General features: G+C 38.8%; 9 protein-coding genes, 3 long non-coding RNA genes and 1 pseudogene across 12 annotated transcripts; 5 read left to right on the top strand and 8 right to left on the bottom strand.

Annotated features, from left to right (window-relative positions):
- Window positions 1-6796: 6796 nt before the first annotated feature.
- On the bottom strand, window positions 6797-13992 carry LOC137267627 (carbohydrate sulfotransferase 3-like). The gene is made up of 5 exons (XM_067802111.1): window positions 13982-13992; window positions 12374-12450; window positions 11006-11182; window positions 7831-8062; window positions 6797-7589 (listed from the first exon to the last, which is right to left on the bottom strand). The coding sequence occupies exons 1-5, from the start codon at window positions 13990-13992 to the stop codon at window positions 6797-6799; spliced, it is 1290 nt and encodes a 429-aa protein (XP_067658212.1).
- A 2807-nt stretch (window positions 13993-16799) lies between these two features.
- Window positions 16800-19754, bottom strand: LOC137267529 (uncharacterized). Its single transcript, XR_010955006.1, has 2 exons — window positions 19690-19754; window positions 16800-17159 (listed from the first exon to the last, which is right to left on the bottom strand). It is a non-coding gene; the product is annotated as an uncharacterized lncRNA (long non-coding RNA).
- A 694-nt stretch (window positions 19755-20448) lies between these two features.
- On the top strand, window positions 20449-23681 carry LOC137267540 (uncharacterized). Its single transcript, XR_010955007.1, has 3 exons — window positions 20449-20537; window positions 22616-22869; window positions 23606-23681. It is a non-coding gene; the product is annotated as an uncharacterized lncRNA (long non-coding RNA).
- Window positions 23682-24989: 1308 nt separating this feature from the next.
- Window positions 24990-26087, bottom strand: LOC137268942 (uncharacterized). Its single transcript, XR_010955056.1, has 2 exons — window positions 26011-26087; window positions 24990-25345 (listed from the first exon to the last, which is right to left on the bottom strand). It is a non-coding gene; the product is annotated as an uncharacterized lncRNA (long non-coding RNA).
- Window positions 26088-28532: 2445 nt separating this feature from the next.
- On the top strand, window positions 28533-30542 carry LOC137268656 (uncharacterized). The gene is made up of 3 exons (XM_067803232.1): window positions 28533-28582; window positions 29273-29932; window positions 30453-30542. The coding sequence occupies exon 2, from the start codon at window positions 29276-29278 to the stop codon at window positions 29900-29902; it is 627 nt and encodes a 208-aa protein (XP_067659333.1). The 5' UTR covers window positions 28533-28582; window positions 29273-29275; the 3' UTR covers window positions 29903-29932; window positions 30453-30542.
- An 8637-nt stretch (window positions 30543-39179) lies between these two features.
- LOC137268415 (uncharacterized) lies at window positions 39180-45791 on the top strand. The gene is made up of 3 exons (XM_067802982.1): window positions 39180-39207; window positions 43199-43774; window positions 45731-45791. The coding sequence occupies exon 2, from the start codon at window positions 43208-43210 to the stop codon at window positions 43769-43771; it is 564 nt and encodes a 187-aa protein (XP_067659083.1). The 5' UTR covers window positions 39180-39207; window positions 43199-43207; the 3' UTR covers window positions 43772-43774; window positions 45731-45791.
- A 210-nt stretch (window positions 45792-46001) lies between these two features.
- On the bottom strand, window positions 46002-54009 carry LOC137268413 (crt homolog 1-like). Its single transcript, XM_067802980.1, has 4 exons — window positions 53312-54009; window positions 51024-51256; window positions 49404-49499; window positions 46002-47104 (listed from the first exon to the last, which is right to left on the bottom strand). Exons 1-4 carry the CDS (start codon window positions 53838-53840, stop codon window positions 46679-46681), a joined length of 1284 nt encoding a protein of 427 aa, XP_067659081.1. The 5' UTR covers window positions 53841-54009; the 3' UTR covers window positions 46002-46678.
- A 2299-nt stretch (window positions 54010-56308) lies between these two features.
- On the bottom strand, window positions 56309-66938 carry LOC137268414 (crt homolog 1-like). The gene is made up of 4 exons (XM_067802981.1): window positions 66228-66938; window positions 63860-64092; window positions 62177-62272; window positions 56309-57109 (listed from the first exon to the last, which is right to left on the bottom strand). Exons 1-4 carry the CDS (start codon window positions 66754-66756, stop codon window positions 56684-56686), a joined length of 1284 nt encoding a protein of 427 aa, XP_067659082.1. The 5' UTR covers window positions 66757-66938; the 3' UTR covers window positions 56309-56683.
- A 3832-nt stretch (window positions 66939-70770) lies between these two features.
- LOC137268351 (crt homolog 1-like) lies at window positions 70771-82314 on the bottom strand (annotated as a pseudogene).
- Window positions 82315-87965: 5651 nt separating this feature from the next.
- LOC137267516 (crt homolog 3-like) lies at window positions 87966-92497 on the bottom strand. The gene is made up of 4 exons (XM_067801986.1): window positions 91891-92497; window positions 89797-90005; window positions 88912-89007; window positions 87966-88385 (listed from the first exon to the last, which is right to left on the bottom strand). The coding sequence occupies exons 1-4, from the start codon at window positions 92495-92497 to the stop codon at window positions 87966-87968; spliced, it is 1332 nt and encodes a 443-aa protein (XP_067658087.1).
- Window positions 92498-95118: 2621 nt separating this feature from the next.
- Window positions 95119-99166, bottom strand: LOC137268222 (DNA-directed RNA polymerase II subunit RPB4-like). Its single transcript, XM_067802761.1, has 5 exons — window positions 99076-99166; window positions 98038-98095; window positions 96995-97117; window positions 96093-96188; window positions 95119-95778 (listed from the first exon to the last, which is right to left on the bottom strand). The coding sequence occupies exons 1-5, from the start codon at window positions 99140-99142 to the stop codon at window positions 95700-95702; spliced, it is 423 nt and encodes a 140-aa protein (XP_067658862.1). The 5' UTR covers window positions 99143-99166; the 3' UTR covers window positions 95119-95699.
- Window positions 99167-99395: 229 nt separating this feature from the next.
- Window positions 99396-116723, top strand: LOC137268068 (solute carrier family 2, facilitated glucose transporter member 1-like). The gene is made up of 12 exons (XM_067802572.1): window positions 99396-99509; window positions 101959-102057; window positions 102487-102647; window positions 107072-107196; window positions 108242-108412; window positions 109337-109444; window positions 110852-110940; window positions 111269-111367; window positions 112343-112555; window positions 113215-113290; window positions 114130-114257; window positions 114820-116723. Exons 1-12 carry the CDS (start codon window positions 99408-99410, stop codon window positions 115030-115032), a joined length of 1584 nt encoding a protein of 527 aa, XP_067658673.1. The 5' UTR covers window positions 99396-99407; the 3' UTR covers window positions 115033-116723.
- A 20385-nt stretch (window positions 116724-137108) lies between these two features.
- LOC137268336 (uncharacterized) lies at window positions 137109-139752 on the top strand. The gene is made up of 3 exons (XM_067802889.1): window positions 137109-137167; window positions 138091-138224; window positions 138594-139752. The coding sequence occupies exons 2-3, from the start codon at window positions 138091-138093 to the stop codon at window positions 139471-139473; spliced, it is 1014 nt and encodes a 337-aa protein (XP_067658990.1). The 5' UTR covers window positions 137109-137167; the 3' UTR covers window positions 139474-139752.
- The last annotated feature ends 4427 nt before the right edge of the window (window positions 139753-144179 follow it).

Below are 144179 nucleotides of genomic sequence, written 5' to 3'. Positions count from 1 at the left end.
AACCTTCATCATTTCCGGCATTATTTTCTTGGTATTACAATGGGAAAGCATGAAAATCATAGGCTGCAACGATTCTATTTTCGATATTGGACCCTCGATCATTTTGGAATCTATTTTTCATACATCAGAGTCAATTTTCTTAGAGTGTAATCCATCTTCAACTTGGCGATATCTACTAACAACAATTCTCATTGGATGAATGTCTCTAATGATTAACATGAAAACATGGTCATTTTGGGACAAAATGATGGTACGTTTTGTGTCTTCAGAAATATCAGCCCTACTCAGGCGTCCACCAACACAGATAGAGACATCTCTTATAACTGGGTTCAACGTGTACAATGAGCAGTTTCTGCTTACATTCCAGACCTCGTTTATCATCTCAGATCTGGCACTCTTCATACTGGACAAACCTCAGCATAGTGTCTTTAGAACGAGACAACTCTTGGACAATATGCGATAAAGACGTTGACTTACTGACCTTCACGTTCTGTGCCTTGTACTGGAGGACAGCAAAGAAACGTCTGTAGATTGCAGCAGCTTGTTGCAAACTGTGCCATGATGAGTAGTGTTGGATCAACTTACATTCAGAGTCCTCTTCCCTTGATACAAATGTTCCTGCAACAACTGATTTCATCATTGTCATAGCAACAGTTTCTGAGCTTTCATTACTTGCAAGACACGGTTGCTCAGGCCAATCCTTCTCAAAGCATCTAAGAAATGTTGGGCCTTGACACCATAGCAAAGGCTTGAAAAGCTTGGCACATGTAGTCCCCTTTTCAGTAATACTTCTTTGACGAGAAGAACGTTGAACGCCATCATGTCTACCTTGCGCTCTACCAACAGCACCCTGGACAACGTTGTGAACATCAAAACCGTTCTCAATGCCTTTCCGAATGTCCCCAGTTATGTTGTGAGGATACATCATCCACGATGCACAACAAAGTCAATATAGAAACACTATATCTTGCACACGTGATTACGGGAGCGGCGTCAACACGCAAGGTTGGATGACACCCTGGTTCCTTGAGTCTGTTGCGCCTGAGCTAACGGTCCGACACGGTCCGAATGGCGACCTTCATTGCAGGGAGACGAGCCATACATTTACTACAGAAAAATCCGAGGACGGGTGGTTAGAAGTTTTTCATTGCATTCTTATCGATGCTATATCAAAGTGCACGTCACCAAAACAACGGCCATCGTAACTTTCAGTGTTGGAAAGCGTTATTTAAGAAGTTTCGAGACACGAAAAGCGTCGTAACATGGCCGATATATGAACAATGACACCCCTCCTACTTTCATCACCGACATGTGCTGTGATATTTCCTGTCGAAATCGTACACATAAAACATGGATCTGAACAACCACGATGATAGAATATAGTTAGAATCGTCTTTTTAGCAAATTTGATGACGAAAATATCGCCCATTATGTCCCGTGTCAAAAATCGCGTCTAGGTGGGTTTAGCGGATATATTTTTCGATGGCCTTGTGAAATTACAAGGTAAACCGCTTAGATATGAATGATGAAAATGACAGCTAAGGTTAGGCATTCTGATGTTTAGCCTCTACAAAACAAAATGAAACAGTTAACTTATATGCCAGTTTCATTCAGAAATGTTTATGATTATAATAAACATAGTGAATCAAATGATCAATATACAAAAATACACATATACCGCTCAAAACAATGAATTTGGTACTATATATTCCCAAACGGAATATACAAAAATACATGGTATGATTAGAAGGTTTATTCACAGGCATAAATATATGGGAAGAATTTATAAGATTGATGAATATTCCAATATTTGTGAACTGTTGAATTAAGGGGTGGTTTTTACCTATGAAACCTGTCATGAGAAGTGTCGTTTTTATGGCTTGAAGCCAGTATCAGAGGATGCATTTGCTGTACATAGATTATTTCGAGCATGATAACCCTGGTGTTCTTAGAATACATCTGCTACAAATCATCTGACATCAGTAGTTATTCAGTCAGATATCAGTTAACCAGTTTGGTCAAATGCTGATATGGACGTTTGGCTTTACTTTTTTTATACTGTACATCAGTGCATGTGTACGTAAAATAACTCACCATCAGTGATTTTGCTTCATGAAATTTGAGTAATTTGCTCAGTACTTGTTGACCAGTTAAGTTTTGTGATTTTACTTTGTTAAATCCTAATTTTATGGTGTGTATCTAGAAATTGTATTTTTATATAGATAGTATATTAAATATGTTAACACCTAAACGTATTTGGACTAAAACACAAACTGCTCTTGGTGCACACAGTAAGAAGGATGTCATGGCATTGTACAGATGTCAAAAGAAGGTTGAAAATAAAATAATGTCAAGATAAATATGATATTTAATTCTATGATTGTTCCTATGGTGTGTACGTGTGCAGAAGTATAGGGGACCTCATGCTGTAAACGGTTTCTCAAAACTGCAAACAGTGCTATGGCTTGGGGATATGTGGCAGAACCCCTCTCCAACTTGAAAAGCTTGTACACATCACATAAGCTATAATGGATTGGTGCAGGCTACTGCAACTGGATTAAAGCAAACTGTCTTTCCAGTGCTGTACGGCATGGGCTGCTTGTTAAAATATTCTGTTTAGATTTGAATTTGAACATATGTGATTAGCACAAGATGTGAAGATAATTATTCACCTTTTGAAACAAAGACCATTTTACAACCTACAGCAATCATGATGTAGTTCTATCAACAGTCTGTCTGATTCCTTCTATTAACAGCAACAAATATGCTTGTACCATGCAATCCAACATTGTATGAAACTGTCTGTTTATTGTCATTTTAATAGCAAGAGGTTTCCAACTTGAATGTATAGATTACCATTTCCCACCTCTCTCCAACCCCAGATATAGCTACAGTTTTTTCATGTAATAGGAACTGGACACATGATGAAATATAAATAACGGTTTTTTACTAAACATATCTTTAAAAAACATGAGCCCCATCTTGGAGTGTTGTGTATCAGTGTCTTTAAGACAAGGCGCACTTTGCCTTTATAAATGGGCTCTTTCAAAACAAGCTAGAACACAAACAGTTATGAATATTGCATGATATTTGTTTTCCTATTATATTGTTACGAGAGTGTATTTTCCGCGATTTGAGTTGTTATTAATTATTATTGCTGTAATTGTAACTGGGTCACAATATTTAAGACTTTAGTCTTAGTTATTATGGGTCGCATTTCCTACAGAGAATTATTTAAGCGGCACGCCTCTAAGGCAGTACTTTAGAGTTACATCCCTTTGAAAAACATAAACACGAGACCACTACCATTGTTCTAGAGCTTTCCATGTTAGTGGCGATGGTCGTATGTGCTCGGACTTTCAGGAAATGACTGAATATATATATAAATGCTACTTGCCGTGGTGTCGACGGACACGGGCACATTTACTAGAGTATACATCATCAATATCCGTCAACGCCTGATCTACATAGCCGCTGCCGGGCGGCTCGTTGTGTTACATTCTTGATTCATATCAAGACTTTGGTGAGTTAGCCATATATTTTGTGACCCAACGCCTTGGATTTTGTGTTATTTGTACTGTATTTGAAATCGGTATTGTGAAGTTGACTTTATATAACGTGCTCTCTTTGCTTAATAATACAGTGTTTCAATGTTTTAGACTTGTCTTTGTTCTGTTTTGCTGGTTCACAGGGGATCTCTTACACCCTTTGTCACGGCAAATTTTAACCGTAACAATATACAAAACTGTGGCTCTATATGGTTATATATAGTGCTCCAATGTGTAATAAGCCTCCCAGTAGCATCAACCAGATGTTGCCATACCATGAATATTATTAAACTTTTTAAGATCAATGCCTGTTGCATTACTATGATCAGCCCAGTATTATATTGAAATGATATGTACCAAATGAATACAAATAATAAATAGGCCATATTCTTCTAATCTACTATTATTCCATATTTGAAAGCACATACATTGTTATATAAACATTGTTGAATGAATCATCTATGCAAAAAGACTAGTTGTAATAATTATTACTGATGTAAAGTAATGTAAAAACTATTTTCTAGTTACAATGACAGGACGTTCATTTTGTTACCAACACACATAAAAGGAGAAAATGGGACCACATCAGCGAATAACGCGTCATCAAATTCCCACCAAATGAAGATTGAACTATATTCAATCGGTGTTGTCGTTCAGATCCGTGTTTTATGTGTACGATTTCGTGGCAATAACGAGCTGACACGAAATATCACAGCACATGTCGGTGATGAAAGTAGGAGGTGTGTCATTGTTCACATATCGCCCATGTAACGACGCTTTTCGTGTCTCGAAACTTCTTAAATAACGATGGCTGTTGTTCTGTTGACGTGCACTTTGATATAGTATCGATTAAAATGCTATGAAAAACTTCTGACCATCCGTCCTCGGATTTTTCTGTAGTAAATATATGGCTCGTCTCCCTGCAGTGAAGGTCGCCATTCGGCAGGGTCAGTGTCAGTGTCGGAACGTAATGAAGGCGCAACAGACTCAGGGAACCAGGCTGGGTTGGATAAGTGGTGTTGCTTCACACACTGAATGTATGTTTTTCCAAACAAATTTAGACACAAGAATAACAAATAACCAAGAACACGCATCCACAGGGTTTAATGATATGTTGTGTGTTGGTGTGGTTGACATTAATCGTTAGCCAGGTGACATGAATGGATAACTGGAAACAAACAAACAAACAAACAAACAAACAAACAATTTGTATCATTACTTGACTGTAGATATAATGCATTAACAATACCACCTAAAACCATGTTTAACAGTAATGAACACGTTTGAACATTACATTTGCACAAGAAATAAAGCTGCAAGACTCACATTTGTCTCCCTGTGTGCCACGTTAATTTAACAGTCAGAGGAGACATCTCGATATCATGGAGTCAACACACATTGAAGCATGGGGACCCAACACCACGTGTGCTTTTTAAGGTCACATGACAATGTTGCTGGGATATGAAGCAAATTATGAAACCTACAAAAGGTTCTGTTGAAAGCGGGTCTTGAAACATAGATGGCTGGGTCACTATCAAGGGAGATAATATCTGAGACTAGGCTGAAGAGATAGCTGCACTGTAATATATACACAGTACAACTTAGAAATATATTAATGATGCATATGAAAATTATGTGATAATGCGTGAAGACATTGTACACAGAATACATGAACTGTATGAATCTTGCATTAAAAGTATTTATTTTTCTTCTAAAGCGTTGAAATCGTTATATTCCATTCACCTTTTTTCATATTTTTTGCTCCAGTAATCCTGCATACATTAGTATCAATTTAGATATTTGAGACTTTTGATGTGTGTAGTATATTCGTCTTTCTTTTACCAAATGGAAAATATTTTGGAACTTTGTCAATTTGTTTTTCAGATATCTTTGATTTAAACAATGACAATGAATTTGTACACTTTGTTGAGGAGACTTGAGGTGCGAAATTTAGGAATAGCCTAATCTGATCTCTTACGCAAATGGTATCAGTACAAGGTGGAAATATATCTGTCAAGTAATCAGGAGCTTGCATATTAACAATTGTGAAGATTGTAGTTTCCTTTGTGTTCGTCTAACTTTCAATGGTAAACATCCAGTTTCAATGTATAAACTATGTCTTGAAGGGAATTTAGGCTGTAACATTTCAAGTTTATCACAAATAAAGTTAGGGCAATTATCCCAGACATCAGATATATATATATATACAATACTTTAGCGTCCATATGTGGAAACAGGTTTTTGAGTCATTTTCTGTTACAGCAGATACATGATGAGAACATTTTGTATCATTTGAAAAGATGACACCGAGGTGTTTATGTTGATGTAGACATTCCAAATGTTCATTTTGAAAATCGAGTCTGGAACCTCAGGACAATTTCCAACTAACCATTTGTCAGCCCATTCATTCACGTTTGCTAAATAATAGGTAAGACTAACTTCTGTGGTGTCTACATCTTTCCTGCAACACGACTGTCGTCGACAAACAGTCTTGTGACATTTGTTAGAGTTTCAGGCATGTATGTATTTATGTATGTAGCACATTTACAACAATTTTGAGGTACATTGCACCTTTGAATATTCATTAAGGATGGAAAGTATAGCTTAAAAAGATGGAAACTGGAAAATAGACGATAAGTGAATACAGAGAAAACCCAATCCATGATTATAAGAAATCGTTGCATATGATTGTGCAACACCAACATACAGTGGAGTTGCCATTGATGCGAACACGCACGGGGATCCCAGGTCTTCACTGCACTCCGAAGCATAATGGTACAATTCAAACATAACATCATTGCTGTTTATTAAACTTTGGCAATGCCGTCCACATCTTTGGCAATTTAACAGGCCTTAAACCACTGTTGATGAAGGAGTAAGTGTGGTTTTATATTCCAGCAATATCATGACGGGGGACACGAGACATGGGCTTCATACAGTGTACGTCTATTGGGAATCAAACCCGGGTCTACTTTGAGACGAGCAAATTTTTTAGCACTTTTGAGACAGCGTCAAATACGCTATTTTAACGGACTTGTCGAGAAGGCACGATGGAAGGATCGCCAAAGGTTGTAAAATGTAGGCACCAAATTCTGAGGCTGTTCATATTTTGCTGGATATTAACGAAAAATGACTGGATATAAAATGGAAAGTTGAAGATCTCTTCTGATAATACAGTCTTGTGGATACTTCCGTTTTGCTGGTTTCTTATAAACCCTCCTACATCGTTCAAAACACCTGGTGTCCTGCTAGACATGCGTGATGATGCGTAAAGGATGTGATACATTACGCAGGACATCAAGATTTTCCACCGGAAGGTATCCAACATATCTGTAGAGCTTCATGCAATTCCTGTCAATAATCCGAACATATTCTATTCTTATTTTCCCCCGCCATCGTTCCGCTGCCTTTTTGGAGCTTTTCCTCTGAGTACAGATTACACATGTTCTATCGCTTGCTGCTGAGGTTAATTTTTTTATCCCAATCTCTGTGTCTTCTGTGTAATTCAGTCCAACAAACTTGTATAATTCTTCTACTTCTGACGAAGGATTCTGACACAAATCTTCGTAAAACAATATTTTTATTCTCGTTTGAGACTCCATATACCACTGTCTGGTCACCTGGACGTCCTCTAATACCTTTTTGCAATACTTTGACGATTCCTCCTCAATGGCGTCCCAAGAGAAGCGGCCGTGTGAAACTTGAGACAATAATGTTGCTCTTGGGTCGCGAATAAGATGGAGCACCTTTAGAGTTCTGTCTTTGGTAGCAAGATCCTTGGCTGCAGTTATGGGGAATTCGATTGTTTTTATGACTCCCACTTTAGCCGCCTTGCAGCGGTTGTAGAGGATTGGCATACACTTTAAGATATTAAGGACTCCAGGGTATCTTTGTAGGCAGGTGTGGTAGGATTTTGTATGGGGACTCGATTGCATGTGATATTGGGTCAGCGTAGCAATGTCAAGTTTGGGGAAATCACAACGGAAAATGCGTCGGATGGTCTTGCCGGCAACTTTGGTATATATCGACTCCCTCATTATACTGAAACAGAAGGGAGATGAATTTCTTACTACTCTGCAACAATATGGTTCATTGTAATTCATTCGTAACTACTCGCCTCCATCCGCTACCTACAAGAAGACGCGGTCCCCCATCGCACGCCATTATTGCCACGAATCGTTTCACGAAGAAACTAAACTCACTCACTCACTCACTCTCTCACTCACTCTTCTTGTGTCATGCACTTACTGGCACAGTTTAGAGAACTGATAGTTTTACTTACTTTGACCTTGACATGAGGTATTGAATATTTATGTTTTCACCCCACTTGTACCATTTCAGATCGTGCAGGGGTTCGAAAACGTAGAACACGCTCGGGTCCATCTCGAACATGTTCCCGGTCAGAGATGAACCACTCCGCATGTACGTCACAATGAGAAGGTTGGTCCGAGAAGATGCTTTCAATGGTGGAAAATCTTTGGACGTCCTCAAATCATTATCCTCGATCACATTATCTGAAATGTAAACAATCGTTATTTGGTATTGCCTCACAAGTGTGTGAGTGAGAGAGGGAGTTTAGTTTTACGCCGCACTCAGCAATATTTGGCTATATGGCGGCGGTCTGGAAATCATAATAATAATGCTGAAATAATCGGACCAGGCAATCAAGTGATCAACAGCATGAGCATCGACATGCGCAATTGAGAACCGATGACGTGTTAACCAAGTCAGCGAGTCTGACCACCCAATCACGTAGTCGCCTCTTACGACAAGCATAGTCGCCTTTTGTGGTAAGCATGGGTTCCTGAAGACCTGTTCTATCCCGGATCTTCATGGGTGGCCTCAGAAGTGAATAAAGTGTCTCTAAGTAGAGGAAAGAGCAAACGCACACGCAGACATACGAGCATGCACGCGCACACATACACCAAAAAGAGGCGGCGTTAAGGCCTGTTTCCTTCGCCGCTTTTCGCAATATTCCAGGAGGGAGTAGCCGAGTGGTTAAAGTGTTCGCCCGTCTCTTCGAAGATTTCCCACATGGGTACTTTCTGTCAAGTCCATCTCTGGTGGTCCGAACCGTGATATTGCTGGAATATAGCTACAAGCAGCATAAAACCATACTCACTCACTCACTCACTCTCTTCTACTCTGGATGTACGTCACCACACCGGGAGGCATAATACTGTTTATACTTGCATGTGATGCAGTTAATGGTATACTTCATATATATCGTCCGCAGTGTGCCGCAATACATATTTACCCCCAAATTCATACTTTTAGAAATATTTTTTCTGTTGAGTATTAATCTTCAGATGCGGAAGGGATTTGTCACTTCCACTTATACAATGCCAGAGCAAAATATGACAAATTTGTCCTCATGCATTTCTTTATATGCCCGCAATTGGTATAATGACACAATCTACTGAGTGACGCCATAGGAACTACAAAGGATTGGTTGTCACGGCAACGGCGATGAAGTTTAAAAAAGGTTTACGTAAGAATACAACCCCCTTAAACAAACGTATTACTATTTTGATAGTAACAAATAAACACATTTGAATTGAAAAGGAGCTATAATTAGATGGGACTTTCAGAAACCGAGGAAACGAACACTTGCTTCTTTTCGATGGTAGAGGAAATAATGAGGCTCAGGGACAGTGAGACAGACTAGAGCCCCCCATTACGTCCATGTTTTCTATTGACATAGTTTGCGTTATGAAGGTGAAAACAAGCGTTTTTGCGTTTATATTGTGGAGGAATATATTATTCATTTGAATATACTAATCTACTATGATAAGTTAATGCTTCTCTAACCACAAACAAACACTACCGACAACAATACCGAGTCAGTGATAACGATAATAACAGCGTAATACATTTTTTCACCATACAGCCAACCAGGAATGAGTAGTCCAGTGATAATGATAATAACAGCGTAATACATTTTTTCACCATGCAGCCAATCAGGAATGAGTAGTCAAGTGATAATGATAATAACAGCGAAATACATTTTTTCACCATACAGCCAATCAGGAATGAGTAGTCAAGTGATATTGATAATAACATCGTAATACATTTGTTCACCATACAGCCAATCAGGAATGAGTAGTCAAGTGATAATGATAATAACAGCGAAATACATTTGTTCACCATACAGCCAATCAGGAATGAGTAGTCCAGTGATATTGATAATAACATCGTAATACATTTTTTCACCATACAGCCAACCAGGAATGAGTAGTCAAGTGATACTGATAATAACAGCGAAATACATTTTTTCACCATACAGCCAATCAGGAATGAGTAGCCAAGTGATATTGATAATAACAGCGTAACACATTTTTCACCATACAGCCAATCAGGAATGAGTAGTCCAGTGATATTGATAATAACATCGTAATACATTTGTTCACCATACAGCCAATCAGGAATGAGTAGTCAAGTGATATTGATAATAACAGCGTAATACATTTTTCACCATACAGCCAATCAGGAATGAGTAGTCAAGTGATAATGATAATAACAGCGAAATACATTTTTTCACCATACAGCCAATCAGGAATGAGTAGTCAAGTGATATTGATAATAACATCGTAATACATTTTTTCACCATACAGCCAATCAGGAATGAGTAGTCAAGTGATATTGATAATAACAGTGTAATACATTTTTTCACCATACAGCCAATCAGGAATGAGTTGTCAAGTGATATTGATAATAACAGCGTTATGCATTTGTTCACCATACAGCCAATCAGGAATGAGTAGTCCAGTGATAATGATAATAACAGCGAAATACATTTTTTCACCATACAGCCAATCAGGAATGAGTAGTCAAGTGATATTGATAATAACATCGTAATACATTTTTTCACCATACAGCCAATCAGGAATGAGGAGTCCAGTGATAATGATAATAACAGCGAAATACATTTTTTCACCATACAGCCAATCAGGAATGAGTAGTCAAGTGATATTGATAATAACATCGTAATACATTTGTTCACCATACAGCCAATCAGGAATGAGTAGTCAAGTGATATTGATAATAACATCGTAATACATTTTTCACCATACAGCCAATCAGGAATGAGTAGTCAAGTGATAATGATAATAACAGCGAAATACATTTTTTCACCATACAGCCAATCAGGAATGAGTAGTCAAGTGATATTGATAATAACATCGTAATACATTTGTTCACCATACAGCCAATCAGGAATGAGTAGTCCAGTGATACTGATAATAACAGCGAAATACATTTTTTCACCATACAGCCAATCAGGAATGAGTAGTCAAGTGATATTGATAATAACATCGTAATACATTTTTTCACCATACAGCCAATCAGGAATGAGTTGTCCGTGGCATGGTGGGATCGGGCGGTCGGGCCCGTTGAGTAAATTGTCATCCAGCAACAGAAGCACTTCTTGCACAGACGCTAACCGTCAGTTCACTCACCTTCATTGATGGGTAACCTCCCTTTGTTCACGTCAGCTGACGGAGATCTGGCAGATCCAACATGTAGCATCTCTCTCATCTTCATTTCATCCGGCGCTTGCTCTGACACAGTGTCTAGCGTTCCAGGTATCTTCGTGACCATATGAGAAAGTATTTGCGTATGTATCGCAAGATCCTCTTAAAAAAAGAAAAATAAACATTGCTAAGAGTTCATGTGAATTAACTGTTTCTGTTTCTGTTTAAGCTTTCGATAAGTATCTTATTACACCTTCCAGCTCATTTCCACAGTAAGAAGATGAAAAATGACGATATCATCTGAGTGTGTGAGTGAGTGAGTTTAGTTTAACGCTGCACTCAGCAATATTACGTCTGTATGGCGGCGGCCTGTAAATAACCGAGTGTAGACAGACAATCCAGTGATCAACAGCTCGAGCATCGATGAATGCAATTGGGATACAATGACATGTGTCAACAAAGTCAATGAGCCGGACCATCCGATCCCGTTAGTCTCCTTTTACGACAAGCATGGGCTACTGAAAATCAATTCTAACCCAGATCTTGACGGTTCCGGAATGAACGTACAACGAAATTACTTTAAGTGGTCAAGTTGATGAAACGTTCACGAATTGTCGAGATTAGAGAATAATGATAATACAATTTCTATGTTTCCTCCAGGATGTATTTTTGAAAAGTAATCTCTCCTCCGGAATTTATATTCGAAGATTATGATCATCTCTGGCTTTCCTCAGAACAAACATGGCTTCATATTTAGGTACATTATTGATAAACCAATATAGTATATATTTTGTACCAGCTTTTTACTTATACGTGCGAGTGAGTGAGTGAGTTTAGCTTTTGCGCCGCTTTAGGCTATATTACTGCAATATCTCGGCGGGGGACACCAGAAAAGGGGCTTCACACACCTTGGAGAATTTAAACCGGGACTTCGGCGTGAGGAGCGAGCGCTTTAACCACAAGGCTACCCCACCACCCCACGTTCACTCGTTATTCCAGACTACATTTAAACTGAGCCAAAGAACAGCGCAAACATGTTAGTTCTTCCATGTGTTCTGTAAGAACGTAAATTTCAACATCCAGTTTGTCAGTGGTGGCGTATATCCCAACTGCGAAGGTCGATGTTCGTGTTGTTGATCACTGGTTTGTTTGGTCCAGAATCGATCATTTACAGACCTGAACAAAATAGTTGGATCATTACTGAACGCGGCGTAAAACTCACTCAATGGTGGTGTAGTAGAGGTCGTTTCGATTGAAAAAAATACCCACAGTGTTGAAATGCGTGTCTGTTATAATCAATCAAATATTTATCCAGTATAAATGAAAGCATGGTCACTACAGCAAAATACGTACCCGCATTCAAAGAATATAATGTCGTCAACACAAATCCAGCACCGGTGAACAACAGGAAAATCCTCAAAGGGGAACATCTGTAAATAAATAAATAAATAAATAAATCCCTGTTATGATTCCATGTTTGATCAAACCTGTTGTTCCAGCATATATCACAATACACAATTAATGCCATGAATCTTTAATGCAGGTATCATGAACAACCAACACAAAAACTTAGAAATACAGCTTATTATACCTGACTTAAACAATTAATAAACAATGGTTTTGGCAATGTTGCAGCTGCCCTTAATACGATATTAGAGCTCTGACGCCTTGCAAAATGACACGCGAGATGTGTGGCAAGGGAGATAACTCATGTAGTTCATGTTTGTTGTAATCGAGTGAGACCTGCATCATGTCATCATTATTTCCACCTGCAGCTGAAATGTTGCATAATGATTGGAATACTGCTAAATATGGCATCTGTTTCCAATCACCAGTGCATGAAACTCCTGAAAATACTAGGAAGCCCACTGGGCTGATAACTGAAAAATGTTGCTGGCCCGGTGAACATGTAACCAGCCCTGTATTAAAAATAGGAAACTGAGGTAAGGTGCTAAAATACTCTTACCAAAGAATTATTTATTTTGAGGTAAACTTAAACATATTCAAAAGCAAATTTTACAAAGTATAGCTTGGTGGTCCCCGTTGATTCATTTAGTGTCACTGCCATGTGAAATAGGCAGACCGAGTCAGAATGGTGAGTATCTTTGTCAAGAATGGTCTCTACATGTTCTTCACGCAATTAGCACAAGGGATTTCTAACTCTCCTTGTGAAAAGTAACATGCGCAACAGCAAATTTAACAAAAACGACTTGATCGCTGAAGCATTCTTTCGACCAATCATGTTTAGTGTTAGATAAAAGGGTGATCTGTGGAAGTTACGGTTTGATTGATCAGGAACGATACATACAGGTGACGTCTAGCTACCACAACTGTAAACTATTTTCAAAATATCACCAGTAGTCAGAAACATGGTTAAAATATATACCCTTGGAAAATGGATTGGCTCACAGGGCCTGCTATAAAATATAGCTGTAAGCTCGCCATGTAACTAGCAAGCAGCGGGCGAACGGGCAGACGCTATTTCATACACTGCACTGAGTGTTATCGATACGGCTTCGCGGTGGTGAGTTTGGCGGTTACCGTTGCAGCGGCTAATATTTTTTTCAGTTGTCACCCTCATTCTTAACTACTCGTCTCTTTCCGTGACCTACAAGAAGACGCCATCCTGCTTGCCGGAATGACACGAGTAGTTACGAATGTTGTTGGGTGACACGGAAACTTGTGAAGCGTCATTGACCAATGAAATTAAAGTAGTTTACATGAAAGTAAGATAAGACGCTGCACTGCCCCATTTCAAGGCACAGACATGTGTCGATATTTATTGGTGTTGGAATATGTTTGTGTACGAGAAAACATGTGCTCATGACAGTGCTGACAGGTCTATTCCAAATCATTCACAACACATGACGCAATCGCCTGTAACGTGGAACAAACTAAAGATTAATTGATTACTATTTACTTTCATCTCGAGTAAAATCAAGACATAAAGGTGTTACTCACCTGCACTCCATAATTTTACCAAGTGGGATATATCACTTTGTATACCACGTCTTGGTTAAGGTGCGCATCTCTCGATGAAATGACGTCGAATGTCTTTTGATTGACATCACCCACTCTTTCAAGGCAGCATTGAAGTGTCCTGTACCGAACTGTCACACTTCTGTATAGAAGAAAGAACCTGTCACCCATAATATCTGGCCGTATCTGATACAGGCAATTCTTGTAGTGACATATGACGCGGTGTGAAAATCCAAATCAATATTCCTTTCTTAACTGATGTTCGGGTTTATGATACACATAATCACTTTTCACAGTCAGTAAATATCAGACGCGTGCCTATCACTGGATATGTTGTTCGCTGATAATACACACAACGTATGGCAATCGATTGAGAAGATGTTCAGTTGAAGACGAACTCATTTATTGATTGCCGATCGAGTAGTTCAGCTGGGATAATTCAAATCTACACAATGTATAATTGAATCCTTATCTAAAACTTTGCTCATAAAACAATAATGGTTTTGTGATATCCGTTTGATGAAATGGTGAAATATAATATTAGATCTAACATAATTTTGAAATGAATTGTTATGAAAAATTATGAAATCGTCAAATACAATTAAACTTGACATTTACTTGTTATTTATTTGTTTGTTATATTTATAAGATGTTAAGGCATTTGCACACACATTCACCGCCAGAGTTTTTGCTTTACTAATTAAACTGACCACCTTGTTGATATTCCCCAATGCATTATCTTACGCACATATCGTAAAAAGAAAATTAGTACGGTTGCATGGAAGTTGGGTTATGACGCTCATGAACATTCACCAAGGCCGAATTGCTAGGGACGGACATGTCTACCTTTCCGCGAACACCTGCTGTCATCACCGATGTTCCGTAGTCCATTCAAGTTTGACCGGCGAAGATCCTGGTTAGAATTGATCTTCAGTAACCCTCGCTTGTCGGAAAAGGCGACTAACAGGATTGGGCGGTCAGGCTCGCTCACTTGGTTGACAGATGTCATCGTGTCCCAGATGCGTGGATCGATGCTCATCATTGGATTGTCTGGTTCAGACTCGATTATTTACAGACCATTGCCACATATCTGTAACATTGCTGAGCGGCGTAAAACTAAACTCACTCACTCATCTAATTGTCAAAGCTATTTGTCCTTTACCCCCAAAGGAATTTATAATACACTCTATACACTTCTCAGGATAGCATTCTTTTGTAATGGCGTTTTATATTGGAGAGTCAGTACAGTACATTCCATAACAATAATAATAAGTCAGTGAGTGAGTATGGTTTTACGCCGCCTTTAGCAATATCCCAGCAATATCACGGTCGGACGGGGGACACCAGAAACGGGCTTAGCACATTGTACCCATGTGGAGAAATCGAACACGGCGTGACGAAAGAAACCCCCTAAGCTACCCCACCACACCCCTATGATAATGACACAAGCGATCATTAACAAAAATGGATGAGGCTAAGCAGATCGTCAGAACGTGAGACTGGTATAATGTACATGTATTAGTCTTGATATGAATCCCGTATCGTTCTCTTTCTGTGTCGATATCTATTAGTGTAGGAATATGTTTGTGTATGTGTAAACATGTGCCCGTGACCTGCATACAGGTGTTTGTTAGTATGTAAATGAGTAAGTTTGTGTTTGTGTACGAGTAAACTGTGCCAGTGTAAATGTAAGATAATCTGTGCAGGTAAATGCTATGCATTTTGAGAAAATGTCTCATCGTTTAACGCCTTCATACTTGTGTGAAATATGTTTAACAATATATGTATGGGCTTTTGGCTTTCCCACGTCAAAACGATTTGATGACGGTGTTGCTGCTGTTGCTGCTGCTGCTGCTGCTGTTGCTGCTGCTGCTGTTGCTGCTGCTGCTGTTGCTGCTGCTGCTGCTGCTGTTGTTGCTGCTGCTGCTGCTGCTGCTGCTGTTGCTGTTGTTGCTGTTGCTGTTGTTGCTGTTGCTGTTGCTGCTGTTGCTGTTGTTGCTGCTGCTGTTGCTGTTGCTGCTGCTGCTGTTGCTGCTGCTGCTGCTGTTGCTGCTGCTGTTGCTGCTGCTGTTGCTGCTGCTGTTGTTGCTGTTGCTGTTGCTGCTGTTGCTGTTGTTGCTGCTGCTGTTGCTGCTGCTGCTGCTGTTGCTGCTGCTGTTGCTGCTGCTGCTGATGATGATGATGCTGTTGCTGCTGCTGCTGTTGCTGCTGCTGTTGCTGCTGCTGCTGCTGTTGCTGTTGCTGCTGCTGCTGCTGTTGCTGCTGCTGTTGCTGCTGCTGCTGTTGCTGCTGTTGCTGTTGCTGCTGCTGCTGCTGTTGCTGCTGCTGCTGCTGCTGCTGTTGCTGCTGCTGTTGCTGCTGCTGCTGCTGATGATGATGATGACAGTGACATGTAGATGAGTGTATCTAACTGTACGATCAGTAAGAGCAGATAATGTTAGGTGTCAATATGTGTTGTTCACAGTATAGATATGGGTATGGATTAGACTAGACATATGTCACACTTTGTGTAGGTGAACATATCTGTATGTGTGCAGTTACATCTGCGTGTTAGTCCCTGTGCCTGTCAACACATGTGACGTTATCCGTAAACTTACATCCAAGTAACAGTTTATTTATTCGGTTAGACATAGTCACGACATCGCATTTTTAATTTGAACTGGTGTTTGTCCTTACATTTCTAAAGATAATTAGTATACAACTATCCGGACCATTTGAATTTTTCTACATCGATTTTTCACGGTTTCGTCACTTTACGTGTAATTCGTAAATTTCATCAACAACAAATCCAACAAGCATGTATCTATTAAATGCACGTTTATTCGATATCCGACGAAACCTGTTTCACACTTCAACAATATTTCGAAGCAGGTTATCGAAGTACTGAAACATGTCAATGGCACCTCCTCCAGGGTAAATCTTCAGGGTGCCTTCAAAGACGATGTATGGACGGCTGGTTCCATCATCGTGACTGCGCACACGCATGCTGCTGGTGCTGAAACCTCCCCACCTTTGCGGGTAAGTATCCGTGCGGTAACCGATGTAGTCCAGTCGCTGACTTTTCGGGTAAGCTGGATTCAGTCTTTCTTTCCACGGAACCACTCCCGCCAATGCATAGACAAGAAAACATTGCAGAATGATGATCACCTTTATCTTTGTTCTGGAAAATATTAATTTTTAAGATCGATTTTGAGATTGACAAATAACTATTGATACTGACTGACATAAGACTTTGTGGTGGTCCTCAATACAGATTCTCAGACAGAACTATAAAGATATACCCGGGATATTGCTGAGTGCGGCGTAAAACTAAACTCATGCACTCACCTTTCGTAGGTCACTTTGAAGACATAATTGCGTATGAAAGGTTGGGAGGTCAGTTCCCATACCCGTCTCAGGGTCTATCAGCCGAATTATAAACAGTTGGGTATCATCGAAATATGTCATAAATATTACCTTGTTCATTTGACTATATTTCGTCAGTCCGTTACGGGTAGATAACTCTGTGTAAAAAGTGACGTGCCATATTCTTGAGTTACCTGCCCTTGATAAAGGTAAACTACTCAAGCGGATGGACAGATGGCTTGCCGTGAAAGACTGTTCACTTGTCACCTCGCATCAATGTCTGATGTAACAGCCCGGTATTTCACACCCTCCAGTGCTATATCCCCTGTAGTACCTCCCACGTGTTTCATGTTCAAACGGTCGATGAGAATTCACTGACACTGAAAGTCAGCATGTCACCAATTATCAATAATATTGTTGATTTCGCAGTTGAATGCCACTCTGAATAATAAATACACGAGGATTTTCTTGTGCTTTCCATAATACACCACGTGCATGTCTCTTTATAAGTGGATGTTAGCTATTTCGATTATTAATAGTTCTACATGTATAGTTTGTAGTTTTATAAAAAATGTAAAGATACATTTTTGTCATTAAACAAAACGGAGTCACCAGTGATTAGCATTGTCTCACTGTTCACTAACATGATGCAACTGAATCGTGATACCGTTTATGAGTGAGTGAGTGAATTTAGTTTTACGCCGCATTTAGCAATATTTCAGCAATATCACCGCGGGGAACACCAGAAATGGGCTTGACACATTGTACCCATTGTACACATTGCACCAGTCTATCTTTCTCAAATTCCATTGTACCCCGGGTCTTCGGCGTGACGTATGAACGCTTTAACCACTAGTATACCCAACCGCCGTTGTCAGTTTTTAGTTCCCACAGCCCCTAGTAACTAACTCTATTCTGTCGAAGTTAAAGGGACACTTCGAGTTGTCTGTGTTTCGAAACAACCGCAATATGATGGCTAATAAGGAACACATATGAACCCAATTTTTACTTTGATATAATCGTAGATTCGACACAACGGTTTTTGACTATTTGAATTAAATAATCTTGACAACAGTTAAGATAGTTTCGTTTGACATTTTCGCAAATGCTAAAGGGGAAAAAAATAAAATTAACCATCCACTGAATGATAATGACAATGAAAAAAAAAGCTATTCACAATAAACACTATACGTAATAATACGTACATTTATTTAACAAGGGCTATAAAGATAATACTTAGTTACCAAAACATCAACAGATAGTAAAAGTGTAACGCGCTTAATTTATTAATTTATATTTTCCTATATCGTTACGATTACATAAACACAAACATCATGTTTTTGACATTAGAGCATGTAATTACAGCGTATGGAGCCTGATGCTACATAGAGTTGCAAGGGACGTGTTGTTACTTAAACTCGTTTCTTAAATTCAACAAAATGTTCGGCGATGATATACTGATAGAAACAAGAAAGGGAACACAGGATCCTTTAATATTTTCTAGTTTTTATCACCAGCTTTGAATAGCGCTGCGGCCATGAAGTTGAGTTCCCTTACTTATTTCCTTTAGTATGTATGAATAAAAGTTATCCTACACGTAGCTGCAATAATCTGGTTTACCATCAGCAGTGTATGCTTAACAGGCTTCTCTGTTCTATCGTTGAATACTACTTCATATCTTCAACTCTGCACATCACTTACTTGATAACGATATTAGATTCTACAGCAAAACGTGACTCCTTATTGTAAATAAAGAAGTTGTTAATCTACATATCTTATCCTTAGTCAGTATTCCAACATTTACATGCCTCTCTAAGAAGTTAAGCTGTTTACAGGGGGCATTTTGCCACAATTAAGTGTTGCCGGACATTCCTATTAATACTAGTACTCCCCCAAACAAACTGCACGAGGCAAAAGAACAACACAGGTTATTTACCCCAAAAGACCCGTGAAGGGCCGGGGTAGAATAGGCCTTCAGCAACCCATGCTTGCTATAATAGGCAAGTATACTTGTCGTAAGAGGCAACGAACGGGATGGGGCGGTCAGGCGCCCTGACTTGGTTGACACGACATCGTTTGTAAATTGCGCAGATCGATGTTCATGCTGTTGATCACTGAATTGTCTGGCCCAGATTCGATTATTTACAGACCGCCGCCATATAGCTGGAATATTGCTAAGTGCGGCGTAAAACTAAACCCACTCACACATTTCCCAAAAGACCCTTTAAGAACAGACCTCTTAAACAGTAGGCCTTTAACAGACAACATACTTACAGAAAGTGGTATATTTTAAAAAAAGTATTTCCACGCGAATCACTCGTGCAACAAGAGAACACAGAACTAACCTTGGCATGTTCTTGGCGAGGAGGTAACAGTCAAGCAATCAAAAGCCAACCAAGGCAAATATCCCTTCTCCGTTCCATCATGTAGTTTAAACACTGACAATACGGTTTTCTTTCTCTCAGGTCAGAAGAAGTGTATTTTTGCCTGAAGGTAAACTGCGAGTTACGTGAAGCTAAACACCGAGCTGTTAATACAGCGCCATTAGTTGTGCACAAGAAAGGCATCATTACGATTCAGTTGACAAGGATGTGTGTTTGTCATGAATTAATTCAGAGAAATTAAGGAATATACCAACATTTACTGATGACAGTTCATGTATGAATGTATCAATTACCCAGAAACATATACGTTTTGCTGTCATTTGAACATCATTTCAAGCGTGGCGATAAGATGAACTTCTTATATTTATGGTCGATCAGTTAGTTAATGTATCAGAGGCTAGTGGATGCTGCATGAGAAGGCTGAGAGCTATTTGGATTAAATCCACAAGTATAAGCTGCTTTGTTTTCATTGAAGGATAATGAAGATAGAATCATTTGATAAATATTTCGTCTCTCTATGGTTATTAATACGACAAAATTAAAACTGCGGCAAATACAACTCACGTAAAACACATTGTCAACAAATCAAATCAAATCTGTGGCGCATAAGTTAAGTGTTCCCGTGCTCACTGACGTGTATATATTTGCTTCGGATAATGGCACGTCAAACGTTTATGCCCGAAAGGCACAAATTGTCAAAGTAACATGACCTCGATATCTCATTTGTGTGCAAGCATAAGACATCTACTGATTTGGACAGATTTTCAGGGTTTCCATAATCTTCGGCAAGTTATTCGGTATAATCTTCGGTAAGTATTGTTAAATGTATTTAGTTTCCAGAAACAAATAATGTGTGATACAATATATACTCATCGAAAGAAATAAGGGAACACATGAAAGTACAAGTGTCCCTTTATTTACTTCCAGAACTTCACCCACAGTGATACATACCTTGTGAAGAAACCTGGAAAAGAATAAAGGAACACTTGCGCATTCTCATGTTCCCTTATTTGTTTACATGAGTATACGTTTTTTATTTCAGATTTTCTTCTTTTTGTTAAAACTTTGAAAACAACAGTTCACCTTGTGAATATTTGTTATATCTGAGTAAGGAAATAGGTGTTAGTTATTTAATGTTTGATGATACATTTGGCTTACTTGGCAATTAGTTACTGTATAATTTCACTGTTTTACACGTTTATACTTTCTAAAATATGAATGAAATTTTAAGACCTAAACAGACTTAGATGGGTGTAAAAACATACAAAGCAGTGAAAACTATATGAAATAATGAAGAACAAAATAGAATTGTTTAACGTTTTTTTTAACGTTGGGCAATTCCGTGCGCCTGATATTTGCAATTTATTACTCCCCAATGAAGGAACAGAGGTAGCCAGGATGTTCTTGAAAGGCTTTTAGAAACTGAACGAGTATTAATACATAACGCGTTTTATGAATAACAACTCCTATTATTATTCTTCGTTTCCATAAAAAGTGTCATGCATTCAGGTGCTGCCATGCATTCAGGTGCTGCCATGCATTCAGGTGCTGTCATGCATTCAGGTGCTGTCATGCATTCAATTTGGCACCATCAGTTTCATCGTAAACTGGTTCGCTAATGATCATATTGCATCTACATATGTTCAACATGTAATTTCAAACTGAGGCAACAGATGTTTGAACAAACCTTGCGCATATAGTAGGCCTTCTTACTCAGAATATAGCCCTGTTTCTTGTAAATCGGATGAGATTGTTTTCCAAGGTCTTTGATTGGTTTGTATGTCACCGATCACTGGCTTCTAGCTGCAGGTTTCTACCAGAATCGATTTTATTTCTAGACCTTCGTGATATTGTGGAAGATTACAAACAACGGCGAAAAGCAACAGTCATTTACAAACTCTTAGGCATACATTTGTCTGAGAAATGAACTTAAAACGCGGCTTCATAAAATCCATGACCTTTCAGATCGCAATCATTATCAGACAGTTGGGGACACTGGGGTAGTTCATATTAATGGCGTCTACTCGTCAAGCTGACGACCCGGGTTCGATTCCCCACATGGGTACAGTGTGTAAAGCTCATTTCTGGAGTTCCCCGCAATATTGCTCCAAGTGGCATAAAACCATACTAGCCCACTCATTATATTTTGATAAAATAAATTATTACTCGCCCGTTGAAGATACTGCAGTGTAATATTGTTACGGCAATATCGTACTAGTGTAATACCGCTTGACGTGTGACGTCAAAATGGTTCAAAGTTGTGACGTCACAATGCTAATGCCAATGTCGCAATTTTACTAGACCCTGCTTGACTCGAGGAAAGCTGAGAGTCCTCACACTGTAGCGTTTTTCGCGGCAGTTTCTGTCAATTTATGTTGGCGAGCAATAAACAGAATACAAAACTCGCTTCCGTGAAATATCATTTTTATTAAACTCGTTAAAGATTTAGTATCAAATCATTAACTCGTTTAATAAAAATGGTATTACACGGAAGCGAGTTTAGTATCCTCTATAGATGTTACAGATATTTACTCGATGAACCTCATTATCTACACGGTTCGAAAGCTGCAAAATGTCTTCAATATGAAGGATCGGCTTTATTCTCAGCCTCCAGGTGTTGATTGACAAACATAGTAGTAGTGAGTTTAGTTTTACGGCGCACACAGCAGCATTCCAGCTGTATGGCGGTGGTCTGAACCAGACAATCCGGTGATCCATGCATAAGCATCGACCTACACAGTTGGGTTACGATAACACGTGCCAACCAAGTCAGCCAGCCTGACCACCCGATCCCTTTAGTCGCTTCTTACAAGGATTGGTTCCTGAACATTAACGTCTATCTACAGTGATTACAGCTAATCATTTAAAAAAAGATTTTCTTCGACAGATTATGAAGTTTGAAGTGTGGTGTACCTTGGCAGTGCTGGTCTTGGCATGTGTTCTGCAAACTACCGAAGCTGTGACAACTACTGAAGCTATATCATCATGCCCTGGAGAGAAGCCCTATAAACCCAGGTCCGCCATTGCTCTTGAGAAGTTCGAGAGCCAGAAGGACAGAAGTCCAAAGTCAGAACATCAGCGTCCGTACTATCCCCGCAGGAGAATATTTAACGGAGCGGCATACCTGTAAAGAAAGAAATGGTACGTGTACATCCAAAATCGACCCCAGGACTTTTGTGAGCACCTGGATGCTTGAAGCATTACGATCCGTAGCATTTGTAATACCTCCTTCAGTTGTTACAATATGCTACATTAATGTGAATGATGTAATAACTATTTCGTGTACATATGTATTTTATAAACGTCTTTTGAAATTGTTTATAAAATTGTTAAAAGTTTCGATATATCGGGCAGAGACCCGTTTCACAAAACTCTTGTAGCCTAAGATCTCGTTAGTTTTCTCGTAGCCATTGTACCTCCTATACTGTAACACGGGAGCTACGGATGCTACGAGAAAACTTACGAGATCTTAGGCTTACGAGAGTTTTGTGAAACGGGCCCCTGATTCTGTGTTACATGTACACATGAACAGAAGGTACTTACCTTGTAATTGTGCAAATTTACTAAACTGTGAATATTTCTTCTGGACCTGTGAAGGTCCCGGGGGAGAATACGCCTTCAGCAACCCATGCTTGACATAAAAAGCGACTATGCTTGTCGTAAGAAGCGACTAACGGGATCGGGTGGTCAGGTTCGCTGACTTGGTGGACACATGTTATCGGTTCCCAACTGCGGAGGTCGATGCTCATGTTGTTGATCACTGAATTATCTGGTCCAGATTCGATCATTTGCAGACCGCTGTCATATAGCTTTAATATCACTGAGTGCAGTGTAAAACTAAGCTCACTCACGCTCATATTTCTCCGTTTATCCACAGATGAGCTTCAACATCAACTTAGGGGCAGTGTCGTTTTTACAGTTGAGTGAACTGTCAAATTAGCGAGATTAATAAAGATTATAAAAATTGCTGTGCTCTTTTTTCTGACACTTTTTATGTTTGAGAAGCCGATTAATGGTGCCCAAAGAGATATTGCTGGACTATTTCAAAAAGCGGCGTAAAATTAATTCACTCACTCACTCAATTATAGATGTAACAGTTGCACGCCGCCACGAACGATATTTCAGTTATATCACAGCGTGTCACCTTGGAATCACTCACATATAGAGTAAGCTCATGTCTTAGGCGTACAAGACTGGTTGGCCGCACCACCGCGGTGATTCAAGCTTTAGGTCGGCGGTTTGTAAATCGCGCTCGCTGACTACGGCCATGCCAGTCATTAAATGTCGTGTGTGGTAGATCAACAAACATTCTCGTTGATTAGTGCACTCTCTATTGCCAGTTTCTGATTTTCTGTTAAACACGAAATGCTGAATCTATCCTTCGCATGCTGATCAGATAACTCCACGGCGGCCGCCACATTGGATCTAAGTCGGTGGAAGACGTATTTTGATTGGATAGAAAGAAGTGACAAATCTCGTATTGCGATGTTTTGTACAATCTGGGTGGGATTTTACGAGAACCGGGAAATATGACCGTGTTAGAGCTGAGGTAACATATATAGGAAAATATGATAGGAATAACCTCTGTGGGAAGAGAATGCAGGAGGGTGTGCTCTGAATGATCGAATTTAAATCAAATGAGATATAAAATCCTTTTCATACCCAGAACATAGAAGATGTCACTCAAACATCTCCTTACTTCATTACTTAGATCTACTGATAACGTAAATTACATCAAATTGTGGGATGTCTTAAGAAAATTGCATACTTGTTATTGTGTGCAATAGAAACTTTCGCTGAAGCACCACAGACACACAGACGCATGCACGCACGCACGCACGCACGCGCGCGCACACACTGTAGTTGAGAGGAAAAATAAGACATCATTTCTTCTTTGGTGGTGAGGTTTAAGTTCAAGATCATAAATGTAATATCCTAAATTCTAATAGTATCCCAAGACATAACAAAAGAAACAGCTGGTGGCTGGTTATATAACAGCTAAGCCCAGAAACACGTATAGTTAAATATATGCAGGAATGTTCAATGCTGCATTGAACACGTGTCACGTCACCCTATTGTCATCTAAGGCAACGAGGCAATTGAACACCAGGGTCTAGAGTTTGAAGCTCCCTCACCGCTAAGATAGTTGCAAGTTAAATGTTAATTGTATGGTACTTACAACTATATTAGCGCTATTTTTTCCGATTTCCATGCAATAGCGTGTTGGCATCAACAACTGTATACAAATAAAAGATCACACATTTTGACAGTTTTTTTTATTACAGTCTGAATGTGCCAGACATATAAAGGCGAAGTCCTTCTTCTTCCTCACCATGCCCGTGGGGGTACTCTCAGGCGGGGTGTGTCATACTTGTACCCCCTCCTGTAGAAAGGTCGTCTTGGGTAAAACCTCATTGGTCTTGGATAGAGTTTCGGTTTGCTCTCCTGACAGTTAGGTTCAATAGGCTTGATGTTGTCCTGAGCAAATTCGTTTAAAATGTCGAATTTTGGCGGCCATTTTCCACAGTCAGGATCTGTACGGTAGTTTAGGTTCTGTGCCGCAGTAACTGCGACCGTGAGAACGACGACGAGAGCTACAGCCCGCAGATCCATAGTCCTGGAAGTACATCACAATGACACTACAGATACTAATTTCTCAGTTTCTTGATGTCTTTGTCACTGTGGTGATATCTAGCGACATATTACTCATTATCTGTCACTGAGGATCAACGATCATTAAAAGTTACATTTACACATATTGTTTAAAAACATGTACTACTTGGCATCGACAAATCGATTTATTTCAGGATAAATAACATATCATCAGCACACCTGCATCCATATACCAAATGTAACTGTATACATGCTGACATGTTTTTCGACAGTGATCATGTTTTTACATACAAAATTGTGGCAACAGTTGTCTGAGATTTAAATTGAAATGTTTTGACTAAGCACCATCCCTCATCCCTGCACACACACGCACACACACACACGCAGAGAGAGAGAGAGAGAGAGAGAGAGAGACGCACGTGCACACACACACGCCCAGACCTTGGACAGCAATCCCTGTGTGAGAGTTCACCTCCTTCAAGTTAACATTTTCATATCAAAGGTTATCAAGATTATTGCATACAAATGAAATAAAACTAGTGCTTGCTAAATAGTATCACTGTGATTTTTGTGATTTTACAACCACATTAATGTCACTACATCATCATCAAATGAAAATATTAGATATATTATCTGAATGATGCATTTCGAACGCTGAAATGGACTTACCTGTGTATAAACGCAATGATCTGCAATAGCCTGCTTTCAAAATAGTTGCATTGGTTTAGTGCTGAACACAAGGTTATAGCAAGTGTGATATGAAACTCGGGCACCCTGGGGCATACCTCATTTATGACGAAGCATCTTTTCCTTCAAAGTATGTTAATGTCTATACTTTATATACAAATAATTTACGAATGGCGCTCAGTCCACGTTATCTGTAAGCAATCAAATGGCTCTATTTGTCCGTAAATTATTCAGTCAGGGGACTGATTTTATCACTAATGATGAGTTAGTGCACTGCCGGTTTTCTTTCCTCATTTTAAACAAACAAGGCTTGTAGCACAGAGTTAGTGAGTAACGCCTCATCAATAAAACATACACATAAAACATAGGTAAAGAGTAATAAAACGTGGTATGCATGTCATAAAAAACAAACCGAAACAAACCTGCATAATGACCTACTTTTAAGCCGATCCGAATGTGTGTGAAAGTGTGAAAATGAAAATCGACGCCACAAACAACTCTGGTTACACTGAATTCCAATTTCTTGTTTCAAAAGAAACTGTCATTTACAAATACATATTAATTCAAAACTTTAATAACACCGTATTTCTATATTTTATGTCGAGGTCCGTTATATCTTCGTCTGATATCAGCGCTACTTCAGTTAACACCCTAGTATTCTGATATGAGCAATACTTCCGTTAACATCCTATTCTGATATGAGGGGTACATCCGTTAACACCTTATTTTGATATCAAGGATCCTTCTTTAACGCTCCATTTTGATATCAGGGATACTGCTGTCAACACCCCATTCTGATATCAGGGGCACTTCTGTTAACACCCCATTCAGTTAACACCCTATTTTGATATCATGGACCCTTTCGCTAACACCGTATTTGTACATCAGGGATTCCTCCGTCAACACCTTCTTCTGATGTCTTGGACATTGCTGTGAACACACTGTTTTCATGCATTTTATTCACTATATCCTGCTATACCGGTGACCACTGAAAATCATGATGAACACCAGGTGTTTGCGAAAAAGTGTATGACTTCTTTCGAAGAAAACTTTAGGAAATTGTTAGGCTTTGTCGAAGTGCCAAAGTGCATCATTCGTAACTAGTAGAACTGTAAATAATATCATGGATCACCATATGAATACTAGAAGATCAGCTACCTTCAGCTACCTTAAAACATAAGCAACGATTTCCGTGTCCACAGCTGTCAAAGTGAAAAGCAACGTCAAGAAATGGAATGTGCGAGAAATAGGTGGACGAACGAAATACAAGCTCACACGTAACCTGGGCCCTGTTCCTCAAGGCGATCGTAGCGATACGATATTCTTAACTCCCATACTTTAACATAGACTTACGACAGTCGTAACTCCCATACTTTAACATAGACTTACGACAGTCGTAACTTCCATACTTTAACATAGACTTACGACAGTCGTAACTCCCATACTTTAACATAGAATTACGACAGTCGTAACTTCCATACTTTAACATAGACTTACGATATTCTTAACTCCCATACTTTAACATAGACTTACGACAGTCGTAACTTCCATACTTTAACATAGACTTACGACAGTCGTAACTCCCATACTTTAACATAGAATTACGACAGTTGTAACTTCCATACTTTAACATAGACTTACGACAGTCGTAACTTCCATACTTTAGCATAGACTTACGACAGTCGTAACTCCCATACTTTAACACAGACTTACGACATTCGTAGCACTACGGTCGCCTTGAGGAACGGGGCCCAGGAATGTATAATATAACTACGCACTTACAGTTATAATAGCTTACAGACATTTGACACACTCTGAGTTACCTAATATTTTAGTCATTTTGAATTTGAACCCTTGATCTTGATCAGAATGGGATTGGTTGCCAGTGAGAGAGTGAGTTTAGTTTTACATCGCTCTCAAGCTCTTCCAGCTATATTGCGGAGATCTGTAAATAATCGAGTCTGGACTAGACAATCCATTGATCAACAATATGAGCATCGATCTGCGCAATCGGGGACCGATGACATGTGGCACCCAAGTCAGTTCGTCGCCTCTTACGACAAGTATAGTCGAAATTATGGTAAGCATGGGTCGCTGAAGGCCTATTCTATCCCGGGACCTTCACAGGTGATCGTTTACTAAATTGTAAACGATCAAGTGTAAGTCCTATAACGTAGCTTTTCGTCTATAACTCCAACAGGATTGTTTATACATTCGAGTACACAAACATACGTCCGAGTTATATCATCGTGCAGAACTGATACGTGTTAACGTTGTACAACGGCGAGCCGGTTTCGACTGAATTTCATGGACACACACACAGTCCCACTCGCATAACGGCATTCTTTTTGCAAATACAAATCAACGCAACGTATAATCTGAGAGCTTATCGGAAAACAGTTGAAATACCCTCTGGCTCGTACTCAAAGGTCATGTTCACGCCTGGAGAAAGACACGTTATTCAGAATCCTAATTACCATGATATATTTGAGTATCTTAAAAGCCACAGTCATTGATTCTCTTCTTGTAAACACCGGGCAGATCGAAACCCGCAGTAAGTAAACATCGCCTGTACATATTTGATATAAAAACATTGAAATGGAGTAACGGAGACAAGCCTTCGCGGCATTGTCTGTTTAGACAACATAGGTCACACGATGCTTGATGGACTCAATTAGTGAGGCATCCATATACCAGTTAATAATTTGTAAACTCAGGTAAGGACTGATGGATCAAATCTAGAATTGTGCAAAATAAATTGATTTAACTTTCAGGAATTATCATATATGAACTGTTTCATGTATTCAAAGAAAAACATAGCTTTATACCAGATTTTCAAATCAGTACCATTAAAGAATTATTAGAGTAAACTAGCATTTATAAACACGGTATTTCGAAATTTGTATGTTGCCACAAAGGCACTTTACTCATATCTCAGTATTTAAAAATGTCGTCCTCTTCAGCAAACCGACAAAAAGACAAAATGGTGGACCAGAGGTCAGATGTTTAGCAACGTTTTCAGCGTTAAAGGGGCGGTGGGGTAGCCTTGTGGTTAAAGTGTTCGCTCGTCACACCGAAGACCCGGGTTCTATTCTCCACATGGGTAAAATGTGTGAAGGCCATTTCTGATGCCCCCCGCCGTGATATTGCTGGAATATGGTTAAAAGCGGCGTAAAACCCAACTCACTCGCTCACTCAGCGTTGGAGCAAATTGTTGCTAACAATGTATCTCTCACGTCCGCAGAACATGACGAGGCTCTGGGTCCTGGTTGTCGCCCCCTGCTTAGCGTTGACAGCCGCAACCTCGATGGACGATGGTTACTATGGTGGTGGAGAGACATACTTAGATGTCAGACAACCACGAAACTATTACCCATACAACACATGGGATTCTGAAAGTTATCCCAGAGATCAACCTTACGACCGCACTGGCGACCAGAATGGCCTTCAGTTGGAATTTAATGGCAATCTGAAAGTCTACGGAAAGGACGTCAAACGTAGAACCTTTAGCCAAGTAGGAAAACTTTATGACACCCTTACGGGCTACGATGGCCATGACGGCGGGTATGGTGTCTACGACGGCAGAGATGGAGGCTACGACGGCGCGTATGCTGCCTACGACGGCAGAGATGGAGGCTACGGCCGCGGGTATGCTGTCTACGACGGCAGAGATGGAGGCTACGACGGCGGGTATGCTGCCTACGACGGCAGAGATGGAGGCTACGACGGCGGGTATGCTGCCTACGACGGCAGAGATGCTGGCTACGATGGCGGGTATGCTGTCTACGACAGCAGGGATGGTGGCTACGACGGCGAGTATGGTGTCTACGACAGTAGGGATGGTGGTTTCTGGGACTCTGAAGGTGGCTACTAGCATGGCGCAGTTTGGTTGTAAAATATAATGGTATGTGTACCCCCGTTGCTAAGAGTCAAAATGTGATGACATTATCAGTACAGTCGTGTCACTTGTCGCCCATTTCTTGATTGTCTGGTCAAGAGTCAAAAACAGGTCGCCGCCAAAGGCTGTGTGCAATCAACGCATACACTTTCGTGAAAATTACGCATATTACATTTCAGTGTTATCTACAAGCGTATTAAGTAGTCATAACAATGACAATCATATCACATGGATGTTCCTATAAAAATAATGCTATTTATCTTACGATTCATGCATAATCCATCATGGTCGGTGTTCACTGTTCACTTCACTTCAGGGTCGTATGATTCTGAAAAAGCCCGGGCTTATACATGGTCGTTCCCAAAAGGTTCACCAAGCCTTCAATACTGTGTAAATATAAAGCTTTGCTACCTATCGGGCTTACACGAAAAAAGATTGTTTGCGACGCTTCTGGTCGGCCATTACGTAATGACGCTGTGACAGCGCTATGAATACTTATAATAAAAACACGTGTCCTTTTTTTCAGAGGACCTTTTCCTGATACCTCGCCATCTTTTGACCACTTCATGTATTCATGTATTTACACAATGGGAATATATGATTTGATATTCAATCATACCGGTGTACTGTTTTGTATGTAAACATAATGTATACACGTAAAGGGAAGACGAAATTAATGCGGGGCTAATTAAATATATCATACGCCTGATAGGAAATGATTTTGACAGTATTGCTGTTCACCCAGCAGAAAATGGGTACCCGGTGGGATAGGTCATGTGACTCAAATTTTCTAGCGCATTGTAGGCAGTCATGTTATCCCGGGTAATAATGTCTTGTGTTTGTTGATAAGCAAATCTGGAATTTAGCGCTATAAATGGACAGATTGTTAGGCACAAGATGTCAAAACAGGCATAGAGGGGAACAACCGACAATCATAAACGACGTTTGCATTCTTTCTTCTTCAAAACAACCTGATATAAAATCTCAATAAGGACGCGATCACATTTACTTTAAATGGGGTTAATCGTTGGTACTGTATACCAGTTGCTTGTGCTGTGATCCACACATATAAATACTTACGAAATAGCTGTTACTATATCACAGTTACTTGTGCATTGATCCATACATAGCCACGATATGTGCGTAATTGTCCCGTTATCGATCAGTCCTGTGCTGCGCCTTGACATGTTAAATAGTAGGGGTTGGATAGTAGACCAGGACTTTGTCTGACCCGCAGTGGGGGCCTGTGGACGTCACGGTGAACCTTGAAACGTTGTTATCAATGGAAATACGCTGTATCACTAGCGTGTTATACCAATGTCAGAATGAAAGTCTCACAGTGTGACTTGCATAGAGGATGCGAAACGACCTTCCATGCAATACCACATTTATTAAACGTGTTAAGGATTTGGCATCAAACGAGTTAAAGATCTGGCATCAAACGAGCGAAAGTGAAAGTGAGTTTGATACTTAATCTTTCACGATTTCATTTAAAAATTGTATTTCATGGAAGTGAGTTTAGTATTCTTATTTACTGCTCTCCAACATAAATTGATAGAAACTGCCTACAATTTTCCGCGAGTCAAGCACTGCGACAGAGGCAAAAGCATTGTGACGTCAGAACTGTATGACGTCATACACTGGCGGTAATACACCAGTGTATATTCTGCAGTATCCTCCACGCGCGAGTAATAAAAGACACATTGTAATATTACTGTTATATTTATATCATCGAATTAGGAGAGAACCGTACTGTGTTGGAAAATCTGAGGTATATAACGAAATTATAATAGCTCTAAATTTGATTTAAAACCGAACGCGCAGCCGAAGTGTTATATACCTCTGAATGACTTTGATTAACCAATCACAATCCAGTATTTAAGTCACGGGAGAATATATATATATATTACACAATCAATCTTTATGAGTACCAATCTTCCACGATCACGAGTCATACATTTAAATATTTTTCATAAATACCTGCTCGCATCGACAATTTCATTCTGAGGTGTTTTTTCCAGGGGCTTAAGAGTTGCCCTGCAGAAATCTGCTGAGTCAGAGATTTGTGCACCTTTCTTCCAAAACGACGCTACTGCAGACTGAGAGTTCATGGTATACATCAACTTAGATATAAAGGGAAACGACATAACCCTTTAAGTATCAGCGTGAAATCTCTTCTTAAAGATGAGTTGATTGTATGATTGAGACTGTGTCATGAGTACACGTATGTTTGTATGTGCCGCTCACCATTGTTGTCGATAATCCAGGGCACATACGATGACTGAGGATGTGTTTAAGAATAAGTGTCAAACGGCGATGAGACCAAGTGTTAAACTGAATATCAAGAACGGTGAGAGGCAAAAGCTAGGGTAACATGTTTACATGGAAATAACGTCTCATTCGAACACACAGTTAGCCTAGTGGCTAAAGCGTCCGCTCGACAAGCCAATCGTCATTCGATTCCCCACATGGGTACAATGTGTGAAGCCCATTTCCGGTGTTGTATTGCTGGAATATTGCTAATGGTGAAACACCATACTCACTCACTCACAACAAGCGGATCTGCTGAGACAGCTGTGTAAATAAAATATAATTAGTGATTTAAACATTATGATTTTATATTGAACGAACACACAACACAGTTTGGCCAGGTTACAAATCAGTCTTGGTATTAACGTCTATTCTACCATGACTTCAGTAAATACTGGATTGTGATTGGTTAATCAAAGTCATTCAGAGGTATATAACACTTCAGCTGCGCGTTCGGTTTTAAATCAAATTTAGAGCTATTACAATTTCGTTATATACCTCTGATTTTCCAACACAGTACGGCTGTCTCCTAATTCAGCAATTTCAATAAATCTCTTCATGACTGCAAATCAAGTACATGAAAAGGATAGTACTTGAAGCAAATGCTGTTAAGTGTGATAGTGTGGCAGGCACACCTAACAGTTAATAACCGTTCATCGACTGCTTCATATATTCTATTGTTAAATCAGTTGGAAGAGATAAAGCTCGGTAGATTTCATAGTGTCCGTTGACACATAAACACTAATGTCAGTAGGTAAAACATTCGAAGTATTTTATTGTCAATACTACCCTAAAAATGCAGTCCTCTGGAAGAACGTAAGTACCTAATTATCACGTTGTATTTTTCAAAAATGATGAAGATCATTCAAAAGTCTGAGGATGTTTTAAGAATGTAATAGTGATTAGTGATTCATAAGTATATTATATAATCGATATTGTACACTCGACTTTGCAGAAATGTGAAATTTGCTATCTGTTTCAGTACTTGAAGAAGTATACTAGCTTTCAGAATCAATAGATGGTTGCCATGTAGAGTTTATGCATGTTTTAGCAAAACACCAACATCTTTAGGCACTTTTCTTTCTGAAACGGTAGTGAGTGAGTGGGTTTAATTTTACGCACTCAGCAATACTCCAGCTGTATGTGTAAATAATCAAGTCAAGACTAGAAAATCCAGTGATCAACAGCATGAGCATTGATCTGCACAATTAGGAACATATGACATGTGTCAACCAAGCCGCACCACTCGATCCCGTTGGTCGCCTCTTATGACAAGCATAGTCGCCTTTTGTGGCAAGCACGGGTTGCTGAAGACCTATTCTATCCCTTCTGAAACAGCAGGGGCAAATGGGGTACCCCAGTTCGCTCGTCACACCGAAGACTCGTTCAATATAAAATCAGAAGATCAGCATGACACGAGGCTTTTGAAATAAAAGAAAAAATGTCACAGTACTTAGTCTGTTCAAGCCATTCGAGAGCCAAACCAAACTGCATACTATTTACCACATGACGACACAAAACATCTATAACATGCCTTTTCGTGGAGCCATACACGACACTAGGGCAGAAAACCAGCTGGAGACATGTCTTTATAAGCAACAAGAGCAGGACTTCTTAGATTTCGCGGAGATTTTGTTCTATTCCGTCCATGGCAATTAATCAGGTAGTATCCCGCTCCACATTTTCAGACGTCTCAGCAGTATCCACATTATAGGTCACCTTATCAATGATCTCCTGGGGGCATTTCCCACAAAGTGTCAGAGCTGTGTCGTACCAGAATGACCTCATCGCTCCTTTTATGAATAGATCTTACCCATGGTCAACTTTTGTACATGTGTCGGTCTATCATGCAAGTAATCTACAATTGTTACTACATTATCGAAGTAGATTTGGACCAAAAAACGTTTCAAAACAGGACCCGGTCGAAAATGTAATGAATTAACGTCATGTTTACTCAGGATTACATTTGGATGAGTTCCAATACTATCTCGCACATGAAAATAAGTACCTTGCGTCACAAGAATGCAGTGGGATACAAAAATATCGGTTGGAAAGAGTTTTAATGGATTAGTATGGGAAACTGGTTATGGACAACATTAAGAAATGAGCAAGATCTTTTATGGATAAATCTTCTATTTAATTCTTTAATTCTTTATGATGCTGTCACAGCATCAACTCACAGTTCACCTGATGAAGGGGTCTAAAATGACCCCGATTTTGTGTTTCAAATAATTAATAAGAAGATTTATCCATGAAAGATCTTGGTCATGTTTACAACTACTAAATGCCGCTAAAAGACAACATTAAGAAATGATAGAATAATATCCATGAACTACAAACACTATACACAACAAATACTTCCGCACGATATCTAAGAAACAATTATTAATACGTGTCTCTATTGACAATATGGTCTCTTCCAAACAGAAGGCTGTGAGTGAGCGAGTGAGTTTATTTTTACTCCAATTTAGCAATATTCTAGCAATGTTACAGCGGGGGACACCGGAAATGGGTTTCACACACTGTACCCATCTGATGAATCGAACCCGGGTCTAAGACATAACGAGCGAACGCTTTAACCACAAGGCTACTGTCCCAAAAGAGTGTGTTTCAAGTAAAGGTAATAGTGTATATAAACAAAATTAATCATTAAACATTATTACCAAACTTCACGAGTGACTGATACTGCAGTTTATTTAAAGTGGTGACGTCACCAACTAGTATTTTTCTGGACAGAGTTTTTTGGTAATGGGCCTACAAGGTCTTATCTAAACAAACTGTCGCCAACTATTATAACCCAAAACATTTTTTTTTCAGATTCACTGGGCTCTTTATTTAGATTAATTGTCCTCAAGTGGTATAAATCTGAAGACATATAGATTTGATAGGTGTTACGAGTGTGTATTTTCTGCATATTTTGTTATTAAGTAATAATTATTATTGGGTCACAACGTTTAGTATTTTGAATAATAATTATGATGGGTCACATTTCGTATAACAGATGGTCAGCATTTTTAAGAATTTGGTAGCAGGCTGTCCGGACATTATCTGCCCTTGGTTTTCTATTTTGTTAGTTCCGGGAGACTGCTAGAGATTTCTACAGTGTTGGCGATGGTCGTATGTGCCCGAACTGACTGAGTATATGTATAAAAGCTAGTTGCCGTGTTGAGACTGGGACACACACGGACATTCACTGGAGTTTACATCGCCAACAAACCCGTCAACGCCTGTCATACCGCTCCCTGTGTTTACATTCTGCATAACTGGTGAGTTTGCTATATTATATTTCGTGACCCATTGCCTTAGATTTTGTCTCATTTGTATTGAATTTGAAATCAGTATCTTGAAATTGACTTGTGACTTTGTATAACCTGCTCTCTTTACCAAATAATACAAAATTCGAATGTTTTTTTACTTGTCTATGTTCTGTTTTGCTGGTTCACAGGGAATTTCTTACACCGTTTGTCACGGCAAATTCTTAACCGTAACAGAGGGCCCTTTACATAAACTACACACACACACACACACACAAATAATGAAACGCATAGGTAGTATTTCGAATATGAATCACTGGTGTCTGTGCAAACAGTATATCTATGATGAACGTTGTGTGCAACAAACATTTCATGGTCTTTGTATTATTGCGTTTATACTTTATACTGAAGGTTTGATTTGTTCATTCTTCCAAAAAGGGTCTGGGGGTTCAATGCTCTTGCGACAGTTGACAATCTTAAATTTGGTGTTAACATCATGCCTAGACTTTCTGAGGCTCAGCGCATCAATGCGATTGGTCATTTGTAGGCTGGGGAGTCTCAGTCTGCGATTGCAAGGCAACTTAATGTGTCACAGAGTACCATGGCAAGACTTTGGCATAGCTACCAGCAGCAAGGGTTACCACGTGATCGCCCGAGGTGAGGTCGAGCCGTGTGACCACGCCCGCTCAGGACAGGTTTATTCGGTGGCGACGTTTGCGGAACAGGTTCACCACAGCATTCTCCACAATATCGTTAGTGCCAGGACTCAGAGCAGTTTCTGACCAGACTGTGAGAAACCGCTTACGTGAGGCTGGTATTCGTGCAAGAACACCTTTGTTAGGACCTGTCCTTACACGTCAACATCGGCAACAACGCAGACAGTGGTGTCGCCAACATCTCCCGTGGCCACTGCAAAGTACCACGCACATATATACATACTTCACAGTTTTGAACTCTACGGAAAATTCCCTGTTTCCTGATAGCACCCACTTTTACCTCAGACCAAGCTAAAGTGCTTAAAACTGCCTTTCATAATAGGCATAATCGTAAATTTCGCCATTTTCACACTATACCATATTGCGATTCAAAGCGTTGTTTGCTGTATGTTTTGAAATGCTGATAATCGGATAATTACTGGGAGTATTGAATTTCAAAAATAGCACATTAATGATCACTGAAATCAAGTTTTCATCTAATGATAATTCTGAAACGTCGCCGATGAACCCAGAATCGGTTGGGATGTTTTAGAAAATACACGTACACGAACGCCGAAGTGCGCTTTCCGCCATATTGGTTAGTGTTTACAAAATCACGTTTCGAGAAGGCCGGTATTGAGACGCCTATTACAGCACGTATATTTCATAGTTAGGTGCGACAAATGAATCAATGAATTCCCCAAACATCTTAGAATGAAATTACAAATGGTCTTTATCACCAATACCAACTGTCTAGATAAAACGAAACGAAATATGCTTGGTATGAAAACGAACACTGTGTTCGAAAGACAGCGCTTGTTTGAAATGTAAACAAAGAAGAATTCTGATTTTACAGTGCTTAGCGTTTTGGGAAATTTTCCAGCATCCAACCGTCTAATCATTGCGTATAGTGGCTCAATACGCTTAGAATAATCAGGGAAAGAATATCGTAGCAAGAAACAGCAAATGAAAAATAGATACAATGCAATCATTTGATAATTCATAAGAAAATGTAAAACATTTAGTGCAGCCTGACGCCATGACTGGCGCAAAATCACGCAAAAGACAACGGTAGATCTACTTGTCGACATTTCTGGCTTCTTCTGTCATTTACAATATAAACGATATAACAATACACAGATAGTCAGAATAATTCTGATTACTAACATCTCACATTTATACACAAAAGATCCCTGAATCAAGCAAAAAGTCGTCGCAAAAACCTGTGTAACCTTGTCAGCGAAGCCGCCATTTTGAAAGAAATCGGTCATCAGTAGTGATGTCACACGTCAACATTGTTGCACATGTTAGGCAATTTCTTTGAGATGAAGGTCGGTTGAACAAGAGTAAACACAATGCCCATACCATTCCGATTGCACTTTTAGTATTGTCATGTATATTTTGCGCATCGTTCAGATATTTTTTCATGAAATTGATTTCAGTATCTACATATATCCATGTTCAACACCATATCATGTGTGGATATAAGGTATCTGTTTTTATTTTTTGAAAGCTTTTGATTGTTTGAATAATATTTACATGGGGAATTGACTCAGTAAGTGTATTATACCACATTTTAAGCCTCTACACAAGTGTTGGAAGATCACACGTAGCCATTGCTGCAGCATGTGCTTTAGTTCCCGTGACGTGCAATATTCAATACGTTGGGACAAATATTGCAGTTTCATATCAACAGGTTAATAAACAGCGATTTAATTCCAACTTATAAGTAAAACGGATAATATTAATGAAAATGATTTGTACATTTTATCAAATGTAGGGACACACATACTACTATTTAAAGGAATTGTCGTGTTCATTGTATTGGTTTGTGTCGTTTTTATAGACAAAACTATTATGAATATTAATTGACCAGGTGCGAGTTTGTCAAAACGTTTCATGATTCATTATCATTGTTTTTAGATAATAAAGTCAGTTCAAATGCGATTGAAATATATCTGATGGCAGAATGTCTCACTCAAACAATATTTATACGGAAATTGTTAAAAATATATAAATCAGGTCAAGTCTTAATTTGGACAAGCCTTACGTCCATTTTCTAATACTTCTTTACTGAAAAAGCGATCTCTTTACCTTTCATTGCATACTTATGAAGGGAATTGATTTCATAATCATGAGAAGAAAAGTCTTTTTCCTAAATGAACACTCAATGAATATTCAGGTGTTGTGAAATGTTCATTTACTCTAAATTGATGCCAGACAGGTGCGCGTGTTGCCCACAATAAGATACGTAGTAAAACCGTCGAATTGTTCATATATTCAGGACACTATTTCAGTGGTAAAACCATTCATTTTATGTTTTGTCTAAAAGTGTTGAATTCTGACACAGAAGCCGAGATCTTTTACCCACTGAGTGGAAATTAGGTTAGATATATACTAATCAGCAAACCAGTGTCTTCTTTTTCCGACGTCACAAAATGCACAAAACATGCCATGACGTCAACTAAAATGTCGCATTATTTTCAGTTATTTCATTACATTTGAAAATGTGGCTGTTAGACCGTTAATAATGATGCAAAGTTTATCAAAATACATCTACACAAACAGGAGAAAATGGGAATCTAAGAACTGAATTATGTATCGGACAGGCCCATCCAAATCGCTATTACCTGCTTTCTGATGTAGTACATCGCGCATCTTTTCTTAGAAATTGTGAAACTACCAAAATTATCACTTTGTATTTGAATAGTTTGGTTCACTGTGAACAAAACATAACGAAAATACACTGTCCGTATCGAAAGCAAATTCTCTCCATGTGTTCTGAGTTACATTGACATAATGTAAAGCATAGCGACGTCCTTTTCTGCCAAGGACAACTGATAGTACGCATCATTTCACTATCACCAGCTACAGGGTAAATATTCCCCTAAGCAAAGCTTTTGGGAAAAGCCTAATGAGAAATAAATGAATGATTTTTTTTTTAACTGCAATTTCCAGTTTATGAAGGTGATTATAATCGGTCGAACACAACAGGCAGGACGTGGTGGAAGGGATCGTTGAGGTGGGTAGCCAATTTAGCAAACTATATAAACTGTACTTATCACCCCGATTACCAAGACATAAAGCCTACTGTTCCTTGTACGAAAAACTTCAAGTTTTGTTTCATAAAGGGATATCAGCGATACACGTGACCGAAGTTTATCTGACATTCCCTGTATTGAATTAATTTTCATTAATATTCTTTCTGGGACATGAAAATGTAAAATTAAAATGTAATATTGATCAGCGTCGAACGTCCCATGTTAGAGCTACTGAAGCGTGATGTTTGCTTTGGTTGTTATTTAACGCCTCTCTCAGCAACATTCCAGCTTTATGGCATCAGTCTCTAAATAACTGAGTCTAGACCAGACAATCCAGTGATCAACATTGATCTGTATAGCTGGAATACAATGACATATGCCAACCAAGCCAGCGGGCCAGACTACCCAATCATGTTATTTACCTCTTCCGACAAACACGGGTTACTGAAGACTGAATTCTAACCCGGATTTTGTTTGACACGTCATCGTTTCACAACTGAACAGAACGATGCTCATGCTGTTGATCACTTGACTGTCTGGTCCAGACTCGATTATTTACAGACCGCCGCCACATAGCTGGAATACTGCTGAGTGCTGCGTAAAATTAAACTCACTCACTTTAATAATGTCATATCTTGTCTATCATGTCTCAGATGCGTTAATATTTAAATGTGATCGCTTACCGACGATATAACTATGTGTATAGAGACGGTGGGGCATCATTGTGGTAAAGCGTTCGCTCGTCACGCTGAAGACCCGGGTTCAATTCCCCACATGGATACAATAATGTATTAAGTCCATTTCTGGTGTCACCCGTCGTGATATTGCTGTTAATCCTAAAAGCGGCGTAAAACTAAACTCACTCAATCTACACACATCTATGTATTGGGTTCCTCTTGCAAGACAAACCCGGCCTTGAATCTATGGGGTTGTTGGGGTCGGAGTTGTTGTTTCTGTCATCTTTCGTGTTTTAGTTATATCTTTATTCAGTGTGACGTGTTTACGATGAAAGGCACATTTCCTAAGGGACAATACAGTTTTATCAATTAGTCGATCAAAAATATTTCCATAAACCGGAAATACGGGCATGATCAAAGGACGTATTTTTAATATAGTTTCCGTGTGCCTGACTTCCTTGAATAATGCCGAGTAGAACACCAAAATAATTAACAAATTAGTCTGTTTATAGTGAACCAAAAAAGCGAGCCAGTACTCAATATTTGTATTTGCAGATATACTGCATCTAGAATAACATCTAATCTCTCTTTTGTAAATTTGCTTACTAAGACTTGCCAAATATACTGAACAGCAACAGAAACACAACTTTTTAGTCAAGTTTTTAAAGAGAAGACATATACATGGCCGCTTTCTTTAATTAGATTTCATTTTTTTCGACATTTGCGTTTCTTTTGCTGTTCTGTATATTTTTGATATATGAATGGGAAAGCTGTTTCTCCTGATAACTGTCGATTTCCAGGGACAATCTACCGCGACTCTTGAAACCATTGTCTCAAGAAACCATTGTCTCAAGAAACCATTGTCTCAAGAAACCATTGTCTCAAGAAACCATTGATCGTTTGTTCCAAGTGTTACTTTGTGTCTTCGGGGCTTTCAACACCCGTATCTATCCTTAAGTTATACTTTAAAGCTGGACTACAGTGGTATTCATTCACTTACTCTCTCAGTCAATTACTCATAGGTAGCCCAGTGGACAGTGGTGCCACATTTTGCGGTGTAACAATACGCCGTGCAGAGTTGCGCCTCTTTGACACGCCAGAGTGAGTGAGCTTGTTAAGACCGCTTTGACTCTACATGTCCGCCCCGGTTATGTTTCTAGGTTTCACCTTACCCGTGCTTGCGAATTGTACGAGTTTGTAAACGTCTGATACCGGCATTTCTCCGAGCACTATCCCCACGTTATGCTGACACGTCGTGACGTTACTTCGTGGGTGGTGAGGTTGTCTAGTGCATTCGTGACCAACTCGTGTTATTCCGGGACTAGCCGAATAGTACGAAAGCCTAATGCTGCCACGTTTGTAGGATAAGATATTTTTTTCAAAGACAATTCTCGTTACTTCAATTATTTACTCGCTGCTTCGAGTATTTTCTCGTTATTTCAAATATTTTTCGTTGCTTCGATTAATTTGTCGTTACTTCCCTACACCCTACACCCTACACCCTACACCACCAGACTTTCAGTGGTCATAAAACAAACTTTCAGTTCAATAGGGAGGGTGCGAACCGTTGCAACCGCGGTATCTTCCCATAAAGCAATCATGTGCCCAGATATGGAAAGTATACTTTTTTAATTCATGTAATGAATTATGATTTTTATATTAAGATCTATTGTATCCAAGATACAAAAAAGTGCTTGAGAGCACTCTCAGGTTCTCAAACAACTCAGTTCTTGACTGATTTTCACTCTAATTACCAGTAAACTAAGAAAGATGGAAATGTGTTGTTACTGTACTCTGCAATGACTTGTAGCAGAACAAAATAGAATTTTCATTCTTTTCTCAAAAACACAAAAGGTTAAACATTGAACATACAAGTATGTGTAAATATAATTAATATATTTACATGATATCATTTGAAAAGGCACAATGTTTCATACATTTGGATAATTTGAGAGTGAGTGGTTGATAATCACATTTCATGAGAAAAATACACGTACAGGTAGACGGATTCACACAGAAATATTTTGTTGAAAATGATATTCGTTGTTGTTCGACAACAAGTGGTGGGCATATTAGTAAAACATGGGTGTCGATACCGTCCGAAGCATATTTCCTAAACTATTCGTGATAACTTCATCAGACTAGGAACACGTATCAAGCGTGATAGATAGGTGTGCCATTTGTGCTTAAACCCAGATATGAATCTTTTGCGGTTTCCACCCAAATGTGACCTAGGCTGTGGATATGAGGATGTCATGTTGTTCAGAGCAGATTTCCTTAAACTATCCATGCTAGCTTCATAAAAAATGACTTTAAAATATATCTCCCACGCAACAAACGTTTGACCTTGCTGTCAGATCCCAAGTGGAATATGTGCCAGCATTAAAGACTAACGTTGATTCGTTATACAGACATAATATAATATTATTGATTTAAACTCCTAGAGATCAATAATCCTAAAACATACATACAATCACCACAACAAGCCCGCAAGATCGTCAGAAAACACTCGGCTTGACCCACGAAAGCCATTATGTCAACAAACACACGTGCATGTACATGTATTTGAATCTCTCACCGTCAGTCGCATGAGTTTTATCAAAAACTTCACATTAGGCTGCACAGTTCTGTTCTCTATGTTCGTTCTACTTTCAATATGACGATAATTATTTCTCAAACAATAACTTTATGCCATGAACGATTTAAGAAGTCAGGATTATTTTTATCAAAGCACTGCGTCATTACGCGCGTTCTGATTGGTTTGTCGTCCTTTCGCACATATATACAAAGCATCGAGATGGGGACGAGTCTTCTTTGAGGTTACAGAAAGTGGTGAGTGGTGACGAATGGGCCTAGTGGTGAAAGCGTCCGCTTGCCAGGCTGGAGATACGGGTTTATTTCCCCACATGGCTACCATGCGTGAGGCCCATTTCTGGTGTGACCCTGCCGTGACGTTGCTAAAAGCGGCATAATACTATACTCACTCACTAACGTTACTGCGATAGCGGCTAATATGGCGTCTAACAAAGATCACTCACTCACAATAGTGGAGCAGCCAAGCAGATATTATGTGCACTTAATGTCAAAAGCGTGACACTTTTAACGTCTGATGGATAGTGAACAGGATATGGGGGCACTTAAAATAATGCCACTTTGCGCATGCGCAGTAGATAGATATTGTGCTTTTTTCGCTCCACTTACAGCTTGTGGTCCGCCATCAGTACACTAAATGGGATGATTTGTCTCAAAAATACTGACCTAAAAGACTGGTAAAACATCTCAAACACTCTTTCAGAGTCAAATAATGAAGCTCGTCACACAAGTGGTCCTTTTCGGCATGTTCGTCACTGCGGCGTCCGCAGGGAAGCGGCCTTCTGAATTCAAGCGGCTTTTCTCCAAAGAAAAGACAGAGCCATCCTACTATTATGACAGCAAAAAAGATGACTATCCCGCGTACAGGAAGCAGCCTTCTGAATTCAAGCGGCTATTCCCCAAAGATAAGACAGAGCCATCCTACTATTATGACAGCAAAAAAGATAACTATCCTGCGTACAGGAAGCAGCCCTCTGAATTCAAGCGGGTATCCCCCAAAGAAAAAACAGAGCCAGTCTCCTATTATGACAGCAAAAATTACTATCCCACGTACAGGAAGGCAAATGACTACAAGCGACCAGCTTACTACGACCACTACCCTACAGAACCCTACATTCCCGCTACCTATGTTGGTTACGAGTCGAACGTCTATGATGCTGAACCTGCCCAACGTCGGCTAGTGATGGAGTTTCGTGGAAACCTGAAGGTCTATGGAAACAGACAAAGGACAAGCCGTTTACTTAGTAGCATGAAGAACAGGGACCTCTTCTACTAACTTGTGAGTACATGACGAACAGGGACCTCTTCTACTAACTTGTTAGTACATGACGAACAGGGACCCCTTCTACTAACTTGTGAGTACATAACTGAGAGTACAGTCTCAATAAAACATCCTCGATATCTCGAGGTTATACGTTCTGATATTTCTCCACTATACCCAGGATGCATCTGACAGTTTTATTACCTCCCTTGGCTGGCTCCGCATTCTCCCAGTAGCCAATCAGCTAAGCCGCTGTTACAACCGAGCTTGGCAGTATCAACAAAGACAGCAGTTGCAACTGCGAAGGTTTGTTCGCAGTGCAACTCAGACTTTGGGGAAACCATGCAGACAAGTTGACAGGTCCGACTCTTAAAAAACACATGCACAAACTCCTCCTACCTCTTTCAGAGTAACTCTTCTTCATTTGTACTGCCAAGTTTAACCAGTTTGATAATTTTAAAAGCGAAAGTGAGTTGTGATTGGCTCGCTCAACTTCCCAGCGTAGACAAATGATTGGGTAAAAGGCCAGCCAAGGGAGGTAATAAATTCATCAGGCAGGACCGTAGATGCATCCAGGGTATAGTGGATATGTATACAACGGAAGGTATACCCTGGAGATATCGAGGATGAATACAAGTAGGAACCTGAACTTTCAATTTGGGTAAGAGACATAAGCGTTAAAGAGAGACTGAGTTGATTTTATTTCGAAATGTAGGCCATCTTGTCAAAAACAGACATCTTACGAATGCACTAGCCTCACAGTACCCGAACCCTATTATTTTCCAAAGCGGTGGGGTAGCCTAGTGGTTAAAGCGTTCGCTCGTCACGCCGAAGACCCGGGTTCGATTCCCCAAATGGGTACACCGTGTGAGGTCCATTTTCTGGTGTCCCCCGCCGTGACATCGCTGGAATATTGCTAAAGGCGGCGTAAAACCAAACTCACTCACTCACTCATCTATTATTTTCCCAACTGCCAGCCTCCTTCTCTAATACTATATAGCCTTAAATTCAGCATGTCCAGAAGTTCTGGTCTGGGGTTCCTTTTCAGTTCATATGGGTTAGTTTGTTACTATCAATCATATCAATTACACAGACTCAGAGGCACCACCATTTGGCGTTTTTCACCACCCCTAAACACAACGCACGTGCACAACACAGTAGCCACATACACGTCCATGGGGTGTCATTCTTTACTTTGACGATTTTCAAGAAGGCCGATGAATCACTGTAGTGTTCGCTCGTCACGCCGAAGGCCTGTGTTCGATATGTGATATTCAATATGTGAATCCCATTTCCGATGACCCCCGCCGTGACATTGCTGGAATATTGCTAAAAATTGGGTAAAACACAACCCACTCTCAGAGATTGAGGGCGGTTTGGTAGCTTAGTGGTTAAAGCGTTCTCTCGTCACGCCGAATGCCCGGTTCGAAGCCCCACATGGATGCAATGTGTGAGGCCCATTTCTGATGCCCCCCACCCCCACCCCCATGTTTCTAGTTTCGTCAGAGCCATATCCATGCTATTGTGTTTCAGCAAAATGGTAACTAATATGACACTTGCATCGAGTTGAACTTCCTCACTGTTGACAAGCAATAAACTCACTCTCAACATTGAGAAGGCAATATAAAAAAAGAATCAGAATGATAAAGATGTTCAATTTTGGTTAAAATGGATTTGATATGAATCACTTTTTTAAACAACACAAAATCTAACATTTAAAAATATTCAATCTCAACACCCTATTTTGGTTCTAAAATCGAGGCGAACTGTGCTTATGACCCACATTCTATGTGCTCTAGCGTGCCCAAGGGACGGAACTCCGTACAGCTTATTGCGACAGGCCCACCTTTGCACCGTTTCAGAAAGAACAGAGTTTGACGCATGCCCTATTATCCCGGTCATGACCTCCAAAAACACAGAGTCTTATTTTTTCTTCTATAATATGTTATCAAAAAGGTATATATTTTATTTCAGGACTCTTCATATGTGGCAGTTCGGCGCATAGTTTCTAAAATCATTAAAGTGGTGTCAACTATTCAGCTTTTGGTCTGTGTCTCCATTACATCAGTATGCGTTGAGTCGGGACTATACAAAATATGATTGTTGAGGGTCGAGTGTAAAATATCGATGTGAGATAAAATCTACCATGCCTCAAATTAAGGTGAATACCGTTATCAGCAATATTCCAGCAATATCACGGCGGGGGACATCAGAAATGAGCTTCAAACGACTGGAAGGCTTGAGGTTAATGATCCTGAAAGCGTCATACTTTATTTTAACGATGGGATACAAAGTCGTCATGGAAGATAGCACGGCACTGGGAGGGTCACTCATCACTCAAAAGTATGGAGTATTGAGTGAGTTTAATTTTACGCCGCTTTTAACTATATCACAACAAGGGCGCCAAGGACACGAGAAATGTGCATCACACAATGTATTTATGTGGGAAATGAACCCGGTCTTCACGATCGAACCCTTTATCTACATGGCCACCCCACCGCTCCTAAAATTTGAAAAGCATTTAGAGGAGTGAATCATGTTCAGCATGTTAGTGGATCACAAATCTCTGACCAAACAAATGTTATGACTGATCGGTTCCAAACTATGAGGGTCGGTGGAGTAGCGTAGTGGCTAAAGCGCTCGCTCGTCACGTCGGGTCTGTGTTCGACTGCCCATATGGGTACAATGTGTGACACCCATTTCTGGTGTCCCCTGCCGTGACATTGCTGGAATATTGCTAAAAGCTGAGAAAATCTCAATCACTCACTCAGCAAATTCTTGTCAATAATATCTGTAACGTCCTCAGAGCATCCGTCACGACCTTCGGCTGCAGATTCTTCTTGTCGTCACCTTTTGTTGACAGCAGTAACCTCGGCGTAAAACCATACTAACTAACTCACTCACTCACTCACTCGCCCCAAGCTATGAGTTGATGTTCTCATTGCCGGGTACAACCAACTGTCGTTCCCTCATATACACACTTTTCATTTCCTCATTGCTGAAGTAGTTATAAACAAGCATAGCTGGCATTACAATAATTAGTCCGCCTATCAAAAAACACGTGGTTATGTTGAACTCCGGGGACCAGTACAGTAAATCTAAATCCTCGTTGTAATGATACAGTGTCCAGAATATAGATGCAATGGGTGTTCTCATGGCTTGAACTAAAGATGCAAGGATTGCTCCCTCGGCATGCTTGATCAGCAGAAAATGAAACAGGTATCCAACACAGTGAGCTGATATCATCAGCACCACTTTCAATGACAGGTGTTGACAGGATGTGGCCGTGGAGACACTACAGCGCATGCCCAAAGAAAAGCGGCGCAACAGTTCCTGGAAAGAGTCGGCCTGTAAAAGAAAACATTGATGGGCGTCAAATATGCGACTGACAAAACACTGTGCGGACATGAGTTTACAACGCGTTTAGAAATATTTCAGCAATATAACGGCTGGGGGCATCAGAAATGAGCTTTACACAATGTATCCATGTGTGGAATCGAACCGGGCCTTGAGTGCACGCATTAACCTAAAGACTATCCCGCCACCATATACATGAAAAATATACTGACGGAGGCAAATAAGGGAACACGTGTTATTACAACAGAACAAGTGTTACTACATTCTATTCAGGTTTCTTTTGCATACTTTGTATTGAATTGTGGGAGGAAATCACGAAATATATAAATATATGGTATTGAAACATGTGGTGAATGAGTTTAGTTTTACGCCGCACGCTGCAATATTCCAGCTATATAGCAGCGGTCTATAAATAATTGAGTCTGGACCAGACAATCCAGTGATCAACAACATGAGCATCGATCTACGCAATGGGGAACGGGATGATATGTGTCAACCAAGTCAGCGAGCCTGACCACCCGATCCAGTCAGTCGCCTCTTACGACAAGCATAGTTGCCTTTTATAGCAAACATGAGTTGCTGAAGGCCTATTCTACACGGTACTTTCACGGGTCTGAGACACGTGGACTTCCAAGCGTTCTCCTATACTAATAAAAATGTGCTAGTCACATTATGAATGACTGTCAAAGTGTGATATCAAAAGAATTCCGGAACATCCGCCCCACCGTTAGCACCCTCCTCAAATGTGATATTTAAAGAATTCCGGAACATCCGCCCCACCGTTAGCACCCTCCTCAAATGTGATATTTAAAGAATTCCGGAACATCCGCCCCACCGTTAGCACCCTCCTCAAATCACCAATGAGCACGAGGAAAAGGCAACATTGCGATTTTACAATATTTCATTTGACATTAACGTTTTCAAGGAGCAATGGTAATTACCACATGGAAAAATATATGTGCAAACACTGACAAACATTTGTAAGTCCTTGAACAAGATGGGGTATCGTGGGACGCCTTCATGATCAGAAAAGGCCATTACAATCAAATAGTGTTATGAACGTCATCACAGAAACAAAATGCCTTTTCTGCAATGACGTTTATAGCAGAATTTAGTGCTAATGACGTTTATAGCAGAATTTAGTGCTAATGACGTTTATAGCAGAATTTAGTGCTGGGTTTACTTTGAATGAAATCTGGATATTGTCGCTACAGTATGAAGCCCATTTGGGTGAGTGAGTGAGTGTGTGAGTGAGCTTAATGAAATAGTACAGAAACGGACTGATGAATTGCAAATTTTATCATATATTTTTAACAAAAATATAAATAGTATACATGTTTATCATTTACTAATACTCAGCTTTCTTCTAGTTGAATACCAAACAGCTATATGATATTTGAAAATTTTCCGGTCTCCCCTCAAAAAGTTGTTAAAAAAACGCAAAAGTTGTTATCTGCCGCGGAGGGGTAAAACTGCAGAAACGGAACAGCCACTATCTCGTCGTACACGAGATACACATGCCTGATGAATAATGAAGTTGAATGCTGACGTGAAACAGTTGATGATTAAAGTGTACGATTTTTCCGTGCTGAAGTCGAAAGGGGCAAGCCATTTTATGCCATGAATAAATTCCGTAAACAGGCATCAAGAGCTTTAGGAGCATCAGCAAGGGTACTGACAAATGTTCTGGAACACAAACATAATATTGTGAGGGCGATGCGAAGTAGGGAGGAGTCGTGGCAAATCACACAAATTAAAACATTTGGACAACTTTCAAAAGAACCTTGTAAGGCAGTGTATCAACAAACTTTACTCTGAAAACAAATACATATCGCTGAACATTTTGGAAAAGCATTTGAATCAAGAACACAAACTCAGAGTATCAAAGCACAAATTCCGGCGACTCTTACACTCTTTTGGGTATCGTTAAAAGAAAATTTCGGAGGAGAATAGGTCAGTTCTCTTTGATATCGTTCGCTTGAGAAATAATTTTCTCAGGGTAATAAAGAAGAAGCGCGAGGAAGGGTTCGAGCCAGTGTAATTGGATGAGACCTGGGTCAATGCCTCGTACACTGCCAGCAGCCAGTGGGTACACGATGGGGGTGATAAGGGGTCACGTAGAAAGCTGCCTCTAGGGAAAGGAAAGAGACTAATCATTCTCCATGCAGTTTGCTCCATCAAAGGCTTTCTCCCAGGCTGCGACTTTGTATTCAGGGCAAAGTCCACAGATAACAGACACAGATAACAGACACAGATAACAGAGAGTAAATGGTCAATGTAAAGTGCTTACCATTCCAAATCCAGGAATGAGGTCTGCCCAGAACAGAAGTACGACAAACACCAAGGCCGATAGCTGAGCATACACGAGAAAATTCACGGTCTGGGCCTAAAACACAACATGTTCGATGTTACCTGAAGAACAAACAACATGAGAAATACCCCCCTCATGCATTTCGATGATCGTGACCTATAAATGTAAATATATCTATCACAGAAAATATTAGATGCTGAGGACCAATATCATTTGCAAGACCGTTTAGGTCTGGAACGTTAAACAACAAAATGACGTCTGTGAACTATGTCAGCCAGGCTGGAAACCCCGATCCCGTTTATGGGGAGCAAGGGTTGCTGAAGATCAGTTATAACACGGATCTTCACGGGTAGATCCGGCTCATCACACTGTCGTGATTTTCTTCATTTCCTTCACTGTGTTTATCTTGAGACGTGGAGTTAACAACGGGAAGATCGTCTACAGACTAAACGATCGCGGAAGTCTGCTTGCAGTGACCAATACTTTTAATATTTCACAGATTATGATTAGCAGACAATGAAACAAGTACCAACTAACCCCCAAAAGCTTACGGTTTACCTCCATTTAGAACGCCCTGGGTCAAATACAAGAATTCAGGATCGACTCATCCGACCAAATTTAGCTCCGAATGAAATTCGTCCAAAAGCAGTTCGTTCCTGTTGTGCCGTCGCTCACAAAACGCCATAGCGGTAACAGTCGTCTATCGTGTACACAAAACTGTGGCACAGTCGCTGCTTCCGTGTCATGCTAATCTCTAATTTAATCTTCACGTCTTGAAAAGACGTAGTCGTGTCTGTCCATGAGGAAATGAACGTAAACCCAAGGCAGCTTTTGTCAGTTCAACTAGGAGAGCATACCGACACCCTTTGATGGCCAAGTTGTAAATCATCTGGGTCGACGATTTCTTTCAGGACGACAATGCACAAGCCGTCCGAATCCATCACCCCTGGCCTTTATCTCACTGAACATCCCTGGGATATGACAAAGAGAAGTTTGTGGCAACGCCTACCACTAAACTAGACGTCATTGGAGGAGTGAAAGTGTTTCGCTTGTCATTTTACGCCACACCCAGAAAAAAAATCCAGCTATGACGGTCTGAAAACAACCGAGTCTGGACCAGCCAATCCTGTGATCAAAAGCATGAGCATCGGCCTACACAACTGGGATGCGATGACATGGCAAACGATGGCAAACAAGTCAGTGAGCCTGACCATCCGATCCCGTTAGTCGCCTCTCACGACAAGCATGGGATAGTGAAGACCAATTCTAACCCGGACCTTAACGGGTAGAAAAGTTTCAGTTTTGAAATCTCCCCACTATCCTACGTAATCTCCTACCACACTTCCTAATTCTATCATAATGAGTACATTAGATGCTCTGAGGAGACAACGGAAACGATGAGGTCTACACGAACAAAACCCACGAGGTTGACAAAACAATAATCATTGGTTTGTGACGCACTTCGAAATTTCGAACGCGACTCTGCAAGGTCATTTGTGAGCATGAACGACCACGGATATTGTCCTCTAGTGTCAGTTTGCATTTCCATATACACCCAAAATAAAATTGGAACTGTAATTTGAAAGAAATGTAGCTAACTTGTGGGCGTTTCAGTTCCTGCTCTGTGATGACTCTGTTAACTGCGTCTGGGACGAATCCAAAGCAAAATGAAAGGGGCCAAAGAATTCGCCCAACAGGGGAGACCACTGTGTCACTGCCTTTGCTACTTCCGGTTCCGCTGCTTCCTTTCAGGCCCCAGATGCGAGGTTCCATTGTGATAAAGAGTCCTATCATTGCAATTATTATGCAAACAGCTCTTCTCAAGCTCACACCTGAAAAAACAAACCCAGAACGAAGCATTAATACGGTTGTTTGTACTAAACCATTTTCGGAGGACTTTGAACTCATATAACGCTTTTGTACACGTTTAGTGACAGAACATAGATATGAATTAGTGCTAATAAATAACACGATGTGTGCACGTGTAGCTGATGTTTTTGTTCGTGGAAAGAATGTCTCTGTCTGTGCATTGTCTGGAACATATGTGTTATGCCTGTGATTACACTAGGGCTGGGACAGGTCGATTTTTTCTACCCGGATACCCCATTCCTTTATCTTACCTACTCTACCCGATACCCGTTATGTTCATTCCTGACATCAAATTTGTAAAAAATGGCAATATTTTCTTCAGTTCGAAGGTTAAAATTTCGATTTTTGTGCAATATTTTATTCATGTATTCGACTGTAGTTTATGTCGAAATCGTTAAAATAATCATGAAAGAATACTTTGGTACATGTATATTTGTTACTCTGCTAGCCACATGATCCTGAGGGTGGTCCAGGCAATGAGACGGATACCCCAGTCTTGCTCATTACCCACCCATCTATCTAGCTAGCTAGCTAGCATCCTCCCGTGGAGGTAATCCAGTGTAATATTTTACAGCTATATAACACTAGTGTAATACCGATAGACGTATGACGTCATCATGACTCACAGCTATGACGTCACAATGCTAATGCCGCTGTCGGAATGGTACTAGACCTTGCTTGACTCTTGGAAAGCTGAGGATCCTCACACTGCAGACAGTGTAGCCGCAGTTTCTATTAATGTGTGTTGGAGAATAATAAACAGAATACAAAACCCGCTTCCGTAAAATACCATTTTTAACAAAATCGTGAAACTCGAATACAACATTAACTTGTTTAATAAAAATGGTAGTACACAGGAGGTCGTTTAGTATCCTTCACACATACATACATACATACATACATACATACATACATACATACATACATACATACATACATACATACATACATACATACATACATACATAATCAGTTGAGCGCTGAGTGCCCAGGCAATATATATTGACTGTGTTCAGCACTCAACTGATGAAGGATCGATAATAATTCGCCCTGAAACGTTGTATGATGAATTAGGTCAGTTAATCACACCGTGACTACTTTCCTGAAAAAGTGTAACAATGAATAAGTCTAGTATCTGTAGGAGTAGTCCAAAGTATAACACAGGTTGCATTCAACCACGTTTTAAAACATAACAGCGTGAATACAGTGCCCTGTATGATCAACACAATATATTTGAATAATTCAGTCCAGTAAATTATTAAGGCCGCATTAATATATATTTCACCGCTGTATATTGTCTACATGTATTTATGTATAGGGTCGGATACATCTTTTGGAGAAAAAAAGGATGCACACTCGTGAGAGAGTGGGAGTGCACGCGTCATTTTCACGAGTGTTGAAATGGTCATTTAGTAAACACTCAGGAAAAAGGGTGGAACCGCGTATGATGTATTACTGTTGTGTTACCATTAACTTTATACCATTTGACAGCTTTTGATGAGATGAATTGTCATATGATACATGCCCCATTATTCATGATAATAATCATAATCATAATCATTAGCATAATGAATAATGTATTCATAATCATTTTCCCACAAATGATGTCCAAAAATACATTTGTGCAGAAATTCCTGCAGGAAAATAGGTTTACTGCGAAATTTTCGGGGAGAACTAAATGTTTCTGTTTTCAAACAGCACATCGTATCACTTTATTTAAGCAATCTAGTATTTACGTTAGCTTGCACTATGCACTCGCATTTTGTGTAAGGAGTCAATATATACAGAATTTACATTCAATTACCTTCACTCACGGTCTCAGCTTAATTATTAATGCTTATTTATTTCTAGTTCGAAACCTGTTAGGCCTTTTAGCAGTTAGATTTGCACTTTAGCTTGACGTAAAAGGCGACTAACGGGATCGGGTGATCAGGCTTGCTGTCTTGGTTGACACATGTCATGATATCCCAGCGTAAATCTAAACTCACTCACTCACTCTTCTCATAATTTCTGCTTACCTTTTCTGAGCATTATGTATCTACACATAACTGTAAATGGTATCAGAGAAGATCCGATGATTGACTGCAAATACGGAGGGGTTCTCTCGGGAAGGCTGGCAAACACGATGAAAGCTCCAGTCAAAGCATTTGTGAAGCCATAAATCGCCAAAGATTTCAAACTGACAGTTGGTCTCAAAGGCAACTCTCTGTCGAAAAACTTCCATCCCAGGTACACTGCCGAGAGAATCAGAAGCTCCCAGAACGTATCAACAAACTGTCCTACAAATACGTCACTCCCAATTTTATCAAACGTGGACGACCATATCGGCAACACCAGCGACGTCCCCAGGTGTCCGAGCAAGGCAAATAGAGAAAGAATTATGCTCTTGGCGTTTATGGACAAGCCTCCAATACATGATCGTAGACGCGAGAAACATCCCGAAGTTTTGTGTTCCCGTGAATCTCCAAGGAGGCGTGACTCTTCCTCGTTGGAGTCACTTGTTTCTGTGTCACAGTTTTGAATGGTTGCGTGACCCGTGCCTTCCATTCTTGTCACTCACGTCGTGCCCGGCGAATCTGCATTAGGTCCTTAAGTATAAATATAGGATTGCACAGGTATACTTCACACAGTAGAGTCATGTTTCTTGGTCATCTCAACATAACAGCTGATCCAGTTTAGCGAGGCACGTGACCATGACGTCGCGTGACTACTGTACAGTTCGACCCAACTGGGAAGAATTGTTGATACAGGAATGATTGATCGACCTTCCTCGTTGAAGCTTCCGTGAGATCGAGACGAGTGATACTATATAGTCTTTGTGCTTATGCGTGTCTCTGTCCGACTGAGCCTTGTTTGTGTGTGTATACTTATTTGCGTGCGTTTGTGAATGGATGTGTACATGTGCATTTAAACTGTTTTATACCGCAGTTACCACCACCATACAATTAATAACACGTTTTTGTACAGAGTTTGTTTATTACCGAATAATGTTCATGCAGGCACATCATCATTTGACAGAAGAAAGCAGAAATAAGTAATTATTCTAATACATAATTATGTATTCTTAACATCAATATCCGACTTAAAGGTTTGCAGGTTCATCTAGGGATGTGTTTATGATTATTTTACTGAATGACTATCTCTGTGTCTGGATTAGGGTCTGGAAATATTCCTGACGTCATATGAGACTGGGTTACATTGGCTGTACGTATTTCTATAATGACTAAAATGCATAACACAAAACCATAAAAAATCCAGAGTGGTGCTATTTGTAAGTTTGTAAATTCAAAACGTCAAACAGACAAACATGAAATCTTGGTAACAGAATATCTCAATCTCTCAATCTCAATCTCAATCACTCAATCTTAATCTCTCAATCTCACAATCTCTCCCTCTCTCTCCCTCTCCCTCTCACACACTCACATGCGCGCAAGCACACACACACACACACACACACGTACGTATATATTACACGCCATATACATCACAACCATATAATCACTTCGAGCGAACTCTTGACAACTGAGTGCATAATTACAAGAAAATATTTGGTTCTTAGGTAAACACATTGCCCGCATGTCTGTTATCAGGTAGACAGCTTTGACACTGACAAGCAAGGTAGGTTTTAACGTCACAGCTAAATTCTTACATTCGCAATATAAGACATTATATACTTTTAATCAACATGGCTATTAGTAGCACTTGATCTGTTGTAAGGGATAACAATCAAGGCGCCGGCCGGCACACAAAACATTTATTTACGACGACTGGACAAGACAGAAGACAAGACGAGACTGATGCACACATGTAGCACGGACGCCCTGCTTACAGTACTCTCCTCTGATTGGCTCACCGTGTCACGTGTGATGCACGGGTATCGCACTAATTAAAGGGACCGTCCGTTTCATGTTTACATCTCACACTGCACTCTATGTTCACACCTAGTTGTGGATTTTTTTGTTTTGTTTTTTTTTCTTTTCTTTCTGAGTTATTTGTAACATTCTTGACATCCGGATTTCGTCTGACAGTTCCGACAATCCGACAGTCAATCCGGATTCATTCTGACTGATGACGAGCAAGGTATCCAGTCAGGGTGACCGTCCAGATGACAGTCGGTATCGTGTCGAGACCATGTATATTCAGTTTGATGCTTTATACATAAATTTGTTCTTTAAACTTTAATTGGTGCTTTAATAATAAACTCGCTATTAGAACTCTATCTACTTGTGTGACCCTTCTGCATTTCGCCAGTTTCGACATTCACTATCTCTAAAATCCTTGTGATATGTTTCACTAAACTTCGTCTCCGCACTCTGGTTTTTATTTTGTCATATTTTATGACTGGTGGCAGCATCCGTTTTGTTTTTGTAGTTTCACTCTCTAAGCTACACCTGCCTCAAAATAAAAAGTTGGATTAGGAGGGTTGAGGTTAATGATCCTGTAATTATTATATCTGACAAATATCAAGTCCATGTGCTTTACTTCACACAGTGGGATACCAAGCCGCCATGGAAAATAGTATGGCATTGAGAGGGTCACTCAAAAGTATGGAGCACTGAGTGAGTTTAGTTTTACGCCGCTTCTAACTATATCACAGCAATAGTGAGAGAGTGAGTGAGTGAGTGAAGTTTTACACCGCTTTTAACTATATCACAGCAATAGCAGCAAGGACACCAGAAATGTGCATCACTCATTATCTTACCTCACACACAAATGTCGCTGTCTGATTGACTGAGCGCTCTTCTATTATTTTCAATGCACCGTGTGTACAAGCGAGGTGTATTGCAATACACCCCGCTGCCTATAGCAACTCATTCGGTCCTTCGTGGTAGTTACTTTTTCTCTAATCTCGAATAACATTTAATGACGAACAGTGCACGGAAATTACCGATGCGAATGGCAATCGGTGGAAGGGAGATAACTCTAAATCTGTTTTTCTTGTGTCGTCCACAAAATCTAGCGATGGCTACGAAAACATTTGACTCTCTTTCCAATTAATAAATTTTAACAAACCGTTCAAATGCAGTTCTACTTTATTAAGACAATACCGACGGGAAAAACAGCAACTGCAAGATTTGATCGAATCTTTTGATTCAAACAGGTTGGCTGAAGTGTACGATCCGATACCCATGCTTCAGTTTAAATGTTTTCGGTAAGATAAATGCGTTGTTCACCATCGATGTTTGTTTGTGTTCCCCGAGCCCGAAGGGACCAATGAACAACGTGTATTGTACCTTGACGACCGAACGCTTTACCCACAAAGCTACGTACCCTACCATCCCTAAGAGGGAGAAAAGCGTCATCCCTAAGAGGGAGAAAAGCGTCAGGGTAGGGTATGACGTTCAGTAAACCTCTGACCAAACACACATGTTATATTGATCGATTCCAAACTATGAGTTGATGCTTTCATTGCCGGGTACAACCAGCTGTCGTTCCCTCATATACACACTTTTCATTTCTTCATTGCTGAAGTAGTTATAAACAAGCATAGCTGGCATTACAATAATTAGTCCGCCTATCAAAAAACACGTGGTTATGTTGAACTCCGGGGACCAGTACAGTAAATCTAAATCCTCGTTGTAATGATACAGTGTCCAGAGAATAGATGCAATGGGGGTTCTCATGGCTTGAACCAAAGATGCAAGGATTGCTCCCTCGGCATGCTTGATCAGCAGAAAATGAAACAGGTATCCAACACAGTGAGCTGATATCATCAGCACCACTTTCAATGACAGGTGTTGGCAGGATGTGGCCGTAGAGACACTACAGCGCATGCCCAAAGAAAAGCGGCGCAACAGTTCCTGGAAAGAGTCGGCCTGTAAAAGAAACCAATGCGTTGGTCAAATAAACGCAAGCGATAAAACCCTGTCCATATACAGAAATGTGTGTGTGTTTAGTTTTACGTCACGTTTATCAATATTCCATCAATATCATGATAACGGACAACGAAATAAACGAAAGCGACAAAACCCTGTCCATATACAGAAATATGTGTGTGTTTAGTTTTACGTCACGTTTATCAATATTCCATCAATATCATGATAACGGACAACGAAATAAACGCAAGCGGCAAAACCCTGTCCATATATAGAAATGTGTGTGTGTTTAGTTTTACGTCACGTTTATCAATATTCCATCAATATCATGATAACGGACAAGGAAATAAACGCAAGCGACAAAACCCTGTCCATATACAGAAATATGTGTGTGTTTAGTTTTACGTCACGTTTATCAATATTCCATCAATATCATGATAACGGACAACGAAATAAACGAAAGCGACAAAACCCTGTCCATATACAGAAATATGTGTGTGTTTAGTTTTACGTCACGTTTATCAATATTCCATCAATATCATGATAACGGACAACGAAATAAACGAAAGCGACAAAACCCTGTCCATATACAGAAATATGTGTGTGTTTAGTTTTACGTCACGTTTATCAATATTCCATCAATATCATGATAACGGACAACGAAATAAACGAAAGCGACAAAACCCTGTCCATATACAGAAATATGTGTGTGTTTAGTTTTACGTCACGTTTATCAATATTCCATCAATATCATGATAACGGACAACGAAATAAACGAAAGCGACAAAACCCTGTCCATATACAGAAATATGTGTGTGTTTAGTTTTACGTCACGTTTATCAATATTCCATCAATATCATGATAACGGACAACGAAATAAACGCAAGCGACAAAACCCTGTCCATATACAGAAATATGTGTGTGTTTAGTTTTACGTAACGCTTATCAATATTCCATCAATATCATGATAACGGACAACGAAATAAACGAAAGCGACAAAACCCTGTCCATATACAGAAATATGTGTGTGTTTAGTTTTACGTCACGTTTATCAATATTCCATCAATATCATGATAACGGACAACGAAACAAACGCAAGCGACAAAACCCTGTCCATATACAGAAATATGTGTGTGTTTAGTTTTACGTCACGTTTATCAATATTCCATCAATATCATGATAACGGACAACGAAATAAACGAAAGCGACAAAACCCTGTCCATATACAGAAATATGTGTGTGTTTAGTTTTACGTCACGTTTATCAATATTCCATCAATATCATGATAACGGACAACGAAATAAACGAAAGCGACAAAACCCTGTCCATATACAGAAATATGTGTGTGTTCAGTTTTACGTCACGTTTATCAATATTCCATCAATATCATGATAACGGAAAACGAAATAAACGAAAGCGACAAAACCCTGTCCATATACAGAAATATGTGTGTGTTTAGTTTTACGTCACGTTTATCAATATTCCATCAATATCATGATAACGGACAACGAAATAAACGAAAGCGACAAAACCCTGTCCATATACAGAAATATGTGTGTGTTTAGTTTTACGTCACGTTTATCAATATTCCATCAATATCATGATAACGGACAACGAAATAAACGAAAGCGACAAAACCCTGTCCATATACAGAAATATGTGTGTGTTTAGTTTTACGTCACGTTTATCAATATTCCATCAATATCATGATAACGGACAACGAAATAAACGAAAGCGACAAAACCCTGTCCATATACAGAAATATGTGTGTGTTCAGTTTTACGTCACGTTTATCAATATTCCATCAATATCATGATAACGGACAACGAAATAAACGAAAGCGACAAAACCCTGTCCATATACAGAAATATGTGTGTGTTCAGTTTTACGTCACGTTTATCAATATTCCCTCAATATCATGATAACGGACAACGAAATAAACGAAAGCGACAAAACCCTGTCCATATACAGAAATATGTGTGTGTTTAGTTTTACGTCACGTTTATCAATATTCCATCAACATCATGATAACGGACAAGGAAATAAACGCAAGCGACAAAACCCTGTCCATATACAGAAATATGTGTGTGTTTAGTTTTACCTCACGTTTATCAATATTCCATCAATATCATGATAACGGACAACGAAATAAACGAAAGCGACAAAACCCTGTCCATATACAGAAATATGTGTGTGTTTAGTTTTACGTCACGTTTATCAATATTCCATCAATATCATGATAACGGACAACGAAATAAACGAAAGCGACAAAACCCTGTCCATATACAGAAATATGTGTGTGTTTAGTTTTATGTCACGTTTATCAATATTCCATCAATATCATGATAACGGAAAACGAAATAAACGCAAGCGACAAAACCCTGTCCATATACAGAAATATGTGTGTGTTTAGTTTTACGTCACGTTTATCAATATTCCATCAATATCATGATAACGGACAACGAAATAAACGAAAGTGACAAACAACTGTCTACAAACAGAAATATGTGTGTGTTTTGTTTTACGTCACGTTTATCAATATTCCATCAATATCATGATAACGGACAACGAAATAAACGCAAGCGACAAAACCCTGTCCATATACAGAAATATGTGTGTGTTCAGTTTTACGTCACGTTTATCAATATTCCATCAATATCATGATCACGGACAAGGAAATAAACGCAAGCGACAAAACCCTGTCCATATACAGAAATATGTGTGTGTTTAGTTTTACGTCACGTTTATCAATATTCCATCAATATCATGGTAACAGACAACGAAATAAACGAAAGCGACAAAACCCTGTCCATATACAGAAATATGTGTGTGTTTAGTTTTACGTCACGTTTATCAATATTCCATCAATATCATGATAACGGACAATGAAATAAACGAAAGCGACAAAACCCTGTCCATATACAGAAATATGTGTGTGTTTAGTTTTACGTAACGCTTATCAATATTCCATCAATATCATGATAGCGGACAACGAAATAAACGAAAGCGACAAAACCCTGTCCATATACAGAAATGTGTGTGTGTTTAGTTTTACGTCATGTTTATCAATATTCCATCAATATCATGATAACGGACAACGAAATAAACGCAAGCAACAAAACCCTGTCCATATACAGAAATATGTGTGTGTTCAGTTTTACGTCACGTTTATCGATTTTCCATCAATATCATGATAACGGACAACGAAATAATCGCAAGCGACAAAACCCTGTCCATATACAGAAATATGTGTGTGTTTAGTTTTACGTCATGTTTATCAATATTCCATCAATATCATGATAACGGACAAGGAAATAAACGCAAGCGACAAAACCCTGTCCATATACAGAAATATGTGTGTGTTCAGTTTTACGTCACGTTTATCAATATTCCCTCAATATCATGATAACGGACAACGAAATAAACGAAAGCGACAAAACCCTGTCGATATACAGAAATATGTGTGTGTTTAGTTTTACGCCACGTTTATCAATATTCCATCAATATCATGATAACGGACAACGAAATAAACGAAAGCGACAAAACCCTGTCCATATACAGAAATATGTGTGTGTTTAGTTGTACGTCACGTTTATCGATAGTCCATCAATATCATGATAACGGACAACGAAATAATCGCAAGCGACAAAACCCTGTCCATATACAGAAATATGTGTGTGTTTAGTTTTACGTCATGTTTATCAATATTCCATCAATATCATGATAACGGACAAGGAAATAAACGCAAGCGACAAAACCCTGTCCATATACAGAAATATGTGTGTGTTTAGTTTTACGTCACGTTTATCAATATTCCATCAATATCATGATAACGGACAGCGAAATAAACGAAAGCGACAAAACCCTGTCCATATACAGAAATATGTGTGTGTTTAGTTTTACGTCACGTTTATCAATATTCCATCAATATCATGATAACGGACAACGAAATAAACGAAAGCGACAAAACCCTGTCCATACACACAAATATGAGTGTGTTTAGTTTTACGCCACGTTTATCAATATTCCATCAATATCATGATAGAGGACAACAGAAATAGGCTTTACACATTGTATCCGGTTCTCGAGAGACCGCTTTCATTTTTTAGGGTATCCCACACACCCCATATACAGGAGAAATATTCTGATGGAAACGCATAAGAAAAAACATGAAAAGTATAAGTGTCAGTACATTCTTTTCCAGGTGTCTACTAAGCACAAAAAGAAAAAAGCAACATTGAGTGAGATTTCACCATTTTGATTTGACATTCATGAATTTTAAGGTGAGATGATTAAGCGAGTGGTGAAGACATTTGCTCGTCACGCCAAAGACCCAATTTTGATTATGCTTAGGAAATAATATCGACACAGTGATGTCCAGTGGCATTTAATTTACAAGTATTGTCCTAAAACAATACTCCATCTCTTTCCGTGCACAGGAAGGACGGGGTATCGTTGGGGTTCGTCATTGTAAACAAAAATTTAACAAGAAGTGAGCTAAGCGCTATTACAATGACATACTGGTGAGAGCTCATCACATGGATTGTCAAATTCGAAATTAGACATTGTCCTTTTCAACAAAAACAACATGACATGTCTGCAATCACATTTAAACCAGAATTTGAATTTTTGTTAGTGCTCGAGGTAATGTGGATGAGATCTTAGTATTTTCGCGGCAACATGAAGATCTTGGTGTTCGCGGTAAATTTCATGACATTGTACTGACATTTCTAACTCCTTAGATTGGGCGACAATACGACAACGCGACATATTTCGATCTTGAAAATTATCGCTATGTCGTATGTCGCCTGGTAGATGAATCGATGAGTGGAAACATAATGCGACAACGCGACAGAGTGACAATGCGAAAACTGTTCGAAATGTCGCGTTCTGGTATCGCCGCGCTTTGGTTAATTTTGCCCCTTTTTACTTGTTTTTGAGATGACGACAACGCGGCAAAGCTATAACGCGACAATGTCACATGTAGGATTCCATAGATCCTAGTGCTTTTGGTATAATTAAAGATATCTTGGTTTTCTTGGTAAATGGATAATGCAAAGTGCTTACCATTCCAAATCCAGGAATTAGGTCAACCCAGAACAGAAGTACGACAAACACTAAGGCCGATAGCTGGCCGTAGACGAGAAAGTTCACAGTATGGACCTAAAACATAACGTGTTCAATATTACATCAGGTGCAAAAACACGCTTCATGGTGGAATTAAAAACATGGGACAAACATCACCACAATATCCTTGACGACATATCCTGACATGGAACAGACGAAGTGTGAACATTTTATAATCAGTTTAAATCACCTCCAGTTATATCCTCAAACATTCTGTTGATGTTCAGACACCACAGATACATTAATAGAAAAGTCCAGTTCCGATTTATGAAGAAGAGTTTACAAATTGTGCCCCGTCAATTCCATTTTTGCGATCTTGAATTATCTATGACCATGAATGAATTCCCGTTACAGCAATTTCATAATCACATTTTGTTCTGTTACATTAGACCAAGTCAGTGTTTTAGATATGTGTCTTGTTTTCGCGTTAAAAAGCACATGCTGCTTCATAACATTGATTAAAACGTGCAATTAATTCCTTATAAATTTGAATTTGGACGCATACGGGACATTTATTTCACCTCGACTTGTAGTTACAAAAGTTACAAAGATTCGGTCACAAATCATGAAATCTGTGTGAAAGAAAACCCCACACAAATTCCACTGTCAAGTAGCCAAGTTCGTTACCACTGAAGATGAGAAATGTCCTCGTAAAGTAAGAAGGTCATTGTGACCTATAAGTGAGTGAGTTTAGGTTTACGCCTCATTCAGCAATATTCCAGCTATATGGCGACTGTCTGTAAATAATCGAGTCTGGACCAGACAATCCAGTGATCAACAACATGAGCATCGATCTGCGCAATTGGGAACCGATGACGTGTCAACCAAGTGAGCGAGTCTGACCACCCGATCCCGTTAGTCACCTCTTGGGACAAGTATAGTCGCCTTTTATAGCAAGCCTAGGTTGCTGAAGGCCTATCCTACTCCGGACCTTCAAGGTCATCGTGACCTATAAATGTTAACACAATCTGTTACAAACACAAACATGCTGACAACAAATATATTTTGCAAGAACATTTAGGTCTGCAAAATTTAGCAACGAAACACATCCCAACAGTTTGCACGTGCGTACAGCTACATGGTGTCATGATAGATAAAGGTGGTCAGTGAGTGAGCGAGTATGGTTTTAGCAATTAGCAATATTCCAGCAAATCCATAGCGGTGAACACCAGAAATACTGCTTAAGTATTAGATGAGCCTGACAAATGACCCCAATTTGCATCTATGAGAACGCCCTCCAGAACATTCCATTTGAAAGAAGACTGAAACAGGTAGTCGTCTAAATGCTGAAAAGTTCTATTTCCTCGTCTTGATGAACTAAATCGCTCTAAATAGACAATCCAATGAGCATCAGCATTGATCTTCGCAACTGTGATACAATGACATGCGTCAGCCAAATGGACAAGTTAATAAATGCGGATGCCAAAACAATAAACACTGAGAGGACGAACAATGGCTTTTGACACACGTCGAAATTTCGAACGCAACTCAACGCATGGCCATTGCTGGGCATGAACGACCCCAGACAAAACTCATTGTCCCTCAAAGTCCTTCAGTTGAACTCTCATTGTCATACACACACCCAATGTAAAACTGGAACTAAAATTTGAAAGTATAGCTAACTTGTGGACGTTTTAGTTCCTGCTCTGTGATGACTCTGTTTACAGCGTCGGGGATGAATCCGAAGCAAAATGAAAGGGGCCAAAGAATACGTCCAACAGGGGAGACCACTGTGTCACTTTCTTTGCTACTTCCGGTTCCGCTGCTACCTTTCAGGCCCCAGATGCGAGGTTCCATTGTAATAAAAAGTCCGATCATTGCAATTATTATGCAAACAGCTCTTCTCAAGCTCACACCTGAAAAAACGAAGCAGTTATTTAACAAACCACTTTCCAAGCCTTTGTGCATGTTTTGCGATAGAACATAGCGTTATACAGTGTGATTCATTATATTTCGTTTATATTTATGATTATATGTTTTTGTGTCAACTCTTGCAAACGGAAATTACACCGCTTGTCTCATAAATTGGCTGCAACAGAAACATCGTATCAGAAGACTGATGAGTCGAAAAACGCCAACTTAGCAGAACGTATGAATTAGTACAATAGTATTACAACAGTTGGACGCAAAAAATATTACTATTGCAATACTGAGCATGTTGCACTTGCCTATCGCTATCGCAATACGTATACTTGTTTCCACCTCAGAAGTTACCTCCAGTAATTACACTCAACAACAGGCTCAACAACTACTTGATAACAGTGTTAGGCTCTACACCGAAATGTCGCATCTATTGCTTGTAGGTCCGGGATAGGATTGGCCTTCAGCAATCCATGCTTGACATAAAAGGCGACTATGCTTGTTGTAAGAGGCGACAAACGGGATCGGGTGGTCAGGCTCGCTCACTTGGTTGACACGTGTCATCGATTCCAAAATGAGCAGATCGATGCTCATGTTGTTGATCACTGGAGTGTCTGGTCCAGACCTGATTATTTACAGATCACCGCCATATAACTTGAATATTACTGAGTGCGGCGTAAAACTCAACTCACTCACTCACTTACTCACTATTGCTTGATGGGCATTTAGAAGTTGGAAGGTAACGTAACAACTTATGGTATGGATCTATAACATTTACAGCACAACGATGGAGCAAGACGTCGCCCACAAACGTCATGTTGTAGATACTAAAGAAATTGTAAATTTATACCAAATGTTGTTTTGTCGCATCAAAAGAAGTTCTCTTTTTATAAAACGAGTTTCTCTTCGGAAATAATAATGACTTTTATTCCTACTAGTATACCATTGTAACAATCACCATGTCACACGAGATCGGTTTAGACTGAGTGAGTGAGTGAGTGAGTGAATGAATGAGTGAGCAGTGTTGAATAATAGATTAAATGCTCAGTGCGAGAGGAGACCAAGTTTGGCATGGCCATCAGTTTGAACTTAACCACACTAAATAGGACGCAGTCGAGGTGCAACAAACCTGATGCTACTGGGCAGAAGTTGACGAGATGAATAATCCTGATACATGCCCCAACGTGTATTCGTAATAATTTTCTCACACGTAGTGTCCGAAAATGCATTTGTGCAGAGATTACTGTTGGAAAATATGTTTACTGCGAAAATATCTGGAAGAATTAGATGTTTGGTAGTTGTTGTTTTTCCCATTCTCGCGGTAGTTACGGATAATGGCTGTAAAAAATTATACAAACTGTTTTTATCGTATGAATGCTTGTTCCTCTTCTAACATGTGCATCTATCAGCTGCATGATCTTCAGGTGTATTAGCACTCTTGGGCTCAGTGAAAAACAAAGTCGTCCGCCGCTGACTTAATGTGGAATCTCCTATTCTCGCGGCATGACGAGGAAGTAACGTTATACATGAAGCGTAAGAAGAGGAATTCTGTTGGAAAGGGCGGGAAAAGGTTATGATTTGTCCAAGTTGGTAAAACTCACCAATACTCGCTACATTGCAAAATTTGGATCATTCGCAGACTTCTGCCACTTCCTAGTTGCCGGTCAATGATGAAACAACCGTTAAGTATCGCGCATCGGCAAACGCCGGAACGCGTTTACCACGAGAATAGGAGACGGATTGTATCGCTTTATTTGTGTTATGTAATCTATCATTTTATCTTATCTGGCGCTTATCTAGTACATGCATGCATCTTGTGTACACAGAATGATATTTTGACCTTGACTTACAGTCTCAGCTCATCATATGTTAAATTGTTTTTAGTTTTAAACATGTTGTCCCCTTTAGGCAGCTAGAATTTATCTTCATGCTTGCTGTAAGAACCGACCAACGGGATCGGGTGGTGAGGCTCGCCGACGTGGTTGACACATGTCATCGCATACCAACTAAACAGACCACTGGATTGTCTGTCCCAGACTCGATTATTTAGAGACCATCGCCATCTTGCTGTAATATTGCTCAGTGCGGCGTAACACTAAACTCACTCACCCTTCTCCAGTTCTCAACATACCTTTCCTGAGCATTATGTATCTACAAATAACTGTAAATGGTATCAGAGAAGATCCGATGATTGCCTGCAAATACGGAGGGGTTCTCTCGGGAAGGCTGGCAAAAATGATGAAAGCTCCAGTCAAAGCACTTGAGAAGCCATAACTCGCCAAAGATTTCAAACTGACAGTTGGTCTCAACGGTAACTCTCTGTCGAAAAACTTCCAACCCAGGTACACTGCCGAGAGAATCAGAAGCTCCCAGAACGTATCAACAAACTGTCCTACAAATACGTCACTTCCAATTTTATCAAACGAGGACGACCATATCGGCAACACCAGCGACAACACCAGGTGTCCGAGCAAGGCAAATAGAGAAAGAATAATGCTCTTGGCGTTTATGGACAAGCCTCCAATACATGATCGTAGACGAGAGAAACATCCTGAAGTTTTGTGGTCCCGTGAATCTCCAAGGAGGCGTGACTCTTCCTCGTTGGAGTCACCTGTTTCTGTGTCACAGTTTTGAATGGTTGCATGACCCGTGCCTTCCATTCTTGTCACTCACATTACACCCGGAAAATTTGTATTAGGTTCTAAAGTATAAATATAGGATTAAACAGGAATACTTCACACAGTAGAGTCGTGTTTCTTGGTCATCTCAATATAAAAGCTAATCCAGTTTACCGACGACCGAGGCACATGAAATGACTTCGGGAGGCTACTGTATACAGTTCGACCCAACTGGGAAGAAATGTTGATAAAGGAAGGATTGATCGACGTATCTCATGGAAGATTCCACTATATAGTCCTTGTACGTGTGCGTGTTTCTGTGCGATTGAGCGTTGTTTATGCGTGCATATTTACTTACGTGCGTTTGTGAATGGATATGTCTTTGTGCATTTAAGCACAAATATCTTTTTTCACGTTTGTCTCTACAAGTTATGTAGCTGATATGCGAAAGTGTGAAACACCCATAGGGGAATTAAGGTTGGGAAGGGACCGGCATGACCTTATGAAATTGTTACAGTTGTGCGTCGCCTATCTCGTTTACATTCAACACCTGAAGAGCCTTTGCACGGTTGAACGTTGAAAGATCTTGTGGAGATATAAAGGAGTTTTTGCAAGAAGAAATATCTGGACTCATCATTTATATGCTTACTACATATACACCTGAGGAAATCACCATTTACAAACACACACACACACACACACACACACACACACACACACACACACACACTCACACACACACAATTGCCATCAGTACTTTTCAGCAGCTGTGCGTATTTTTCCTGAGTTTTGCCCGATTTTACGAGTGAAGATCCTTTTCTGGAAAAACACTGACGCATCCCCTTGAAAGTCCAGTTAGGCCGAAGTGAGTTATTTCGACCTATCCTATTTGTAGTTGTGCAAATTTGAGGGACACAGAGAAACCTGAAAACGGATTCTTTTTCTATTTGTGACAGGGCTTTAGTCAGGTTTAGAATTGTGAGCGATCTGGAGTAACAGTATCTATAAACAACAAACAAAGGCTGCTATAAGACAATAATGTCAAGATGAAACAGGGGCATCAAAAGTTTCCTTACAGGACTCTGACATTTTGGTCAAACTTCATATCTTCCGTTTGGTGCTTTGTTCAGATTGTTAGTGCATTCACGAAGGTGACTGGAGCTTGTAATTCAGGTACACAGTGAAAATAAAAATATTGTTTGAGAGATATCCCTAAAGTTTGTATGGTAATGACACAAATTGTTTCTCGTTTCAGAGACAATAAAATCAATATCGAATATCAAGTGACTTCGGTTATCATGTGATATTTAATAAGATGGCTGTTATCAAACGTTTGTCTTATGTTGAACTTTAGTGTCATGTCTTTTGTGGGTGTAATGCCGAGTCAGGATAACCTTCTCTCTCTCTCTCTCTCTCTCTCTCTCTCTCACACACACACACACACACACACAAGCACACACACACACACACTCTCTCTCTATATATGTATATCTTTCTCTGTCTCTCTCAAACACACACACAGTCACACACATGCGCGTACGTGTGTATTACACACCATATAAGGTGTGCTAAGGATCTGACCTGTGGTTGATGTCTTCATTACCCACGTGGTCAACGTATGGGCAGTTGCACACTAATCTCGTACCTCACACGAGAGTGGTAACGCGTTGATCTGTGTCGTAACGACTTGACCTAAGGTTCTAACAATTTGATTGGATAACCGATGACCTCGGTTAGGTCACTTTCTGATGTACATACTTTTTAACAGACATTTTTAACAAAAATGAATTCATTCATTCTACAACGTATATGCATTTCAATGTAAACATTGCGAACATTGTTTAATTGTATACACCTTGGTTTGCTTTGCATGTGACCTGCATGTGCTCGATTTGCAACCAAGTGACATCACACCTGTCCAATCAGTACAGAGATAATCAAGCTCTCAATCACCAGAGTGATTCCAGCCAAAATTCTTTGAGCAGTTTGGTTCCAAGCTACAGTCTTAAGCATGACAGTATTAAAATTCCAGCACAAGACTTCAGTCATGTTTACAATCGCCATCTTGAATTTTCTGACGGCATTATTTGCGTGTCATTCGAAATTCATTTATTTCAGCAATAAGGCCTCAGACCCAAGTACTTATTACATGCAAATATTTACAATCGATGCTGCATTCATAAATTTTAAAGATATGACGATCGTAGACCGACAGCGTGTTTGACACAATTTGCCAGTTTTTTTAAGAGTGAGATATCAGAGGAATGTAACATTCTTACAAGAGTCTCTCTGTGATTAATAGTACGGACGTGTAAGTAAGGAAAATATTTAAGACGTATATCATGATAGACAGGACAAACAAAAATAAAATGAATTTCATTTTCAATAGCATTTAAACTACAGAGTGGGCAAAAACGAATGGTTTTGTCCATATCCTGCCTTTTGCCTGTATTTTGTATAATATCGAGTTCTCCGGTTCTAAACAAGGTAAGCGTGCGTGCGTATTCTTTATGTAAACTGCTTAGGTATAGCCCAGGAAAGTGTGGCTCTTTGAACTCCGCATCAAAATTGTTTGGAACAGGTTGACACCTCAGAATACCATGTTTGTGTATAACAAACCCTACGCGTAAATTCAAACATAAAGCAATCCACATCACCATACGTTTTGTAACAAATGGAGCTTAAGAGTGAAATTTAGATAAGACTGAAATACTCTTATTCCGAAACGGCGGTAAATTAAGGAAATATGACAAATGGAAACTGGGCGATGTTTCTATCAAAATATCAACCTATTATTGTTACCTTGGTATCATTTTTTTCAAATAGATTGTGTTGGTCCAAAGATGTACAAACATTAGTCCAGAAAGCTACCAAAGCTGTCGTTTCCATTCGTCAACTAAGTTATAAACTTCGTAACATTTCTCGTAAGGTTTTGTTTAAAATGCTTGATTTACAAATCAAACCAATAATTCTGTATGGTTGCGTATCATATGCAACCTTTTGTCACCTATAATAGAGCTGTCACGGTTAGCGTCGAGGCGGCAGTTTTCACTTTGACAAGCAAGGTAGGGTAAGTTTACGTCACAGCTAAATTCTCAATTTCGCAATTCATTTTTATTGTGTAACCTTTTAACTAACGAGGCTATTAGTAACACTTTGTCTGCTCTCTAAGTATCTAGCTGAGGATAAGTGAATTTTTTCCGAATGGTTTGCAATTTTTTCCACACCTGGATTTCGACTGACAGTTCCGAGAATCCGACAATCGATCCGGATTCATTACCACGGATGACGAGCAAGGTATATCCAGTTCAGAAGACAATCGGTATCGTGTCGAGACCGTGTATTTTCAGTTTGGTGCTTTATTAATAAACTTGTTATTTGAAATATATCTATTTGTGTGATCCTCCTGCATTTCGCCAGTTTCCATATACATTATCTGTTAGGTCCCTGTGATGTATTTTCACTAAACCTCGCCTGCGGTCCAAGCTCTGGGTGCAGCTGTACAAAATGATCCTTGCGCTGACCTTAACTCCCATATTTTAATACTGACCTAAGGTAGCCTTAGCTCTAAAGTTGTTTTGTCACATTTTGTGACTGGTGGCAGCATCCGTATTTTTTATATTTTTTTTTATAATTTATATATATAATATTATATATATTATATCTGACACATATCAAGTCCATATGCTTTATTTCACACAGTGGGATACAAGGTCGTCGGCATATAATAGCACGGTATTGAGAGGGTCACTCAAAAGTATGGCGCATTGAGTGAGTTTAGTTTTACGCCGCCTCTAACTACATCATAGCAATAGTGAGTGTGTGAGTGAGTGAGTGAGTGAGTGTAGTGTTACGCCGCCGTAAACTATATCACAGCAAAAGCACCAAGGACACCAGAAATGTGCATCACACATTGTACCTATGTGGGCGATCGAACCCGGACGACCCTTGACGACCGAACGCTTTACCCACAAGGCTACTATTGCACGCCTAAAATAAGGGGTAGGGTATAACGTTCAGTAAACCTCTGACCAAACACACATGTTATATTGATCGATTCCAAACTATGAGTTGATGTTTTCATTGCCGGTTACAATCAGCTGTCGTTCCCTTATACACACACTTTTCATTTCTTCATTGCTGAAGTAGTTATAAACAAGCATAGCTGGCATTACAATAATTAGTCCGCCTATCAAAAAACACGTGGTTATGTTGAACTCCGGGGACCAGTACAGTAAATCTAAATCCTCGTTGTAATGATACAGCGTCCAGAGAATAGATGCAATGGGGGTTCTCATGGCTTGAACCAAAGATGCAAGGATTGCTCCCTCAGCATGCTTGATCAGCAGAAAATGAAACAGGTATCCAACGATGAAAGATGATATCATCAGAAATACTTTCATTGACAGGTGTTGGCAGGATGTGGCCGTGGAGACACTACAGCGCATGCCCAAAGAAACGCGGCGTAACAGTTCCTGGAAAGAGTCGGCCTGTAAAAGAAACCAATGTGTTGGGTAAATCAACGGAAGCGAAAGAACCCTGTCCATATACAGATATATGCGTGTATTTAGTTGTACGCCACTTTTATCAATATTCCATCAATATGATGATAAGGGACAACAGAAATAGGCTTTACACATTGTATCCGGTTCTCGAGAGATCGATTTCATTTTTAAGGGTATCCCACCCACCCCATATACAGGAGAAATATTCTGATGGAAACGCATATGGAAAGCCCATGAAAAGTACAAGTGTCAGTACATTCTTTTCCAGGTGTCTACTAAGCACAAAAAGAAAAAAGCAACATTGAATGTGATTTCACCATTTTGATTTTTAAGGTGAGGTGATTAAGCGAGTGTTGAAGACATTTATTCATCACGCCAAAGAACCTATTTTGATTACGACTAGGGAACTATATATGATATTTAATTTACTAGTATTGTCCTGAAACAATACTCCATCACATTTCGTTCGCATAAGGACTGGGTATTGGACAGAAGGTCCGAACGAACCCAAAACATTCGCACGAACGCACCACTTGAACACGGTGGACAGCGATTCGTGAAAAACGTGCATGACGCGCAGACGCCTACATCGGTGTGCACGGACACTGAGCAGAGAGACTTGAGATATGTTTTCGATAAGGCAGCCACGCTGTCGGTGACTGTCTCGTATATAGTGCCAAATCAGGGCACAGTTGTTAGAAGTCAAATAAGAACTTCAATTTATACCACATGGTGGTTCAGTGGTCACATAAGGACCGTTCAGACCGTTGTCTATATCGTGTCGTATCGTGTCAAATCAGGACATGTTGGGGGATATAGTGACGTTGAAGTATTTCGTTGATTCAAAGGTATGCAAGTAAAACTACATGAGCTTTGAAAATTGTTGAGTTATTTTTAAGTCTTCCACTGCTGCTCAACAGGCATCATGGGGGTTCTTCACTGTAAACAAAGTGAGTGAGTGAGTTTAGTTTTACGCCGCACAGCAATATTCCAGCTATATGGCGGTGGTCTGTAAATAATCGAGTCTGGACCAGACAATCCAGTGATCAACAACATGAGCATCGATCTGCGCAATGGGGAACCGATGACATGTGTCAAACAGGTCAGTGAGCCTGACCACCCGATCCCGTTGGTCGCCTCTTACGACAAGCTGAGTCGCCTTTTATGGCAAGCATGGGTTGCTGAAGGCCTATTCTACCCCGGGTAGACCTTCACGGGTTGTAAACAAAGAATTAATAAGGAGTGAACAAAATGTTGTTTCAATGAAATACCGGTGTGAAAGACAGTCTTTTTCAACAGAAACAAAATGCCATTTCTGCAATCACGTTTAAACCAGAATTTAGTGCTCGAGGTAATTTTAACGAGATCTTAGTATTTTCGCGGTAATTTTAATGACATTGTTATGAAGTTTTAGGCATTTTTACCTTCTTAGATGGGGTGACAATGCAAAGAAAATTGTCGCTATGTCGTATGTCGCCCTGTAGATCAACAGACACGTATTTTTTTCAAAATGTGACAATGTGAAATATGGTCGAAATGTCGCGAGGCCGCATTGTAGTTAATTTTCCATCTTTTTGCTTGCTTTTGAAATAGGGTCAACGCGACAATGCGATAATGTAACGATGTCCCATCACGGTTTCCATAGATCCTAGTGCTTGTGGTTTTAATTAAAGATATCTTGGTTTTCTTGGTAAATGGATAATGCAAAGTGCTTACCATTCCAAATCCAGGAATTAGGTCAACCCAGAACATAAGTGCGACAAACACCAAGGCCGATAGCTGAGAGTACACAAGAAAATTCACAGTATGGGCCTAAAACATAACATGTTCAATATTACAGGAGGTGCAAACATACGCTTCATGGTGGAATTTAAAACATGGGACAAACATCACCACAATATACTTGACCACTTAGGATGATCCAGTCGACAATGTCCTGACATGAAACAGACGAAATGTGAACATTTTATAATCAGTATAAATCACCTCCAGTTATAACCTGAAACATTCTGATCATCTTTAGACACCACAGATACATTAATAGCAACGTCCTGTTCCGATTTATGAGCAAGATTTTAGAAATTGTGCCCCGTCAATTCCACTTTTGCGACCTTGAATTATCTATGGAAATGAATGAATTTCCGTTGCAGCAATTTCTGTTTCTGTTACATTAGACCAAGTCAGTGATTTAGATGTGCCTTCTTTTTCGCGCTAAAACAGCATTCTTCTTTATAACATTGATTAAAACGTGAAATTAATTCCTTATAAAGTTGATTTGGGATACTGGACACCTCGACTTGCAGTTGCAAAAGTCACTAAGACTCGATCAGAAATCGTAAGATATGTGTGAAAAAAACAAAACAACCCAAAAATTCGTTACTATTGAAGATAAGAAATCCTAAAGAAGATTTCTGAAGACAAACTTGAGAAAAATATATTTTGTGAGAACGTTCAGGTCTGCAAAATTTAACAGCGAAACACATCCCAACAGTTTGCACCCGCGTAACGCTACCCGGTGTCATGATAGATAAGGGTGGTCAGTAAGTGAGTGAGTAAGGTTTTAGGCCGCTCTTAGCAATATTCCAGCAAATTCATAGCGGGGGACACCAGAAATACTGCTTGACAAGTATTAGATGAGCCACGACCTGACAAAAGACCCCAATTTGCATATATGGGAACGCCTTCCAGAACGTTCCATTTGAACAAGAGGGAAACAGGTTGTCGTCCAAATATTGAAAAGTTCAATTTCCTCGTGTGAATCGTGTCGTGATGGTGTTTTGCTGTACTAAACCGCTCTGGGAAACCCGTGTTAAACAGTAGCGGTATTGATTTCATGCCGCGGTCCGCTTGTATTGCACGTGCTTAATCGCCAATCTACCTGTAGCAACCAAGTGTATTCGTCCAGATTACTTGCCCCACCTGCTTGTCAAAAACGCTTTCACTGCGCTGGCTCATCTAACATTTGTCAAACCGAAGGATTCACACTTTGTACCCAGTCGAACTCGGGCGTGGGCGTGACGAGGGAATGCTTTAACTACTAGGCTACCCCACCTTTTGAACCTTTGTGATAATTATGTTTGTCAATCGTATTCATTCTGTTTATCCGTTTCCGTTTGTTTGTTGTTTTACGCTGCACTCAGCAATATATCAGATACATGGCGGTAGTCCGTAAATAATCTAGTCTGGACCAGAAAATCCACTGAGCATGAGCATTGATCTTCGCAACTGTGATACGATGACATGTGGGGTCAACCAAAACGGCTATCCTGTCCACCCGACCTCGTTAGTCACCACTTACGACAAGTTTATAAATGCGGATACCAAAACAATAATCACTGAGAGGACGAACAATGGCTTTTGACACACGTCGAAATTTCGAACGCGGCTCAATGCAAGGGCATTGCTGGGCATGAACGACCATAGACAGAACTCATTGTCCCTCAATGTCCTTCAGTTGAACTCTCATTGTCATGCACACACCCAATGTAAAACTGGAATAAAATTTGAAAGAAGTATAGCTAACATGTGGGCGTTTCAGTTCCTTCTCTGTGATGACTCTGTTAAGCAAAATGAAAGGGGCCAAAGAATACGTCCAACAGGGGAGACCACTGTGTCACTTTCTTTGCTACTTCCGGTTCCACTGCTTCCCTTTAAGCCCCAGATGCGAGGCTCCATTGAAATAAAGAGTCCGATCATTGCAATTATTATGCAAACAGCTCTTCTCAAGCTCACACCTGAAAAGCAGTTATTTAACGAACCATTTTCCACGCCTTTGTGCATGTTTTGCGATAGAACATAGCGTTATATAGTGTGATTAATCATATTTCGTTTATATTTATGATTATATGTTTTTGTGTCAACTCTTGCAAACGAGAGTTACACCGCTTGTCTCATTAAACTGGCTGCAACAGAAACAGGCAGACAGACAGACAGACATTTTTTATTCAGTATAGAGGCCTCAGGCCCAAAATACAAACATAATTCAATTTCAGTCACTGAACATGTTAATAGTCGATCCTCTTCTCAACATGATAGAGGGAATGTCCAACATTATATAGAGTGTTTTTGTTGGAATCTTTTACAATGTTACCAACAGACGTAAGGTTGCGTGGTTTCTTTAGAGTATTGCCAAGGTATTTCTTTCTAATATCTGCGCATCCCAGCAAAATAAGATATTCATCCTCAGTGGCATTTTCATTATACTTTTTGCAGTAGCTACACAACCTTAGATGTCTATCAATATTAGTGTATCTTCCTGTTATCTATGGCAGTTTTAAAGTTTGAACATCTAAATCTGGAAATAGCAGTTCTTACATGAAGAGGTAAATAACAACATAAGTACTTTTCAACATCCAACAAAGATTTGTACGATTTGTAGAGATAACATTTAGGTGTAGACTCCAGAGAGGAGTATCATGCCTGCTGTAAAATTATCACATAACCGCTGTTTGAAAATAGACATGAAAGCCTTTGAATCTCCAACCTTAATAACCTTTGGTGTGTACACACGCTGTAGTGGATACCTAACACATTCTCCTAAAACCATATTTGATGAAGTAGATTTGTTGACTTTAAGAAAATATTTGCAGAAAGCAAGATGAACAGATTCGATAGTTTTACAATAAGATCTTACTCCAGGCATGTTTCGGAGTAAACGTTAAACCCAAGTAACGATAGGATGAAACTACTTCAAAAGGATCTCCCTTGTAGTACCATTTCGCATAAGACCTAGGTGGACCTCCCTGTCTACATACAACCTTAGTTTTCTTCAAATTTACACACATACCTGTATTATTGCAAACCAGTTCTAGAGCATTTATCTTCAACTATAACTGGTTACAACTATCTGCCAGAGCAGAAACATCATCTGCAAATATTAAGGCATCCAAGTCATCTACACCGTGTGTGAAATAAACACCCATCTGCCACCTTCATCATCCAATAACGTATATAAATGATTAATGAATGATTAAACATTTGAGGACTTAATATACAACCCCGGCGGGTACCGATATTACAAGCAAATGATTGAGACAGACCAGTGCTTGTTCTCACACAGGGTGACAGACTGCCGTACATGGATGATACGATGTTGAAATATTTACCTAACACGCCAACATGTTTCAAAGCATTTAAGAGAATATGGTGTTCAAATGCTTTACAGAAGTCAATATATAAACAGTAAAATATCCCATTTTTGCATGAATATTTTGTTGCAATAGCATTAAGGGTAAATATGTGGTCTACAGTAGAATAGCCAGGTCTAAAACCTGCTTGAAAGTCATCTGGCACATTATTTTCATCACACCATGTCTGCAGCCTCGTGTTCGGTCTTGAAGTGAATACTTTACACAGTAAGTCAATGAGTGAAATGCCCCTGTGGTTGTTTGTATCTGATTTGTTACCTGATTTAAATAATGGACATATAATGCTTTTACCCCATGCACTTGGAAAATGACCAGTATTGAGTATGCGATTATATAATCTTATAAGAAATAGGTATAATATAGTCTTTACAAGCTTTAAGGAATTCGTCTTCAATACCATCTAGTCAGGGTGAGTTATTGTTTGCTAACAGTTTAATGTGAGACATAACTTCCTCTTGTGTTATAGACTGGTTGAGTGTACCTGTAGAGGATTGGGTGTCAGTAGACTGTTGACTGTGTTGGAGCTGACTAATGTTGTCTGCAGTGAGTAGTGTTTGGAAGTGATCATACCATTGTTTTGATGAAGTAGATTTGTTGACTTTAAGAAAATATTTCCAGAAAGCAAGATGAACAGATTTGATAGTTTTACAATAAGATCTTACTCCAGGCAAGTTTCAGAGTAAACGTTAAACCCAAGTAACGATAGGATGAAACTACTTCGATAGGATCTCCCTTGTAGTACCATTTCGCATAAATTGCTTACAAGTTATTTGCTGGGAAATGCAGCTGGACATTCTATTAAGTTTAATAAGTTTCCAAAACTGTCTAGGGCCTGATTTAGCTGCAATTAATTTATCTTTTTGTGTTTGTAAATATTTCCTTTTCTCCTCTTAAATAGTTGCTTGAAAGTGTGACGGTGTTGTAGGTAAACGTTAATGTCGCACGGTCCCTGCGTGCATGTAGTGCTGCATGTGTTTCATACTCAATTCTTTCTAATTCATCATCTCACCATAGTGGTCGTGTACAATATTTCTGTGAGCTAATACCTTTATAAACTTGCTTTGTTTGATTTGTTGCATTATGTATGACATTTACTCAGGAAGATAGTACATGGTCTGTGTTAGTGGTTATAAGATTACATAGTGTATTTAGAGATGTATCGAGATTCCTTGATAATGTACGTAGAAAATTATAGTCTGAATCTCTGTGTCATAAGTACTTGTACCAAGTTACGGGTGTCATTCTGGGTGTCATTCTGTGGTGAAGACTGCTCCTTATCAGGTTCAGACAAAAACCCAGTATCAAGATCCAAAGTACAGTAAACAGGCAAATGGCATGATTTATCGTCAGATCCAACTCCAAATAATTAAATGGGGGAGAAGGACTGTTGATGCTAGCATGTAGTGGGCAAGACTGGTGCCATTATGGGTTACACAAGTAAATTCACTGCTTGTGTCATTAAACAGTCGACCATTTAAAGCGTTGATGCTATATATATGTGCTGCATAACTCTACTAGCCAAATGCCATAGTTATTATGATCATGAATATCTTTAGTTGATCTTGGGGTATCGAAAGTATCACATGGGTAATCATCAGCGTCATATACATGAGATAAATTGTCATCAGGAACGTAGTCCTTCATATGAGCATTCAAGTCGCCAACTAGAAAGATCTCTTTGTCAGGATGATCACACACAATAGTAAACAGATCATCACACAACAGAAACAACGCATGAGAGGACGGATGAGTCGAAAAACGCCAATATAGCCGAACGTGTGAATTAGTACTAATGAATAAAGCGATGTATACATGTGTAGCTGATGTTTGCTCCATAGTAAGTCTGTACATCTACCATGGCATGTTGGACCCAGAAGAACCATAAATAGTTGTGGCCCTGGATCAGAATTTGTTGTCCCTAAACTTTCGCTACAATATAAGTTATTCCCATCAAAAGTGTATTTGGTTTGCAATGCATTCGGATAACTTGTTCAAGGTAAAAAGACGATGCTTAAACAGCTGCTGCTCGGGGTAAAGAAAAAACAACAAAACAACTGAAGCCTACTGAATGATATCTGAAAAACAATACTCTTATTTATAGGGTATACAAAAGGTTTGGATCCAACTGACCTACAGAAAACGAAAGCTGTGGATCCGATTGTTTTTCAGTGGACTTCGGGTCTTAGGACTGCATGTCCTTCAGCCATGTCAGGATAAGCTGTTCGAGGAAAAAGAGAATTGTAAGTGGGATGTTTTGTGTTTGGGATTACACTTTCTCGATAAAGGATAATTACTCATTCTCAATAAAGTAGAAATTCTATTACGTTTTGGGATCAAACCCACTTTCTCAGAGGTTCTTGAAAGTCAAACTGAAGTTGGACGAACATGAATACATGTTTCTTCTCTAAATGCCACTTAAATACGTTACATCTCAATTACTAGTACTGGGGCAGAACGAATACATGTTTCTTCTCTAAATGCCACTTAAATACGTTACATCTCAATTACTAGTACTGGGGCAGTATTGAATACATGTTTCTTCTCTAAATGCCACTTAAATACGTTACATCTCAATTACTAGTACTGGGGCAGTAACGAATACATGTTTCTTCTCTAAATGCCACTTAAATACGTTACATCTCAATTACTAGTACTGGGGCAGTAACGATGCATCGATAGTATGTGTTACGATTGATAGTTTAGTAATTGATTTCCATTAATAAATACGCAGCGCAAAATACGGGATAGACCACATTCGTTTACTTTGATTTAGAGTTGCTTCTTCAACAAACTTCATCCGTTTTTCAATTTTCTTGCCAGTAATTAAAAAAGAAACACCCGACAGTTAATGAGCAGAGGCGGTATCACGTGACATGACGTCAAATGTGACTGTTACCGGTGAGTTCCTCGTTGGTCATATATAACAATTTGACAGTGACCATGGATTGAGAAACTACAATAGATCTTCCCGATGTCATTTTTACCTGGACGCTAGGCAGTACCAGTACGAGCTAATTTTACATCGTGCAGGAGAAACTTCCAGTGAAGATGTAGAATTCAGCAAAGAGGAGGCACCCATTTGATTCAGTTCAATTCAATTTATTAATTCGGTATTTTGGTCATGTGACCCAAAGTACAATTAATTGTGACGGCATAACCGTGACACTTGACAGGAAGAACATATGTACATCTTAGCGAAAAGGAAAACACACATTTCATGAAAATTGAGTCAGAAGTTATGATTTGGGTATTTTTTATACCGAGAACAGATAGACTTTTGAAATTGATACAATGTAATTATTTTGTTTGTTTTGTTTTTTTTTGTTTTTTGAGATCCGCATACTTTTTACATAATAAATTAGTAATACATGTGGTACTAGAACTCCTAGATTACAACATACATAGATAGTGCATACATGAATGTTTTCATAAGTACAATGTAATTTCCTCAATAGATTAACATTAAACGAATGCAGTGCAGTACGTAATTTACAGGTTGCAGTAAGGCATATTTCAGGCTGTAATAATAATTTGAAAGTCGGGTGGTTATTTCAGAATGTGGATGTACAAAGAGAGTTATGCCGTGTGTGTGTGTGTGTGTGTGTGTGTGTGTGTGTGTGTGTGTGTGTGTGTGTGTGTGTGTGTGTGTGTCACGTATTATTTGTGCAAATGTACTGTTTAACATTTGTATTTTTCCTGCATCTTGCCCTGTCCAAACGTATAAAAAAATGTGAAAAGTGACGGACATCTAAACCCCATAGAAATTCACCGTTCATCGAGGTTTTTGTAAGGAAATATGCTGACTATTACGAAACGATCTGTACATACAGCAAATTACTTTTCTAGCTTTGAGGTAGATAGTCTGACATACTCTTGGCCACTTCAGTGATGACGAAAGGAGAATAAAAGATAGCTGGAACAAGTTACAATTTTAACATCTGGACCACTTGATGTCAGTATCGGAAAAATAGGGAATACAGGCTGGAAGTTCATCAGATAGTCTTTATTTCGCAAGGGGTCTATGATGCAGATATTATAGCACTGATATTTGTTGAGAATAGAGTTTGAAATGATGGTTAACAATTATAATAAAATTAATGTATTTATACACGGAATAACCGCTTTTACAAGATGAATCCATTAAAAGTGTTTATCTAGTGGACATCTTTGAAGAACATTTGTCTTATCGCAAGGTCGTCATATAAACATCTGTCGAATAATCAGTTTTATCGGTTCAGTTATATTGTTAAGGTGCCAAATTGTGTTACATAAATTTTGTTCGTGACGTTCTAATTGCTGTCTAGGAGCAATTTGTTCATCATTTTATTCTTACGTTCATCGGAATTCGTTTTGCTGTACCAAATCGTCTTGTAGAACACACGACTCATGAGGTATTTGTTTATAATAATATTCGAAGCAATAAGCGCGTTATATGTTTGATAGGTAAAGTTGATTGATTCTCACTCTGGAGAAGAAGAAATTCGCACCCTGGTGGAGAGTAAATCCTTTGTAGGCCTATGAGACACAATAGCACAAGGATAAAAACCATGGTTATTTTGAAATGGCACACCTGTAGTCAACACACAAACCGTAACAACCATCATACAGTGGCACAAACAACCCACATGCAAACGCAGTTACGGATTTGAACATAATACCTTATTGCATAACCACTCTTGAGCTCGGTGAAAAACAAGGTCGTCCGCCGCAGACTTAATGAGGCATCTCCTATTCTCTCGATATGACGAGGAAGTAACGTTATGAAGTGTAAGAAGAGGAATTCTGTCGGAAAGGGCAGGAAAAAGTTATGCAAGTTGGTAAAAACTCAGCGATATTCCTCACACTGCAAAATGTTGATCATTCGCAGACTTGAGCCACTTCCTAGTTACCGGTCAGTGATGTAAACAACCGCAAAGCATCGCGCATCGGCAATCTCGGCCGAAAACGTGTTTACCGCGAGAACAGGAAACCCACGAGAATAGGAGATGCACCTACATATTGTATCGCCATATTTGGATTATGTAATCTATCACATTATCTTATCTAAGTGCATGCATGCATCTTGTGTGAGGAGTCAATGTATATATGTGCACAGAATGAGATTTTGACCTTGACTCACAGTCTCAGCTCATCATATGCTAAATTATTTGTAGTTTTAAGCATGTTGGCCCTTTCAAGCAGCTAGAATTTATCTTCATGCTTGTTGTAGTCGCTTCGATTAGCGGTATCGGGTAGTCAGACTCGCCGACTTGGTCGACACGTCATTGTATCAAAATTGAATAGATCGCTGCTCATGTTGTTGATCACTAGATTGTCTGGCACAGACTCGATTATTTAAAGACCGCCGCCATGTAGCTGTAATATTGATGAGTGCGGCGTAAAACTAAACTCACTCACCCTTCTCCAGTTCTCAACATACCTTTTCTGAGTATTATGTATCTACAAATAACTGTAAATGGTATCAGAGAAGATCCGATGATTGCCTGCAAATACGGAGGGGTTCTCTCGGGGAGGCTGGCAAAGAGGACGAACGCTCCAGCCAAAGCACTTGTGAAGCCAAAAATCGCCAAAGATTTCAAACTGACAGTTGGTCTCAACGGCAACTCTCTGTCGAAAAACTTCCATCCCAGGTACACTGCCGAGAGAATCAGAAGCTTCCAAAAGGCATCAACGAATTGTCCTACAAATACGTCACTTCCAATTTTATAAAACGAGGACGACCATATCGGCAACACCAGCGACAACATCAGGTGTCCGAGCAAGGCAAATAGAGAAAGAATAATGCTCTTGGCGTTTATGGACAAGCCTCCAATACATGATCGTAGACGAGAGAAACATCCTGAAGTTTTGTGTTCCCGTGAATCTCCAAGGAGGCGTGACTCTTCCTCGTTGGAGTCACTTGCTCCTGTGTCACAGTTTTGAATGGTTGCATGACCCGTGCCTACCATTCTTGTCACGCACGTCACACTCGGAAAATCTGTATTAGGTCCTTAAGTGTAAATACAGCATTTATCCTGCTGAATAGGACTACCTATCACAGTAAACTTAGAGTCATGTATCCTGTGTGGACATCTCGCCATGGAGGCCTGACAGATGATCTGATTCAGGGAAGAGCGAGGAGCATGCCCAAAGCACAGCTCGACCCAACTTGAAATAAACTGAACTGATTGATTGACCTTCCTCGTTGAGTGAGTATGGCTTTCAGCTTCTTTTAGCAATATTTCAGCAATATCACGGAGGGGACACTTGGAGTGGGCTTCTCACATTGTACCCATGTGGGGAATCGAACCCGGGTCTTTGGCGAAACGAGCTAACGCGTTTCCACCGCCTTGTTGAAGCTTCTGTGGGGTTGAGACGCATAACGTACTGGTCCATGTGTATTAACAAGAGGCTGTGTACGACTGCGCAAGTGTTTATGCATGTATAGTTACTTAAGTAAGTTTGTGAATGGGTCTGCCTGCGTGAGTTTAAACATACTGTTTTATGCGGCAGTCAGAAGCATAACTATTAAATGTATGTATAATGTTTGTTTATTACCGAATAATGTTCATGCAGGTACATCACAATTTCACAGAAGGGAGAAGTAACTAATTATAGATTTAATTTTGCCAACAATACCTGACTCAGTATTTCACAGTTTCAGCAACGTAAGTGTCATATGATAATAGAATAGTAATAGTAATAGAATAAATATCTATCTCCGGGTTAAGGTCTAGAAATATTCCCGACCACCTATGCAATGGAATGCAGCGACTAGTCCGTTCCGGTGACTGGATTAATGGTATTTTTTGGTGAGTTTAGTTTTACGCCGCTAAGTAATATTCCAGCAGTCACGGCAGGGGATACCAGAAACATGCTCCATACCACGTACCCATGCGGGGAATCGACCCAGGTCTTCGGTGTGACGAGCGAAATCTGCAGCCACTAAGGTACCCTACTACTGCGTACGTTTTTAACTCTGACGTTTATCCAAATGGTACTCAAGCTCCATTAGAAATGTGAGCGTTCTGGAGTAACAAACAAAGCCTGTAAGGTAATTAATCGCTGCACAACAATTGCAAAGTGAAACGGAAATATTCCAAAGTGTTCATGCAGACCTCTGATAGGTTGATGAGTCGTGATATCTTCTATAGTCCCCGAAATCTTGGGGTTTGTTCAGATATTGCTGAATTCCCTACGGTGACTGGAGCTTGTAATATATCAGGCACACTATCAAAATAAAGATGTTGTCTGACTGACCTCCCCTGTTTTGTAGGGTTATGTCACAAACTGTTTTTCGTTTCAGAGACTAAATTTAAGTCTAGTCACAGTCAATATCGCATTCCACGTGACTTGATATGCAGCATGTGTGTATAATGTGATATTTGATAACATGACTGTTATCATACGTCCAAGGCGGCACTGTTGAGCTGTCATATCATGCCTTGTGTGAGTGTAACATCGGGTCAGGATAGCTTTATAGATTTTCCATTGAAGTTGAGACAGAGTGAAGTTGACTGTATTTTTTATCATGAAAAAAATACATCCAGTATGTTACTCAACCTCAAAATATCAAAAATCACATGATTTGTAAGTTGGTGATTCAAAATGTCAAATATTTAAATATAGTCAGTTCATTGCCTGCCGATTTAGAAATAATATGAAAAGAAATAATAAACACTCAGTGATAACACTAGGCTTTAGCTGATGTGGCAATTGTATTAACCACTTATATTCAAACATAATACTTTTTACACACACGCGCTCGGTATTTCACGGAAGCGAGTTTAGTATTCTGTTTATTACTCGCCAGCACAAATTGACAAAAACTGCGGCGAAACTGCCTACAGTGTGAGGACTCTCAGCTTTCCGCGAGTCAAGTCTTTTAAATTGCGACAGCGACATTAGCATTGTGACGTCACAACTTTGAACTTAGAACTTGACGTCATACGTCAAGCGGTATTACACTAGTTTCTAAGACGCTTCGGTGAAAGATCAAAGGCGCCGACAATACTTTATCAGACGAAAATGTGTACTTTTTGCATTACGTCACAATGTAACTGACGTCACGATGGATGTCAGTTGCCATCGCCTCGTACAGCCTCCCACAGTAAACTGCTTCGTCGCATCCCGTTTCTTGGTTTGCAGTTGCATCACACAGCTAACATCACCGTTGGAAACATTATGTGTATGTTTTCCGAACGATAAAATGCCCCAAAGTTCGACTCAAAACTTTACAGGGACACGGTCATGTTTGCAATGTTTACATTCCCACAATGCAATCGTGGAATGTCGCATGACTATAGTCAGCTTCAGCTGAATGTACTGATCTAAACTTTCGTTGCTAGTAGAAATGAGACGGTCATTTTGCCTTGTATGGTTTAAGGGAATCACAGATGTAATTAGAATGATCTAGAGAAGATATTTAACCCAAACATAAACTTTCACCAAACTGTTCATCATTTGTTTTTCTAGTAACGTTTGTCCTAACGTAGGGGGCTGACACGTCAAAAGAAGAGCGCGTCAATTAGCCCTGTGCGAGGATTCTTAATTTAGGTCACAGACACCGTCGTTTGTTTTCTGCCATAGATTGATCGAAATTATGCTTAGAAATGATTAAATACGGCACCTTATTAGAAAAGAAATACAGTTCGCTCTACCACCATGTATTATAAGGGTAACGCTATTTTTCAGGGCATTATCATTTGCAGAAGCCCGAGGTCTTTCATTAACGAAGGAGGGCAGTTGAAAAGACCGAGGGCTTCTGCAAATGATAATGCCCTGAAAAATAGCGTTACCGTTATTATAGCTAAAACGAACAGACTGTTTAATAAAATAAGAATAAAAACAGCGGCATCGGTTTAAAAGCATTTACTGCCAACAACAAAACGACGGAGGTCACTGACACACTTTTTACAAATATAGATATTTCATAGAACAACACAGATGAAGTCACTTTAGAGAGTGACGACATTCGACCTTGACCTTTGCCCATACTACCAGCCACCATTGTTTTCAGTGATCAACAACGTTAGACTACAAGTCGATATTTTCATTGCAGTATGTTGTCATTTATGGTACACTTGTTATGGTTGGCACAGGCAGGAAAGTGCGTAATGGCACAGGTACATGTGACGAATGTGAGCCAGATATATGGTCAGTGATGAACCCAAGTTCAAACGAGCCGTAGGTGATTGAACTTCAACAGCTGAGCTAGTTATGACGTCACCTAACAACGGGCTTGATAATGGCCCGCAAAAAGTTTGACGACGGGCCATTATCAAGCCCGTTGTTAGGTGACGTCATAACTAGCTCAGCTGTTGAAGTTCAATCACCTACGGCTCGTTTGAACAAGAGTTCATTTTTGGCCATATATCTGGCTCACATTCGTCACATGTACCTGTATTATGCACTTTCCTGCCTGTGCCAACCATAACAATTGTACCATAAATGACAACATACAGCAATGAAAATATCGTTGTTCATCACTGAAAACAATGGCGGCTGGTAGTATGGGCAAAGGTCAAGGTCGAATGTCGTCACCCTCAATAGTGACATCATCTGTGTTGATCTATGACGTGTCTATAGTTGTAAAAAGTGTGTCAGTGACCTCCGTCGTTTGTTGTTGGCAGTAAATGCTTCTAAACCGATGTCGTTGTTTTTGTTCTTGTTTTATTAAAAATTCTGTAACAGTTCATTTTAGCTATAATAACGGTAACGCTATTTTTCAGGGCATTATCATTAGCAGGAGCACTCGGTCTTTGGTTAATGGAAGTTAATGGAAGACCTCGGGCTTCTGCAAATGAATATTCCCTGAAAAATTGCGTTACACTTATAGTGACATTGCCTTAAAAATATTACACGGCAGTTCTTCAAACGGGCGAGTAACAATATAAAATATCACACAATTATGAAATATCACGTGCCACAGTCCTTGAGTTCAGCAACACCACACGTACAAATATAGTTTATAAATATATAATTTTGTACGTATCTTATTATCAGGTATATATAGGCGCCGGCCGGCACAGAAAACATTATTCAAGACAGGGCAGTAGACAAAACGAAACCGATGCACTCATGCAGCACGGACGACTCGCTTACACTGTGTCACGTGTGTGATGCAAGGGACCATCCGTCTCATGCTTACATTATATATTATATAAATGAATGTGACCTGTTGCGCCACGGCTCTGATCTGTGATTGATACATATACACCTTGGTTTGCCCTGCATGTGACCTGTGCTTGATTTACATGTAACCCGATGTGCTCCGCCGGATCAAACCTGTACTTGACATACATGTGACCTGGTTTGTTATTAATCTGCCTGGTCATCTTTATACATGGGTTCAACATTTTATGGTCGGAACAGATGTAACGTTGTATTTATAGCTCTGACATTGTCATGTGGGTCTTTATCCACCATAATAAATAACGACTCGCTGGCAATGCGACAAAACATGTGAGTGAGTGTGGTTTTACGCCGCTTGCAGCAATATTTCTACAATGTAGCGACAGGGGGAAACCAGAAATGGGCTTCAAGAACTGTGCCCATGTGGACATTGTAACCCAGGTCTTCGGCGTGACGAGCGAACGGTTTAACATCGAGGCTACCCAACCGCCCCCGCCAAACGTGTACAATATCGTTAATTAGCTATATTGAAAAAATACTTCGCAAATGACAACTTCTGTAATATATATTATTAAGAATGCTTCATACATAAAACACCTTGCCATTATTGTCACTTACATACGTCCAAAATGTCAGTGAAGTTAGCAATTGTAGTGATTTCTTGATAGGTCGCGTTCTGAATTATGTATCCAGATGATTATCCTCTACCTTAAATGTGATTCTAAAAGGTACACGTTCCCATGGTTTTACTACAGCGCTGACAAAATTCAGTTGTAATGGTCAATTTTTTAGTTGCATATAGAACTTGGTGTGATTAACAACGGTGAGGGTTCTATGAATATACGACTTCCTTATTATCAATTTGAGCGACGTTTCGATGTTTCTTCTCATGCCGTCATTAAGAAGTTTTACATCCACAGAACTCGCTCCGTTGTTCATGTTCAAAATTGTCGTGTTCTGAATTCTATTTAAAACGTACGAAGAACATTTTAGATGTGTTTCGCAAACAGATCTCACTCAAATCAAATGTTAAAGTGACTCGTTTTTCTTGTAATTATTAAATAGATCGATGGTGTACTGATCAATGTCAGTGAAATTGAAGATGGATTTACGATGTTTATACAGTCAAATATGTGAGTCGTTATTTTTGGGAGTGTCCATCAAAACATCAATTTATATAGCAGTTGCAGTCTACCTGTAGAAATAACCTATTGTTTTTAGCAAAATCTATCAAAATCTAAGCATCGTAAATTATGCGTGTCCAACCTCATACTCTGTACACATTATATGGTATACACTGAATAGCAAAAGAAACGTACTTTTCGAAAAAATGAATCTCATGAAAGTAAGCTTTCATGTTTATCTCTCATTAAAAACTTGACAAAAAGCAAGAGTTGCGCTTCTTTTGCTGTTCAGTATATATTTATCACTGGTACTGGACATGAGGGCTTCAAGGAAATCCATTCTGTTCTGCTGATTCTTTGATTTACATGTGATTGTCAATGATGTCACGAACATGTGCCTCTTTCAGTTCTTTCTCCTTGGCGTCTTGTTTGCTGAAGTAGTTGTACATAATTACGGTTGGCACGATGATGAGGAGACCGCCCAAGGTGAAGGCCGTGGTAATGTTGAACTCCGGGGACCAATAGAAATGGTTGTTTTGGACGTCAAACTTGAACAGGGTCCAGAACAACGTTGCCAAGGGAGTCACCATTGATTGGACGACAACCGCATAAACAGCTCCCTCTGCGTATTCTATTAATAGAAATTGGAAGAGATTCCCGAAGGAATAGCCAATCTGAAACAACCAGAGTTTCCACCATAAGCCGTTACATCCGGGGTCTGAGCTGAAGCAGCATCGAAGTCCAGTTCCTAGAATACCACCAAACTCCTGGATTGAAGCAGCCTGAAACCAAACAGGGAATTATAAAATTGATTTTGTCCTAATAATAACACTAATGACACATAATACTAATCGATTTCAGAAGCGTCAAGTATCCATCGACAGGTGCTCACTGGCGCAGTGACAAAGTTAAACCCAAACACATGCACATATACAGTTCTAAACACATAATCCTGAAAGTCGTGGTATTTTGTGATACAATAATACAAGTGTGCGAGCGTGCATGAGTGCGTGCGTGCGTGTGATATGTTTAATGTCGCACTCAGCAAGATTACAGCTACTTGCCGGTGTCTGTAGATAATCAAGTCTTCACCAATAAAGTTACCAACAACTTGAGCATCGTTCTGAGCAATTGGGATACGATGACATATGTCAACCAAATCAGCGAACCTGACCACCCGACAAACTTTACTTTACGACAAACATGGGTTACGGGATACCAATTCGAACTCGGATCTTCACGTGCTTTGTGTGATACAAAACGAATGTGCGTGCGAGAAGGTGCTACAAACTATTTGTACCGACATACCATTCCAAAATGGGGAATGAAATCCACCCAGAATAACGGCAGGAGAGTTATCAGCTGATAGACTTGTGTCCACATAATGAAGTTTAGTGATTCTGACTGAAACAGACACGACATACATAAAGCACATCCATCGTTGCTGTACTTACATCAGAATTTAAGTCAAATTTGTCTAAAACTAAAGTTAATAAGTTTACGAACTGGTAGATATAGCGGACTGTTTTTTATCGCATGCTAACGGTACATTTTGCGTAGAAATGCGTGACGGAGTAATGAACTATATCACATAAAAACTGGTGGCCCACTGCATTCGTTAAAACCGTAGTTTCCTGTGTGCGTGTGCATGGGCCAGACAATACAGTGGCTAATGGCATGAACAATCATCTACACCTCCGCTTTTAATGTTTGAAGATTACAATCGGAGAGGTAACTACGAGTAAGTCCTCATCTCTGTGAACTCTTACATGTGTCAGGTGAGGCCCGGAATCGTTGTGAAGAGCGAGGTGTTTTTTCCAGTAATACAACAGCGAGTGACACCAGAAATTTTGCTTCTCATATTTTATCCATGTGGGGATCGAACCTGCACCTTCGACGTAACGAACGAACGTTTAGACAAAACGCTACCCCTGTGTCCCCTGTGTCCCCTGTGTCCCCTGTGTGAAGAGCGACCGCGTTCATTGCACTTGCCAGCTTCGCGAAATATCTGAATTATTACCCCTTTGGGAAATGAGTTTATTCATACAACAAAGCAATAGAATAGAGTACCAATACAGCAAAAGAATATTGTAACGAAGCGTTTTTAGGTAAAATAAAAAAAAAACACATTTGAAGAAAACAAAATAAACTGGTTAGACAGGTATAAATGTGACACACATGACAATATCTAACCTGGGTTCCATGGAGCGCCTTCTCCACGAAGACGCTGCTTAAACCTGCTGGCAAGAACCCCAGTGCAAATATAAAAGGCCACAGTACGTTTCCTGTGCTTCCGGACCCTGTATCCCCACTCCCTTCCAGCCCCCAAATCTGGGGCTCCACCGTGATGAAGAGGCCGATGAGAACTATTCCCGTACAAACCAGGCGTCGGAGGCTGATACCTAGAGAAAGAAAAATGTATTCAATTGTTTGGGCACTCATTTATCCACAGGAATGGAGAGAGCCGTCCACGTGTACGTTTCACATGCTGCGTATATGTATATGTAAAACCGCTACGAGTGAGTTAATTTTTACGCCGCTTTTAGCAATCCAGCAACATTACGACAGGGAACGGGGGAGAGTTACTCAGTCTACAGTATTTTTGTCAGCCTTTTTCGCATTGTTTCTTTTTTAACGCTGCGTTCAGCAACATTCCAGCATATTACACGAATAATCGCGTATGGACAAGACAATCCAATGATCAGCAGTATGAGCTTCAGTCTACGCATTTGGGATCCGGCAAGAAGCCAAACATAGTCAAGTGTACCTCAGCATTACCACATCTCTCGTTTCACACTGACAACGCAACTGAACGCAAACACATCGCAACATTTTACAATGAAATCACAAAACAAGCCGTCGTGCCACTGGAATGCATGTTTCACACTCAATGGATTATCCATATGTGGGAAACCAGTTTATAGATGCCTGAGTGGCATATTCCTCTTGCACGGTTGTAAAGCGGTTGGTTGGTGACGTCATGCTACTAACAGTAACACTGTTCGATACTAACTGCGAGAGCGACGGGAGTTCACCGTTGAGTATAATATGCTTGCCCTTCCTTGCAAACACCGACTTTTGGAATGACTTTTTTTCAGGCAATAACGCTATATATTTACAATTCTACATTCTAAATTACTCCCGTATTCCTCTCTCCGTCCGGGTGCGCGCGTTTGCGCTAAGTTGTTTTAAACTGAATATTGTTTTAATTACAGGTAGTCAGTCGAGTCTGTGTCTGGACCATTGGCTCATATCATTTACTGTCAGTCAAATATACTGAGGGAAAAAATAAGGGATCACATGAAAGCACGAATGTTCTTTTATTTTCTTTCCAGATTTCTTCACAAGCAATGCGATACGCAAGCTTTGGAAGAAGACCTTTGAAAAAACATAAAGCAACACTATTGCTTTCATGTGATCCCTTATTTTTGTCCCTCAGTATATTATAACCTTCACATAATGACAAGACGGATTAACCTCAACAGTTGGATATGTGTTATCTCCCTTTGTATACATGTGACAATGTACAAATGACGTACACAACCCAAACACTCCTGGATCCCGATATGTTTATTCATGTACACACGCACAGTCCGTGACTCGACATATTTATATCAACAGCAAACGTGGAACTCAGGCATTCGTGACAAACGTTATGGCTAAGTATTGGGTTTGGTTTGTTTTTAGCGCCCAGAAAATCAAGTGATCAACATCATGAACATCGATCCAGGCAATCGGGATACTATGACATACGCCAAGTTAGCAGGCCTGAATACCCGATCCCGTTAGTTGCCTCTTATGACAAGCATGGGTCGCTGAAGATCTTAACACCGATGTACATGGTTACGACGGACAGTACTGAGCCGAGTGCGTGTCCATTCTCGGTGGTTGCATGTTCTAAATTTGACAAAAATACATTTTGGAAATTTTCATGCCACTCCTCAGCGATATACCATCTGAGTGAGTGAGTGAGTGAGTGGGGAGAACTAAAATGGATTTCACGCACTGTATCCATGTGACGAACAGACACTTTAACCATTAGGCTACCAGAAAGCTCCAAATGACATATGGCGTTCACTCAGTTCCATTTAAATCTCCCCTTCATACCTGTGTACCTCATGAGGAAAATTGTGTAGTCACGATGTCATTACATAACCTGCGACATTATCTTCTGAAATAAAACAAACAAAAACAAAGCAAAACAAAACAAAACAAAACAAAACAAACAAAAACAAACAAAAAAACAAGCCCCAAAATAAAAAAAAATCCAACAGATTTACGAATTACCTTTTCTGAGGATGAAAAACCGGCCTACAACTGTATAGGGTATGACGGTGGTTGCTAGGATACCTTGCAGATATGGCGGCGTGCGACTTGGGGGACTTGCAAACACAATAAGAACCCCGTTCATGGTAGTAGCGAACCCCACCGTTAACAAAATTTTCCAGTTTGCGGTCGGTTTGAAGGACGAGAGGCTGATTCCAGTTTGGTATTTCATGACTAAAGTCATAACGGCGAAGATTACAGGAAACCACAGGGACGACACCAACAGAACAACAAAGGTGTCTCCACCAACGTGGTCCATCGTCCCGGCAAACACGGGAAGCGAGACGTTCATGAGGACATTGGCGACAACGTTAATAACGGCGATGAAGACGGTTAACGCCCCTCTTGAGAGCCCCAGTTTCCCCGTTGTCCTAGTTTGGGGTTCATTGGGGACACGTAGGAGCGTTACGATGTCAACTGGTCCGGTTTCTTTTGGAGGCAATGGCGGGTACACGTTTCCGGTACCACGATAACGGCCGGAATTTTCAAAATCACTTTCGTCAGCTGGAGATATTATTGGATGCTTGTCGTTTTGGACATTCATCTGAGATTTTCTACCACCCGGCATCTTTCAAGTATAAAGTTTTTGTCCAGTTCAGGAATCAGTCCGTTTCCCTGTAGTTGTAGCTTCTGTTTGTCTATATGAGTGGTCACACGGTCATATGTTTGAAAGGGAACTGTCCACTCTCGACTCGTGACAGCAATAATCCAGTCATAAGACAAGCGATTAAGTTTCAGTGGACCTGATGAAGTATATACAATGGAAAGATAACCACACACGCCTTTGTCGTATTCGGTGACAGATCACGACACTCCATTGTTATGAGAACATCAAGAGTATGTCGGAGATAAGCTTTACTGGTGTTGTACACTCGGGACACCCTTACCCTTCCCGTGAACACCTGGTGTCACTGCTGATTGTCACTACACTGCGAGACGGGCGGTTTACCTCTCTTGTGGGTATATATCACAGAATTACTCGAGGTCTTCTTGGAAGTTCATTGATTGAGTGAGTGAGGAAGGTTTACGCCGCTTTCAGCAATATTCCAACTACGTCACGACTGGGGACACCGGAAATGGGCTTCACACATTGTGCCCACGTGTGGAATCGAACCTGGGTCTGGTGAGCAGATGTTTTAACCCGTAATCTACCCCACAGCCCCCTGGAAGTTGCTAGCTTTTAGTTCCGAGGTCTTGCGACTCTTACTTGTAAGGGCGATGTGGGGTATGTGGTTTGAATCAAAACTGGGAAGACACGATTCACTTCGAGTTTTGAGTGGCGATCACGAATATCACAGACCATAACATGCCATGCCATACACAAGCGCATTAATCAATCATATGGCCCTAGGTAGTCCCCTTAGGATTTGTTTACATATTATTTTCGGATCAAAGTATTGACATTTCACTCATTTCACGAGGATGGTGACACCCTACCCCACCCCACCGCTCCGAATCCCCACACACTGATTTTGATAAGTACGGAAACACTAAACGTTTTATAGTGCAGGGAAATAAAAGGACAAATGTAACACTTTAACGCCCGCAATGATGAAAATATGACGGGAATTGTTATTTTTTTCATTTTTTCACGATTTTCCTTCTTATGTTTAGTCCCAAAGGCCATGATATGTCTATCTAAAGTAACACTTTTTTTCAAAGTATTTTGCAAATATGAAGCAGGTAATTTTAATTAAACAAAACAAAGCATGTATCAGGAGATGCGGAATTTTATTAGAAACATTTTGAGCCCATTTGCACATCAATTGCTCAATCCTGTGTAGAGTTATGGCGGATTTCCTAACCCCCTCTATTTGAAGAGAAAACTGGCGGCCACATTTAAAGATGGTCACCAAAATGGCATTTGGCAAAGTGATCTGAAGGTCCATCAACCATTTCTGGACACCTCAGATATTAAGCTAACCAAAAATCATGATCAAATCTGTTCAGCATATTGGTAATGAAATTCGGTCTGGCACATGTACTAGGTTGGTTACCTTTAAAAGTTAGACGTACACATAAGAAACTTGGTCTGTTTTTACGAACTGTGAAAACTCATGAATGTCTTGTAGACATAATTCCATCTCCTACCGAAACTATTTCGCAATAAAATGTGCGTATCAAGTCAAGCCAAGAAAAACCCAATTACCGCCATACAGAGTTAGGGCCGCTGGAAGAAGGTGACCATTTAACATGTTAACACATCCTTAATTCCATTCGTGACCAACCCGTGGTATTCTGGGACAAGTCGAATAGCGAATCGAGTCTTCTTGGAGGATACGGAAAGGGGCGAGTGGTGACGAACGCGTTCCTTTGTCAAATTTCCTTTGAAAATACACGAGGTCGTGCCTCAACGTGGTGATACCACCCTACATGTGAAATTTCTCGCTGTTTGAGGCGTGGGATGATTATACGCCGCCTTTAGCAATATTTCAGCAATATCACGGCGGGGGACACCAGTAATGGACTTCATACAATGTACTCAGGTGGGAATCGAACCAGGGTCTTCGACGAGACGAGCGAACGCTTTAACCACTAGACTACTCCAGGGGTGTTGGTAGAAAGGTTTCACGGTATCCTTTGAGCAGCAAATCGAAAAAAGTCGACCAGAACTTTCATCACAAAAGACAACATTATCCCTATCTTAACTACATCAAATTAAATGTCTTTCTTTTTGTGCACCTTTCGTCAATGGTGAGCGAATTCCGCCCCTTTTCACACAGTTAAAGCTTTGTAATTGTAGTCTGAAGGTTTCATGAGAACTTCCTCTATCAATCATTTCATTTCTGACATTCTCGCCAAAGATCCCTAGTACTGAACATATTTGTCCTCTCTGCCCGTATTGTGCTCAATTCCAACTCGTTGGCAGAGACTGAATATACTTCAAAGTTCTGTATACTGTAAACAGAGGAATGTCATGTCTACCAATTAACACTTTTGCATTAGTCACGCCCTTATCATAAGCATCAAGAGCCAGCTCTCTTCACTTCTCTTCTGTTATATCAACAAAAGACCAGTTATCACCAGGGGAGATAACTCTTGAAGTAGAAACGTTCGTTCTCAAGCCCATATGAGATCCTGATTCAAACCCAGGATCAGCAGATCAGCAGCTGATCCAAGCCAGTATAGATGTCATAACAACCTCTATGCTGGCAGAAATACTTGTGAGATAACACAGAAATGAATACATAAAAGGCAAATAAAAATGTTTATTGATGAAACATGACTTACATAACAATGAAAAAAACTGCTTCACATGATTAATGAGACAACAATGTTTGAAATGATGGTGAGATGAAAAACAATGCCGTAAGATCTTACAAAAAAAGAAAGATCATTGAGCCAGCTTCAGGTGAAGACCTGTTTGCAGTTGGGACATTACCCCTCAGGGGATACAGATCTCTACTGCAAACATTTCCAGAGGCTAGATCATTTTGTTTGTTCTCAATATCTGTTGAACTGAAAATTTTCAAAAGTTTGGTGACCTTATAAGCTATCAACAATGCCTGTTATAAATATCATTCTCTCTTACCATGTTGGGTAAATGCACTTGCAAAACATTTGCTAATATTAAACTTCACTCTTTAAATATTAATATAAACACAAAGTCTATTAGTGTAATCAAATTAATAATAGTAAAATCTGGCCTGAAATAGTCTCAAAGAAATATTCACTGAACTGAAATGTTTCTTCTGCCTCTAGACTGGCATGACATGCAAGGGAGACAACTCTTGCCTCCCCAGCACTTCAGAAAGGTTTGACTGGTGGTCTCAGTACTGAAAGCTTCGCTTTGTTTTGATGTCATCTAATATCTGCTGCAGCTCATCCTCCTCAAACCTTCCTTCCAAACTGGAAAAAAAAGAAATAACTAAAATTATTTTAAATACAAATTTATCCTGTACACATTGCATTTCCTTCTTTAAAATGAGAAAATGTTTACAAGGCATTGTTATCTCAGACTCTCTAACAATTTATGTAAAATATATTGCTAACAAATGAACTTTTAAGAAAAGAATATCATATTAAAACTGCTGCATTAATCGCAATCACAACAACAATTTTGAAATACACAGATGGATGATGATGATGATGATGATGATGATGAAAGCATGTAAATTGGTTTTTAAACCTGTTTGTATTCATTTTTCCTTCTGGCACAGTACCTGGGAATGAGAGATTTAGCTTCCTCTGATGTTTCAGGGCAAAGGTTAGCCAGGGCAGCAAGTTCAAACTTGTGTAACTTCTTCTGCATTAGAGAACTGGAACAAAGGAATGTGCATAGTTGATCTCATTATCACTATTAGAGATTACCAATAATAGTGCAGCAGAAAATAATAATACACCAAAGGGCATTTGAAGCATTTTATGAATTCACCAAAACTACGTCCACTACTTTCAAGCTTATCAACAACCTACTTTTACTTTTTGTATCCATAAACAGATATATACACAGAGAGAAAAGAAACTAAACTGCTTATATATTATTTTGGGTTTGTTTTCAAACCGAAAACCTCACTCAGATTACTGTCATTTTCTTTGACTGATTACTGCATGTAAAGAGTTTTGATGGTTGGGCTAAAAACATGGACAATATCTCAGGGCCCGTCAAACAACTGAATTATAAATATTGAATCCTTCTTCATTAAATTGCAAAACAAATTCACTAATGATAACTTGACACCTGTATAATGACCATGGTCAGCATGCCCGACCGCCGTGGAGGGGCTATTTTCAAAACGGACTGCCAGATTCTCATTTCCCCTGCCCAACGGGTCGGGTTAAAATTTAGATGTGTACGTAAAGTTAGTATTAGGGTTTTTTTTCAATATTTAACAAGTTTTAATTTAATTATAAGTTTAACTTTTGGACAGGGCTGGCCAGTTTTACATCTAACCAGCTCTGTGGTCTGGCTAAAATTTTTGGGAGTTTCATAGTCACACCCTGCCATGATAAAGACTAGACAAAGTATTTCATTCGTCTTCCACTAGTTTCAGAGAATTGATTCAAAGGAAAGACATATCCATCAGAGTCTTTAACAACAGCTCATAGAACAATTATAGTCTACCTTCTGACAGCGGCAATGGTTTCTCTGTTCTTGAACTTGCTGAAGCGGGAGCAGTAGTTGAGTGTCTTCATGAACACCTCAGAGAGCTCTTGCTCCTCTTCAGCACTCTCATTCTGCTGCTTTCTGTATACATGTAAACACTGGGTCAGTTTGCAATTTTAACAACAACACTTGCTGCACACTAACACAGGGTCATCTAACCAATGTGATGCTGCTGCTTTGTTCACACACACACAAACACACAACAAACACAGGATCAGATAGCCATTTTAAGGTGTACCCTGCTGGCCTTGCCTGAGAACACTTCCAAAATCTACTTCAGTTGCAAGCAGTGCAATATTTAGAGATTATTCTTAAAACTTATGGGAAGGGGGACAAGGGGTCATTGATTCAGTTCATCGTGTTCATGACATGCAGGGGAGGTCAATTACTTTATACACATGCACACGTGTACCAAATGCAATGTACATATACGCTCTTGTTGCTGGGTCTTTCACTCGACCTATATTCATGTGAGCAATAACGCAGGTGTCTAATAACGTGGGGGGTGTCCATGGACCCCAAGATCTGCGTTATTGCGAGGGACGACTATATATACATTTTAAAGTAGGTCACTGATATGCTTCTCAATAAAAATCATCATTACCACATTAGCCATAAATAATGAAAAGTCCCTTAGATTACCTTCTACCACGTTTAGAAGCTTCAAGGAGACATTATGAGTGGAATCCTAAAGACTGATATGAGTGCAGTTCTGACCGGAACGGGGTTCTTAATCTTATCCTGGCACCACTATTCCAGCACCACAAGAAAAAAGAACCATGAAACCTCAGTGTCACAAAAGGCACAGTCAAAGCAGCTACAGAATACGTTCGACAAATTTTTTTCATCTTATCATCATACTAACAATTTAGTTAAATTCTTTGAGTGGCGACTTAAATCTAATTGCATCTTAAATGAACTGCAAAAGCTTAGTCCCATATACTACTACAGTCTTACAAGACTGATGATGCTGATACACAACACTCCCATGACATACATACCGATGTTCTAACAACATCTGTACTTCTGATATCAGCAGAGTCTCAGCATGTTCAAATTCTGAAACAAAGATGGATCATTAGTATGGCATGGTGTCACTCCTTTAAGTATGTTGGGAAAACCGATACATGTGGCTGACCATTAAACAAATGTAAAACAAAAATAAAAACAAAACATCAAAAGTGACAACCGTACGTAAAACATTCTCTTTTGGTGGGAAAAATGAAATCTTGAAATCTTGAAATGTTTCCTTATCAATGCTGATTAGTTGAAACAAAATTAAAGGTCAAGGGCGTTCATAATGATTTTATAAATATTAAAATAGTGGAGAATAAATAGGTGGAAATGGATGAAACTGTTTAAAACCAAACCATTAGTGTTCTTGCACACAAAATGTCAACCACATTTTTAAAGGGGAAGTGTTGTTGGGAAGTGTTTGAAACTAAATGCTAAATGGAAGATATGTTTAACTGAATAGTTGCATGTGCAGTGAGTAAGCATAAGGTCTTGGATCATCGTCAGTCATCATTATGATATACTATTAGTCTGTTTAGTTTAGTCTAGTCCTACTTGATGACAAATCTTTGACTTAGGAGTGTATAATGGTTTTTATGAGCACTTAATCAGTGAAAATTGGGTGTGTAGTTTTCCACGGGACTCTAATACAGTGAGAGATAGTCATAACCTTGTCTCAATGTCTGTCTGGAATGATTAAGTTTCTGAAGCTGAACTTGAAAACCATTCATTATTTCTTCTGAAACGTTGTATGCTTTAGTTAAGTATTGAAGTGGTGCCTTTTGATATTTTCAACTCTTAACTTACGATTAACACAGTCTGTAGTGCATGTACTATACCCTATTTTTGAAGAAAGGATTTGCTCCAAATAAACGTAAAGTACCCTCATGATCATCAAGTCATTATCGTGGACCAGAACACCACGTTCTTAAATCTAGCCGTCTACTGCGACTGGGTTCTTCGGTTATACCCAGTTAAATCTTCACCCCTGTTAAATGTTTGGTCCAAATGTTTTCTGTGGTTACCTTTTGGGAACTGTAATTCGGAGGCATCTTCTTCTTGCTGGTCAGACGCCATCCCCGCACTCGCCATGTTGACACGAATCTGAGAAACTTCCGGTTTGGGTTATATTGAAAACATGAACAACAATAGAAAAGAAAGGAAATATTATTTACCTAAATGATACGTTAGAAAATCTGTTAGAGATACAATTTCGACTTTATACTTAACATATAACATTTTAATATACTTAACATATAAAATTTTAATCAGAACAAAGGATTTCATAAGTTTATAAACCCAAAGAACATTGCTATACATTTAACGTCACGTGACAATCACGTGTTGTGCTGTCAAAATGGCAGACGGGCAAGAACGCAAACCTTTACTGTCTTCGAGTGATGGCGAAGGGGCAAAAGAATATGATGACTATAGAATTGGCAAGGCCAAAACGAAACATGTACGTATTATGAATTGAGCTGTTAAATGTTGAATTGCTGTATTGCAATACTATTCTTTAAAATGCATCGAAGTATGCATTTATAAACATGCAGCTAGAAGCAAGAAATTGCACCAGCAGCACTATGCAGCATTTGTGTACATGATTTTTGGGGGTATGTTTGATGTTTGGGAACATTTCCGCCAGTATGCCCCCTTAAACATTATACCTGCCAAATTATGTATCATCTGAATGTATATTCCTTATCTGATAACATGTTTCGTTCATGGTATCTGAACAAAATCAAAGGTATATACATTCAACTTCTAGAAATGCCACTCAAAGAAATGCTTCCTCGCCTTTTAATTTAGGGGTGATACAAGTGGAAGTCTTACCGTTGTTTGTTTATATTAGAAATGTTCGAGTTCATTGGAGCCACCATTGCAAATTGCCCATCATGTGCGTAAGTTTAGAGTGTTTGTCATTGAGATAGGATTGTTGATATCGTTACAGTTTTGTGACTTGAGGTCAAAATGATGTCACACTAGAAACGACCACATTAACATCATTTGACATTTGTTTTTAAGAAGTTGCATTTTTCTTAGAAGGATTACATGTAAAGTTAACATGGTGAATGTGCACATTTTGGTGCATTGAACAAGGTCTGCGGTAGTTCATAAATAAATAGTCTTTCAGCAATATGCCAAGCTTACTCCAACTTTGTTTTGAAACATCCATTGTATTCCAGTTTATTTAGTTTTAAGTTTCAAGATGTAAGTGAACTACCTGAAAGATTCAGTACATGAGTGAGTGAGTAAGTTTAGTTTTACACTGCACTCAGCACTATTCTAGCTATATGGTGGTGGCCTGTAATTAATCAAGTCTGGACCAGACCATCCAGTGATCAACAGCATCAACATCAATCTGCACAACTGGGAACCATTGATGTGTCAACCAAGTCAGTGAGCCTCAATGACCACCCCATCCTGTTAGTTGCCTCTTGAATGAAACATACTGTCATGCATAGCATATATATTTTCAGTTGGATTAATGAAATTTGGTGTTTGCTTCAAAATGATAAAATTAGTTCAGAAAAATAATCTATATCCTTTAAGACAAGTATGTCTGAGAATAGGAAAAATCAAGATTTGTAGTTATAGCAAAGCTTTCCTGCCAGTCGGTTGAGGTCAGTGTTCATGAAGTGTGCAGCTGACCTTATTAGTAGTACATGTACATGCAGTTATCTCTTCTGATAGAGAGTTTACATTATTTCTGAAGGTCAGTGACTGACACAATTACAGCTAACTGAAGGCCACTAGTTATCAGTGTTTTAGGGACACAATACTGTTATCTCTTAAAATTGGTCCTTCATGACTGTTGTCTATTGATCAAAGAAAACAATGATCATTCAAGGCATGGAACTTGTGACTATGATATGATCTATTTACTAGTATTCTCTCGTAATTTTAGTTAGTAGATGAATTACCAATAGCATTTCTAGTTTTACTGCAAGTATCAGTACTGTTCAGATCTTACTATTCTTAGTAATAGCATTCTGTATCTGTTGGAAGCAAGTTACCGCATTCAAAGTGAAATGTATAATTGATAACATTTCTGACATTTTGCTGTTTCTTCTGCATAACACATGTATTCATTTGTAGACAGATTGAATTGAGCATGAAACATTCATCAGCACTAAGTTTCAGTATCATGAAGTGCTGTACTTTCGTTTTGCCACGGATCAAGCAGTTAATGTTAGTCTCACATGGGTACAGTGCATGATGCCCATTTCCGGTGTCACTGTATTGCTGGAATATTGCTAAAAGCAGCGTAAACCATGTTCAGTAACTAGCTCAACTGCTATGATAATCAAGCGACTTACAAATGTGTCTATTACTAGTATATTGACAAATGATTATTCTATCCCCTGAGGACAAATGTCAGATTGTGAATGGTAGTAAAGACAGCTTGTCAGAAACGGGACTAAATGCATTGTACCAAATGACTTGAAGTTATGGATGTCCTTGTACTTTATGTCATTGTGTTACACTGGCATGAGTGAGTCCTTGATCACAACATCAATAGCTGTTTTTCTCAGATCGATCAAAAAAGTTGCTAATTTGGTTCAATTTTAACTTTTTCACATGAGAGTTAACTCTTAATTGAAGTCTAACTGAATTAATTGAATTTCTCAGTCATTATTTCTTGGTACCATTGAAGAATTGAATTGGTCTTTAGTAACCCATGTTCTTGTAAGAGGCAACTGACAGGATTGGGTGGTCAGACTTTGTTGACCCAAGTCATTGTATACCAGTTGTGTAGATCAATGCTCATACTGTTGACCACTGAATTGTCTAGTCCAGAGTTGATTACTAGCATAGCTGTAAAAATGCTGAGCGTGGTGTTAAAAAATAACAACAACCAATCAATCAACATTATTTCTTGAGGGAATGTATATACTGTGTTGCAGGGTTTCAACAGCCATCTGGCATTGGCCATTGCAGCAATCACTTTGGGTTCATCCTTTCAGTTTGGCTACAACACAGGAGTCGTCAATTCTCCAGAAGAGGTATGCAGCTTGATCAAGAAGGAGAGTGTGTGTAAAGTGAAAAGGTGCACTGAAATACAGTGATTACAACATGTACAAGGGTGTGTGTGAATTTGGCCTAGTGGTCAAAGCGTTCACTCGTCACACTGAAAACCCGTGTTTGATTAACCACATGAGAACAATGTGTGAAATTCATTTCTGTCACTACCATGATATTGCTGGGATGTTGTTAAAAGCAGCGTAATCTCATTCTGTTTGCCACCAATTTTGCAGAAAACTTTGAAAAATAAGAAATTGGTTCATTCTGTTCTTAACAGTAGATAAAGCTTTTGTTTGGGGAATATTAGCAGTTTATGTAACTTTGTATGCTTGTGTTGGCTTTCAATACACTCTGCTCACAATGTTTCTTGATCGTGTCATCCAAATGAATTCTTGTATTGCTTTTCTCAGATTATTCAGGAGTTCTACAATGAAACCTACTTTGATCGGAATGGGGAATACATGCAGCCCTCACTGAAGACCCTACTGTGGTCCATCACTGTGGCCATATATGCAGTCGGGGGCATGATTGGCGGTGTCAGTGCTGGATACTGGGCCAACAGATATGGCAGGTTTGTACATCTGGCTACCTTTCCACAAAGCTGTAGTAGCATTACAACATATCGTTGGCAGGGTTTCCAAAATCCCATCGCCCGTTGCCCGGGACAAATAATATCTTCTTACTTTTCCATGGGCTACTAGATAATTTCCACTTATAGTTTCAAACTGCAAATAAACTTGGGTTTCATTTCATATCTGCTTGTAATGTATTTATGAAATTTTGCATTAATAATAAAGTACAGTTATCGTTCTTTCAAATCTTTGATGTATAGTTCAGTAAACATAAACATGAAACATTAACATTGTGTCACAAAATCAGGGTAACTGGAAAGTTAGTCAGGACAAGTTACTTTCTTGAAGTCACTTGCCCTATGGCAAGTGGCTTTTAAGAATATTTTGAAACACTGACCGTTGGCTTATGAATAGTGTAGTGCTTTGGACTCATTGTGGATAGGGTCTCATGGCACCTTTCACAAACAAATCTCTGCACTAAGGTGACTGAGTCCTGTTTTTAACCTATACTTGCATCTGTAGTAGATCTGAGATCATTTGATGGAATTTGTCTGTTATTTGCGACAACAGGTTAAGCTGTCACATCAGTATGTATATGAGAACCATCCAAGCCATTTATATCAATGGTTACATCAGTAGTTTGAAGCTGGTATTCAGAAACCCTTTTGAAAAGGAACCTATCCTATCTCATGTCTTGTACTTCTCTCTCGATTCAATATGACCTGCTGTGTTGGACAAACTGTAAATAAAAATCTTTGGCCTCACTTGCCCTCATACCAGTGTGCTCCATGCTGGCCTTTTTGAGGATACCTGTGCACAGGCAAACTGTAGCGCAAAAGGAGCTGTGCAGCATAGAGAATATGACAAGGCTTGTTATATGCAAGCAAAGTGAGCAAAGGTTGGCCACATACTTCCAGCGCTTCGGATCGAAAAATATCTTTCATGTCAAAATAAAATATGGCCACCATCAAAAGTACACTCCCATTTCTTCACTTGGTTGTGCTCTCAGATTTTCTACCCCATGCTTGATAATTAATCACATGAAATATGTTTTATTCAACATTTTAAGCGCCAAGTGTGGTGTTCAGATCATTCTTCGCCTTTCATTACCCCTGCCAGCTTCCGGTTGAACGGAGTGACAGAACAAGAATAAGCAGAAATTAAAAAGAAAAACCATATTGCCTAATTTTATCATGAACCAGTTGAAATTTATTTGTCTTATCTGTTGTTGCTATTGTTAGAATTTTCGTAACATTGATTCTATATAAAACACTTCTGGCGTAATGGGTGAATGTAGCAGGGGAGGTAACTGTAAGTATTAAATGTGGAATAATACCCTCCTGTTCCTTCACTCCATTGAACCGGAAACTGGAAGGGGGAATGGAGGCGAAGTAGGGTCTGATATACCACGAGATGCGCTTAAAATGTTGAATAAAAATTATTTCATGTGAGTAATTGTTCAACATGGGGTTGGAAATGTGAGAGCACAACCCAGTGAAGAAATGGGTATATACTTCTGATGGTGGCAATATTTTGTTTTGGCATGATAAATATTTTTCGAACCTATGTAAGGATAGTATGTTTCTTTAGCACTTACGGTCTATAAAGAAACTCAAGGGCCATGTATCTGGCTGCTATTTACTCAGTTTGAACCACTACAACTGCTTGGGACTTTAAATGAAGTTTAAAACCTTTTTCCTTGTAGTGATGGCTACTGCAGCTCGTATATCTCAGCCTCAAGGACTTTATGTCAATCGTGATGATAAGAAGCATGCTTTCCTGGGTCTCTGTCGGGTCTTTGTAGCATAGCATACACCTAGTTGCCAGGACAGCTGGATCGTGTGTGTTCAATTCCCCTGTTGGCCACCATTGTTGGGCCAGCTGATTCCATTGTCAACCACCTCCAGAGCCAAAGTCTCGCAGACTACACTGACTTTTTGCTTTGCCAGCCTACCATTCCAGCATCTTTGCCAGCCTACCATTCCAGCATCTTTGCCAGCCTACCATTCCAGCATCTTTGCCAGCCTACCATTCCAGCATCTTTGCCAGCCTACCATTCCAGCATCTTTGCCAGCCTACCATTCCAGCATCTTTGCCAGCCTACCATTCCAGCATCTTTGCCAGCCTACCATTCCAGCATCTTTGCCAGCCTACCATTCCAGCATCTTTGCCAGCCTACCATTCCAGCATCTTTGCCAGCCTACCATTCCAGCATCTTTGCCAGCCTACCATTCCAGCATCTTTGCCAGCCTACCATTCCAGCATCTTTGCCAGCCTACCATTCCAGCATCTTTGCCAGCCTACCATTCCAGCATCTTTGCCAGCCTACCATTCCAGCATCTTTGCCAGCCTACCATTCCAGCATCTTTGCCAGCCTACCATTCCAGCATCTTTGCCAGCCTACCATTCCAGCATCTTTGCCAGCCTACCATTCCAGCATCTTTGCCAGCCTACCATTCCAGCATCTTTGCCAGCCTACCATTCCAGCATCTTTGCCAGCCTACCATTCCAGCATCTTTGCCAGCCTACCATTCCAGCATCTTTGCCAGCCTACCATTCCAGCATCTTTGCCAGCCTACCATTCCAGCATCTTTGCCAGCCTACCATTCCAGCATCTTTGCCAGCCTACCATTCCAGCATCTTTGCCAGCCTACCATTCCAGCATCTTTGCCAGCCTACCATTCCAGCATCTTTGCCAGCCTACCATTCCAGCATCTTTGCCAGCCTACCATTCCAGCATCTTTGCCAGCCTACCATTCCAGCATCTTTGCCAGCCTACCATTCCAGCATCTTTGCCAGCCTACCATTCCAGCATCTTTGCCAGCCTACCATTCCAGCATCTTTGCCAGCCTACCATTCCAGCATCTTTGCCAGCCTACCATTCCAGCATCTTTGCCAGCCTACCATTCCAGCATCTTTGCCAGCCTACCATTCCAGCATCTTTGCCAGCCTACCATTCCAGCATCTTTGCCAGCCTACCATTCCAGCATCTTTGCCAGCCTACCATTCCAGCATCTTTGCCAGCCTACCATTCCAGCATCTTTGCCAGCCTACCATTCCAGCATCTTTGCCAGCCTACCATTCCAGCATCTTTGCCAGCCTACCATTCCAGCATCTTTGCCAGCCTACCATTCCAGCATCTTTGCCAGCCTACCATTCCTCAAGCAACCTCTAATATACATGATTAGACTCAATCTTTAGCTTTGGCGATGGCTGTTCATGGTAACTGTTCTTTGACATCCATTATTGAAGGTTTTTTTTAGCAAATCAACACAATGTTCTCTTTCACTCTATGAGAGACCTCTCCGTGACTGATGTCCAACAACTACATCTGTTCGGACTCCTTATGCTCGCGCAGTAGTTATCATTACATCATTACCACTCCAGTGTACTTACCTCTACTCTGCAGAGCAGTTGTGTAAGTGAATCTGTAAATGTCTGTAAATCATGACTTGGCAAGTTTTACTCATCAAAAGTTACGGCCTTTCATTTTGTGCTAAGGTTGCATTTGAAGTCCACTTCACTCAGGAGCACCTATCTCCCTGGGAGTCGTTGTACTTAATTTACCATGGGGTTTGGAGAACCCATATAAGCTTAGGAGCTGCAAGTTACAGGCCTTCCTTTTGTAGCACTATCTCCAGTTGACTTCCAACAACACTGCTTCTGCTGTTTGCACTGTCCTGAAAAGGGTATTCTGCGACTCACCATCGAGATACAGGATAAATTTAATAATTTGGAAGTTTTAACATTTTTTCTTTAGCATATTTATGTACTTATCCTATCTGACGTGATGAATGCTTGCTTGGCCTACCCACTACTCAGATTATTTACGTTGCAATAAGAGTGATGATGATTGAGGTAAGATGGTCACGTGAGCAGGTCCAGGTATGTGCACCATGCTTTCCAGGAAGTTCTCTAGGCATTCTGATATGGAGACAGGCAAGTGAGGCCAAAGATTTATATTTTCAGCAGGTCGAACTGAAGAGAGAGACTACAAGATGTGAGATAGGATTGGTATATAAATATACAATTTATTGTTAAAATTTCCAATTTGTATGATAGGCAACTTCGCTGTTGTAAAAGATGCCACATTTTGGTATGGACTCTAACACTAACACTCTACACATTATGTACATAGAGAATAAATTAAAGGTATGTGAGTTCATACACTTAAAGAGGTTGATTTACAGTGTGATGACATTACTGAAGGTTCTTGTGAAAAGAAGTTATCTGTCAATAAGAATTGTTCCTCTTCATCATGCCAACTTCTAAATGCCAATTAAAGTAGTTACAGAACCATTTTGGAAAAAAAACGTCATCTTTTGTTACTCACCTGGAAGTTTATGTTAGGTTGTTGATGATGTTTTGACACTGCATCATCATGTGTTTTGGTCAGCATTTCAGTTGTTTTGATTCCATACAGGAAGGGAGCTCTGCTGAGGAACAATGTTATTGCAGTGATAGCTGGTGGTCTTCTTGGCTTCTCCAAGATGGCCAAGTCCTACGAAATGCTCATCGTGGGTCGGTTTATCTCTGGATTAAATGCAGGTAGAGTGGAACTCACCGATTAATTCAAGAAAGAACTGGCAAATAGAGTCGTGAACTCATCAGATTCATATTGTGAGCTGTGTCAGTCAGTAGATGGTATTAACCCATGAAGATTTTTGTAACTGATCTTCAACAGTCCATGCTTGTAACAGGCAACTTCTGAGTTTGGGAGATCAGCCTCGCTGACTTGTTTGAAATGTGTCACTGCATCCCTACTGTGTACATCAACAGTCATTATGCCAATCAATGGACTGCCTTAGGCAGACTTGATTATGTACAAACAGAAACCAGCTTGAATATTGCTGAGTGTAACATTACACAATGAACAAACCAGCAAACAAACAACAAGGCATTAAAGAGAACCTTGTTCAAGGACAAGCTATGATAAAAGATCCAAGGACAAGCTATGATAAAAGATCAGGTGAGGTGAAACTGAGTTTAAGAGTACATTTCCTCATATGACGACAAGCTGCGTGTGTATATGTGGCTGCTTGTACTTGCCCAGAATTAACTGGTATTGTAGTGCTAGCTCACTGAGATACCATACCTCTGTTAAGCATGAAGCATGACTCTGTGCCAACCATTCCTTGTTGTACCAAGGATGCTTAGCACCAGGCAGTGACTAACAAGTACCATATTTCGACATCATTTGGTATGGCATGTCCAGGGATCGAACCTGTAACCTTCCGCTCTCAGGGCAGACGCTTTAACCACTGCATCATGGATCTGGTCTGAGGAAAACCGGCAATGACCAGTCTGATTGCTTAACTTTACATTTTTTCACTCATATGTTTTAATAACCTCTAACATATTATATACATATCTGTACCTGCTGAGGTTCTCATTGTTCCAAGAGTCAACATTGGAATGGTTCCTATGTACCTGTCTGAGATTGTGTTGTGTTCTCACTGTTCCAGGAGTCAACACTGGCATTGTTCTCATGTACCTGTCTGAGATTGTGTTATGTTCTCACTGTTCCAGGAGTCAACACTGGCATTGTTCCCATATACCTGTCTGAGATTGTGTTGTGTTTTCTCTGTTCCAGGAGTCAATACTGGCATTGTTCCCATGTACCTGTCTGAGATAGCACCAATATCCCTGCGTGGTCTGGCAGGCACATTCAATCAGCTGGCCATCACAACTGGAGTGTTTGTATCTCAGCTGCTGGGATTGGAATTCATCCTTGGTTCGCAGACATTATGGCCAATATGTCTAGGTGTGATTATTGTGATTCCTCCACTTCAGCTTATTAATATATGAATGAAAAATACCTCTTCACACAAATATCTTTTGAAATGTTTATGTTTGATTTTGTTATAATCAAATTGATATGACATGCATGAAAGGGATTTGAGAAATTTTACACCTCTCATTGATCTACAGCAACAAATGCATGCTTTGAGAAGTGACTAATTGGTCCAGGTCGTCGGGCTTGCTGACATGGAATCATATCAGAGTTGCATAGATTTGCTCATGCTGTTGATCACTGGATTATCTTGTCCTGACTCAGTTACTTACAGACCACTGCCAAATAGCTGCAATATTATTAAGTTTGACTTCAAACAACACACCAGCCTACCAACCAAATCTTGATATGACAAGACATAAAACCAACCTACCAACCAAATCTCTCACTCTTAATTTGATAACACATGAAACCAACCTACCAACCAAATCTCTCACTCTTAATTTGACAACACATAAAACCAACCTACCAACCAAATCTCTCACTCTTCATTTGACAACACATAAAAACACAACCAAATCTCTCACTCTTCATTTGACAACACATAAAAACCAACCTACCAACCAAATCTCTCACTCTTCATTTGACAACACATAAAACCAACCACTAGACACCAGAGGTTTAGTAGGAATGGTCCTGTTTCTTTTCAATCATAGGTTAACTCATCCAGGCTTATTTACAATTTACCATGCAATAAAGCTGTTTCTAGCTATCTTCATCACTGCAGGGGACACCAGAGATAGGCTTCACACATTGCACCCATGATGGGAAGCAAACCCAGGCTGTCGGCTTGAAAAGCAAGCTATTTATCCACAAGGCTACCCAACCCCTCACGTACTAAGGAAAATAAAGATTAAAAAAGACACTGAGTAGAAGTAAACATGTTTGTTTCAGCGCTGACCTGCGGACCTGTAGTGTTCCAGCTGTTGACACTGACCTGTTGCCCCGAGAGTCCACGTTTCCTGATGCTGTCTCGGGAGGATACGGAGGGTGCCAAGGAAGGTCAGTGATATTCTACTCTGAGATCATGTGAATGAGTATTGTTTTACTCTGCTCTTACCAATGTTCCAGCAATATCACGGTGGGTAACACCAGAATTGACCTTCTCATATTGTGCCCATGTGGGGCATCGAACCTGAGTCTTTAGAGCGACAAGTAAATGCTTTAGCCCCTAGGTTACCCCTTTTGCCCCTCTTAGATCATGTGCAAAGATCTGAGAGCACCTCTTTAAGAGTCTGTGAGAGAGGATTAGGCCTGAGCAGGTGAGTTAAGTTGGTAAGTGACACGTGTCAACAGGAATTAACTGTTGTGTCGCAATTCTTCAGTCACTTGCCATGTCAATGTGCCTAGTCCAGTCAGTTCAATCAAAGTTCTCTAAACCGACATGCCCCCTATACCGGCATTTTTTGACAGTCCCAATGAAAGCCAGTTTAGTGAGCTTTCACTGTATTAGATTTCCTTATCATATAAACAGATATAATCTGAGATTTTCCATTGGTAACAGACTGAAGCCGTGCTATTACATTGTTGTAGATGTATTTTGACTTTGTAAGGGTTGTACTATGTTCCTGGTGGCAACTGTCACCTTGTTTCCCCCTGAGAGGTGCGACATGCGATTTTTACCCATTTCTTTCCTCCAAAGTCAAGTTTAGTTCAATCCTGCCGTTTTTCTCATGGTCTGTCATGGTATCCATAATGGGAAAAGCAGGCTGCTGAATCCATGAAGCTTAAAGCTGCACTTTAGTTTGGTCTACAGTCCACTACAGATGCCATTATCTTTCATCTCTGGTTGTCATGTTATGATGGGTTCACCTTTCTCACATTTTGATAAGGTTTTGAGACGTTCTCTCAAAACTTTCTATAGATGAAACATGGGCACTGGCCAGCTTTTGACCATGTTTGTGAAGGCCATGAAGGCCAGTATCAGATGCACAGAATGAATGCCAGAGAATGCAATGCACAGTATCTCAATGGCCCAGTAAAATGCCACACACATGGATGCATGATAGAACAGGCCAATCGGCCACCATACAACTTTAGCTTGCAGTGCTAACTGGGACAAAACGAGCAACAAGGATGAAACAACCGTAAGAACTCATGAGATAAAGCCCTCCTAACAGTCCCTCCTCTGCCATTACGTTCTTCACTGTAAGGCGTAATGAGAGCTTGGCTCTGGTCACGTGGGACTGCTTTGGTTGGAAAGGCAAAGGGAGGCTAGTCTGGTGGGTGATTTTACGATCACTTCAGGGAACTGAAACCCATTCAAGTCTCCACATGACCATCGAAAGGAGAAGGGAGGTGAGCAATAAGCATGAATCAGGATAAGTATGGAATATCAATCTTATCAGAAAATTTACATGTTTTTTAATGATTCTGATATTGTTTGAAAGTCACTGATGTTGTTTACAGCGCTGATGTGGCTGAGGAAGTCATACGACGTAGAGGATGAAATTGAAGAGATGAATTTGGAAAAAGCTGATGAAAAGAAACAATCTGATGTAAGGACTTTCACGCATGCACAAACACACACATGCATGCACGCACCCACCCACCCACTTGTCAAAATGAGGGGAATAATCTTGAATATGATGCTAAGCCCCATTTCCCATCAATCTTGATCCTGAAAATGTTAACTTAATGCTTTGATATATTAGAGGAATTTCCTTTTGTTCCTCTTGTAATTTTTGGAACAAATATATGTTGTCTTGAAAATGACTTTCAAAACATCATTATGTGAAAGTATTAATATATTAAAAGTGTCCTGACTATTATTATGGTTATTTTGCTTATAAAATTTTATCATGTGTGACAAATGTATTTTTTCAGTTCAAGATATCACATCTGTTTCTACACAATGAACTCCGCATCCCACTTACCATCAGCGTTGTCCTACAGCTGACACAGCAGTTCTCAGGAATTAATGCTGTAAGGATTTTCATACAATTTATACTAACATGAACCCATGCTTGCCATAAAAGGCAATTAAGCTGGTCTTAAGAGGCGACTTACGAGATCGGGTGGTCAGACTCGCTTGACGCATGTCATCATATCCCAGTTCTGTAGATAAATAGATAAATGCTTGTGCTGTTGATCTCTGGATTGTCTGGCTTGATTTACAGACCACCGCCATACAGCTGTAATATTGCTGAATGTGGAGTTAAACAACCGACCAACCTAACTCTGTTCCTCTGATTTCATTTAGTGCTGCCTGATAACTTCTATATGAGGTGTGAAAAGATATATTAATTATCCCCATTATAAAATATTGAGTGGTGGACGATGATTTATGGAAATAATGATACATTAAAAATATCTTCACGTGAATGCAAAACATTGATAACAAGTTGTTATGCCAGTAGTATATATGTGCACCATCATATCATTGACAGTTGTGACAGATGTAATGCCTGTCATAACCTCAAGTACCATGAAGATCCGGTTCTTCAGCTGGCCAGTGTCCATGTTTCATGCATAGAAAGTCTCCTTCTGGGCCAAACTTAAATCTGTTTTTACTCACTTATGAGAAAACCCCAAGCTTGTTGTACAAGGCGACTATCAGGATTGAGGTCTCAGGCTTGCTGATTTTGTTCTCATCATATCACAACTGCATAAATTGATGTTCATGCTGTTAATCACTGGATTGCCTGTACCTCATATTTATTATTTACCGACGGCCACCATACAGCTGAAATATTGCCAGTACAGCCTGAAATAACAAGAAAATAAAACCTCAAAGTTACTTTTCAAATATTCATCAAGAATTGATTGATAATCAGTCAACAGTTATCGATATCAAAGATACATGTATATGTTGATAATCAGCTACCGAACACAGGAAAAACTTCCATGCAGTTCACCTGACTATGACCTGATCTACCATTTATCTTTTTACATCCACAGGTGATATACTACTCAACAAGTATATATGAATCAGCTCAGTTGTCTGAGCAAAACTCACAGTTTGCAACACTGGGATCGGCCATAGTGAATGTATTGATGACATTTGTGTCAGCTCTGATCATTGACAGGGCAGGGCGGCGCATCCTGCTCCTGTTGGGGTTAGGAGGGATGTTTGTCTTCACTGTCATCCTCACTGTGGCTCTTGTATTTGAGGTGAGTGAGTGAGTGAGTGAGTGAGTGAGTGAGTGAGTGAGTTTTATGCAGCTTTTTTACGCTGCTACACCACCCCATGAAAGACATAGCATTTGGTTTGATTTGATTAATTTTGTGTTTGTAATCTATCTAGTAGTGAAGCCACCAACAGCAGACAATGAAGTTAGTCAGTACAAACAATCATGGGCTTCATTTATGTGGGCATCTGTGAAGATCTAGCTTGATAATTGATCTTCAGTAACCCATGCTTGTCGTTAGAACTAACAGGATTGGGTGGTCAGGCTTGCTGACTTGGTTGACACATGTCATCGTATCCCAGTTACATAGATAAATACTCATGATGACGATCGCTGGATTTTCTGGTCCGGACTTGGTTATTTGCTGTCCGATCCCTGAAGATCCAGCTTAGCATTAGATCCAGCTTTAACAATCCATGTCTGTCATAAGAGGCCACTATTGGGATCAGACACCCAGACATGTTTGACACATGTCATCATTTGTGTTGACTGATGCTCATGCTGTTGATCATAGAATCACAGAATCACAGAATCCCAGACCCGATTATTTACCAACCACCATCTTATATCTTGAATATTGCAAAATGTAGCATTAACAACAAACAAACAAAACACTCATGGAGACCATTATGTTCTTTTCAGCACCAAGTGTCATGGCTCTCCTACCTGTGCATTGTGGCCGTCATCTGTTACATCATCTTCTTTGCAGTCGGACCAGGTAATGTGTGCTGGGAGAAATCAGTCAGACAGAATCAATATGTGTAACATTAATCTGTATTACACACGTGCGTCACAAGGCCTGATGTGTTTACAGGGGTTAAAAAATCACATCGCCTGACACCCGGGTCAAGTCAGTTCTCATTTCAGGAAATCAAATAATCGTATTTTACTTGTTCATGGGCTATTAGATCATTTCTGATTATGGTTTCAAAGTGCAAATAAACTAGGTTTTCATTTTATATCTGCTAAAAGTGTAGCCATTAAATTTTTCAGGGTTATCTTTCTTTGCTATTTTTCACTTTTCGATAAGTAGTTCAGTAAGCATAAACATCAAATACCATGTTAATTTATTCTTTCATAATTACATCATCGTGTCATAAAAGTAGTCTTTACTCTCTTAAGGTCATTTGCCCTGGTTTACAAAACATTCTGAACCCAAACACATCCTTGCTTGATTAAACTTGAGAGAGAGAGAGAGAGAGACAGAGAGAGAGAGACAGAGAGAGAGAGAGACAGAGAGAGAGACAGAGAGAGAGACAGAGAGAGAGAGACAGAGAGAGAGACACAGAGAGAGAGAGACACAGAGAGAGAGAGAGAGAATGTAACTTATTCTTTCACTGAATTAACCAAACAGTCTCTACCCACCCACCCTCCAAACCATGCATGCTGGATCTCAATCAGTGGTATTTAGGAAAGATCTTATTGCAAAACGATCTGAATTTGTGGAAATAACTAAGGATTTGAACTGTTTGAGAATGTAGAAGGGGATTATTTCCATTGTCCAGACTTTTTGTAATCATAAACAAAATACCTAATGAGAAAGTTCATTATTCTCAGGGTCCATTCCCTGGCTGATTGTGGCAGAGTTGTTCGCTCAGGGTCCAAGGTCAGCGGCTGTCAGTACAGCAGTACTCGTCAACTGGTCGGCCAACTGTGTCGTGGGTCTGGTATTCCCCACACTGCAGGTAGGCTGGGGTGTTGGTATAATATTCAAAATCCAAGAATTTTATGTCAGTCAGGTTTTGGTTGTCTTGATTGAATGTTGCATGTTTGAAATCGTAATTGCAATTAAGATATTATCATGGCAGCTATGTGCTGAATTTATACTATTTAGAATTAAGAAAATATAACAGACGGACATGAATGTCTAGATGGATGGATGAATGGATTGATGTTAATAACTGAGAACATAAACAAGGACAGAAATGAACCTTTTGGTATTTCGTTTTAGCGTTAAACACGAAAAGTGTTGTGTTTGGTTGTGTCTGGAAATCGCCAACCACAAAATAGCAAATGAGCCCATTCCAGAACAGTGAGAGTAGAATAGTGAGAATTTAATAGTAAAGTGGACTGCACCACCATTCAGATTCACAGGTTCAAAGGACTGATCGGCATTATTCTTAAGCTCGTCTGACAGTAGAGTCATTCAATCACATCACATCTATAATTCTTGCGGCTTTTACAAATTACTTTGTGAATTGTTAAACTATGCATGTGTTTTTCTTACTGTAAATTTATCTCTTGCAGAAATCCATTGGTGTTTATTCATTTGTTCCGTTCGCTGTCATGCTGTTACTGTCCTTCCTGTTCACGATGTTGAAAGTACCAGAGACGAAGGGCAAGACGATTGAGGAGATCACACACCTTTTCAAGGACAACATAGATAAACTTCACATCAAGGATGTGGAAGTACTGTCACCTGATCTAGACACATCAGGATCAATACAGAAAGAATTTTAATGTCTCAGAATAGTTTAAGTTTGAATGATGTGGCCTTTGAAAGGTTTGTTTAATGAGTGTGCTTTCTCTGCAGCAATACAACAGTCTTTCCATGTACAACTGACTTGTAACAAAAGAACCAAACATCTAGACAGTTACACAGCCATGATGAGCATATGACTGCCTGAGCCTCAGTTTGGTTTGGTGTTATGGCAACGAGTGCTTGGGACATGATCAGACCAAGAAACCTTCTTTCTGAGACTGAATGGAATGAAAAAAGAACTAGATTTTGTGAAAGTGTTAAAACATGAGCCCTGATTGATGATGCTAGGAGGACATATTAGCAGTCTATTTTTGAAACAGAGAAAACATTCATTGCATATTCAGGGATTTACCTTGAGACCTATATTACAGGGTACCTGGTACTCATATTCCAAATTTTCTGGGGTCCTGGATTACAAAATGGGGGTCCCAAACAATTAGATATCATTATTAAGATTATGTTGTAATAATGCTGTAATTCAGCTACTGTTATTGTGTTTTGTTTCATGATCATCACACTGTTACAGTAATTTAATTGCAAATGATACCATATTCAGCTACTGTTATTGTGTTGTGTTTCATGATCATCACACTGTTACAGTAATTTAATTGCAAATGATACCATATTCAGCTACTGTTATTGTGTTGTGTTTCATGATCATCACACTGTTACAGTAATTTAATTGCAAATGATACCATATTCAGCTACTGTTATTGTGTTGTGTTTCATGATCATCACACTGTTACAGTAATTTAATTGCAAATGATACCATATTCAGCTACTGTTATTGTGTTGTGTTTCATGATCATCACACTGTTACAGTAATTTAATTGCAAATGATACCATATTCAGCTACTGTTATTGTGTTGTGTTTCATGATCATCACACTGTTACAGTAATTTAATTGCAAATGATACCATATTCAGCTACTGTTATTGTGTTGTGTTTCATGATCATCACACTGTTACAGTAATTTAATTGCAAATGATACCATATTCAGCTACTGTTATTGTGTTGTGTTTCATGATCATCACACTGTTACAGTAATTTAATTGCAAATGATACCATATTCAGCTACTGTTATTGTGTTGTGTTTCATGATCATCACACTGTTACAGTAATTTAATTGCAAATGATACCATATTCAGCTACTGTTATTGTGTTGTGTTTCATGATCATCACACTGTTACAGTAATTTAATTGCAAATGATACCATATTCAGCTACTGTTATTGTGTTGTGTTTCATGATCATCACACTGTTACAGTAATTTAATTGCAAATGATACCATATTCAGCTACTGTTATTGTGTTGTGTTTCATGATCATCACACTGTTACAGTAATTTAATTGCAAATGATACCATATTCAGCTACTGTTATTGTGTTTTGTTTCATGATCATCACACTGTTACAGTAATTTAATTGCAAATGATACCATATTCAGCTACTGTTATTGTGTTGTGTTTCATGATCATCACACTGTTACAGTAATTTAATTGCAAATGATACCATATTCAGCTACTGTTATTGTGTTGTGTTTCATGATCATCACACTGTTACAGTAATTTAATTGCAAATGATACCATATTCAGCTACTGTTATTGTGTTGTGTTTCATGATCATCACACTGTTACAGTAATTTAATTGCAAATGATACCATATTCAGCTACTGTTATTGTGTTGTGTTTCATGATCATCACACTGTTACAGTAATTTAATTGCAAATGATACCATATTCAGCTACTGTTATTGTGTTGTGTTTCATGATCATCACACTGTTACAGTAATTTAATTGCAAATGATACCATATTCAGCTACTGTTATTGTGTTGTGTTTCATGATCATCACACTGTTACAGTAATTTAATTGCAAATGATACCATATTCAGCTACTGTTATTGTGTTGTGTTTCATGATCATCACACTGTTACAGTAATTTAATTGCAAATGATACCATATTCAGCTACTGTTATTGTGTTGTGTTTCATGATCATCACACTGTTACAGTAATTTAATTGCAAATGATACCATATTCAGCTACTGTTATTGTGTTGTGTTTCATGATCATCACACTGTTACAGTAATTTAATTGCAAATGATACCATATTCAGCTACTGTTATTGTGTTGTGTTTCATGATCATCACACTGTTACAGTAATTTAATTGCAAATGATACCATATTCAGCTACTGTTATTGTGTTGTGTTCATGATCATCACACTGTTACAGTAATTTAATTGCAAATGATACCATATTCAGCTACTGTTATTGTGTTGTGTTTCATGATCATCACACTGTTACAGTAATTTAATTGCAAATGATACCATATTCAGCTACTGTTATTGTGTTGTGTTTCATGATCATCACACTGTTACAGTAATTTAATTGCAAATGATACCATATTCAGCTACTGTTATTGTGTTTTGTTTCATGATCATCACACTGTTACAGTAATTTAATTGCAAATGATACCATATTCAGCTACTGTTATTGTGTTGTGTTTCATGATCATCACACTGTTACAGTAATTTAATTGCAAATGATACCATATTCAGCTACTGTTATTGTGTTGTGTTTCATGATCATCACACTGTTACAGTAATTTAATTGCAAATGATACCATATTCAGCTACTGTTATTGTGTTGTGTTTCATGATCATCACACTGTTACAGTAATTTAATTGCAAATGATACCATATTCAGCTACTGTTATTGTGTTGTGTTTCATGATCATCACACTGTTACAGTAATTTAATTGCAAATGATACCATATTCAGCTACTGTTATTGTGTTGTGTTTCATGATCATCACACTGTTACAGTAATTTAATTGCAAATGATACCATATTCAGCTACTGTTATTGTGTTGTGTTTCATGATCATCACACTGTTACAGTAATTTAATTGCAAATGATACCATATTCAGCTACTGTTATTGTGTTGTGTTTCATGATCATCACACTGTTACAGTAATTTAATTGCAAATGATACCATATTCAGCTACTGTTATTGTGTTGTGTTTCATGATCATCACACTGTTACAGTAATTTAATTGCAAATGATACCATATTCAGCTACTGTTATTGTGTTGTGTTTCATGATCATCACACTGTTACAGTAATTTAATTGCAAATGATACCATATTCAGCTACTGTTATTGTGTTGTGTTTCATGATCATCACACTGTTACAGTAATTTAATTGCAAATGATACCATATTCAGCTACTGTTATTGTGTTGTGTTTCATGATCATCACACTGTTACAGTAATTTAATTGCAAATGATACCATATTCAGCTACTGTTATTGTGTTTTGTTTCATGATCATCACACTGTTACAGTAATTTAATTGCAAATGATACCATATTCAGCTACTGTTATTGTGTTTTGTTTCATGATCATCACACTGTTACAGTAATTTAATTGCAAATGATACCATATTCAGCTACTGTTATTGTGTTGTGTTTCATGATCATCACACTGTTACAGTAATTTAATTGCAAATGATACCATATTCAGCTACTGTTATTGTGTTGTGTTTCATGATCATCACACTGTTACAGTAATTTAATTGCAAATGATACCATATTCAGCTACTGTTATTGTGTTTTGTTTCATGATCATCACACTGTTACAGTAATTTAATTGCAAATGATACCATATTCAGCTACTGTTATTGTGTTGTGTTTCATGATCATCACACTGTGTACAGTAATTTAATTGCAAATGATACCATATTCAGCTACTGTTATTGTGTTGTGTTTCATGTCACACTGTTACAGTAATTTAATTGCAAATGATACCATATTCAGCTACTGTTATTGTGTTGTGTTTCATGATCATCACACTGTTACAGTAATTTAATTGCAAATGATACCATATTCAGCTACTGTTATTGTGTTTTGTTTCATGATCATCACACTGTTACAGTAATTTAATTGCAAATGATACCATATTCAGCTACTGTTATTGTGTTGTGTTTCATGATCATCACACTGTTACAGTAATTTAATTGCAAATGATACCATATTCAGCTACTGTTATTGTGTTGTGTTTCATGATCATCACACTGTTACAGTAATTTAATTGCAAATGATACCATATTCAGCTACTGTTATTGTGTTGTGTTTCATGATCATCACACTGTTACAGTAATTTAATTGCAAATGATACCATATCAGCTACTGTTATTGTGTTGTGTTTCATGATCATCACACTGTTACAGTAATTTAATTGCAAATGATACCAATATTCAGCTACTGTTATTGTGTTTTGTTTCATGATCATCACACTGTTACAGTAATTTAATTGCAAATGATACCATATTCAGCTACTGTTATTGTGTTGTGTTTCATGATCATCACACTGTTACAGTAATTTAATTGCAAATGATACCATATTCAGCTACTGTTATTGTGTTGTGTTTCATGATCATCACACTGTTACAGTAATTTAATTGCAATGATACCATATTCAGCTACTGTTATTGTGTTTTGTTTCATGATCATCACACTGTTACAGTAATTTAATTGCAAATGATACCATATTCAGCTACTGTTATTGTGTTTTGTTTCATGATCATCACACTGTTACAGTAATTTAATTGCAAATGATACCATATTCAGCTACTGTTATTGTGTTGTGTTTCATGATCATCACACTGTTACAGTAATTTAATTGCAAATGATACCATATTCAGCTACTGTTATTGTGTTGTGTTTCATGATCATCACACTGTTACAGTAATTTAATTGCAAATGATACCATATTCAGCTACTGTTATTGTGTTGTGTTTCATGATCATCACACTGTTACAGTAATTTAATTGCAAATGATACCATATTCAGCTACTGTTATTGTGTTGTGTTTCATGATCATCACACTGTTACAGTAATTTAATTGCAAATGATACCATATTCAGCTACTGTTATTGTGTTTTGTTTCATGATCATCACACTGTTACAGTAATTTAATTGCAAATGATACCATATTCAGCTACTGTTATTGTGTTTGTTTTCATGATCATCACACTGTTACAGTAATTTAATTGCAAATGATACCATATTCAGCTACTGTTATTGTGTTGTGTTTCATGATCATCACACTGTTACAGTAATTTAATTGCAAATGATACCATATTCAGCTACTGTTATTGTGTTGTGTTTCATGATCATCACACTGTTACAGTAATTTAATTGCAAATGATACCATATTCAGCTACTGTTATTGTGTTGTGTTTCATGATCATCACACTGTTACAGTAATTTAATTGCAAATGATACCATATTCAGCTACTGTTATTGTGTTGTGTTTCATGATCATCACACTGTTACAGTAATTTAATTGCAAATGATACCATATTCAGCTACTGTTATTGTGTTGTGTTTCATGATCATCACACTGTTACAGTAATTTAATTGCAAATGATACCATATTCAGCTACTGTTATTGTGTTGTGTTTCATGATCATCACACTGTTACAGTAATTTAATTGCAAATGATACCATATTCAGCTACTGTTATTGTGTTGTGTTTCATGATCATCACACTGTTACAGTAATTTAATTGCAAATGATACCATATTCAGCTACTGTTATTGTGTTGTGTTTCATGATCATCACACTGTTACAGTAATTTAATTGCAAATGATACCATATTCAGCTACTGTTATTGTGTTGTGTTTCATGATCATCACACTGTTACAGTAATTTAATTGCAAATGATACCATATTCAGCTACTGTTATTGTGTTGTGTTTCATGATCATCACACTGTTACAGTAATTTAATTGCAAATGATACCATATTCAGCTACTGTTATTGTGTTGTGTTTCATGATCATCACACTGTTACAGTAATTTAATTGCAAATGATACCATATTCAGCTACTGTTATTGTGTTGTGTTTCATGATCATCACACTGTTACAGTAATTTAATTGCAAATGATACCATATTCAGCTACTGTTATTGTGTTGTGTTTCATGATCATCACACTGTTACAGTAATTTAATTGCAAATGATACCATATTCAGCTACTGTTATTGTGTTGTGTTTCATGATCATCACACTGTTACAGTAATTTAATTGCAAATGATACCATATTCAGCTACTGTTATTGTGTTGTGTTTCATGATCATCACACTGTTACAGTAATTTAATTGCAAATGATACCATATTCAGCTACTGTTATTGTGTTGTGTTTCATGATCATCACACTGTTACAGTAATTTAATTGCAAATGATACCATATTCAGCTACTGTTATTGTGTTGTGTTTCATGATCATCACACTGTTACAGTAATTTAATTGCAAATGATACCATATTCAGCTACTGTTATTGTGTTGTGTTTCATGATCATCACACTGTTACAGTAATTTAATTGCAAATGATACCATATTCAGCTACTGTTATTGTGTTGTGTTTCATGATCATCACACTGTTACAGTAATTTAATTGCAAATGATACCATATTCAGCTACTGTTATTGTGTTGTGTTTCATGATCATCACACTGTTACAGTAATTTAATTGCAAATGATACCATATTCAGCTACTGTTATTGTGTTGTGTTTCATGATCATCACACTGTTACAGTAATTTAATTGCAAATGATACCATATTCAGCTACTGTTATTGTGTTGTGTTTCATGATCATCACACTGTTACAGTAATTTAATTGCAAATGATACCATATTCAGCTACTGTTATTGTGTTGTGTTTCATGATCATCACACTGTTACAGTAATTTAATTGCAAATGATACCATATTCAGCTACTGTTATTGTGTTGTGTTTCATGATCATCACACTGTTACAGTAATTTAATTGCAAATGATACCATATTCAGCTACTGTTATTGTGTTGTGTTTCATGATCATCACACTGTTACAGTAATTTAATTGCAAATGATACCATATTCAGCTACTGTTATTGTGTTGTGTTTCATGATCATCACACTGTTACAGTAATTTAATTGCAAATGATACCATATTCAGCTACTGTTATTGTGTTGTGTTTCATGATCATCACACTGTTACAGTAATTTAATTGCAAATGATACCATATTCAGCTACTGTTATTGTGTTGTGTTTCATGATCATCACACTGTTACAGTAATTTAATTGCAAATGATACCATATTCAGCTACTGTTATTGTGTTGTGTTTCATGATCATCACACTGTTACAGTAATTTAATTGCAAATGATACCATATTCAGCTACTGTTATTGTGTTGTGTTTCATGATCATCACACTGTTACAGTAATTTAATTGCAAATGATACCATATTCAGCTACTGTTATTGTGTTGTGTTTCATGATCATCACACTGTTACAGTAATTTAATTGCAAATGATACCATATTCAGCTACTGTTATTGTGTTGTGTTTCATGATCATCACACTGTTACAGTAATTTAATTGCAAATGATACCATATTCAGCTACTGTTATTGTGTTGTGTTTCATGATCATCACACTGTTACAGTAATTTAATTGCAAATGATACCATATTCAGCTACTGTTATTGTGTTGTGTTTCATGATCATCACACTGTTACAGTAATTTAATTGCAAATGATACCATATTCAGCTACTGTTATTGTGTTGTGTTTCATGATCATCACACTGTTACAGTAATTTAATTGCAAATGATACCATATTCAGCTACTGTTATTGTGTTTTGTTTCATGATCATCACACTGTTACAGTAATTTAATTGCAAATGATACCATATTCAGCTACTGTTATTGTGTTTTGTTTCATGATCATCACACTGTTACAGTAATTTAATTGCAAATGATACCATATTCAGCTACTGTTATTGTGTTGTGTTTCATGATCATCACACTGTTACAGTAATTTAATTGCAAATGATACCATATTCAGCTACTGTTATTGTGTTGTGTTTCATGATCATCACACTGTTACAGTAATTTAATTGCAAATGATACCATATTCAGCTACTGTTATTGTGTTGTGTTTCATGATCATCACACTGTTACAGTAATTTAATTGCAAATGATACCATATTCAGCTACTGTTATTGTGTTGTGTTTCATGATCATCACACTGTTACAGTAATTTAATTGCAAATGATACCATATTCAGCTACTGTTATTGTGTTGTGTTTCATGATCATCACACTGTTACAGTAATTTAATTGCAAATGATACCATATTCAGCTACTGTTATTGTGTTGTGTTTCATGATCATCACACTGTTACAGTAATTTAATTGCAAATGATACCATATTCAGCTACTGTTATTGTGTTGTGTTTCATGATCATCACACTGTTACAGTAATTTAATTGCAAATGATACCATATTCAGCTACTGTTATTGTGTTGTGTTTCATGATCATCACACTGTTACAGTAATTTAATTGCAAATGATACCATATTCAGCTACTGTTATTGTGTTGTGTTTCATGATCATCACACTGTTACAGTAATTTAATTGCAAATGATACCATATTCAGCTACTGTTATTGTGTTGTGTTTCATGATCATCACACTGTTACAGTAATTTAATTGCAAATGATACCATATTCAGCTACTGTTATTGTGTTTTGTTTCATGATCATCACACTGTTACAGTAATTTAATTGCAAATGATACCATATTCAGCTACTGTTATTGTGTTGTGTTTCATGATCATCACACTGTTACAGTAATTTAATTGCAAATGATACCATATTCAGCTACTGTTATTGTGTTGTGTTTCATGATCATCACACTGTTACAGTAATTTAATTGCAACCCGCATAGTTGCAGACTCAGAGACTACTTATTTTCATTTGACTGAAATTTTTACAAAAAGTATTTGGACTTTTTATGCATCCTTGTGGATGTGCTGTTAAATATTGTTGCGTCCATTGTTAATTTTCTGCGTATAGGTCACAGGAATTCACACCCCTTGAATCCATGATAATACCACTGAGCAAGTTGGGAGGTCGTGACTGAGCTCTAGTTATATATGGAAATGGTCTTTGAAGATCTCAAGTGATGTGATATTTGGGTCTTGCTTAAATTCTACTTTTTGACTGATTTTACAGTTAAAGGGTAGTGCTGCTAAATAGAAATCCTGAAATTTTCACTTTTTATGGTATTGACACTGAATGCAGCTTAACGCATGTTACAATTTGGAATGTACTTAAGAAAGGTAGAATAGTCACAGATGAAAACCTATACAATACTTAGAAGGTCATAAGAAGGCTAGGTTTTACTTAAATTGAGAAAGCAGTATGGAAAAATGTTCAAACGTGTGAAGGAAGAAGAAGTAGTGTGAAGATCAGGGTAGAATAGGCCTTCAGCAACCCATGCTTGCCATAAAAGGCCATGCTTGTTATAATAGGCAACTAATGAGATTGGTTGGTCAGACTTGCTGACTTGGTTGACACATGTCATCGGTTCCCAGCTGCGCAGATCGATGCTGATGCTGTTGATCACTGGATTGTCTGGTCCAGACTCTGTCTATGTACTGACCGCCTCCATATTGCTGGAATATTGCTGAGTGCAGTGTAAAATTAAACTCACTCACTCATAATTAAATTTGCATTTTGCACATGTTTAAGTTTACCTCACTACAAGTAATTCATTAATTACTTTATTTCAACACAATATCTCAGTTTCCTTGTTTTAATACAGGGCTGGTTACATGTTACAAGGGCCAGCAACATTTTAGTTATCAGCCCTGTGGGCTCCCTGTCTTTTTGTAGGAGTTTCATACACTGGTCACACATAAGTTAAAGTAATCGAAATGTTTTGCAAGTATGAGCATATGGACTGTGGTTTGAATTTTCATTTATAAGGAGCCTTGATATATACAGAAGTGTGACAGCGGTATTTGCTCTGTAAGCTCTGTATACAAATCAAGGACTACACTTTGTCATTCCTGTAAATAATGGCTTAGACAAAATATATGTAACCTGACAGAATTTCTTGTTTGTTTATATTAATATTGCCTATACATATCTGAAACAAAGTGAGAAAAAATGGCTCGTTCCAGAATGGCATGTCATGTATATGTCTTTGTCTTGATTGTGTTTTATGCATTTAGCTTGATTAGATGCTCACATAATTTTTATTGCATTTTTGTCGCTATTGACCCATCCAGTAGTATGTTCTAATTGTAAATAAGCAAATATTTCTCATGGAGGGGAAGGCCACATGTCGGAACACTGTGTGTTTAAGCAGAATTTTGAGGGATGTATGTGGTTTTAGGCCCAATGTTATTTACCCCTCATGCGAAAAAGAAGAACTCATTTCACCTAAGGTAGACTTGTCATGCCTTGTGTAACTTTCATTGACAGGCCTTTGAATTGTTGTGGAGAACAAGAGATTTTTGTCATGCTCAAATGCCCATTTCTAGCCTGTTTCCTTTGTCACAGGGTATATGGTATTTGTTGTCCCTTGCTGAGGTATATAGAGAATCTCACCCAAGTGTGTACTGATATCAAATATATCAACACGAGCTGATAAAGTAACAAATTTTTACCTTTATCAACAAGTGTTGATATAACTGATATCTGTCAACATGAGGGTGACATTCTATTTATTATCCAAAATCATTCTTCATTAGTTTTCAATGAAAAAGGTACATCTCTGAACACAGCACTGCCATTAGATTTGTTATGGCATTGTGATGTCATCAAGTTACAGCATTGTCAGGGCCTTGTGCAAAATCTACTGTCAAAACGATATCTCTTAGTAGATATCATCTGATCTTACACAAGTGATATCTCCTGTGGAATCACAGTTTTGGATGATAAATTTCTTTCTGTGACCAAATTTATCAGGATCACACAAAGCATTCTGGTTTAGAGGTATGACAGTTAAAACTGTGAAAACTATTTAAGACAAAAAGAGTAAGAGAGATGCCCGTAAGTTAGGAATGTTATATTCAATGAGGGCGTCACTCATTAAGGGACTCCAGCTCATATCATTCATACCCGTTGTGCGGGTGCTGGAGGAACCTAGACGTGTTGGCACGTCACACCAAAGACCTTGGTTCAATTTCCCTCATGGATGAAATATGTGAACTCCATTTCTGGTGTCCCCAGCCATGGCATTGCTGGAATGTTACTAAAAGCAGCATACAGCCATACTTACTCACTCACTACTCACATTCAGTGATGGGCTTTATGTATTCCTTGACGTAATACTCCTGGTATACTGGTATACACTACTTGTGTGATAAAATGATGGCAGTTTAATTTGCTGTTTTTGATAGTAGGCATAGTTAGTGTTGGATTGTGATCATTAACACACACTTGTGATAATGTGCTTTTGGCCATGATTTCTTAGAATGGCAAGGGTTCTATTTTCCTAAAGTGGCTTAAATCTATACTCACTTGTTTGTTTTTTGTCAAATCTGCACATTGATCAAACCATTTTGTTGGTAGCTTTTAAGACAGCCATAAGTTGCTGAAGGTTGATATGTGAGACTGACAATGATTAGGAAGTGATTAGAGTAATGTGCTGTGTGGTACATTTGTGTTACACCTGTTACCTAGTATAATTTGGGATTTTGTTCAAGATGCCATGACATAACTGAACTGAAATTCAGTTGAAAATCGTGTAACATCACCCACATTCATGTATAGATCATGGGCCAACTTTATTGAATGACTTAATTTTTGTGATAATTACTGTCTTAGAAAAGGATTGACCTTTGAATGGCCTTGTTCAATCAGATCCACTGTTTATGTGTATGTTCTCTTTGTGTAGTCCCAGGATGTCATCCAATGGCAGCCAAGGATTTGTGTGTTATGAACTACAGGTGAGACTGTCAGTGTCAACAGTCCCTTGAACATTTTAACCGTCAGTGAATACTGTTTTCTACAACTAATTTTATATGAATGTTGTGGTTGTGTCAATCATTTATTTTTTGTAACAAGTGGCATTATCAGATACCCATGGTGTTTTTATCATCTTGTTCATTCCTCAGGTATATTTTTTTTATGTCTTTGTTTTGGGGTATTTAGATTAGTGATGGAGTGATTGATCAAATGATCAGTCAGTCGGTTGATCTCGCTTGTGTCAGTGATTATCAATGGTCTCAGAAGACTATTTGATATTAATAAAAAAATAAACATCAAATTATTAGTTAGAATGTATGATTCTTATTTTTTTTGTTTGTTATATAAAGATATAAACAACTAATGCAGTTTCCTGACCTGTAAAATATAATATAAATAACATCCTTGTGTGCGTGTCTTGACAGGCAATATCCTTGATAGTGGTGTTAATCACTACCTGTTATAATGTTATGATTATGTCAAACTGTTGCTCACATGAGTTATGTGAAAGGTCTTATAATTACAATCAGTTATTGATCAATCACTGAGTTCTAACAATTTTAGTTTAACAGTTATTCAATATGTACAATGTTAACTTCAATATCTGAAGGCTTGTTGAGAAAAGACTCTGACACCCATGATCTAGTTCATGTAAAATGATGAACCAAGCTGCTCAAAAATATCCAGAAAGTTGTGATGAGTGAGACTAAGGACAACAGGCTTAATTTGTGTACCCATACAGTTGATCCATGGAACAGATGTAGGTGTGAATGCTTGTTGATTACTGCCTGAGAGTGTGAAGTATAATGTACTTATTTGTCAGGTGTGGGTAGTCTAGTGGTTAAAGCGTTAGCTGGTCACACTGAAGACCCAGGTCTGATTCCCCACATGGGTACAATGTGTGAGGCCCATTTTCTGGTGTCGTCTGCTATGATATTGCTGGAATATTGCCAAAACCAGTGTAAAATTTAACTCACTCACTCACTCACTCATCAAGACATTTTTCAGGTGTTTTCATATTTTGTGTTAATTTAGTTTTAGTATTCTGTTCAGTATCAGCTTTGGCAACTGACCTTATAAACAATTATCGGGAGCATACATTGGAATACATTGTTAATGCAGACAGGAAAGAGTTTTCAACAAACAACAATTTTTTTTTGCAGATATACATGTTCATGTAGTCAAGTTTTGTCCTCTTTCTCGTCAATAATCTGTGCGTAATTGTCTATTGTAAACCAAAAGTTACTGTGTTCTGTAATCTGATTGGTTGAAAAACATGATTAAATGGTATTAGATTCCCGGAAACTGAAAAACTATTCACCGCGTATTGACACGTAAACAATTGTTTTGTTGTGTCATCAACAGTGGTGACGTCATTCAAATCATATTGTGACGTAAAGTTAGAATGACGTCACAAATGAGCAACTCCAGATGCTACCATGAGAACCAGCTGAAACGGCCAGCTGATGACACTTCACTGCTGTGTCCGTATTCGATGTAAACGAGTGCAGACAGTAAAACCATTTGGTTTACTTTTGTGTTTACAATGTCGATAAACATCATGTGTTGGCCAATTTCCGGGTGTTATTGATTCCAAATGCATTCCCGTGCTTCAAATACTCAATAACACCCGAAAAATGGCCAACACATGATGTTTATCTCCTAATTGAGATTAATTGATGTTGTCTTGAGTTAATATGGAGGTATCAATTGTTTCAAAATATTCATAGTGAGAGTGACACTGTGACATAATTTACTAATAAGTGTATATATGTTATGCCCTCATGAACAAGGTAGGAATTACTGTAGGCACGGTAATGGCTGCAATGAGTGCTCTGAGAAATTTGTTTTGGAATCAGAAGAACCATACTCAACAAGAATCTTTAGAAGAAAGGGGACAGATCTATGGATTTATGTCTTTACTGGTGTCAGTGACATATCAGTGTAGCTGCTAACACTGTTCTTAAGCAAGTGATAACCGCTGCCTAGAAAGGATGATAATGATGTTTGTAGCTACACCCAAATGTTGTTTATGTTAATAATAATAAAGCTGTATAGCCAAAGATTGTTGCCTGAATGGTAAAGTATGAACTAGCTTGGGCAGAATACTGATCATAAACATGTGTTTACCTGTGTAGTCTTAACCATATGAAATACATATTTCTCTGAATGCAATCTTGCCATTGATAAAAAATCATTGTTGGTGACATTATACATGTTAAAGAGGAATTGTCAGATTTTACCACATCCATTTCATGTTGATATTGGAAATAAAATACTTTTGTATAACACTTGTTTATTACTTGTTATTAGCTGACAAGACTGAAAGTCCAGTGAGTTTCAATGATAGGTCTCTGTGTGGTTGTCCCTCATTAACTTATATAACAGAACTGCAAGAATTATTGAACCGACATCAGTATGAATGATTCAAGCTAAAGTGTCTCTGAAATTGCTCAGAGGTAGTTATTTGTGCGATACTTGTGAAATCTGTGCTGGCAGATTACTGACTTTATGTGCTGGTGATACGTGCCTGACTCTGAGTGTTGGTTCAGATCCTGGTTGACGAAACCCCAAAGGACCCAGAATCTCTGCTTTGCTAATGGTGGTGTTCTGTAAGTAATTGAGTCTGGATTGGACATTCCAGTGATCAAGAGCATGAGCATCGATCTACGCCATTGGAATATGAAAATGTGTGTCAACCAAGTCAGCAATTCGGACCACCCGACCCCTTTAGCCTTTAGTTATTTATTACGACAAGCATGTGTTACAAGAAGATCAATTCTAACTTGGACCTTCGGGAATTAAATGATATATCCCAAAGATACTGGAATCTCTACTTCCTTGAAAAAGTGTGATCTCAAATACAACATGTCAGATTCTACTTTAAATGTGGCAGCCATATGGCCATTTTGAAATTGTTTTTTGAGCCTTGAATACATATTTCCCATGATGCCTGATTATAGTTTGACTTGCATGATGTCAAGAATGAATTGACCCTGTACTTGTTTGGCATGTGAAGCTACAGTACCTTGGAAACTTGATTTTGAACGCACAAGCAAATTAAGCTACATCAAGTAAATCCAAACTTTATTGATGAGAAAAGAAAATTCTGTGGTAATTGATACATACTTTAAATAATGTATAGCTGAACTATGAAAAGTTGCTTTCAGGAGTTTGGCAACACTCTGAGTTAAACTGAACGTTCAATATTTTTCCGGCATTATGTCAATCTCTTCCATCATAACATCTCTTATGAAGGTGTTGAATTCGAATGGCTTTGCAGGGTTTTGTATAGTGTAACTATCAAATAATCGCATTGTTGTGGAGAGGGGCGTAGCAGCCTTGTTTGTTCGTGGTCAAAGGGAAGCAATCCCGACGTTCCCACTCGTGCTTGGTCTTGGTCAAAGGGAAGTAATTAACCAGGTAAGTGTTTCAACAGGAGTTAGCTCTCTTGGTTTTAAGTCGACTCTGTCCTTCTCTTTGGTAGTGAGGTCTGATGTGCGCCTTTTTGTAGCCATGCCACCCAACCGGTTGATGATTCGTCACATCCTACAGTCCATTCAAAATAATGTACATATTTCTTACGTCTTGGCGAGTGACAACAATCGAAGGGAGATAAATGCATACTTCGCTGTAACTCTGTTGTTCTGGAAATATGGTTTAAGCATGTTTATTCGTGAAAAACGAATGGATTGGCAAACAAGTTAAAAGCTTATGTTAATGCCTCTCCAATGCATTTTACAAAAGTAAATAACCAAAGTTCTAATAGAAGATAGTCACATGACAAACCACAAGGTAAATCCACATGAAACTAGTTAATGGTTAATGTTTCAAAAACAACCAGTATATTTCTTAGAGCTAGTAATTCTCAACCACATTTAGTATCAAATCTACGAGAATCAATGACGAAGAGGTAGACGGATTTTAAGATGGCTTGATTATCAAGACCAGATAGTTCACTATTTCCATATAAGATTGTCTTTAAGCTGTATCCATGTTTGTAATATTCTGCATCATTTCTTCGTACAGTGTAATTAGGACAGACAAGTAGATAGTGTTGGGTATCTTCACGAGGAGCGCAACAAGAGCAGGAAGGATCGTTTGAAAAATGTCGTTCAAATTTCTGATAGTTCAGATCACTACATCCTAGACGAAGCCTGCAGTGAATAATTTGACAAAATCGACTTCCATAATTCACATTAAATCTAAATGTATGTCCAGGTTGTGTGGTTATTTTTTCAATAAATGATTTTTGGGATTGCATCATTTTAACGTCATTTGGTAAAGCATTCCAAAGATCTACTGTACTTGGTAAAAAGGATCTTGAATAAAGAGTTGTTTTCACGCGAATGTTGTGTAAGTTTGGTGAATCTTTTAAGTTGTATGAATTATTGACCGAAACGCTGTCTGGGACAAGAGCACATAAGTGGTCTGGTGCTTTGCCGTTTATCGTTTTATGGAAGAGGGTTAATTTTTGTATGTCTTCTCTCAATAAGAGGAATGAACATAGTTTCTGCATATAGTTTGTTATGGCTTGTTCCTCTTGTTGCCCCACAGATTGTCCTTAATGCATATAACTGTAATTTTTCTAAAGCGGTATTCTGAGCAGAGGTGCAGTTGTCCCAGACGTGACTGCAATAGTCAAATAACGGCAGAATGAAAGGTACATAATCTGAAGTGACCTACGCGATAAACGATATTTCAAACTTCTCAAGCAGTTTATCATAGGAGTAACTCTATCTACAATATTATTGATTTGAGCAGCCCAATTAGCATCATTTTGAAATATAAGACCTAAGTGTTTATGTTCATCAACTTCATTTATAGGACTCCCTTTCATAAATAAAGAGGGTCTGGGGCTGGCAATCCGTTTTCTGCTAAATTGAATTGTTTCCGTTTTCTTAGGGGTTGAATTTCACTTGCCATTTATTCGCCCAAGTTGATATTTTTTGTAAATCTTCATTAAGACTGTTTGCTGTCAAAACAGGATCTTCTATTATTACGTACAAAGATGTGTCTTCAGCAAAAAGACGTATGTTACAATCAGTATTATCCACAAGGTCATTAATGTATATTAAGAATAATAGAGGCCCTAAACCTGAACCCTGAGGAACTCCTGCCAACACAGGAATATATTTAGAGTTATATCCATTTATAAGTACCTTCTGGACTCTGTTACTTAAATAACTACTTAGCCATACTATCACTTTACCACTAATTCCAAATGTCTGTAATTTGTTTAAAAGTCGCCTATGCCATACTTTGTCAAATGCTTTACTTATATCACAGAACACTGCTCTTACTTCTTTACCTTTATCCAAAGCACTTGCAATAAAATTGTACAAATCCATTAACTGATAAGCCGTAGAATCACCAGGAATAAATTCAGATTGCATTGTACTAATGATATTATTATCTCTAAAATAATTAAACAAGTATTTAGGGACACACTTTCCGAAAACTTTAGATACGCAACTGCAAAGGGCAACAGGTCAGTAGTTGCCACATTCATTTACTGAACCCTTCTTGTGTAGAGGAATTACCGATACCTTTTTCCAAAAACCGCTGTGTGAAGAGATTTGTTAAAAATCTCACACTGGGGAAATGATAATTTAATAGCACTGAGCTTAAGAAAGGTATTTCCAATTCCATCTGGGCCAATAGCATTTCTAGTGTTAAGAGGAAGCAATATGTCTTGGACATCGCGCTGTGATAACTCAATACAGTCTAATCTACTTTGTGTTATCATAACTGGGAGAGGAAGCGGTCGATCCGGATCTGGGACAGTAGATTGACTCGCAAAAAAATTCTTTAAGATGTTTGCTATTGATTCTGGATCCTCATATGTTACATTTTCGTGTGATATAGGTGCAAAGGATATACATGTTTCCTTTCTTCTAAGATAAGATTTTATCAGACGCCACCATGTCTTACTATCACAATTATCATTGATAATATTGTCTAATTTCTGAAAATATAATTCTTTTGATTTCCTTACAGCTGATACCACTTTATTTCTTAAATTCCTAAACAATTTCCAGTCAGTGGAAGAATTTCTTCGTTTGGCGAGCTTATGTTTGCGGTTACGTTTACGAATTAGTTTTCGTATTTCAGCTGTCATCCATGGTTTTCTCTGTTTCTAACTGTTACAGTTTCTTTCTCTTGAAACATGAGGTTTGTGATTTGCAGCTTTTCAAAATAACGAAGACTGGACAATGGTCACTACATACGGGGTCAGTCACACCAGAAGAACAAACATCATTATAGCTTGAGACAAAGATTAGATCAATTAATGTTCTAGAGTGTTCCGTGATCCTAGTAGATTCAGATATAATTTGTGTAAGGCCGTAAGTTGCTTGTAAATACTCTATACGTTGTTTATGACAAGTGAGATAGTCAATATTAAAATCTCCTACAATAATCACGTCTAAATCCAAGTCTGCTACATTACCCATCAACATGTCAATTAAAATCCCAATATGCATTGCTCTTATCAGCACGATAGAAAGTGCCAACTAGACGGTGCTTATTTTTACTTAAAAATTTCACCCAGACTGCCTCTAGACCCACTACCGATAAAGTGATCATATGTTTACAAAGAAGGTGTTTACTGACGTAAATAGCAACCCCACCTCCCCTTGTGGATCTATCCTCTCTAAGTGGTTTGTGAAAACCTGGTATTAAGATATCATCATCTGAAATACCAGAATGTAACCAGGTTTCTGTAATACAAATTACATCACAGCCTTTGAATTCTATTCCTATAATATTAACTTTTTCTCTTAGACAGCGTACATTTAAATGTACTACGTTCCAGTTTGATTGACTGAATAGCGAAGGTCCCGGATTTGGGTGAACATCACCACAACAAATCAAAAGCATGATGGAAAACTGAATACCCCTTACACCAAGTATAAAGGTGAACATTACAAGGAAATAAGTATTTAGATCTAATTTGTTTGTTTGTTTGTTTTTTTTTGGTTTTTTTTGAAGAATTGGAAAATTTACAGTGGAATACCCCGATTCTCTGTCGATATTGTACTAGGTCAACTCCCATCAAAAAAGTCTACATGAACAATATGGACAGAGAGCCTAGGCATACGAAATGTGTGATTGTATATATTTACAGACTTACAATAAAGGAAAACATTCACAGTGTTCACCGCTTTAGAGTGTCTAATGCTTGGGAATGTTGAATTCATAATGTGATTGCCTGTGGTTTTCAAATAAAAAGAACACGTGATATGTAGAATGCCGTATTCGTTAGAGATTAGTTTTGATAGTAAGAAAAGAACGTAAGAATAAAACACAAAAACGAATCCCGACATTTTTGAGGGGATGAGACAATGGCACGTCAGTCTTGGCCATAGATAGATCAAACAAGAAGAGCATATATCAACTGGAAACTAATGCAATACAAAGAGAGCAAGAGTCGTGCTCTCAATGGTTTAGGGAGAATGTGAATTAGAAATAACTAGATATGAAGAGCCAGTAGACTTGACTCTTCGTAATCATTTGAACTAGTTGACCGTCTCGAGTTGGTTGAACAGACGAGAAGCATACAAAACACAAACACGCTAAAGTCAAGCAAATCTCTGCTAAACACGGGGATAAAAACTGTCACAATATTTGTGACAATACATGTGGAGGAATATTTCACATTTTTCAAAATGCGGAAAAGTCAGAAACATTAAAACGAAGTCAAAATAGAAACAATGTCCATTTCGTGTCTATAGTGCGGTTGAACTATATTTGACACGTCTCCCGCTGGGTCAGCTTGTTCTGCCCACCGATTGGTTGGCGTCGTGCGCAAGCTAAGAGGTAACCAATCGCCCTGGGTCACATGACCCGTGTTTGATCATTCAGCCAATGACTGTCTACACACCAATGTTTACAAAACATACGACACGTGCTGACACAGAAGTTGTCTGTACGTTGTACGATGTAACAACTCACATGCTGTTTTCCTCCTCGCTATCCACATCGGTAAACTCCACTGATCCTTGAGGGCCCTGCCATAGTTTCAGCCGTATTTTGAGCCTCAAGGATTCTATCAGTTTGTCAAACTGATACCTTTTGGTTATGAGCGATACCTGGCCATCCAGTCTTTTAACGAAGATTATCCCGTCTCTCACCCACGTTCCTGCCAACCTTCTAGCAGCAACGGGATTCCTGGCATCTGCTGCTATCCTGGACCTCTCCTTTGTGAGATCGTCATTGATGTACACTTTACCCTGCCCAGGTCTCCCCTTGAGTTTTGATAGGTTTTCATAGTTTCCCGTTTCTTCCGATCTGACAGAAACTTTACGATGATTGGTCTTGGTCGACCTCTGTATTTCGATGGATCGCCGGTTCTATGACTCCTTTCGATATCTTTCAGGGTCAGTTTAACACCAATGTCGCTTGCAAGTTTTATGACGATGTCATCTGTATTTTCCCCTTCAGTTTCCTGCACACCGAAAACTTGCACATTATTCCGACGACTGTACTGGTAAATGCCGCCTATAATTGGGAATCTTTAGATCAGAAACTTTTTCTTCCAAATTTTTTATTTTATTTTTATTTTCCATTTGCAATTCAAACACAGCCTTCAGTTTTGCATCAAGGCTATCATTTATCTGGGGTAAAACAGTACTAGCAACTGCTTCTGCAACCTTCCCTAGCACTTGAGGGGAGTTTAATTCGATAATCTGGGGGACCAAATTTGGGCCAGACATAGATAAATCTTCTAATGGGAGAAATATGGAAAAGTCAGAAAAGGATCGAGTTCGTTTTGAAATTGAAAAAGAGATATCAAATTGGGGTGAAACTGGGGAACTTTGCCGGCGCTTTGAATGGCTTGGGGTTTTCGACATGGAATTCTGTATTATGCCTCAATTCAATTTTTGGTTTTCCAAAAGTTGTTCACAAACAGTCTTAGTAATATCAACACATGATAATACAGGTGGCTTTTGCTCACTTTGAGTTCTTTATCAGTCCTATAATCCGATCACGTCCGAGTAATAAGTATGGCGTTCTGGAAATATAAGAATGATTTACCATCCCTTGACCATGCATCAACTGCCGCCTCCTAAAATCCACTGACCCTTGTAGATGTAACAGTGTAGTTACAAATAAATAGACTAAAGCGATTCAGCCTCTCTTGTCAGGGCTATCAGAATCATACAAAATCCAACTCTTAATGCTGAAAATATTTGAGGAATGTTTTAATGCAATATTACACTAGTGTAAGACGTCATCGTCACAATGCTAATGCCACTGTCGTAATGGTACTAGAGCTTGCTTGACTCGTGGAAAGCTGAGTCTTCACCCTGCAGGGAGTGAAGCCGCAGTTTCTAGTAATTTGTGTTCGAGGGTAATACACAGAATACGAAACTCGTTTTCATGAAATACTATTTTAATTTAACTGGCTTTCGCTCGTTTGATATCAAAACGAGGTGTGTGTGTGTGTGTGTGTGTGTGTGTGTGTGTGTGTGTGTGTGTGTGTGTGTGTGTGTGTGTGTGTGTGTGTGTGTGTGTGTGTGTGTGTGTGTGTGTGGATTCTGGGCAGGAAGTGACAGTGTTTTGACAGCTTTTCTTTCCTTAATTAAAACAGTTGGGGTTTCCTAATGAACTTTTATTGTCTCATGCTGAATCAGCAGAGGATGTTTATGTTAAAGAGGGACGGGCATTGGCGAGAGCCAGTGGCAACCGTTACATGATTATAAATATGTGTTAAAAGACATATATTAAATCACAATATATTATAGAGGATAAAAAAAGGAAAAATGCATTCGCACGCGCAAAACTCGTATGAATGTCACTGTATTCTAAAAAGCACAAATCCAGCAAAAATCCAAAAGCTTGCGAGTATGCAAATGCTTAAATTTACTAGTACACATGACAGACAAAATGCAATAAAATCTACCTAAATAACACTTAGCAGAGCATGTGCAAACATGTTTCCTCAAAGCGCAGTATAATCTCAACACACACACACACACACACACACACACACACACACTGTATTACAAGTGTTCGGTCCAGCTTTGCACGTTCCGTCAGAAGCATCTTTCATCTGTCAAATGTATCTTGAAGTGTATTTGAATCCATAGATTGGTATCATATCTATCTAAACACCACATTGTATTGTTACAAAATGCAACATGTAAAGATAACCGGTCCCTTAAAGCAGAGACCATATATTTGAGGGACGGCCCTCTAGCCGATGCGCAACAACATCAGTGCTACGGCTTGTTCTGCGCAGCCTATCCGGAAGCTGGCATAAACGTGCGATCACTTCACTGTCTTCAGTCACCGATTTCGCGTATTTCCATTGCAAAGGTAAGATTTGAATATTTTCATGTATTCCCATGCCTATACTTATATTTGCAATCGTGCATCTAAGGTTTATTAGGGGTGCTAAAGCATGCATGTGCCTTTGTATTTGATGAATACTGCCATGTGGGCTCGTTGTTCTGTGAGAACAATGGCGGAGGTGCAAAATCAGCGAAACTTCCGATTTTGATTTTCAATAACGGATACTAACTCTAAACACAAATACTTAGTTCCCCGAGTGTAATGAAAGAAAGTACGATGAAGATTAGTTTAGTGACATTAAAAAGTCTGTGGCGATTGCGTCATTCCTTATTTTGACTCCTGAATTACGACGAAATATGATGTTTTCCGAAATATTTACTCCAAAACACTTAGAATTTCGCACGCTTTCACAAGAATGGCTTATTACTAGCATATTTTAAAAACATTTGTGAACATTCACGGTGATTTCATCTTTTGCTTGGTACCAAATTTGTATGGCTACGATCGGTATTTTATTTTTTATGACTTTTGACGTAAACCCATATTTTCAGGGTGGACTGAACTTTCCAATCATCACGCAGCAGACGACATAACATTCATTTTGTTCGTTAATATCAGCCGAATATATATTTAGATCACTTTGCAAAAGTCTCATGCACCTAATCGTTTGAAAAAAATGCAAATGTTTCCATTATTGTTCACTGTAATGATTATCTTTGTGGAAAGGGTCTTTATTTATCATGTAAAAATTCTTAACAATATTGTTATATGTTATCTCTATTCTTACTACTGAAATTCAATTATGATTTGCATTACTATATATTATTTTATTGATATACAATACCAGCAGCCTGTCTTTATGCAACAACGAAAGTGAACTATGAAGTCATTCTTCAACATTTTATTTATGACACTATCTATATCATAAGGTATGATTTGTTTTGTAGATGCCCAGGAAAAAGAAAGTTGTTATTGGCAGTCGTCGGAAGGGCTATTCAAAGAGAGGTCCGAAACAACGTTCTTCTGCTCTCTCTGACCATTCCTATTCTTCAGTTCAGACAACTGTTCTTGATGATTGCAGGTAAGTATTAATGAAAACTGGAAATTCAGAAATGGTGTCCATTCTGGCTAGTGGTTTCTTTTTAAAAAGTGAGTGTTAATATTTTGTAGTTATGGTATTTATACATTTCATTGGTATTGCTGTTTCTGGTTCCTGCAGAAATAAGTTTAACTATCAAGGTAATTGTATAATCAAATTTAATATTGTTTCTTTTGTCATGTGAAAAAAAGGTACAATGTAAACTATTAAGTACATTATTCCAGTCTTGAGTAAGTAAGTAGACCATGTTTGAAAGAGCATTTGCAACCAACTATTGCATAATTTTAACAAGTGTTTAGAACAATACAAATTATTTTTTTTATTATTAATATGGTGTATCTCCATTTTCAGATCAAGAGATACACTGTGGGACAGAGCGTGGAAGTCCTTCTTCATTGCCCTCAGTGATGAACCTACAGATGACCCATGTCAAGAAGCAACAGACTCTGATGGTTGTTCTGCTGATGAATTCTTTGTTATTTTGGACAAAGTTCACCAGTATCATCCAGACAACAATGTGGATGAATTTGTTGTCATCCTACAGTACCACAGGTACCAGCAATATTTGAAAATGAAAAAGGAGCTGCTTCAACATGTAGATGAGCTTGGCAATTTTACAATTGCAAGAAACCAACGTGAAAACATTACAATTGTGCAGTTTTATGACAGTGACTTAGGCTCAGTCCAGCTTTCAGTAGTCATCAAGCCATCCTTTACAGCAACCATATATGCGCATCGACGTGACATTGGCCCAAATCATGAATTCTGGATTGGTTTGCCTACATTTTTCTCCACTCTTAGTGATGTGAAAAAACTTCTATCAAAACTGTCTACATACCATGTTTGTGTTGGCAATTACGAAGACAGATTTGCAGACATGGTTCCGGTTGGTGCGGGGATAAGTAAAGGAGCTATTTCAACAATATCTGCCTACAGAGAAGGAGATTTTGGAGCTAACATAAATGGAATTGCTTATACTTCCACCATCAGATCCATGAAGTGTCAGTTCCTGGTGTCTCAGAGAGACCGTTGTAGCCATTGCAGTAAATACAGAGCCACACTCCGAGCAAATGCCAGAAGAGATGCTGTCAAACAGAACTTTTCACAGATAAAGGTCATTGGTTCATCTGTGCTCCAACCGATATGTGGCAACATATCCAGCAAGAGGCCACATACTGCCATGACAGTTGATGATACAGCACTCCCTAGGCGCAAACAGAAGCGTGTGTAATGTGTTTTACTTGAATAATAAAAGGACAGACAAATGTATAATCTCAACGCTCCATCTCCCATACCACTGGCGTACCGCTCAGTAAAAGTATCTGTTGTAATTGTGGCACTGTAACTATTGACTCTTATATAGGAAGAACACAACACCAGACTGAAGGTTGAATTATTACATATCAATAATATGTAATTTATTTTATTGTTCATTTTTGAACAGATCATTGTATTATTTTATTACATGTTGCTGTTGAGTCAGTCTCACCTGGATTTTCATGTTTGTGCAAAATGTATACATACAAGCTTATTACAAATCAATGATATGTACTTTATTTCATTGTATTGTTTTATTACATATTGCTGATGAGTCATTCTAACCTAGATTTCCATGTGTGTGCAAAATGTGCACATACAAGATATTGTTATAATTAACCACACAGAGTAAATAGTCTCATAAAAGTGTTGCAGACTGATGCCTATGACTATTCTCACATTGATGATTACAGTAAATTGTCTCTTGATTTTAAGATTTTTTCTGAGTGACTGGCTGTTTTTCCCTTCACTAGTTTTTCTCCCGATTTTTTTCTCTTTCTGGTGTTGGCACTTCACAAACTTGGCCACAGCCCCACCACGCTCATTCAGGAACAAAGATATTAGACATTCTAACAGTTGTAACTTCAGTTTTTCTTCACACATGATTAACTTGTCCCAGTAGAACATGACCATGGGGTTAGTCAGAATAGTTTCTTTCAGTTTATCACATTGAAGTGAATGGGCACTAAGGTTGGACAGATCCACTTGACTCTTAACTACTGTTTCAACTGATCTCACAAGAAGAAAGCAACAATCACTAGGAAGTGTAAGGCCACCCTTGTTGATTTTTTTCTGTCCATCTTGAAAATGTCTGAATGTATCCTTCCTTTGATTCTCTTTTTGTATGAAAGGCCATCGATGAGAGCCTCTGTGTTTTGACCACCTATTGTTTTCTTTTTGAGCATAGCATGGACAATATATCCAGAAATATGAAAGAGCACAGCTTGGTCATTTCCACTGATATGGTTTGCTTGCTTCTCATCAGCTGTCTTCATTGATTCCGAAAGAAATTGAAAGAGGGTTTGAATGATACGGTCTAACAAACACTGGGTTAAAATGTGAATAAGTGTGATGTCATGGTCGCTGACATCCTGTATGCAGGTGTGCATGTTTGAAGTAAAATCTTCCTGGTTGCGCATCTGATGATACCTGCTCCAAAGTCCCTCTCGGTCACTTGAAAATGAACTCACATGGCCAAACCCCTTGAACACATGGCATAACTTTGGTGTCAAAATAGCTATAAAGTCGTTCATGGCATGAGAGTCTCTGCTGAGGGATTTTGCAATTTGAATCAGATCTTCACTAACTTTTGAACCTGACTTGGATGCATCCATCATAGGGTCGCAAATGCCTTTGGCACTCCATCCTTTAAAGCGTCCATCATTTGAGCTTCACTTGAAAGAGGCAAGACTGTTGAAGATTGTTTTTCATCGGGTTTGAAGCTGTGTTGCTTGTTGGTGGTGTTCTTCTGTCTGTGCTCATAAGCTGAAATCAGGAGGAGGATAGCTATATTTAATAATTTAACATGGGATAGACACCATGGGTAGAAATTATGGAAATGAAAATTTAGTGTACTATTCACTTCAATGATGTCTAGAATATCAGTTAACAACTTTATTTTAAGATTGTATACACTGTACAGATTTTGTATGATTTTATGTTTTACATGTACAGTCAGTCCTCAGTGGACAACACAACTATGCAGATTGTGTTGCAAGAATGTTATCAGTTTTCCTGGCATAATATGTTATATATTATATATATTCTTTGGTCTTAAGCTCAATTCCAATATCATTTTTAAGTTTCATTACAACGGTTGACTTTCATAAATTACATGTGAAACATTTATGAAAATTATGATCAAATGTACAATTCAAATTATGCATATCTAAGATATTGGTTTTAAAAAGTTATTTTAAGACTGTATGATTTTATGTTTTTCAGTTGCAATGTAAATGTTAAATGGACAACATGGCTATGCTGTTTGTGTTACACCAAGTTAAAACATTGGTACACTCTTTAGTCCTAGTCGCAAGTTCAGATTTTATTTACAACAGTTGACAATCGTATTTACAGTGTTACTGAGGATTTAATGAATGAATATCTAAATGGTTGAATTTAGTAATACATATAGATCTATAGAACTATTCTATAATAAATACTTGTACATATCAGAAAGTGTGATGTTGTGTCTTAATGGTATTGGCTGCAGTTTCATGCCAAGGTAAAGTTGACACTTTGACTGTTGAAGCAGTTCGTTTTACCTGAATACAATTATGCGAATTCTATGAGATTACAATCAGAGACTAACAGCCTCATTTAGTGAAACATCTTCCACTGCAAACGGATACTTGCAAATAAAACACAGATTGCGTGAATATACATTCGGTGAACATCAGGAATATTTGGAACAGTACTGTAAAACTGCTTCATCTGATTGGGTTATATTGGTTGGAATTCTGTGTAATAGTCAAACCTTTTCGATGGCATCGGATTTCAATTTTGGAAATTGTCTATAAATATTAGTAACACAATTAGTACTTTATATTCTGAACACATTAATATATATACACAATGTATGATGTACCGTACCTTTGATATCTGATCGGTCGCGGTTTTTCTTCATATGCCCTCGGAAACCTACAATAGTTTTGTAGGTGTTGTGGCACGCAGGACACTTGTAGACAGCCGTGGTAGTTTCTTTTCCTGTCTTTTTCTTTGACTGAAACTTCTTCGGAGATTCACCAGACGTCTTGGGAGAAGTAGCCGCACTGTCATTTCCATCACACTCAGTATCACTCGAAACACAAGCCTGGTCGTAGTCTGTAAATTCTCCAAGTAAAGTATCGAGGTCCAAGTCGGAATCATCCCAATGAATAAAGTCGTCCATGACAATGCCGAATGTTCGTTGAAAACAGATATTCTGGGCTTATAACGACACGCATTTCGCGAATACACGGTATATTATACGGTCTCTGCTTAAAGTGAAGCCCTTTTCGCTCTCCATTCTCAACACAGCCTCGACCAAAAGTGTTACGTCTCTGTTCGGCCCGACTTGACCCGACCTCTCAATATCACCTTACGCCTCACAGATGTATCTTAAATTCTATTTAAATCCATAGTTTAGTATCTCAAAAGCAGCTTAAACGTAACCCATGTATCTTGAGTTGTAATTCAATCCATAGATTACATCTACATGTACCTAAATATCACTTTCTCATGTTGCAAAATGCAACATGTAAAGATAACCGGTCCCTTAAAGTGAAGCCCTTTTCACTCTTCATTCTCAACATAGCCTCGACCAAAAGTGTTAAGTCTCTGTTCGGTCCGACTTGGCCCAACCTCTCAAACACAGCTTAAACCTAACACACGTGTACTGTTTTGTATTTACAATTACATATGACTATTCTATCTACCTAAATACCTCTTTGTTAAGTCTCAAAACGTAGTATTTGAAGCAAGCACGTAGCTTAAAGTCAACCCTGTTTTCTAGGCATTCTCAATAAAGACACAGTATCACAAACTTTCGGTCCGGCTTGGCCCGAGCTCACCAAACCAGCTTAAACCTGACGTATGTATCCAGACATATGTTGAAATCCATCGATTGGTATTATATCTGCCTAAAGATTTATTTGTGATGCAATGAAATGCAACATGTAAAGATAGCCGGTCCCTTAAAGAGAAGCCCTTTTGGCTTTACATTCTCAACATAGCCTCGATCAAAAGTGCTAAGTCTCTGTTCGGCCCGACTTGGCCCGAGCACTCAAAAACAGCTCAAACCCCCATGCATATATACATATAATAGTATTATATCTACTTAACTAATCCTTTCTAGATTCTAAAAGCGAAGTATTTGATGAAAGAAAAAAAACGTTGCTCAAAGTGCAGCACTCTCTTCCATATATATTCTCAACAAAGACACTCAGGATTTTCTCGGGCCGTCAAATTTAAGGCATCTTACGCCCCATAGATGTATCTTAAATTCTATCTTTGTCCATAGGTTAGTATCATATCTACCCACATATCGCTTTATAGAGTTTCGGATGGTTGTATTGGAAACAAACACGTTGTTTAACGAGAACCCGACTCGGCCCGTTCTCTCAAGAACAGCTTAAACCTCACACGTATACTGATTAATGTTTGCATCCATAGTATAGTATTATATCTGCCTTACTAGTTCTTTATAGAGTTTCACAACGGAGTATTTGAAGCAAGCACCTTGCTTAAAGTGACGCCCAGTGTTTGGTCTGCACTGCGCGGGCTAATGAACTTGGTGGACCTGTTAATTACACCTGCATCCAGCTTGCTTAATTACCCTTGTCTAATTGCAATCAGCTAGGTGTTGTGATTCAATCAACATACTGTTGCCCTTAATTACCTGTCAGGGGCCTTCAGAGTTATTGATTACTCCACCGTTTCTTTATAACGTTTTTCACAATAACTGACTAAATTACAAGTACTAAAATGAGACATTTGTTTCATTATATATTTATAAACATGTACACATATAATAAACTGAAAAAATAGTAGAAGATATTACACCCAAGTATATGACATGAAACGCTTGAAAGGCTTGGGTTATTTTCAATGATTAAGAATATAGAACTTTCCCGCACATTT

The sequence above is a fragment of the Haliotis asinina genome, chromosome 16 (assembly GCF_037392515.1).
Source record: "Haliotis asinina isolate JCU_RB_2024 chromosome 16, JCU_Hal_asi_v2, whole genome shotgun sequence".
NCBI classification, from domain to species: Eukaryota; Metazoa; Mollusca; class Gastropoda; order Lepetellida; family Haliotidae; genus Haliotis; species Haliotis asinina.
This window is presented reverse-complemented; position numbering and strand designations above follow the sequence as displayed.

What these genes read in the sequence shown, in the direction of transcription:
- LOC137268068 (XM_067802572.1), top strand. Translation starts at nt 99,408, where the DNA reads ATGGCAGACGGGCAAGAACGCAAACCTTTACTGTCTTCGAGTGATGGC. An exon ending in TATCTCTGGATTAAATGCAG is followed by an intron (nt 107,197 to 108,241) that starts GTAGAGTGGAAC and finishes TCTCTGTTCCAG; the next exon opens with GAGTCAATACTGGCATTGTT. An exon ending in CTTCTTTGCAGTCGGACCAG is followed by an intron (nt 113,291 to 114,129) that starts GTAATGTGTGCT and finishes CATTATTCTCAG; the next exon opens with GGTCCATTCCCTGGCTGATT.
- LOC137268656 (XM_067803232.1), top strand. Translation starts at nt 29,276, where the DNA reads ATGACGAGGCTCTGGGTCCTGGTTGTCGCCCCCTGCTTAGCGTTGACA.
- LOC137267516 (XM_067801986.1), bottom strand. Translation starts at nt 92,497, where the DNA reads ATGCCGGGTGGTAGAAAATCTCAGATGAATGTCCAAAACGACAAGCAT. An exon ending in GTTTTTCATCCTCAGAAAAG is followed by an intron (nt 90,006 to 91,890) that starts GTAATTCGTAAA and finishes TTCTTTCTCTAG; the next exon opens with GTATCAGCCTCCGACGCCTG. An exon ending in TCATTCCCCATTTTGGAATG is followed by an intron (nt 88,386 to 88,911) that starts GTATGTCGGTAC and finishes GTTTGGTTTCAG; the next exon opens with GCTGCTTCAATCCAGGAGTT.
- LOC137268413 (XM_067802980.1), bottom strand. Translation starts at nt 53,840, where the DNA reads ATGGAAGGCACGGGTCACGCAACCATTCAAAACTGTGACACAGAAACA. An exon ending in ATACATAATGCTCAGAAAAG is followed by an intron (nt 51,257 to 53,311) that starts GTAAGCAGAAAT and finishes TTGTTTTTTCAG; the next exon opens with GTGTGAGCTTGAGAAGAGCT. An exon ending in AGGAACTGAAACGCCCACAA is followed by an intron (nt 49,500 to 51,023) that starts GTTAGCTACATT and finishes GTTGTGTTTTAG; the next exon opens with GCCCAGACCGTGAATTTTCT.
- LOC137268414 (XM_067802981.1), bottom strand. Translation starts at nt 66,756, where the DNA reads ATGGAAGGCACGGGTCATGCAACCATTCAAAACTGTGACACAGAAACA. An exon ending in ATACATAATGCTCAGGAAAG is followed by an intron (nt 64,093 to 66,227) that starts GTATGTTGAGAA and finishes TCGTTTTTTCAG; the next exon opens with GTGTGAGCTTGAGAAGAGCT. An exon ending in AGGAACTAAAACGTCCACAA is followed by an intron (nt 62,273 to 63,859) that starts GTTAGCTATACT and finishes GTTATGTTTTAG; the next exon opens with GTCCATACTGTGAACTTTCT.
- LOC137268336 (XM_067802889.1), top strand. Translation starts at nt 138,091, where the DNA reads ATGCCCAGGAAAAAGAAAGTTGTTATTGGCAGTCGTCGGAAGGGCTAT. An exon ending in ACTGTTCTTGATGATTGCAG is followed by an intron (nt 138,225 to 138,593) that starts GTAAGTATTAAT and finishes CTCCATTTTCAG; the next exon opens with ATCAAGAGATACACTGTGGG.
- LOC137267627 (XM_067802111.1), bottom strand. An exon ending in ATTATATTCTTTGAATGCGG is followed by an intron (nt 11,183 to 12,373) that starts GTACGTATTTTG and finishes TCTTTTTTTAAG; the next exon opens with AGGATCTTGCGATACATACG. An exon ending in GAGGTTACCCATCAATGAAG is followed by an intron (nt 8,063 to 11,005) that starts GTGAGTGAACTG and finishes TTTACATTTCAG; the next exon opens with ATAATGTGATCGAGGATAAT.
- LOC137268415 (XM_067802982.1), top strand. Translation starts at nt 43,208, where the DNA reads ATGAAGCTCGTCACACAAGTGGTCCTTTTCGGCATGTTCGTCACTGCG.
- LOC137268222 (XM_067802761.1), bottom strand. Translation starts at nt 99,142, where the DNA reads ATGGCGAGTGCGGGGATGGCGTCTGACCAGCAAGAAGAAGATGCCTCC. An exon ending in CGAATTACAGTTCCCAAAAG is followed by an intron (nt 98,096 to 99,075) that starts GTAACCACAGAA and finishes TCTTTGTTTCAG; the next exon opens with AATTTGAACATGCTGAGACT. An exon ending in ACCATTGCCGCTGTCAGAAG is followed by an intron (nt 96,189 to 96,994) that starts GTAGACTATAAT and finishes CCTTTGTTCCAG; the next exon opens with TTCTCTAATGCAGAAGAAGT.